Raw genomic sequence first — 140,068 nt, 5'->3', positions numbered from 1 at the left:
CTTTGTGAACTTAGCTGTGCCCTCCAAGAATGGTCCAAGAAGTGCCTTGGACGATGTACCCTGGGTTCTACGGCAGCTTGTCTGCTTCCTGTGGGTGATGTCCTGGGGCCACACATAGGATTCTCTGGGGGAAGAGGCAGTCTATCTCTCAGCTGACATTAATCTAAGGCTGGTGCGGCTACAACAGAAACAACTCTTGGTGCAGAGCGACCTTCCCCTCTCATCAACAGACTCCATTTAAAGTGGCCAAGGGTTGGTCAGGCTCCCACGCTGGGGTGTTCGAGGCGCTGCACCCTGCGTGTCTGCAGGTCACACTGTGCTGCCCCGGCACCCCACTCACCCGGCCGTCAGAGGCTTACCCAGGATGAACGGTCCAGCTCTCTTTGCATTATTTCCAGAAATCCCACTTCCTAGAGCCTTCGCCCTGGCCGACGTTTCCCCAGCTCCTCTGTCTGATGCTCTCCGCTTCATTCTCAGCTCTAGACGAGACAGAAAAGAGCCTTCTCACTGAGCAAGTCAGCGAGTTTCCTTACGCTAACCCAGCCTGCGAGTCTGACTTGAGGACGCATCACACAGCTGCCGCTGCCACCTCCTCCCCCTCCCAGAGGAGCGTGGAAGGTTCTTGATAACAAAGGACCACGGCTCCTTTACTGGGGATTAATTAGGGGCTCAAGCTGGATGCACTGGCTACAGAGGTGGGCAGCTGGCCCACCTCAAAGGGACCAGTCAAATGCAGACAGAAGGACACAGAGTTTTGTGCAGGTGCCAACTGGGGTCCCCTGAGACAGACAGCTGGCCCTGGAGCGACTGTTCCCAAAGTGAGGCCTTCTCCCCAAATACCTCTTTCCCCTAAAAGGAAAGGGGACACAGGAGCCAGATTCTAGAAGACGTTAACCTCTAGACCCGGATTTAAACAAAACAAAAAGGAGTTGCTCCTTTCAGCTCTCTACAGTTCACACCTCGGGAAGGCAGTGTGCTGGAGGTGGGGCGAGGAAAGACACGTACACAGAGGAGCTCCACACACGGAGGGCAGAGGGTCATAGGGACGCCCGGGGAAGGCCAGCTGCCCAATCCCAAGGCCTCTGGCCCACAGTGGGTGCAGGGGCTCAGGGAAAACTTCCCTGAGGAGGTGATACTGGAGTGGGCCAGGCAACAGGCAAGGTCATTCCAGGCAGAGGGGCCTGGGTGAGCAAACGTACATAGTAAGAAACGGCACGTAAGCAACTAACTCCAAGTAGTCTGTGTCGCTGGAGTGTACAGGGAGTGGTGATAGGTGACCCACAGAGGGGAGCAAAGGCCAGATCTAGGGGACCCGATGGCCACGTCAGGAGTGTAGACTTTACCCTTGCACAGGGGGCTTGGGAAACACTGAACCCTAAGCTTCTATAATTTTTTCTTTTTATAAAAGTAATTGGCATTTCCTGCAGAAACATTAGAAAATACAGACATGCAAAAGTAAGCAAATAAGGTACCCATAATCTTAATATTCAAGCAGACTTTCCTGTGTGTGTGTGTGTGTGTGTCTGTGTGTATGTGTGTGTGTGTGTGTGTGTGTGTATGCTTAGTTCTCGTTGTTACAAAAATTCAGACCACGCTATGATACCATTTCCAAGCCTCCTTTTCTCCCACCTAAAATATATTATGAGGGTGAATTTTATGGTATGTGAAACATATCTCAATAAAGCCGTAAAAAAACAAAACAAAAAAAACATTATTAACGTCCTTGCACGACAATATTCTTTTGTAGCGTCACTTGAAATAGCTACAGTCTCCTTGGTAAGAAGATAGCATGATTTATCAGACCACACCCCTATTCATGGACATTGAGATTCTTCCCACTTTTTATATTTTTTATTAGCAGTTATGCACACACATCTTGGCACACTTGCCTCTCTCCCTCAGGATAAACTCCAAGAAATGGAACTACAGGGTCAAATGGGGCACACATTTTTAAAGGTGTGTGACATACACTGCCAGGTTGCTCTCAGGAAGGCTGTGCCGATTTATATACTGATACCATCAGCAGTGTGGGAGAGTAAGTCCCAGAACCTGCACCAGGAATGAGTATTTTTAAAAGCTGCTGATTTGATGAGTAATAAAAAGTATATCATTGTTTAATTTCATAATTCCTTAATTATTCATGAAGTTGGACTTGTTTTACATGCTTACTAGCTATATGTATTATTTCTTTTATGAATTTCCAGTTCACATTCTTTTTCTATTTTTTTTACTGCTTTGTGTGTATTAGTCTTAGTGATTTTTTAGGAGCTCTTTATATATTAAGGCTTTAACTGACAGAGGATGTAGCTTTTCTTAATCTTTTAACTTTTTTTTAATTAAAAAAGACTAAATGTCTATGTAGTCAAATAGTCTTCTTTTCCTTTAGTTTGTTTTTGCTCTTATGCCTAGAAGGTGTCCCTACTATGATATCAGGTGTGTATTCACTAGTTAGCTTATAACTTCATATGCTGCCATTCTGGCCCTTACTCTAAACCCCAGGAGACTGACTCCATGCAGTGAACTGGAAAGTAGGAGAGATGGCCTGATGCCCTTCTAGTCCAATCTACCAGGTTTGACTCCCATCAAGCCCTAATTTGTCTTCAGAGCTGTGCCACCGAGGAGCAGACCCATGATTTCATCCTGAGAGTAACTAGGATCAGGTAACTCTGTAGGCCCTGACAGTCCCCAGACAGAGCAGAGGCCATGGTTAGGCTCAGCTGTGACTTCTGCCAAAGAGGCTCATGCCGGAAGTAGATTCAGTCATTCACACAAAAGCAGGGAAGAACACAACTGTTTCTAGAAAAATCCTAAAAAGCTCAGCAGTAATGTGTCTAGAACAGTGTTTCCACTCTTTGCCTGGCTAACTTCTACGCATCCTTCTCAATGTGAATGTCACTTCCTCAGAGAAGCCTTCTTGACATTCCCAACACCAATGGGTCATAGTCTCACTCGGTATCCTGTAATTTTCATTCATAGCACTTTCCATATTTTGTGATTATGTATTTATTTGTGTGCTTATATGCTTAATGTCCTTTCCCCACTAGTAGACTAAAAATCCCTCAGAACTAGAAAAAAAGAAAAAAAATTACATAAAACCATTACCTCCAGTGCCTGGACCAGCAGATACTCTATGAATGGCTGGACTCCTTCCCTCCAGTTGCTGATGGTTCCTATTGGGTCAGCAGCCCTGTGCTGCAGCTGCCCTGCCCTGGTAGATGAGTTGATTTCATTACCATTCTGGTGCTGTCCTCTGCCTTCCCTGGAGCGCTAAGACTCCTCTCTCTTCCCAGTTCCTAGGAGAGCACCACGTGGTGTCACCGTACCTGTGTAGACGCTGCCTGGGTGCCCACGCACAGGCATGGTCTAGACAGCAGTTTGCCGGGAGCAGCTGCAGCACAGACAGTGAGGGGGCTCAGCCTGACCCCACCCACCCCACTAAGGATTCAACTCAAGCAAATGGCATGGGAGTTGCTCCAAAATGTAGGCAGACAGAAGGATGAGAGCAGATGGGCAGGGAGAGGGAAAAGATGCTGGCAGGCTTAGTGGCAGCAAGGCTGTTTCCCTTCCTGAACATCCCTTCACGCCGCCAGAGCTGGTGAAGGCGATGCAAGCAGTGTGAGGAGGCAGCTCTGGGCAACTGGAAGCTGCTGCGGGCTCGCGGGTGGGATGAGCAAAGACAAGCCCCTCCTGTCCCCCCAAATCATCCTGATGTGTCCCCCTCCAGAGACACACCTTCAAATGGTCCATAGATGCTCCCATGGGGAGGCTGCTCTGAGGCATCCTGGCTTCCCAGTGAGATCTGTGATGTGGAAGCTCTGGCTACCCTGGTTTCAGAAGGGCTTGGGGCCAGGCCCCTCCAGAGATGCTGGTCCTCAGGCTGGGGTGAAGGGCCCTGGCCCAGTCTGGCTAAGGGGGAGCCATCTGCCTGGTGTCTCCTGGGCCCACAGCTCAGCTTGCCAGGAACTCAGCAAGCCTGGTTTAGAAGTCTCTGGAACTTTAAATCTGGCTACTATTCCACGTGCTGTCCTCCCAAGCCAACGCCAGTTTCTTTAGAACCTGGATTCGACAGGAGGCTCAGTGAGGCAACAATGGGTGTGAGGGGTGAGGCCAGGAGGGAGGCATCCCCGCCCGCAGGCTGCGCTCCTCCACCCTGCAAGCAGGAGATTCCCTTTGCTTGGCCCAACCTGGGGAGCAAGTCGTGGGCCTCTGCTCTGTGTCCGCCATCACAGCATGCCCAGAGGAGAGGATGCCGGCCCTACCCTGTCAGTTTGCTGTTAAGGTCATCCTGCCCCAAAGCGGCTGGGCGATGTGAACCCAGCTCTCCCAGAAGGAAACGAAGGCGGGGCCATCAGCACCACATAAGGTTCTAAGGCCCATCGTGCCCAGTCCAGTGCTGTAGTGTGACAGGGTACAGGACAGTTGGGCAGGGCAGAGCTAGGCAGGGCACCCTATAGCAGGGTATAGTTCAATACGGTAGACATGTCACCAACCCCCAAAGGAGGTGGGCTGCAAAGAGACAGGGTACTGAGGCATTCCCGGCTCAGTCTGAAAGCCTGGCTGTAGCCTGACTGAAGGCTCAGTCTGAAGCCTGGTCAAGGCAAGGAGGGGCCCACTACTCGCACCCAGAAGCATGCCCACAGGCCTCCACACAGGAGGAGACGCGCGGGCCCAGGCGGCGGACACTCACAAGCGCAGAGCCAGCGTGAGCCCCCAGCCCCCAAACACGAGGGGCAGCATGGGGCCTGCACACACGCGCAGAGAGTTCTGCACTCATTCTCGCTGTAGGCTTCTTGCTGCAACCTCGGGGTTCCTGGAGAGATGGGTGACCTTGCAAACCGAACAAGTGCAGGCAGAGTGCAAGGGTGGTCCCCACAAGGAGCAAGCAGCAGACCCTGGCCCGGTGCGCTACTTCTGTGTATGTGTGTGATGACACCACAGCTGGTAGCCACGATTCGTCAGCAGCTTCTAATGCCTGCTAGGAGCCTAAGGACTTGTCTACACTGCAGGGTCAGGCTGAGCCGATGGTGTCAGGATTCAAGCTGTCCCTGTCAGCAGTCCCTATCCCCACCCCCATGTTTCCTGGTCTGTGAAAACAAAACAAGTAAAAAGGTCCTGAGCTGTGTAGGCCTCTGTCTTCTGGACTTTATCTCTGGTAGTGTCTACCGAAGGCAGGGACCTCGCCCCTCTGTCCAGCCCACCCGGCACGCGGAAATGAGCACAGATGCTCCCACCCATCCCTGGCCTCAGTCCTATCTGCCACACAGGAGTTAAGGGTCTGTGTGGCCAGACCCGCACCAGGCCCCAGGAGGGAGGTAGAAAGGGGTCTCTGTCCATAGGACACTCAGGCAGCAGAACAATGTGGTCAGAGCAATGCGTCTCGGTCTTTCCCATGCCACAGTACAGACAGAAACATCTGTACAGCACTTGGGGGTGAAAGGCCTGGGGACACCGGCTGTCCTCTGCTTAGCCCAGTCATTCTTGGGCTAAAGGGATCACCATCTTGACCTGCATAACCCATACTGGCTGGGAAGCTCGGAGTCAGAGCAAGGGCTCTGGAGTAAGCCAAACCTGGTTGCAAGCCCAGCACCATACCATCACTTAACAATGATGAGATCTCAGATGAGATACTTATTCTGTACCTACACAACCCAGAGTACAGCATCCACCTTACAAGGCTGGTCTAAGGATTAAGTGAGATAACCCATGAGGAAGAGTTAGCAAGAGTACCTACTGGCATATCATAGGCCACAATTTGATAAACTGTGCTTTTATTAGCCTAAACACAGTAGCTTTGAATTTTTCTTCCTGCCCAAGGAGAAAGGGATAGTTAGGCACTGACTCGGGGTGGGGGACAGAAGAAGGACGGTAACCAGACTAAAGGCTTAAGAGACCTTGAACCTGCCATCTGTCTGCTGGCCTGAGACTACAGGCGGGGTGGGGGTGGGGGTGGGTGGCCTGATGGCCAGCCTGAGTAACATGTTCAACTGGGTGTGGGGAGGACAGCAGGCCTGGGGGTTGGCTGAGCTGCTGAGGAGGAAGAGGGGTGCTGGGCAGTACCAGGTATAATTCTGTAGTGGAGGGCAGAGTACAGTTGTTTTGCGGGTCAAGGGGAGGGCCTGTTCTTTCAGGCAGAGGCACGCAGCATCTCATCCTCTTGTTCTGTTCACTGGTTTATGGGGGAGCAGAGGCTGGAGCACCAGCTGGCAACTATCAACTCAAGGCGCAGTAAGGGACAGTCCAGGATGATGGGGCCAGACCGAAAGGGTCCTTCACCATGATCAAGTTGGGGGGCAGCGAGGAGTCTGCAACTAAGACCTAGTTCCTCTAGTCCAGGATCTCTTGCAGAGGATTGTGGGAGGCGGACAGAGCACACATACCGGGCTGTAAAACTTCTACTATCAAAGGATACAACTCTGGGTATGTGCATTTGTCAAAATGACTGAACTGTTAAAGGACCTGTGAAATTCACCATGTGTAAATATACCTCAATTAAAAAAAAAACCAAACAAGCTGCAACCTTAACCAAATAATCAAAGTTATATCACTAATAACAGAACAAACTGACATCGTGTTACTCCTGATATGATGCAACCTCAGTTATTTATTTGTTTTTTGCCAAAAATGCATAACCTCAATCTGATCATGAGACAAACTAAAATTGAGGGACATTCAACAGAACAGGCCTGTATGCTTCAAAAACATCAATGTCAGATAGTTAAAGAAAGGCTGAAGAACTAGTCTCACTTAACAGAGATTGAAGACGGGATGAGTAAATGAAATGGGTGATCCTGGGAGGAAGAAGTTATACAGAACATGCCTGGACAATTGGCAGAATCTGAATATGGACTGTATATTAGATAATACGACGTTAACTTTCCTGAATTTGAAAACTGCATTGTGGTTATACAGAAGAATGTCCTTGTTCTTAGGTGACAGATGCTAAAGTGCTTAGAGGTGAAGGGTCATGATGTTTGCAATTTACTCTCAGGTGCCCGGAGACAGAAGAGAAAGTGCAACCTGCTGGAACCGCTCCCAAGACCCTGGAGGAATCTGTTGTCCGGATTTACAGGTTCATAGGGATTTCTTGTGGGTACACAGCTCACAGTGGCAAAATTTGGAATCTCATACTTGTTGGGCGGAGCCAGCCTGGCGCGAACAGGAGTTCAGTTCTGAACGCCCCCCTTTCTCCAGGCCGAACGCTGTGCTAAAGGAATGGGGGGAAAAAGAAATGAGGTCTCTGTGCAATCTCCAGGTCTGCCACCTGGTGGCGTCTTTCTATAGCACATCTTCTTCACAGGGTTTCTCTCTGCACGCGCTGCAAGATGGTGGGGCACTGCTCTTCACCAGGCTGGTCAGGAAGGATGCAGGAGCAACTCCATCAGAAGACCCCCACCTCAGCTGCCTGTGGAACTGGGGCTGGACATGCCAGCAGGCTACTCTTTCTCCTCTGCTCGGGGACCTGGGCCTGCAGTTATCTCCATCTGTCTCTGCTGTGGGGGTCCTCCACTGCTTCCTGTGGTCTTTAAGAAGAAACCCAAACTCCTCAGTGAGCCTGGCCAGACCCAGGCTACCTATCCAGCTTCACTGCCCTTATATGCCCCATAAATCCAGCCACACCAAACGACTCACAGTTCCCTGAGTGCGCCATAAACACGCTTGCCCTGACCTCCTCTCCCTGGTTGGCTGGTCCTTCTCCCTCGGTCCTCACTGGTGTCACCTTCTGCAGCAGGTCCTTTTCTCCTCCGGCTCCCAGAGCACATTCTGTCCACTCCTACCTTGCCGTAGCCATTGTCTGACTCCCCTGTCCCCACCACTCTCCAGGCTGAGCAACCCCAGTTCATCTCTGCTTCCCTGCACCCACCCAGTGCCTGGCAAACTGCTGAATGAGAAAACAGAGAGTGTAGAACTGTCTGTTCTGCACCCAGAAGGCACTAAAGCCCACATTGGAGCAGGGGACACAGAGGACCCAACGAGAAGCCAGGCACTGGATCGGGACCCAGAAGAAAGTATGGATGGTCCACCAGCCTGTGACAGGAGCCAGACTCCAAGACCAGAGAGACAGGGGGTCACAGCTGTAGGTAACTGGGCTGCACTGGTGCTGGGAATAGTCTGTCCAGGAAAAGTCCCAGGTCAGAAATGCCTGGATGCCCGGGGCGGGGCGGTTCTGGGCTGATAGCCAGGGGTTGTGCTTAGACAGTGTTGGCTTCGGGAGGGCAACCTCCCCGAGGAATGAAACCCATTCGCAGCATGCCTGCAGCCTCGGACCAACCCCTCACTCACTGGCGAGTCCAGCAAAAAAATCTGCTTTCCTGCAGCAAAGTGTGGGAGTGTGTGAGTGACAGCCTGGCCTGCCCCTCACACCAGGGACAGGTCCTCTGGGCCACTCTAGGTTTGTAGTGTGAAGGTCCTTCTGCTGGTCAGAAAACTTCCTGCCACTCGCTTCCCTCAGACCTTCTGGCCCAGCTATGCATTTAGCTGACTACACCTGGAAAGAAACAACGGGACTGGGGGTGTGAAATCTCGACCCACGATGCAGCCAAGACGATCTGTGGTGCCGCAGAGGCTGGGTTACCGAGACCCCCTCCCACCGGACCACAAGGCAGCGTACCCACCCCTCCCTGACCCAAGCACTCGGGGAGCCACCCTCACTGCACCTCCATACTCACACGTACGTGCTGCCACTAGTGGCTCAGCTTCCCTACAGGCTTGCTCTTCAGCCACAAAGTCAACCCAGGGAACCAAGAGAAATTCGCAGCCCATGGAACCAGGTGTTTCAAACCATGGACCAGCTACCCGAATGCCAGTTGGGAGCGCAAGATGGATTCTGGGGTCTGGTAGGCCTGGGTTCAAACTTCGGCTTCCATCACTCACTAGCTTTACGACCCAGAACTGGTCACCTACCCTCTGTGAGAGTCATTTACTCTCCGTGGGCCTCAGTTTCATCATCTGTAAAAGAGGGGTGTCTCGAGGTCTCTGCTGGATGAAAGGTGAGTGTTCCCCACTCCTTGCTGAGGTAACCTCCCTGGTGACAAGTCTCTCCAGGTGCATACCTTTTAAACTAGCATTTGATGGACACCTACTGCTTGCCAGGAACCGTTCATTCTTAGTGTTTCCTAGATTTTCTTTAATTCTCACAACTTTATAAAGTAAAGATTTCCCCTTTTTTTGGTTTGCTGACAAGCCAAAGCCTAGAGGCCCTGGCCCAGCTGACTGGGCCAGAGGAGGCTGCCTGTGGCCTGTTCTCTTCTACTCCTGCTGGCTGGCTAGAAGGCGGCTCTGTTTAAGGGCTTTTCCTTTGAGTTTGAATGACAGCCATCCCTGAAGCAGGCATGGACCCTCTCCCTGGGAGCCTGAAGGCCGCAAGCAATCTCCCTAGGAACCCACTGGAAGCCATACGCTTCCGTGCTCAGGATGGATGATGGGGGGATGGGGAGGTGGATTAGTAAACCCTCAGCTTTAGCCAGGACTCCCTGATGACAAAGATTCATGCATGTGCTGTCATCTCCACCGTTCCAAAACAGAGTGATGATTTTGTTCATTTTAAAATGCAGGATATGTATAGCTCCAATCTGTCAGCAATACGTACCATCACATCCTTCTCTAAACGCTTGCCTTGGGGGTGACAGGTGAACTGGCTGCTACTAACCGGAGCTCCTCTCTTGCCCGGGATGAACCTCACCCCCGGAAGGCTGCTGTGCTGGGTGTGTGGGAGAGTACCTGCAGCGCCAGAGAGGAAGTGACTCAGCCCAGTGGGAAGTGGGAGGGGCGGCCAGACTGAGGGCCCAGTGGCCAGCCTGCTCCCCCTCAGCACATCCGCACCAGACCCATCTAGAGCTCGGAGGTCCAACTCTAGTCTCCTCCAGAAGGCAAGATTCACACACAAGGAGATTACATAATCAGTGGTGTCCCTCTTCACCCCCTGCCCTGAGCAAGCCCCACTGGGCTCCTCCGTGGCCTCCATGAAGGCTGAGGGGAGAGACGGGGAGGGGAGTGGGCCTGAAGACCCCGGGCTGGGAGGATGTATCCCGGAGTGATCCTGGGAGAAGAGGCTCCAGGGCTGTGCACACAGAGGTGGACCTGGAGGCCCCTCTGGGGAAAAGATAAACAGAGTAAGAAACCAGTCCCTGGGACGGGGTAAAGGGCTTCAGCAGCAGCTTTTCTGAGAGCCAGCAGAGAGAATCCAGGGCAGCATCGCCAGCCCTGCCACTAGCTCACCCCTCCCAAGGGCCTCCGGAAGCAGCTGATGTGACAACAAATAATCCGTCACTGTGTGTGGGTGTTGGAAGAGGAAGGGACGGACTTAATAGCTCTTTCTCAGGCTGTGCTGCCCTGGTATCTCCTATTTAGAGAAGTAGCCAGGGGAAGCGGCCAATACCCTGGCTGGGAGACCTTCCCGGTGGTCCCTCAGCTCTGTGGGGGGGGCCTCCTGCCATGTGCAATGATGGGAGACTGAGTCACTGACAGCCCTCCCCTGTCGTGCCAGCCTGCCCTGCAACAAAGGGGACCCCTCCTCAGCTCAAACCATCAGTTATTGCTCTGTTATTGCTTTGCTCAGTGGGAACAAGGCCCGCCAGAGGTCCCTCGTGGAATTCAGGTTCTTTTTGTTTTTAACATTTCCTTATTTATTCGGCTGCACCGGGTCTTAGTTGCGGCACTCGGGATCTTTTTTTTTTTTTTTTTTAAGTTGTGGTATGCGAGAACTTTAGTTGCGGCTTGTGGGATCTAGCTCCCTGACCAGGGATCGAAGCTGGGCCCCCTGCACTGGGAGCATGGAGCGTTAGCCACTGGACCACCAGGGAAGTCCCGAATTCAGGTTCTTGACACCCAAGATGGCCCAAGTCAGGCAAGGAGAAAGCAGCAAGTGACTAAAGAAGGGCTGGCTGAGTCTGAGAGCACCTTCGTGTCCTACACATGTGTCTCTCTGCTCCACGGGGTCCTCACCCAGAGGAGAGGGACAGTGTTGTACCTGGCCAGGGTTCCCTGAGGACTGCGGGGAGCCAGCGTGTGGGAGGCACTAGGTAAATGTTACGTTTCCTTCCTTCCGCCTCAGATTTCCAGAGCGACAGAGGCGAAAGCCTGGGCCAGGGCCAGGTTCATGTGATTCTCCTTCTTTATATGGTTTTTAACAGCCAAAGTCACTACAATCATCCCGTGAGAAAGGTAATTTGGATTGGGGCCAGCAAACTACCCTTCTTTAACTGCCTCTATCAAAAATGAAATTCAATTAAATTTCACAGCCTTGCGAGTGAACAATACAGTTCACTTTCTGCACTTTTACTGAATGCTGCGGGCTGTGGCTGCTTGGTGGGCAAGATTACAGAGGCAGACAGCAGGCTTTGCCGCCAGAGTGGCCCTCAGTGGGCCGTTCAGACAAGTGGACCCACATGAGGGCCTCACCTGCTCTGAGGTGCTGAGGCCAGCCACGAGCCACCCCTGGGTGGGTGAGAGCATGCTTGCCTGTGTCTCTCCAGAGGGTGAGCTCCTGGGGGCAGGGCCTGGGGCCTTGACCGCTTTAGAATCCCCTGCCCAGGCCCCACAGGTGTGCAGAAGACAAGGGGAAACCACAGCCAGCAAAGCAGAAGAAAATGCCTTTGCCCCGGGCCCAGCACATCCAGTTCTGGGGATTTATCCTCCAGGTTCACTCACACAAGTTCACCAAGATGAATGTGCTCAACAAGGGTCCCTGGAGAGCCCTGGGTAGCAGGAAAAAACACAAAGACAAAACCACAAATATCAAAACGCACACACATCTCCCCCCGACAGGAAACAATCTAAATGTCCGCCAAGAGAGGACTGGTTCACTCCATCATGGTACGTCCAGACAGGGGACTACTACGCAGCCTTGAAGACTAGGCCCACACCTGCTGGTAGATGAAGATGTCTAGGATACGTTACATTAAAAAAAGCAAACTGCAGGGGACTTCCCTGGTGGCGCAGTAGTTAAGAAACTGGCTGCCAATGCAGGGGACACGGGTTCGAGCCCTGGTCTGGGAAGATCCCACAAGCCACAGAGCAACTGAGCCTGTGCACCACAACTACTGAGCCTGTGCTCTAGGGCCCGCAAGCCAAAACTACCACTGAGCCCACGTGCTACAACTACTAAAGCCCGCGCTCCTAGAGCCCGTGCTCCACAAGAGAAGCCACCACAATGAGAAGCCCATGCACTGCAATGAAGAGTAGCCCCCGCTCGCTACAACTAGAGAAAGCCTGCGCGCAGCAATGAAGACCCAACGCAGCCATAAATAAATAAATAAATTTATGAAAAAGCAAAAGCAAACTGCAGTACTATTTGTATAAGATGATCCCATTTGGGTAAAAAAAAAAAAAAAAGATGATTATACACACCCTTGAATATGCATAGGAAATTTCTAGAAGAAACTTAACAGTGGATACCTCCAGGTAATAGAACTAGGGGCCCAAAGGAGATGGAGAGTTTTATTTTATATTCTTCTATATTGTTTACCTGTTTCATTGTAGGCTACTATAATAATTTTGAAAAATCTAAAAAAGTTTCTGAGCCCATTAGAATTATTAAGAGTGGTAATGGAATCAGGGGAGGCTGGTCTTAGGGAAGGCACACTTGAGGGAGTATGGCATGCGAATGCCCCGAACGTGTGGGCCTGCATGTTGATGCAAGGCTGCATCAGGAGAGTGGGGGACAGAAGGGACAAACCACCACTCCAGGTACACTGAAACTCTCTCAGGTAACTTGTAAACTTGCCTGTAAGGAACTTCCTGTTCACCACCCGGTTTCTATAAAGGCTGGGAAGACCATCAAACTGTTCAAACTGGAGACGACCTGGAAGCTGGTTCATAACACCTCTTCCGGGACACTCAGGCCCACCAGCAAAGAGCTCACCTAGGCCTCACCGGAGCCAGCCCCTGGGTCCTGACTGCGGGCCAGGCACCAGGCCGAACCTGCCACAGACAATAACACCTTGTGTTTAATCCTCATTACTACTTTGGAGGAAACTGGGTTTGGAGATAGGAAGTGATTTCTTCAAGGTCACTCAGCTACCAAGTGGCAGAACTGGCTTCTGAAGCCAGGTCCGATCTGAGCCTTAAGTGCTGGGCGACATGGCTGAAGGTCTCCTTACCTACTACTCACAGGGCAGGAGGGGAAGGACTTGTCTCCAGGCAGTGGCAGTTTCCATTCTTCTAGGAAAAAAGAAGGGACTGCTTCAGCTTTGTCAAGGTCCCTTCCAGCTCTACGGCTTTATTCCATGTGGCCTGGGCTTCCTGGGGCCAGAGCCTGGCCAGGATGGGGGAATGGGATGGCATGGGCTCTAGGGTCACGTGAGTGTGGGCTGGAAATCCGGCTCTGCTCTTGCTGGCTGAGGGTTCCTTAACCCCTCAGTGTCCGACGGTTCTCTGTAAAACAGAGTCAAGCCCTCCTTCCTTAGATTGTGAGAAGGCCTCAATGCATATTGCAGAGTACTTAGCAAAGGACCTGGAAGGTGGTGGGGATCCTTCTTTTGTGGCTGGTTTCCTTCCTGTTCCTTCAGGAGGGACCACCTTGGGAGCGGAGTTGGAGGAGAACACAGCCATGGAAGTCACACAAACGTGGTAATGCCAGGGGCTCCGTGTCTACTACAAAAAGGGGCAGGATTCCTGCTCTTCCAAAGGTGGCAATGCCAGCAGTGGGGCTCCAAAAGTCCCACAGGATTGTGGGCTATGCCAGTCCCAAGGTCTCCCAAGAGGCTTAACCAAGCCTCTCCCCAGAGGCACCTGCTATCCCCTGATCACACCCCAAACCAGCTCTGCCCTAAACCCAAAGACAGGCGCCAGGCACACCAGTCCTGCTCTTGCCGGTTCCCTCTGCCATGTCCAGGCTACTTTCTCTTCCGTCTGGACCCTTGGGTCACGGACTCCCTAAAGCCACAAGATCCTTGGTCTCTTTTGCCAAGTAGGTGATGGTCTGTAACAGATGTAGAGGGGACAGCTTCATCCTAAATGACAAGAGCCCTTCTCAGTTTCTCTGGTGCTTTCCAACAACTACAGTTTCTTTGAAACCACTAGACCTGTAGACTGCTGGACTGTGTAAGCTCTAGGGAACCCCAACTCACACCAAGACAGACTGCCAAGAGCCAGAAAAGGGTGACTGCCACTGGGGTTCTCAGTGCCCCTTGGGAAGAGGGATGTCAACCCAAAAGTGTATCTTTGCTTGCTGAGGGAAAATCAGGCTTCTCCAGTTCATTAAAAGGGGGCCAAGAAATTACTTTAAAAATAATGAACATGAAGGATACTCTCTGAAGCAGCAACTCCTCTTGGAATTTATCCTGCAGATACCTAAGGTGGGAAAAACCACACATATGCAGATAGTCACTTCAGCTTTGTGTGGAGAGCAAAAGGCCGAAAATAACCTAAGTTCATCAGCAGAGAGTCTGTTGAATAAATTACACAAACAATGACACAATATTGCCAAAAATGACCCAGACGTGCATGAGACAGAGTGGAAACATCTCTAAGACAGTAAGTAGATCAAAGCAAGCAACACCACCCTTTCCCTTCTCGGATCTTGATTACAGATCCCGAGAGGAGATGCAGGGCTGCCATGGGCCCGGAGCCACCTTCAAGGCCACAGTCTCACCTGAGCAGGTGGAGGAGGAAGAAATGCCCTTGTCTCAGGCCACTTTCTCTTCTACCTTCTTTACACCACACATGCAGGGACAAATCCTGCAAAAATCTCCCCAATTCCAAAGGGCCTGTTTGAAGCCCCATCTACCAGCACAGCCCTCTCTGCAGCCCAGTCTGCTTCAGGCCTAGCTCTGTACTCCCGTAGAGCTCACGGGGATAAGGGCACAAAGGCAGCTCCCTCTCACTTCCCTGATGGTTCTGAGTGAGTCCCAGGTGGCCTGGGGCAGACATCTCTCCTTCCGGAGAAGAGGGGCTGAGTTGGCTGACCCAGCCTCTGGAGTAAATCCAACCTCAAGGTCTCTTTCTAGATAAGATCTCCCCAGGAGCACTGGGAATGGCCATGTCTCCCCTGAGGGCATGCTGCTGTCCAGGACCCATCACTTGCGGAATCAGTGTGGACGGCACCTGACTGAAGGGCTGCCCTTTAGGGCCATCTGAGGGCTGCGGACGTCACAGAGGTTTTGCAGACTCAGCCACTTGAGTTTCTGAAATACTGAAGAAGTTCACCTTCCTGGGCAAATCTGGGCAGGGGGAAGATGAAGGAAGGGAAGCTGCCCTTTTCCCAGGCGCTGACGCAGGCAAAACCAGAGAGAAGCCTGGCCCGACGCTGGACAGAATGCCACAGACTTTGCAACTGACCCTCTCCCATGAGAGGGCTTACTGAATGGAGCTGGCGGATTTCACTGGCCATTATCTTCTGCCGTCTCTATATCTGCACTATCATTCACTCTGTCAGCCAAATCGGGAAGCTCGAGGTCACCTGCCATCATTGTTCCTCCCTCAATCATCACTGCCAAACACTCCCGGAGTCCAGTTGATTTCCCCCAAGACAGCTCTGATCTATGCCCTTCCTCCGCATCCCAGCTGCCTCTACCCTGATCCAGGCCCCCACCAGCCCTTACTTTGATTACTGCAAAAGCCTCCTACAGAGACTCCAGACTTGTTCTATCCCCAGTCCATCCCCCCCCACCAGCCAGAGGGCTCCTGGCAAGATGCAGGTCTAACGGTGTTTCCTCCCTTAAACCAAAGCATCCCATCACCAACACAATAAGAAGTTCAAGCATCTTAGCACTGATGCTTGCCTCTCCAGCATGTCCTAAGCCAGGTCCCTTCACGCCCTGCGCCAGAACCTCTTGTGGTTCCTACAGTGTGCACACACACCAGCCTGCATCCATGCCTGTGCCTTGCTGCTCCCCTGCCTGGAGTGCTTCATGAACCCTCAGAAAGCTCTATTCATCCTTCAAGATTCAATTTTCATCAAGATCCAGCTCAGGTTCTAAGGGCTCTCCAAAGTTCTCCCCAGTCACCTCCCCATCCCCCAGGAGAATCACTCCTTCATCTCACTCCCATTACATGCTGCACAGACTCCTATGAGACACTCACCAAACTCTATGCAAATGTCAGTTGGTTAGAAGCCTGCCTGGTCCCTGTTAGACCACAAGCTCCGCCAGGGCAGGGCGTGCCTCGCCATTCTCATTCTGCACCTGGCACCCAGCACATCCTCAGCCACGCTTGGGAGCTCATGTGTGTGGAACAGGGGTTCCGGATTTTAAGTCACCACACACATCAATGTGTGCTTCCTGATGGTACTAATTCAAATAACAGACTAGGGTCACTAACAGGGACACACATGGAACGAACTCGAAATACTTTTTCTCCTAGTATACTTTAAAACATGATTTTTTTTTTTTTTTCCTCAGCAGTCCTACTTCTATTTTAAAAAATGGTTCTTTTAAAGAGCTGAGCTGAATCATCTGCATGGCTCCCATACAGACTCGGTAAATTCCCCACAGATTTCTTTTTTGGAGAGAATACAATAAAATTCTGTGGTCTTGTGATCCCTCAGGACATTTCTGACAGCTCAATGGGACACAGTTTTAGTTGCCATTAACTGCTTCAACTAATTCTTAGAAGTCCTTTCCTGCAGCCTGCAGCAGCAGCTAACATTCACCAAGCATTTCTTACTCAGTGTGCTAAACACCCAACCTGCAACATCTTACTGAATCCGCACAACTGCCCTCAGATGAGAAAGCTGGGAACCGAAGAATAAGTAACCTCCACTGACTGGCAGGGCTGGGATCTGAACTGAGATTCTGTCTGACAGCAGAACCAAATAGGCTCTTAGCCACTACAATCTGCTGCCTTTTCCCAAAAGGCCAAATTAAAAGCCCCAGGGAGCAACTGACCTTACAACTGACCTGAGAGGACAGCCTCACCAGCCCAGCTGCTCGAGTGACCGGCAATCTCAGGAAGAGAGGGGCACATGTGCCAGGCACTTCTGGGGCAGGCAGAGCTGCCCAGGGCAATGCAGGGAGCTTGTCACCTGCCACCAGTTGCATGCAGTGCTGTCTCGGCAAAGATCCCCCACCCCACGCCATCTCTCTTCTCTCAGAGGCCTGCAGTAGCCTCTGAAGAGGTCTCCAGTGCTTTAATCTCTCCTCTCTTCTCCCTTCCCTCCTGCTGAGGCTCCAGAGAGAGCATTCTAAAACACAAGTCTAATCACGACACTCCTCTGCTTAAAACCTCTTCACTTGCTCCCCACTGCCCTTGGTACAAAGTCCCAAATTGTTAATGTGGCATTCCCCTGTCAACCTGTACTGCTTTACCTGGCACCAGGTTGCCTTTCATACCACCATACTGAACAATCTGAGGTTTCTGGAAAAACTCTGAGTTGACATGTCTAAGTGGAGTACCTTGCCCCTTTGTTCTCACCTGGCTGAGCCTTCCCATCCTTCTAGACACAGCTCCAGCATCATCACTGCTTCCAAGTCTCCCCAAAACCTCCCCCCACCCCGCCCAACTCAGGCTGAGCTAGAAGCTTCCTTCCCTGGGCTCCCACAGCCCTCTGTTCTTGCTGTTACTAGTTTTTCAAGACTACGTTTCAACTATTCATTCACAGGTCAGTCTCCCTTAACCAGACTGTGAGCTCCTTGAAATAAGAATAAGAATAGCTAACATTTACTGAACTCTTATTACGTGGCAGACATGGTTCTATGTGTTTTACATGTGTTAACTTTTTAAATCTTCACAACAACTCTATGTTATCACCCCTGTTTTATAGCTGAGAACAGTGAGGCACAGAGAGGTTAAACAATGTGCCCAAGGTCACACAGCTACAAAGCTGCAGAGCTAGAATTTGAACTCAGGAATTCTGGCTCCAAAGCCCACTCTTAACCTCTATAATATAGGGTACTTGCCTCTCCAGGCAAGGACATTGCTGCTGTCACGTGGGGAATGAATGAATGAACGAACGAGGGCTATCTCCACTCTGTCTAGATCTAAGGACAAACAACTGGCACAGCAGGGCCACCAAGCACTGGCCCAGCTCACAAGCACTGTTTACAAACAGGGGTTCTTTGGGCCTGACGATTACATATCCTGCTCTTCCTTATCTCATGCAAAGCTAAGCCAAGAGGGAAGGCGCCCAGCCCAGAGTGACTACCCTCTTCTTCACTGCTCTCAAAACCAAGCAAAGCCAACCGGTTTCCTCCAGTGACTTAATACAGAGCAAAGTCTATCTTGACAGCGAAGGCGGCTGTCATCTCTTCCTTCCGCCAACAAATGGGGATCAAACCTAGGAAGCGGGGGTGGCTGAGTACTTGGCGTCGGGAATCCCGATGCCCCCATCTACTGGCTGGAAGGTGGTGCCAAGCGGCGTGGGAATGGGAGGGCCTGAGAGGGCACAGCAGGTGAAACAGTGACCATAGCAGCAGGCTCTCTCCTTGGAAAAGGCCGGCCAAACGTAGCACCGGCAAGCAGAGAGCTCTGACCCGCACCTGAACACCTCCCGGGATTCGAAAATTCCCCAGCAGCGATGGTGCCCGTGCCAACGGGTGAGGGCTCCTGGAGGAAGCCCGGGCTGGTCCTATCTGGGGACTCGTTTCAACTTTCATGTCACTCTCGGGATCAGGAGGGCAGCGTGGAGAGGCAGAGGGTGTCTCTTGGGAAAAACCTGGCTGGTTCAAATCCGGCGCCTTCACTGACTGGCCGAGTGACTCCTGGCAAGGCTGGCAGTGCCACCTCCCAGGGCTGCGGCGGGACCGAGACTCCCCGCAGCCACCGGGTACCCGGCGCGCAGGAGCCCCCGCCCCCGCCGCCCGAGAAGGGCAGACCACAGCGGAGGACGGCACAGTCGCTGTTGCCATTTCTGTCGCAGCCGGACGGCCTCAGGCTGTCACCCCGGTCCCCGCACTACAGCCGCTGAGGCCCGCCCCACCAACCCGCACCCCCGGCCCGGCTCCCCGCTCCCGGACCCCTGCCCTCACCTTCCCCCGGTGCTCAGCGCTGCTCGCCCATAGTCCGTAGCCCGGAGCCGGGGCTGCTCAGCGCTCCGTCCCGGGGGGCCGGGGCCGGTCCAGGGGCGTGGGAGCCGCTCACCGTCGCCTCCCGGTGCAGCCGCCCGAGCCTCCGCCGCCGCTGCCGCCGCCTCCCTCCATGGCTGCGGCGCCGCCACCTGACAACGGAAGTGACGCACCGCCCCCTCCTCCCGGACGAGCTGCATCCCCGCCCCTTGCTCGTATCTACAGCCCACGGCTCAGGGATTGGGAGCCATCTTGACAATGGGCGGAAGCCTTCAGGCAAGAGGCCAGAATCCGATTGAGGATTGGTTCAGGGTAGGGTCCGAGCCGATATCTGGGAAACTATTGGACACAGAGAACTTAAGGGGCGGTACTTACTGCTTAGCTATGTCTGCGGTGAGGTGGGGCCGGAGGCACCGCCCCCGCCCCTACTCCCCTGAGCCTCGCGTGCCCTACCCTCGCCCTCCCGGGTCTGGAGACGTCTGCAGCAGTTGAAAGGTCGGCCAGTTGTAGTATATTTCTCAGAAAAGTGGCTCTTCCTTGACCCCCATTTCTCTCTTTCTGGAGCTTTGTGCGGCGAGCGCTGCCGTGAGGCTCAATCAATGATAGGAATTCCTGTCATAGCCCTCACAATTCATTTCCCTCTGGGGCCCTCGCTTTTGTAGAAACCACGCTTCAGTCTGAAGATCCCTAGAGTCTCGACCAGGGAGGTTAACAGTGAAGAGTTCCTGTTAGCGATTCCAGCCACCTAACCTCAGCCCCTCCTGCTGCAGTTTCGGTCCCTTTCTCCTCCTCCTCCAGCAACCACGCCCTCCATGAATCAGCTTCTTGCACCAGCAGATGAGCCCTTTAAAGGGATTGCATCAGGCTGGTGACTCACTGGGGCCCTCTGAGAGCCTGGCTTCCCTCCGCTGGCATGCAGAAGCAGCTAGAAGGGCTCCGTGGTGGCAGCACGAGCCACCATGGACCCACTCCTTTGTCTCCCAGGTGTGAGCCAGGGTGCTTGCCGCATATGACTGTCTAACCCCCGGGTGTCTTTCCAGCTGTGTCATTCTGTATCCATGTGGGCACATGTGTCCAAGCCTGTGTGCACACTGCTGGATTTCCTAGGGTGTGTGGCCAGGCACTTACGTGTATGCACGCATTTGTCATCTCCACACAGGCAGTGCCAGGACGTGAGAGTTGGTGTGAGTCTTGCTGCTTCCTCCTGTGTCCATCTCTTTGTCTCTGAATGTCTAGTGCACACTGAGCTGATGGGACTGAATAACAGTAGTAATCGAAACAGCTCCAGTATTATGTCACACACTGTGTTAAGCACTTTAGAGACATCAACGTGAAGGAGTCTGTTCACAGATGAAGCAGCTAGAGCTCTGAGAGGGGAAGTAAACCGTCCAAAGACACATACAGCTAATAATGGCAGGGCTGTGATTTGAACCAAGTCTGGCAGATTCCAAAAAGGCTGGATTTGAGTACTTGCTGTGTCCCTTACAAGCTGAGGGACTATGTGCAAGTTATCCCCATCTGTCAACATAGGGATAACACTTTGTGGGATCACTGTGAGGATCCAGTGAGTGTGGAAAGGGCTTTTCACGGGACCTGGCGAATAAGAGTGCTCATACTTCTGTCCGTTACCGAGCTTCAATGCAGCGGGGGACAGAAAGTCAGGCACAAAGAAGCGGGCCCCAGCCCCCCAAGCTCCTGTCTCTGACAAAGTGAAAAGCCTAGGGATTCCGGAAGCCCTGACTGACAGGAATGAGTGTTGGGTTTTCCAGAGCTCTAATTATCAGCTAGATGAATCACTTAGAGCTGACACCACCATCCCCACCCTCAGGAGGCTCTCAGCCAATTCAAAATACAGAATTTTAACAAAGAGGAGGAGGAGGAAGAGAGAGAGAGGAGTAGGAGAGGTAATGAAGAGAAAGGAAAGGTGCCAGCCAAAGGAAATGAAATACTGTCACCAGGACACCAACAGGAGGAGACCGCTGCATCACACACGTGTGTGTGTGCACATGCGCGCGCGCACACACACGCACACACACACACGGTGACATACTCTCCTGCTGGCTCCCCAACTCTGGGCATGCTGGCAGACGGTGCTGCCATAACAAAGTGACGCCTGTCACAACAGCATGAGATGGTTGCTTGAGGATGTACCAGCAGATCTGCCTATTACAGAAGGAGAGGAGGAGACCTTCAACCCTGGGGAGCTTCCTCAGGCTCCTGGAACCCAGCGAACCCTTCCTACTGGCTGACTTCTGACTTCTCTTTGTGGCCAAGCCCCTAGACCCAAGGTATGGCAAGTTCCGAGTGCCAGGCCCACACCTGGAGGCTGGGTACCACCACTGTGAGCAGAGGCACCACTTATCTTACCCGGTTGCCAGCATCGGGAGGGCTGGGAGGCAGAATAGTGTAGTGCAGTAGTAAAGATCATGGAGTTTCAGGCATACAGACCTGAGTTCAAATCCCCACCCTCCTCTTCACTGGCTCTTCGACCTTGAGCAAGTCACCTCACCTCTCTGGGCCTGTTTGTTCATCTGTAAAATGGGGCTACTAATATAAACCTCCAGGGTTGTTGTAATGATGAAATGAGATGATTCATTCATTCCACAAAGATTTATGGAGTGCCTGCTATGTGCAGAGCACTGAGCTGGATGCTAGAGATCCAGTGGGACCAAACAGACCACAGTTCTGCCCTCCTGGAGCACGTAGAGCCCCTGGCACAGGGCCTGGCACACAGTGAGATTCAACAAGCAGTCGCTATCTGTGATGACCATCTTGGCATTCTGCCATTACCTTAATCACAGGACCTGGCAGATGCCTCCACCTTCCCCCTGAGGAAAGTGGACCTCAGTTTCCTCAACTGTAAAATGACAGAGTTGGATTGGATCAGTGATTCCCAACCTTCTCACCTTGAAAGCTCCTTTTAGTATTTTCCATCCACATGAGCCTTGTATCTGATAAGATTTTGTCTCCCGTACAACCTGCATCAAGTCATTTCTTCCTTTTTATTCATTACAGCCTCGCATTACTGCCATAAGAGCTTGTGGTCAGAAGGAGCAAGCCAGTGTGACCACCACGCAGTTGGTATAACTCCAGCACGAAGCGGAGACCAAGCTAGCTTGGGTAACCTTCACATACTATGTGCTGTTTCTCTGGGTCCATCTGGAACACTGATAAGAACTCAAGGGACTCCTGCTGCCCTCAGGGACCCTTCAGTTGGGGATGCCAGACTGGAACTCACTGAACTGGATGCTCTCCTACAAGTCCCATCCAGCTGAGAGCTGGAGATGTCACATCACTTGTGTGGCCCCCAAGGAGATCTGAACTTCAAGCCATAGGCCACCCAGCTCTCTTCAGAGCCCTGGGAGTCTCCTCCCAGGAGTCTCCTCCCAAATGAGAGAGCATCCTGTACTCTTCTCTCCAAGGCCTGGAGGGGAGGGAGAGGAGGGGGCATGCCATCCCACCTGAGCACTCAGAATTCCGGGGGGCTCAGTCAGCAACAACATCGGTGTATGTGCGGGCTTGAACAAAGGCTGCAGCAATGAGCACAAAACCAAACTCCGATGGGACGATGACATTTTGAAATATGTTTTTCATCTTTTCCTTGGTGTCCCTCCACCCTTCCCTTGCGCAGGTAGTTAGGACACTCTGCATACATTACGCCAGGAAACAAATGATACGACAGAATGCAGAGTTCATTTTTGGCTTCTGAATTCCAAGAGGCTTGCCTTCAGGGAGGAACGGAAAGAATTATCTGTGCAGATCCAAATTTAGAAAACCGTAACAAGGGGGATCTGGGAGACTGAGACTTTAGGGGGCGGTCCCTGAGAATAGAGAAGCTTCTCCTCAGCCTCTGAGCTAGAGGGCATCAGGGCCCGGGAAGCAGGAAGAGTTGTGCTCCTTTTCCTGGTGGAGCACCAAGAAGTAATAAAACCCTCTGAAGAAACAGCTGTGCGCTGCACTGGGGCAAACGGCGGGGCCTAACTAACCCAAGACCCTAGGAATTTCCTGGGCCTGAGTGGCCTGGAAAAAGTAGAGTAAGAATCTGAATACTGAGAGGGGGATGGGTCAGGAAGGAGCAACTCAGCAGCATCCCGAGCAGGCTGAAGACAGAAAACCAGTACAAAACTAGGACATCTCAGGGGATGCTAGTGTGACTGGACCGGACACCATCAGATCAGACTACCCTGCCCAAGCTTTGGCATCTTCAAAGGAAGTGCCCTAGAATTCAACCAATTCTGAGGAAAGTGATGGGGAACTCTGAATTGACTGCAATTAAGTTTCTGCCACTCTGGCTGAGTGACGCCAAATATGAATTCAGTTGAGGTAGAGAAAATTCAATTTATATTTCTTACACACCTGAAATTGGAACCAGCTATACTCCTTAACCACAAGGCCCTGTATCATTTGCCTCACCCCCTTCCCATTTCTCCTGCCTCCCTCCCCTCTGTCAACAGTCACAAGGGTATTCTGTTATTGCCCCCAACCCCCAAGCTTTCTCACCTCAGGACCTTTGCACAGGCAATTTCCTCTGCCTTCCCTTGGCTGTTTAAATGGTACGCTCCATCTCAGTTTTTTTTTTTCTTTTTCTTTCTTTTCTTTCTTTCTTTCTTTTTCTTTCTTTCTTTCTTTCTCTTTTCATTAATTTTTATTAGAGTATAGTTGCTTTACAATGTTATGTTAGTTTCTGCTGTATACCAAAGTCAATCAGCTATATGTATACGTATACCCCCTCTTTTTTGGATTTCCTTCCTATTTAGGTCACCACAGAGCACTGAGTAGAGTTCCCTGTGCTATACAGTAGGTTCTCATTGGTTATCTATTTTATACATAGTAGTGTATATATGTCAATCCCAATCTCCCAATTCATCCCACCCCCCCTTCTCAGTTTAACTTCTTCAGTCCATACTTTCTGAAATAAAACCGCCTATTTTCTCTCAAAGGGCCCTGTTTATTTCCTTCATGATGCCTATATGTTTACTTTTGTTAGTCTCCCCCCTCAGAACATCAGCTCCCTGAGAGCAGGACCTCTGTCTTGATGTTCCCTCAGTAGCTAGCACTGTGACTCAAATTACTTGTGGAATGAATGACCCGTGGCTTGCCATAGCTTGGCGGGCACCGAGCTCCCTCCACCCCTGCACCTGGGCCCCTGCCAGCCTTTCCCAGCAATCCAGGACCAGATGCCAAGACCCATAACCTTGGGGCTTGAACACTTAGCTGTGCTCTACCCCAGGGACTCGTCATGAGTATGTCTCAGTGGACCCTGGTTCCCTCCCTCCCACCTGTCCTGCCAGTGCCTTGCCTCAGAACCATACAGACCCACTGGCATCTGTACACAACGCTTATGGAACATGTCCAGAGCCCCTCTTCCCAGCAACCCGTGCTAGCCCTACCACTTTGCTCTCTGGCCTGGGGGCTCTTCCTTGCTCTGCTCCCGATGTAAAAGCCTCAGACCTAGACCTCTCCTCCATCCTTAGGCCAAACTCCCAGCATGAGACCTCTTCAAGTTTGGGGGCATCTGCAGACACGTGGGAAATGTCTGCAAGGGAGGCTGTGCGCGGACTTCCCTCCGGTTCATCATTTACCGGAAGCAGTGGCTCTCTCCCCACTGGCTTTGAGAACACGGACGTTTCCACAGTGAGGAACCCCTTTCTGTGCCTGCCCTCTGGTTTCTCTTACCAGCAGTCTTCTTCTTGTGCTGCTCCCCTTAACTCTAGCTGTCAAAGGGGCCTGGAAACTCAGAGAAGTGGTTTTCTCCCTGCTAGGACCCAGTTCTCTCCGGAAGGCAAAGGGCAGAGTCTAAGTGCCTTCTGGGGCCTCTGGGAAATGAAGTAAATACAATAGGCAGAAGATTCATGGTGGGTGGGTGGGTGTGATAATGCAGATTCTCGGGTTCCAGGTTCTGTTTCAAATCTGGGGAGCCAGGAAGGTGGCTCTTCTAGACACATCTCAGTTGGTTCTGATGAGGTGGTCCAGGGACAACACTTGGACAGACTGGGCTAGAATGTGAATGCAGTGACCGTGGGCTGCCAGCGCCCAAATGAACACTCCTCTCCAATCTCCCTCAGGAAATGATTACCTCCTCTGCTAGATTCTAAGCCCCTCTCCAGAAGGGACCAAAGCTTATTGGACAATGTGTGCTCAGCAGAAGGCCTGGCACAGGAAAGCTGCTGTGGACGTTTGTTTGACGAAGACAAACTCTCTGGTTCCAGAGGACAGAGCCACTTCTACCGAGATGGTGGCAGGGCTGGGACGGCTGCAAGGCAGCTACAACGAAGGCTGGGGTTCTAACCCCGAGAACGCCTTCTTCCCTGAAGACCCAATGACTCTCAGAATCGGAGCCTGATTTCTTGCTGTGGGATGAGCTCCCACACTTGAGGGGAGGGCCCAGGATTACTCCAGCCTCTCCACCTCAGGAAAGACCAATGAGACTAACAACCTCTTCAACAGGGAATCGGAACAGAAGAGCCGCTTTCCCCCTGACCAGACTGAAGGCCTCTCCTACGTCTCAAGCTTTGCTGCATATTCGTATCACCTGGGAAACTTAAAAAAAAAATCCCACTGCCCAGGCCACACCTCATACCAAGTAAATCCAAATAGGTGAGGGTGAGATAGGTGATTCCAATGTGCAGTCCTGCTTGCGACCCAGCACCCTACGACACAGGACCAGCAGGGAGCCCAGTGCAGAGGGAAAAGCATGAGGCACAGACTTGTTTGCATCCCATTTAGTTTTGCGAGAAAAAAACTGCAATTACAAGAGACGTGGGGGTGCTCAGGCCGAGCACATTCAACAATCTTCACTGGGAGAGGGCTGAAAGCTATCTGACACATTCCCTAAACCAGTAAATCAGAGATTCAGATAAACAATGATCCAAAGGGGGCACTGTCATCTACCCCAAGGCCACAGACAGATAACTAGAATTCTGGGTCCCAGGGTGAGTCTGGGAGGTGGGACCCTGTGAAAGGCAGCTGTGACAGGTGATGTCTGTCAGACACCAGCTTCTGGACTGGCCCTCCTCCCTTTCCAGGTTCTGGGCGGGGAGGGAGAGTAGGCTTTGGCTCAGTAGAACTCTGGAGGAACCTGAGTGGGGACGAGGGCTGGCTGAGGGGACAGGCTCACTTATAGCTCTTGGAGGGAAATTCCCGCCGGCCTTTCCCCTTGCCGCCGAAGTTGCGCACCCGATGGATGACCTGCAGCTGCTGCTCAATGGTCGCGGTGATGTTCACATCATCGGGGATGTGGACGTAACGGACATTGCGGCCTGTCACAAAGAGGTCATCCAGCTCGACCTGATGCCCCCAACGGTCCGTGTAGGTGACCTGGGCCAGGCGGATGTTCATGAAAGCATCGACGTTGTCTATGCGTCCGCGGGCCATGCTCTCATCCCGCAGGTCCACGGTGGTGACCTGGCCCTGGAGGCCCTGCAGCAGGATGATCAGGCTGTTCTCAGAGATGGTCCGCTCCTTCACTGAGTGGCTCACTGCCATCCTTCCACACTGCAGCTGCTCGCTCTGGGAGGGGCACACAGAGGGGACCTGTGGCAGGCTAGCGGGTGCAGGTGCTAACTCACCTCCACCAGGTGTTAGCACGAAATCCCCAGCCCAGACATTCCCAAGTCTGCCCACCTCCCCAATTTCTGTGTCTATGGAGCACCCTTAGGTGCTTCAGGTACACACCTCATAGAATCCTCACAACACCTTGCAAGCCAAGGATCACTTATACTCACTTTATAAATGAGGAAAATATGGCCGGGAGAGGTTAAGTCACTTGCCCAAGGTCACACAGGTGATAAGCGGAGGTGCTGGGATTCAAACCCATCTCTGCCTGACTCTAAACCCCACACCAGTGGTTCTGAACCCTCACTGTATGTTAGAATCATCCGCTGAGTTTTTACCTGGCTGCCACACCCCAGAGGTTCTGATTCATTTGGTCAGGGGTGGGTCCCAGGTATCCTATTTTTTAAAAGCTCCCCAGGTAATTCTAATGTGCATCTGAGTTTGAGAACCACTGCTCTCAAGTGTAGTTTACACCCTTGCTACCCAGGCACTTGTTAGAAATACAGAATCTCCAGGCTTTCCCCAGACCTACTTAGAGAATCTGCATTTTAACGTGACCCCAGGTGAACCACCAGTTCTCAAACAATCGCCTGCATCAGAATCACCTGGAGAACGTGTTAAAACACAGATTGCTGGGCCCACCTTTCAGTTTCTGACTCAGTCGGTCTGAGGTGGGGCCCAAGAATGGGCACTTCTAAAATATTCTCAGTTGATGCTGATGTTACTGGCCTGGGGCGCACTGAGAACGACTGGTCTACAGGATGCTGCCAACATGTAACCAGAAATTTAGATAATTGATTGAAAACAAGAAATGGTAGCATATACAGCACATATGTTTTGAAGGTAGAGAAATGGAGGTTCGACTCCCCACTCCACCCACACTCTGTAAACGTAAGACAGTTACTTAACGTCTCTGAACCTGTTTCCACGTCTATTGAACCATAGGCTAAATGAGACTAACAAGCTCTCACCACACTGAATGTATTTTCCTTTGCTTTCGATTATGCCCTGATGCTGTATTAATGTAACTTTGTCTTATCTATCCTCCATTTTCAGACCCTGAGTGCAAGTTGGTGGAACTTTCTTTTCTTTCCTTAAGACCTCACTCAGGATAACGAAAGGGCTGTGCAGGGTGGTATTAAGTGTGGCAAGCTACCCATACCACTGACGAGAGGCTAGGAGCTGGGCCGGCCGACTCTAACGACCCCACCCAGGCTTCACCAGGAGTACGTGTCCAAGCAAGGGTTTGGGGCAGCACAGTGACTGCAAAGAGGCAGGTCTGGTCTCGAGGACGGGCTCGGCCACTTCCTAGGAGGGCGACCTCGAGCAAGCCACTTGGCTTCTTCAAGCCTGTTAGCCAATCCCTAAAAGGGGGACGGTGATCACCCTTTACTCACAGAGCGTGGGAGTGGGCTTGGGTGAGGAGCTACGCTCAGCAACCGGGAGGAAAACGCTGGCCCCGCTCCCGCCGCCTCCGCGGCTCCTGGTTCCCCAGCGTTCCGCCCCTGGCTCCCGGACCCACCGCGCGCGTTCCTTCCGCTGTCCCGCTGCGCGTCGCCGCCGAAACTAGCGAGCGCCTAGCCGGGCTGCTCCTCTCCCGCGGCCGAACTCAGAAGCCATGGCAACCGAAGGGCCGCTCTGCCCTCCCGGAGCATCGAGAGCGCGGCTGCGCGCAGGGCCCGCGACCCCGCGGTGGGCCCGGAACTACAATCCCCAGAAGGCCTCGCGGGCGCGTGACTCGCGCTCCTGCCCCCGCGGCCTACGTCATTGGATTCTCGCCTATTTTGGAGTCATTCTTCCGTTCAGCGAAGCCGGTCGCCCCTCCTCGGCAGTTAGTTCCCGAACCCCCGCGAATACCGAAACCAGGGATGCTCAAGTCCCTTCTATGAAGTGGCGTCGTATAGGAGGGTTCCGCATTCGCGGATACGGAGGGCCAGCTGTATTCATTGAACCTTCACCGTGTGTCGGACACTTTCCCAGGCTCTGGTCGTAGGGGTGACCAAGGAGACAAGCTCCGTGATCTGATGACCCGACCCTTAAATCTACTGGGGCGGGGGGAGGCGGGGGAGGCGGGGGAGTCGCCTATGAGAAAAAGAAAATTATGATAAAATTTCTTCAGAGAATTAAAACGGGTCAATGTTATAGTGACTGGGTGACTTTTTATTGGACGGTCAGGGGTGTCCTGAGAAGGTGACATTTGACATCTGAGTTGAGATGAATTACATGAAGCCAAGCTTGTGAACGCTAGGAGAAGAGCATTGCAGTTAGAGGGAACAGTTTGTGCAAAGGACCTGGTGCAAATGAGCTTGACAATTTGGAAAAGCGGAAAGGCCAGTAAGACTGGGAAGAGTAGTGTGACAAGAAGTCGGAGAGGAAGGCAACAGCCAGGGTATTTAGGATTTTGCAAGCCAAGGTAAGGCGTTTGGATTTCTGGATTAGGAGTGCAGGCTCTGGAGGCTGTGCCTGGGTTTAAATCTGCCCCTTGTTAACTGTGTGACTTTAGACAAGTTAATTATCCTCTTTGTGCCTCAGGTTTCCTCATCTGGAAACCCGTTACTGGAAGTGCAACGATAGGCCATCAAAGGAGAGTGACAGGATCTAATTTACTTTTTAAAAGGTCATTCTGTATAGCCTTGGAAAAGCTGCTTATCTTTCTGCAGCCTCAATTTCATTAGAAGAAAACAAAACATACTGACTAACTCAGAGAATTGTTTTAAGGTTTGAGTGACCTTCATTAATGTGTGAAAGCACCTGGCACACAGGAGCTCAATACGAGTTAGGTTTGTGTCATTCCTTTATCCTCTCATTCACTGGTTTCCACCTTCCCCAGGAGCCTTCTCTTTTTACCAGTCATCTCCAGTCATCACAGAGACCGCTCCTTATCCTAAAAATTGAAATTGTCTTTCTCCTCCATGCATGCTACTCTTGTTTTCCTACCTTCCACAGTAGAACTTCTCAGGAGAGGCCTCTATATCAGTGGTTCTCCAGTTGCAGTCCCTTTTCCAACCTTACTTCTGTGTGAGACTGGATTTTCTTCATGTACTTCAGCCGAAACAACATAGCACAATGGGCTGAATGCAGAAGCAGATATGAGAATCCGACTGTCTTCTACTGTGATAGACATTAAAGAGATTTGCAAAACTATGAAGCAGTGTCACTCTTCTCACCATATTTTTTCTTTTGGAAAATATAGTTATTTTAAAATAAAAATATGTTAATGGGTCTGTTGTTATTTAAAAGAGAATTAATATTAAAATTTTAATTTCATAGATATGTAATTACCATATATACACACACACACACACACACACACACACACACACACACACACACACATATATATCCCCCACATAAACAAACACTTTTGGGGGTTTTCAATAATTTTTTAAAAAATAAATTTATTTATTTATTTTTGGTTGCATTGGGTCTCCGTTGCTGAGTGTGGGCTTTCTCTAGTTGCAGCGAGCAGGGGCTACTCTTCGTTGTGGTGCGTGGGCTTCTCATTGCGGGCTTCTCTTGTTGCAGAGCACGGACTCTAGGCACGCGGGCTTCAGTAGTTGTGGCACGTGGGCTCAGTAGTTGTGGCTCACGGGCTCTAGAGCACAGCCTCAGAAGTTGTGGCACACGGGCCTAGCTGCTCTGCGGCATGTGGGATCTTCCTGGAACAGGGCTCGAACCCGTGTCCCCTGCATTTGCAGGCGGATTCTGAACCACTGCACCACCAGGGAAGTCCCTTCAATAATTTTTAAGAGTACAAAAGTGTCCGGAGACTGAAAGTTTGAGAACTGCTGCTCTATCCTGAAGGCTTTCACCTACTCACTCACCTCACTGTAATCTGGCTTCTTCTCGAGTATTTTGAGTTCTACTCCCATTAACTTCTCTGAAGAAGGTTACTAATGATTTCCTTGTTCTTAAGAGAACCTCTATCTCTTTCTTAGTCCTTACTTCCATGATCCTTCTCAGTGATTGACCATACTGACCATCGTCCTCCTTGGTAATTTTTTTTCCCCTGGGGCTTTGTATCACTTGGTTTCACCCATTTCTCTGATTGTTTCTTCTCCATCTCTCTTTTTTTAACCCCACTTCATTCTGCTCCCTAAACATGTGTGCTTTTTCTGGGGCTGTATTCCTGGCCCAGCTCTCTTCTTGGTCGAGTATCTCTTTGCCACCTACTACTATATGCTGAATTTCTGTCTACATCTCTAGCCCAGAGTGCTCCACAGAAGACCTCCATTTCCCAGCTGTCTGTTGCTTATTCTCACATGTGTCACTGGTACATGGAACTCAGCGTGTCTATAGGACAAGTTCATCAGGTCCTTCCCAAATGAATTGCTACTCTGAATTTTTCTATTTCTGTGGTTGCTACCACCATTTTTCAACTACCCAAGTTGGGCACCTTGAATAAGCTTAACAACTTCTATCATTTCCGGATTCACCCACATCTGTCACAGTCACTGAACTCTGAAGATTCTTTGGAATTTGTCTCCCAGTCTTCACTTGCCTTTTTATTCTGACTGCCACCATTCTAGTTGAGACCCTCTTTTTCTCATTTAATTCATAATAAAAGCCATCTTACTGGTCTTTGTGTCCCATGATCCTTTGCGAACAGATTCAAAGTACAGTTATGATCTTACTTACCTGCTAAGAAAAAAATCAATTCACTAGCAGAATAAAGTTTCCAGTGCTGACATTGATTTGATTCCAACTTACCTTCCAGCTGAATCTCCTTCAGGTTCTCTACCCAAACTCTCCAACCAGTGTTTCTTAAAGTGTGGTCTGGGAACCAGTTGCCTTAAAGTTATCTGGAATGCTTGTTAAACCCAACCCCACACCTACAGACTCAGGAGTGGAGCTCGGGGATCTGCACATCTAACAGTGTACACTACAATTGGAGACCTGCTGCCCTCCTTTCTAGTCAGACTCAGCAACCCCCAGACAAGCCCTGCACTCTTGTCTCTGCCTTTGCTATCCTGCTCCATCTGCCTGGGAGCTTCTCTTTTTATCTATAGATGTTAAGTCCAATCCCTCCTTCAAAGGCTGGCTCCATTGCTGTACCTTTCTGAAGTCTTCCCTGATTACCCCAATTGGGAGTGACGCTGATATCGTATTGCTTGGTATATGTTTGCTGGTTGTATGCAGTTTCACCATAGTTATTTACGTAAATCTTGTTTCTCCTGCTCATCTCTTGGGTGTTGAGACAGGGAGAAGGTCCTAAGAGGCACAAGTGCTTCACCCTACAAATAGCAGTTGCGGGAGGGACTGGTTTTATGAATGTGGTGAGAAGGTGATGGGGATCTGAATGAACTGGTGGCAGTGGGGTGGAAAGAAGGGATGAGTGTTACAGACTCTGAAGGGAGCTAATCAGAATCCTTGGGGGCTGATTAAATCTGGAGCGTGGTTTGCAGAGGGGGAATCAATGATTTAAATTTTAACACTGTGTATCCAGAGAGGTGGTGGTCCATTGATAGGAATAAGAGGGTTGGGGGGTCATGCCTGTGGAGGGTATCTCAGTTTTTGGCTACTCAGCCACTGAACTCCTTTCCCATTTGGGGAAATCTGACATTCTATGAATTGCAGTGGGAGGTGAGGTTCTGCTTCCCACTCCAGATGATTTAAAGGCCTTGTCAGGTATGGCCTGGGCTTGTGACATAAACTCAGGCATTATCAGATTCTAAATCTGGAGCAAGTGACATGAACCAGCAGGAACTGGTGTCTGCGTCATCCAGTGCCTCATTCCTGGGGGTGCTGCTGGTGCTGGAGTGCTTTCCTATGCTGCCTGCCCTTCCTCGGTTCCTGGCCATTTCCCATGGTCCTTCAGTCTTCCTGACAACTGTGAGTTGCCTGAAGGCACTTTCAGTAGATTCCTTCTCTACCTAAGTAGCCAGAATTACTTCCAATGTTTTTTGCAACCTCAAACCCAGACAAGGGTCCACTTGAATTGAGTTCAAGAGCCTTGAATTTCCCTGTTCCCTTTAGATGAGCTCTGTTGTGGTTCTGTATCCCTTTGTCAGAGGATCACAGAATCCTGAGAGTTAGGGCGATTCCCAGGTCACCTGCTCCAACTTACCACCCAGGGTCCAAATCCCCACTTCACCCCCCCACAGATCCCCCTGTAACCACTGCCCGAGACTCCAGTGACCAGCAGCTCACTCTTGTGCCAGCTGTTTTACTCCATTGTTGAGAAGTTTTGGGTAACTTCTACCCATCACTTCTGGTTCTTTTCTATGGAGAACTGTCTTATTTCGTATTATATTTAAGAAGTTTCTTCATGCCTTTCAAAAGTGGAATAAACGTCCTGAATAAATAAAAATGACGTCAGTGTTAGACACTAAGCTTAGGGTGATGGAGCATCTCAGGGAAAGTGAGTCTGCAGTCAAGGTGAGGTGGGGGATACAGAGATTTGTGAGTTAATAGTACTGGTTGAAAATAATGGCCTCTCTGAAAAAAGGGATGCAAAACAATTTGCAGAAGAGTGCAGACTGAGCACTGCAGGGCACATGAAACATTTGGTCAGCACGGGGCAAGAGCACTGGGGTGAGGGTAAGGGACAGGGTGAAGGTGAGAAATGGAGTGTGTGAGACAGATGAGGTGAGAATGAGGATGGGGGTGGGGGAAAACGCCAGGGATGAAATAAGGATCCTCCAGCAGTTGCCCTGGCCGTTCTGACAGACTTAGAAACAGCTACATTAATGCCTGCATCAAAGACAGGCCATCCTCAATCAGAAGCCACCGGGGGAGAGAGGAAAAGTGTGGTCAGAAATCACTAGGGTCTGGGACTTTCCTGGTGGTCCAGTGATTAAGACTCCGCACTTCCACTGCAGGGGGCACGGGTTCGATCCCTGGTCGGGGAACTAAGATCCTGCAAGTGGGCCTGGCGTGGCTGGTGGGGTGGGGGAAAGAAAAGAATTAGTAAGATTGGAGCCCCCGAGGCAAGGGTGAGAGAGTTTTAGGAAGAAAAGGGTCTTGAGCAGGGCCAAGGAGAATGGGGAGCAGAGAAGGTGGTGGGGGGTCCAGCAAAGTTGAGGCCTGGAGACTTGAGAAGGGACCTACCTGTGTAGTGGCAGGAGCTATGGGGGGCAGGAGGGAGGAAGGCGAGGCAGCTCGGAAGACTGTAGAGCTGGTGAGTGAGCTGAGGAGGCCCTGGAGGAGCAGAGGCCGTGCTGCGTGGGAGCGGCTGGGACCGAGGAGCTCCCCAGCTGCCATTTGGTGAACTTTTAAAAACAATTAATTAATTAATTTTTGACTGCGTTGGGTCTTCATTGCTGCACACGGGCTTTCTCCAGTCGCGGCGAGCGGGGGCTACTCTTCGTTGCTGTGTGCAGGCTTCTCATGGCGGTGGTTTCTCTTGTTGCGGGGCACGGGCTCTGGGCACGGGGGCTTCAGTAGTTTTGGCTCGTGGGCTCTAGAGTGCAGGCTCAGTAATTGTGGCGCACAGGCTTAGCTGGTCTGAGGCATGTGGGATCTTCCCGGACCAGGGATGGAACCTGTATCCCCTGCAGTGGCAGGCGGATTCTTAACCACTGCACCACCAGGGAAGTCCCTGGTGAACTTCTGAGGTGCAGAAAGGGGTCTGGGTAGGGAAAAAGAGATAAAAGATGTGGTGAGGTAGAGAGGAGAGGCGAGGGAGGGCATCTGACACAGGTATTATCTTCTCAGTTGTAACTGAAGCTGAGAGGCCTTCTGGATATCCAGAAAACCCAAGTCAAGCATCCTTGACCTTCCCCTTGAATACCTGAAAAAAAAGTCAGCCCCTGGGGAATTTTATAAAGAGCAGGAGGGTGGAGTGATCTGAAGCCAATGTGCACATCTAGGATTTAGGAGTCTTGGGTCTGCCCCGAGCTCTATAAAGCTTTGTTTATAATACTTATTTTATCCTTTGTGTGTTTTAAAGTTGTATGTATCAAGTAACCCTAAAATAAAGAAACAATATTTGAAGTTTATAGTCAGTGGTTTTGGATGAATTATGTAAGAGATGGGAATTTAAACAACTTCCTTTATTGTAATTTCAGCTGTCTCTGTGACTTTCAAGAAGTCACTTTTCTTTTCTTCCTCTTATTTTTCTCCCAGGATACTGGGACTAGTGTCAATGACCCACCTGGCAGGTCCTTCACCTTCATAATGAAATTAAAAAAAAAAAAAAAAAAGGCCACACCTAGTGGTGTGGTCTGCTAGGCCTCAGGCAGCTGGGGTTTCCTGTGGTTCTGGGAACTAACAGAGAAGGTAATGTTATTTTTGACATCAGAGGAGCGACTGGCCAGAAACAAAAAGAACACAGCGTTGTGTATGTGGGGTGGTGGGGGGTGTTAAGGGGCTCAAGTAATTCAGAATAATCTCCATCGGCCCTTGGAACGCATCTTGACCTAATCATCTGGAAAGAGGTGGCTATGATCTGAGGATTTGCTTCAGGTTGAATCATGAAACTGGGCAGGGAAGATTCAACTGTGAAGAGGGTTCTCCAGCCCAGTCCCTTGAAAACACTTCTTTTCACTCCCTCTGCTGTCAGCTGTCCAGGAATGTGGCAGCTGACGAGGAGTTTTCCAGGGCATAATTCAAAGGGAGGAAGGGGGAGGTAAACAGTGTATCAGTTTTTGGATTTTAATTTGGGTCTTTACGATTCGGTATTATGCTAATATATATATATTTTTCCCCCCCTAAGATTTGCATTTGTCTTTCTGTGGTTTCCTGAGGCTTGAGTTGGTCTCCATGGATGTAAACCAGAGTGACAAAACAGGTGGAAGAGGATGAGGGAATCTGATGCTGTTCAGACTTGGGGATCTCCAGGATCTGGTTATGATGTTTGAATTTGTTTCTCGCCTACCAGGATCTGGATCAAAGGAAAAAAGTGAGTTTATCTTTTAAAATTGTTACATACGTATGTGGACTGCATGGGATGACTTTCATCCTAGAACTAAGGGCTAAATACATTTCCTCCTTTTTTTCTTCCCCTTCACTCTCAATTTTTATTACATCTTTCTTCTGGGAGCCATTAAAGTACTTTTGTTCAGAAGGCTTTTCTAGTGCTTTGCCTTGCATGTTCTACGGGGCCTTCCAACACTATGATAAGAACAAGAGCAGGACAGTTTAAAACTTAGTTGAGAAGACGTTAAGTCACAGAATTGCTGAAAGAGAGCAGATATACTCCCAAAGCATGGAGTGGGGTGGGGGAGTGCGGCATGGGGTAAAATTCCAGTTCTCAGACCCGACCTGGGGCAGGGGCTAAGAATCTGTAAACTCAGCAACTTAGCTGGGGCAAGCTGGCTTTGAGTCAATGAACTAGTTCTTTTCCTTTCTTACAGATGAGAGAACTGAGGCTCGGTGAGGGTAACTGCCTAAGACGCCGTGGTGAATTCGGGGAAGGGATGGGGACCACGGTGTGCCTTCCCTCGGAGTGCACTGGGCACTGTTGTGTGACACCCTCAGACCCCGTGGCCTGGTGTTGAATGAACAATGATGCCTTGTCAGTATTCAGGCCACATTCTTGCCCGGGTAATCCTTGCCTTCTCTTTCCTTTGCTCCCTCCCGACTCCCCTGCTTTCTCTGGGTACCCTGAATCACCATGCAGATAAACTTGTTTTTCTCAACATTTGTGCAAGTCTAGAGACATGAAACCCAAAGACTGCCTCATCACCAGGCTGCCTTACCAGAGACCTGTATCTTGTTTATTCACTGAGAGAACAGATAGGTTTGAAATCATCAGCACGGCTCTGGGATAGGTGGAGGCAGGAGGCTGCTTCTCAGCAGCCCGTGGCCCACCTCCAAGGCCCCAGGACAAGCTCGGAGCAGACAGTGAAGTTCAGGTTTGTGGCAGTGCGGTGGCAGCCAGACCTAAGACAGAGCCTTCCCCCTTCACTTGTCATCCAGTCAGGCCACCCCAACCGGTGGCCAGATTGCTTAAAAGAGACTAAAACAGTTTGAAGGCACCTGGTAAGCCTGTAAGAAGTAGCTTACCCAGCACGGTGTGCCTCTCCTCCTCAGCGGACCTTTTGGGGGCTATGGTGGGTAAGAAAGAGTCACTCTCATGGGTAGGAAGCAACTTTATTGGGCGATTTACCCTTCTGTATTCAAACCCTATGCCTTGGGTAAGCTAAAGGACAGGCACCCTTGCATTCCAGAAATATGTTCGCCTCAACTCTTGCTGAGGTGCCAGGGTCCCGAGTGGTCCTGGCGGCTGTGGCTCAATCTCAGGCAACGAGCAGCTCAGCTCAGTTTCTCTCCTACCGTCTGCCGTCCCGGATATTTGCTTCCACGGGACTGAATGTACCTTGGCCTCTGGATATTGGCTGATCCCGAGCCCGCCAGTTAGTTACTCAATTCAGGATGAATATGAGGTGGAGGGCTGACCCTCCTTCCTGAAGCAATCGGGGCAGCCCTGGCCTGAGACAGTTCTCATGGAGCCCAATTAAGTCACTCATCTGGTGCACGGATGGGAAAGTGGTACACCGTGTGCACCTCCCGTACATCAAACTGAAGGCTCTGCTTGGCCGCTAATGGCGAAGCAGAGGAGACACATGTCATGACACATCATGCTGGGTGTCTTTAGAAGGCAAGAACACTAAGTGGCAGAGGAAGACTCTGGGGGTAAGGAGGACGTATCATTCTTAAAAAGCCAACTGTTTCCTTGGTACACATTTCCATATGGGATAAGTCCACACTACATATGGATAGAGAGACGTGCGGAGAACCACAGACACCCACACGCTCTGCGCGGGGCCTGCCTGAGGCTTCCCCGTCACGGCCTTGCTTCCTCTGCCTCTGAGGTGACAGTTCGCAGTGTGCCAGGGAGAGGAGGGCTGTATAAACTGGGCCCCGACTGCTTGAGGCAACTGCCTTTTCCACTTACGTCAAACTCACAAGGCAGAATACATCCGGGAAAGCTCCGAAGTTTTGTTATGATTCACGGGCATCTGTGAGCGGTAGGTCCCCCGGGCAAAGCTGTAATGAAAACGGCAACAGGAGCGCCCTCTTCCTGACTCTCAGGCGTGACCCTGTGGCTCCGGATGCTTTGATTGCCATAAAACTAGCAAGAACATGGGAAAGGTCCAGTTTAAAAGCCAGAATATATTTTGCTGAAAATATGAATGTGTGTGTGCCTTCCAGAGACTGTGCTCCCTGAGGGAGACCCGCACAGTTCGTTAGGACATAAACAGGAACAAGAGGTAAGGAAGGGCTTCACTTAGTAGAAAACTAGCAGCATCATTTGGCTCCCTGGGGACATCCCCCAGGGTCCTCATCAAGCAGCCTCTCCGCAGGGGGAGGGTCGTGCCTGGTCAGCACAGCTATAACTCATCCATCATGGCAAGCAGGTCATCGCCCTTGCTGGCGCTCCGCCTTGGCTGGTCCAAGATCTCAAACTCCCCCATGATCCGAGCCAGCTCTTCGTTCGTCTGCTGGTCCTGTGAGAGAAATGAGAGGTGGAAGGGAATGAGGAGGATGTGTGGGCACCATGGCCTCTTTGTGCAGTTGGTAGTTAATTTTCCCACCACTGTGACGCATTTTAGTTCCTCACCTGTTTGTCAGAATAGGGACTACATTACGTGCGGATTAGAGAGGAGAAGGGAGGGCCTTTGAAGTTCAATGTTATTATAAGATGAGGAGGGGAATAAGATTTGACTTGTGTAATCTCCTGCACACACCTGAGTAGCTTGGATGTTGATAACTTCATAGAATAACTCTTCTGGCCTGGTTAGCGCTGCCTGTCTGCACAAGATGGTAGAGAAATGGGTCAAAGGTTAGGGTTTTCTCCCTGCTAGTGTGGCAAACTGGCCCTTGATAATTTGGCAACCTATTTTTTCTGCCTCAGCTTCTGCCCTTTCCATTCCACTTTCTACCCTGTCCCCAACCAGTGCACCCTACACTCCAAGAAGTCCTTTTATGTCTCTGTGCCTTTGCACGTACTACTGCCAAGAACGTTTTCCCCTTTCCTCTGCTTGGCAAACTCCAAGACCCAGCTCGGTTGCCAACTCCTTCAATCCGCGGGCGCAAAGTCAGTCGCCGTGTCCCCCACTGGAGTGTTTATGACATGGCGCTCGAGTGACTTGTGCACGTGTTCGTGCTCCTACGACACTGTGGGTGCCTGAGGACAGGTCCCAGGTCTTCCGCTCCATCTGCGGGTCCCCACACGTACCACAGCACCTGCCACTTCAGGGGAGAGGGAAATAGAAGGCAACCCCCATCCCAAATATTTGGTTGTGAGGAGCATCACATGAGATCACGAAGGCAGAGGTGCTCTGTAAACTGTAAAGCGCTGTGTCAGTCTCAGTGAATTGCCACCACTATTGGTTCTGGGGGAGACTGATCCCAAAGATATCATGCTCCGACCTCCTTCCGGTTTACCAGTCTTTTGTTAACGTGATTATCTTGACTTCCAATTCTCTCATTGAGTTGTACTTTGCTAAATGAAACATTAGAACTGTTTTTTGAATGAATCCACAAAGTTCAGGCTATTTAATACTGGTGGATTCTTCTTTAACTAGGTTATTGAGTTTGCTGGGATTTCATTTGTGGTCTTTACATCTGTGTTTATAAGTGTCATTGGTTTATAACAGTCATTTTTCGGTTCTTATCACACTTAGGATTTTTATATAGGTCTTTAAAGAAACAGGCTGAAAACATACTCTTCCTCTTCGTCAGTGGTGAAGAGATTCAACCGGAATCCTGGCTCAGGGCCACTGGGTTTCTTAATCTCCATGCCTCCTATCAGCCTGGCCAAGAGATTCAGCTCTTCTTTAGCAAGAGGGTTTGGAGCAATGCTTTCCTGCAGGAACAATTTCATGATTTTTAGCCACATGAAGGAGATCACATTTTCTGCTGAGACCCCAGAGCCCTGGGGTGGTATTATATAACAAGGCAAAACGATAACAGTTTAAATTACTTCTGGGAAGGACTGGGTCCAAATGAAACATAGAAAACAGGCTTAACCAAGAGAGAAATAACCTCTGTCAGAGGCAGAGGCACTCTAACAAGGCACAAACCAGAGATTCTCAAGATGAGGGGAAGGCCCCAGGGACCCCCATTCTCCTCAAATTACCTTCCTCCTTGAAGGAGAACGTTGCTTCTCCTTCAGGCAATCTAGTTCCCCCAGCCTTTACAAGTAGGAGGCTCCAGGTCCAAGGGCACTCATTCCACGGGAGTGACCACACTCAGGTGGTCAGGTGGTGCCCGTGCGCTCAGGTGGTGCCCGTGCACAGTCCCTCCCCCCGTCCCCCCACCGAATCCCTTCCGTCCTGTGGCTTCCACTCACACTGCCTGGTCCCACTGCAGCCTTCCCCCCTCCTCCTAACCGGCTCTCTCTAACCCAGCCTTTCGCTGCTTTGCCTCTTGAATCAGGCCCCATGTCCCTGCCCAGGCGAATCTCTGACCACTGCTGCTATCACGTTATGATCTAGCCATGTGGGAGAGACGCTGCCTCCCCGCTTCCCCCAGCACTGTGCCTCTGGGTACCTTTGCTCATGCTGTCACCTGGGTTTGTGTGCCTGTTTCTCCCTCTGGGCTATTTAGTATCTTCTTCACTCTACAGCCTCGCTTGAATGTCTCCTCCGCTGAAAAGCCTTCTTGTTCCCTGTACCCCGCTCCCCGCCCCCCCTCCACAGGACATGTGTTCTGACACAGCTCTTTACTCAGAATGCTCAGCGAGCGTCTTTCGTCTTCCGCCGTGTTGTAGTTATTTGTTCCGTCACCGTCTTTATAAGCCCCTTCAGGATGGGACCACATCTAAGCCAGCTCTGTGTCCTGGGAACCCAGCCCATAGACGTAGTTCAGTAAATGTTTACAGAATGATTGAATATTCCATGATTTGTCCTATAGCTAGCTGGTAGCTAGTTCAGTGAAAATTTGTACAACAGAATTCAGAGAAGCAAAAACCCCATTTTCAACTTAGCTTCCACATCATTACACAGGAAAGCATTGAAAAGGGATGTTTTAAGGATCAGAATACACACAAGTGCTAAACTCAGCAACCACAGACCTCGTGACACCGGTACAATGCTATTTCACATGTCCTGGTGTGTGGTTCCTGCTTAATTATGGTGGGAGCCAAGTTTAAAATTACCTAATTAGTCAGATCACTGGAAGTCTCCATGAGAAACTGTAATTAAAAACCTGTGTGATGGGGACTTCCCTGGTGGTACAGTGGTTAAGAATCCGCCTGCCAATGCAGGGGACACGGGTTTGAGCCCTGGTCCAGGAAGATCCCACATGCTGCGGAGCAACTAAGCCCGTGCGCCACAACTACTGAGCCTGCGCTCTAGAGCCCGTGAGCCACAACTACTGAGCCCACGTGCCGCAGCTACTGAAGTCCATGTGCCTAGAGCCCGTGCTCCACAACAAGAGAAGCCACCGCAATGAGAAGCCCATGCGCCTCAATGAAGAGTAGCCCCCGCTCGCTGCAACTAGAGAAAGCCCGTGCACAGCAATGAAGACCCAACGCAGCCATAAATAAATAAATAAACAAATACAATTTAAAAACAAAAAACCTGTGTACTGGTAAGGTGGAATGGAGAAGATTGCAAACAATGAGGGAAATGTTGGCCAGCTCTGAAATCTAGAGATCCCTCTCTCTCCCCATCCAGACTCTTGTATCTAGAAATAAGCTATGAAGGTAAACAAGGGAGGCAGAAGCTTACCTGTGTCTGTGCAGCTAAGTTCTCTGATGCTCCAGACATATGGGTTTCCACGGGCCGGTTCACACTGTACCTGGTGGCAACAGAAAACCACAAAAACATTGTCCAGCCCTTTTACCCTGACTTCCTTCTAACTCGTAAATATAGTGCATAGTTTTTATTTTGAGGCATTAAAAAGTGTCCAGAAAGGTGCTGGGAATACAGAATACAACTAAGTGGGTGTCAACCACTCAAATTTTGCTTCTTCCCCAAACAAAATATCTGGGAAGCTGTGTGGAAATTTTTTCTCTGGCAAAATAATGTGTATCACTGAAAAAACATGATCGGTACGTGAAGGCCAGGCCCTTTTGGATCGCCACTGCAACAAAGGTTTTGGCTAGCTCTCTTGCATGGCTATTTAACATTATTTATCTTTTCAACTTGTTAAGTTACCTTACGTTGGGAAATCTGAGGTGCCCTTTGGAAACATCGGGGCTCTGCATGCTGTATATCTAAGGGGAAATTCCTCCAATTGTCAGCAGGGATTTTTCACAGCAGAAGTCAAGCTGGTTTTTTAAGTGAAGGGACCTCCGTTGGACTTGAATTCATTTGGGGAAGGAGGAATTTGCTTACATATTAGTTCCCAGTTTCAGGACTCGGTCTCCATAGAGTTCAAAAGACCCTTCTTTGGGGGCAGCGACATAGCTCCCGCCGTGCTTGAATTCTACCTTCCTCACTTCTTCGCCTTTGTTGTTGAACGTCCTACAATACAAAATAGGACGTGATGACGTGTTCTCCAAGCTTGGAGAGTCCCGGAGGCTTCTTTAATCTTGGTACTATGGGACCAAAGGGAATTCACGCACTGCTTCAAGAAAAAGATGCTGGTTGATATAATGATAGTAATATACTACTACTAATAATATTTATTGAGTACATGTTATGTGCCGGGTGCTGTGTAGCACTTTGGAGCATTACAGTATTATCTTATTCATCCTCACAGTAAACGTTCAATAGATGAAGAAATAAATCCTGGAGAACTGGGTGGTTTGTTTCAAGTGTCTGCGAGGTGACAAGCTGGGGTTAAACCTCACCTCCTCACTGCTGTGCTCAACTGAAGAAAAGGAGGGGCCCCAGCAGGGCTACATTCTACGTGGTGGCCCACATACTGGTTTCCCAGCACCCCAAACATTGGTCTGACAATTACTGTTGAGAATTTACCTGATGAGTCCGGGAACTTTGGTTCCCCAGGGAAGAGGCCCAGACACTGGCAACACAAAGCGACCGTTGGAATTCTGAACTTTGTCCTTTAGAAATATGGACACCTGGAAAAAAAATACTTATTGTCATTTTTCTTGGTATATTTCCATAGACATATGCATTCTGAGGGTGGAAAGTGTGTAATGGCTTAAGAATGCTACCTGAGAGAGAAAAACGCACCGTAACTAACACCTGCAGAGGTGTAGTGTTTTTACACAGAACTTCTTTGGTGCCACACATCAAATCTTCCAGGCGAGTGGTGCTACCCCCTGCCTTAATGAGGAGGCTGAGGTTCACAGAGTGAAATGACTCGCCCAAAGAGAACAAAAAGAGACAGGACCAGGATTCAAAACCAAGGTTGACTCCAAATTCCACACCCATTCCTTGGTTCCTTGCAAACTTTCCATACAGCTGTGAGGCTTGAGCTATAAGAACCTCATTATCTCTGTTTTACAGATGAGGAATTGGTGGCTCAGAGGTTAAGACACTTCCTCTAGGCCAGCCAGCTCATAAGGGGCAGGGCTGAGGATTCAAGCCCTGGTGTTTCTGACGCCAAGCTCTCAGCTATGTGCTGGACCGGTGGATCCAGCTGGCATTAGAGTCTGAAGGTCTCCTCTGTGCCTGAAAACCCCACGTGATGCTTACTTCTACCCCATGCTTTGTGCGCTCTGTATTCAGGTCTTGGGCAGGTTAAATCCCATCAAGATTGTAGCAGTTAATCAATTTTATTGGGGACTTCCCTGGCTGTCCAGTGGTTAGGACTCGGTGCTTTCACGGCTGTGGCCTGGGTTCAATCCCTGGTCGGGGAACTAAGATCCCGCAAGCTGTGCAGCACCGCCAAAAAATAAATGAATAAATAAATAAATCAGTTTTATTGGAGCTTAGCTTCCTCATCTGTAAAGTGAGATACATTTGAAGGTCCCTTGAAACTCTAAAATTCTACAAGATTACATTAGTAATATCATCAAGAATAAACATCTGTTGCATGCAAGGCAGTGAAAGCGCCAAGTGGTAAGGATTTGTATGCTGGTGGTCGGGCCTGCCGACGTTAGACTGCCCAGGCTCACAGCTCAGCTGGGCCTCTCCTTGGCTCGGGGTTTTTTGGTAAGTTACACCACCTTTCTCTTTGGTAAACTGGGGATAATAACAGAACCTATTCAATGGGTTAGTTGACCACTATGTCAGATGATGAACAAAAAGCACTCATCACAGAGCCTGACACATAGTAAGTGCTCAATAAGAGCTAACTAATATTCTCAGTATCACAGTCTAATTGGGCACAGGGCACAGCATAGAATGGAAAAACGACGACACTATAAAACACGATACGCTGAATGGAATATGCAGATGAGCCCACTGAGGAGAATGACCACAGGCAGAGGGGGTGGGTAGGTGCAACTGCGGGTTTGGAGCTGGGCCTGGAGGAGGAAGGTGGGTGTGAAGACACTTCAGAAGCAGAGATGGGCAGGCACAAGGCATGTTTTGGGGAAAATGTGTACACTGGGTTGGTTGGAAGGTTTGGCTTTAAGGAATTCTTAACCTTGAGATTCTGTGACCAAGGGATATGAATATAAGCATGGAGAAGGAAAATTTTGAGAGAGAAGTGAGACCATATGTAGGTACTGGACTCTCTGTTAGCTAATTCTAACAGGGTTGACTATATCATAGATCTGAAATGTACAAATTTAAGTGTGTTGACCTGAGAATCTGTCCTTGGCTGGATGGGACTTTGGGGTCTGCCTGCTTGCCCAGCCCCTCTGCTGGCCCTCAGCTGTAGGGGTGACTCTCCCGTGCCCTGTTCCTCTCGCTCCACCCTTTTTATTCCGAGGTGATCTCATCTACACCCACGTGCCAGTATTCACCTCTGCGCTGATGGCTCCCAGATCTGGAGCTTCCACTCCGTCTTCCCCCCCGGGCATCTGACCCATCTACCCCATTGCCTATTAAACGTGTCCACCTATGGGTTCCATGGGATGCACCTCCAATTCACCCTGCTCAGAACAGGGCTCAAGCTGTCTTCCCTAACCTGATCCCAGTGAATGACACCATCAGGTCACCAAGTCAGCAGTCTGAGTTCCCTGCCCACCACCTTCCCATGGCCCTTCAGTCGCCAAGCCCTGCCCACCTGGTGATCACTTCTGTGTCTGGCCCCTCCTCTCTACCCTGCTCCCTAGTGCAGACCTTCATCACCTCCAGCCTGGCCTCCACACTGGTCTCCCTGCCTCCGCTCTCCTCTGTGTTTCATCCATCCTCCACTTTGCTGTTAGAGAGACTCTTCTAAACTCCTATCTGACCGTGTCCCTCTCCTGCTTCGCTGGCTCTCTGCTGCCTGGCAGATAATGTCCAGTTGACCCTTGCTCCTCTCCACAGCCACGCTCCTCCCTGAACCCTGTGTTCTCGCCATACTCGATTGCTTGCAGCCGGCCCCCCGCGCCAATTACACCAGGTGGTTACATGCCTGTGCCTTTACTGAGATGGTGTCCTCTTAACCCCTCCTCCTGTTTTCCCATGGTCCTGGTGAAAACCTATTTCTTTTCTTTTGTTCTTTCTTTTTGTGGCCACACCACATGGCTTGTGGGATCTTAGTTCCCCGACCAGGGATCAAATCCGAGCCCACTGCAGTGGAAGCATGGAGTCCTAACCATTGGACTGCCAGGGCCCCCAAACCTATTTCTTTTAAAAGCTATTGGATCCTCTATGAAGACTCCCTGATGCTCTTGGGTAGAGGTGGCCATGGCCCACGTTGTGTCCTCTCTCTTCACACTCTTCTGGGTCAGAACCAAACATACCCAAGGTACTTAGTGGCACTTGCCCTTCTCTGATGAGGTCCTGAAGCCAGGACCCACGTTTCCTATGGAAAGAGGGAATGAAGGTCACGGAGCTGTGGGGCTGCAGTGCTGGATGAGACATCTCCATGAGCACCCACATTCCACAGGACGATGGTAGGAGTCAGGTGGCCAAGAGGAAGTGAGCCAGGGATGTAAATGCTTGGTGAATGTGGGTGAATGGCTTGGCAGTTGGTTTCAGCAGTGAGGGATGAGTGCAGGGCTTTGGATGGTGTAATGGTTGCTGGACTGGCCTTACAAGAGGAGGGCTAAGTTTGTGAGGGCAGGAAAATAATGATCGGAAGGTGAGGGGGAGAAGCTGGCAGAATGACTGACTCTGCTTCTCACATCCTGCCTGTGGATGAGGGAGAATGACCGGCCTCCTTCAGGTGGCCAGAAGACTTCGCACACCGTCTCTCTGCTGTACGCTGAAGATTCCCACATTTATGTCTCCAGCTTGGCGCTCTCCTCTGAGCTCCAGGATTAGGTATTCAACTACCTACTTGACTCTGCTACTGGGAGAGCAAATCCAATTTAAATAGAATTGATTATTTTTTCTACTCAAATACACTTCCCTTCAGCCCTTCCCCCACTCAGAAAACGGCACCAGCCACTTAGGAGTTTCTCTTTCTTCTTCTTCCCCTCATTCCCCACATCTAATCTCTTAGTAAATCTTACTGGCCCTGCCCCGAAGGTATATTCCATATGTGTCTCCACTGCTGGCACCTAATCCCAGTGCTTTCATTTTTACCTAGATTTTGTAACCGCTGTCCTACCTGTACCCTTGTCCCATTTAATTCATCTTCCAGACACAAGTCATGTTACCACTCACCTTAAGATGCTCCAGACCTCTGTTTTACTCTTATAATAAACTCCTTTACTAGGGTCTAAAGCTAAGTCAGCTGCTAGGTAGGTACCAGTTTATTCATGACTGGCATCTCTTCTGATTAGTTAGTGCCCATGCTGCACAGGTGGTTAACTTTATTTTAAATATCACCCCTGCCTAGATATGCTCCATCCTCATTGGCTTTCGCTCTGTCCAAGGAGCATATCATGCTTTTTCCTACCTAATGGCGTTTGAACCAGCTGTCCCTTCAGGTTAGATGCTCTCCCCTGAGATCTTTGTTATTACACTCTCAACTGAAATATCTGTCCTCAGAAAGGCTGTCCTTGCCTCTATCGTCTACGGATGTACCGTCCAGTAATGGTAGCTACCAGTTAAGCATGACTATTTAAATTTAAATTAAATCAGTAATTCAGTTTCTCTGTCGAACTAGCTATATTTCAAGTACTCAACAACCACATGTGGCTAGTGGCTCTCATATTGGATAGCACAGATACAGAACATTTCCATCACCGACAGGACGCTCTGTTGGACAGTGCTGGTCTAAGGCAACATCCTGTCCCAGTTGCCTTCTATAACTTTACTGTATATGGCCACCTTCCTAAGAGTTATCAGAGCCATAACACGATTTACGTGTCCCCCTTGTCTCTACCTACTAGCACGGAACCTCCTCAGGGCAGGGCCTCTGCCTCGTTCACTTCTGTATCTCAGGACTGAAAACTGCCTGGTGTATTTGTTAGACGGACTAGTTTTCCAGGGATGAACTGTTTCCAAGTGGAGTGGATAATGGAGTGGAGGTGTAAGGACCATGCTATGAAGAGGCGAAGATGGAGTTATGTTTTCCAACAACTGGAAGAGGGGGAGTGCAGGAAGAAAGTCCACGATAGAAGACGCACGTGTGGGAAGGAGCATTCGGAACGGGGTGGGTGACCTGAGGGCCCACCTTTTAGGAGGCGACTCTGGAGGGGCTCTGGAGAGCTGAAGGGGGTTGGGACTGGAGATGGTTGTACATAATTGCTCACGACTCCAAAAGGAATCGGTCTTCGTGCAGCCTCTGGGGCCTGGGGCACAGGTCAGGCCACTTCACGTTGTTTTGTGATATCACAGAAAGCTTTGGACATGAGGGTGAGGAGTCTTGCATTTGCTTTGGTTAAACAATGAGCAAGGGAGTTTTCGGAGCTGTGTTTTCTTGATTTAGTTAGTTTTGCTAACAAAATCTAAAAGCCATGAAGGTTGTTTTGAGCACAGAGAGAATCTGTATAGGCAATCATAACTTGCAGCTGAGCAGAAATACCATTAAAGACCAGATTTGGAAAAGCAGCCGGATGTTACAGACCAGTGGCTGAGTAACGTCAGGATATGTGATTCCGATTTCTCTTGATGAACATTCTGATGTTTCATTGCCTGCCCATTTAGCAATTAAAGCTTAATGTATTTTGTGGTTTAATATATTTTAATGATTTTTTAGAGACTTATTATTAGGAAAGTCTTTTTATCATAACGAATTTTATCTTGCCAGAACTGAGAAATCAATAGGCTGCTTATATTACTACAGTCCATAAACTAATGTCCAAATATGCAGTCTTGACAACATATGATGCAGAGTTTTTAATATTTAAAGCAATGTGAAACTTAATCTTATTTGTACTTTCATATTTTTAATTTTAATTGGTGACGATTACAGATCTTAATTTATATTGATGTTGTTATTGCTCCATCCATAGCAGATGAAATTATTCATGGGGGTTAAAAATAAAATTGGCCTCAGCGTTGAAATCTATTTGTCTTTCCCTGTCCACAGGAGGGAAATAACAATCAGGTTCTAAGCATATTCTATTTCTTCTTTTTTTGAATTTTATTTTGTGAATATGTTACACATGCACATATACAAAATTTAAAAGGTTCAAAGGGTGGGAATTCCCTGGCGGTCCAGTGGTTAGAACTCTTTGCTTCCAATGCAGGGGGCACAGGTTCGATCCCTGGCCGGGGAACTAAGATCCCACAAGCCGTGTGGCACGGCCAAAAAAAAAAAAAAAAGAAAAAAGGTTCAAAGGGTACACGAGGGAAAGTCAGTCTCTCTTGTATCCCTGTTCTCCATGCAGTTCCCCACTCCCAGGAGCCAACCACTGTGACCAGTTTCCTGTACATCCTTCCAGAAGCATTCTATAGTGTATACATATATATACAAGCAAATACATATATATTACATGTGATGGTTCACTTAATCCTCCTGAAAAACCCTAAATTAGGTACTATCATTTCCACTTTTCAGATGACGAAACTAAGGCGCCAGGGAAGTAATTTGCCCAAGGTCATGGAGCTGCGCTGTAGGTGGGATTCAAGCACAGGAGTGCCTGACTCCCGAGCCTGGGCTCATTTTGCTGTATCACCCACCCTCCCATACCAGCGTGTTAAATTCTGGGAAGGAACAAAGTCCTGTGCCAGAGAGACGGGCCCCAAATTCAGAAGCTCAGAAATGTGTTTTTCAAAGTTAGGGTGTAGAACTGTCTGGAGGAGGCAGGGTCAACTGGGAGGCGAGAGCCAACAAGAAGTATGAAGGCCTGAGCTGGGCTGGTGGCGACAGGAATGGAAAGGAGGGCGTGGAGAGTGAAAAGGCAGACTCGATGGGCCATAGAAGCAATTAGAAGATCAGAGAAGGGAAATCAAAGGCGTGATGCTCTGGTTCTGAGCCGAGTGAGCGAGGGAATGGTGGCGCCCTGAAAAGAAACCGGAAATTGGGCAGGACTTGAATTGTGGAGACTAGTTTAGCTACAGACATTAGGTTGTGGGCATGGGAGAGTGTCTCCCCAAGCGGGTGGAGATGTGGGTCTGGACGGCAGGGCTGGGGCAAGGGTTGGGTAGAGGTTAGATGTAGGAGTCATAGGTGGAAGGGTCAGTCGGCAGCCAAAGTGGGGAGGAAAGCGATTCCTCACGAGCAGGGGGTGGGTAGAGGCAGAAGGGGGAAGGTTTGGAGACAGCAGGAGGGGGAGGAAAGAGTGAAAGACAGAGAGATGGGAGAGGTAAGGGAAGGCCAGGACGGTATGGTGCCAGGAAACTCCATGAAAGGCGACAGTTTCATGCAGCAGGAGGGCAGCCTCCTGACAGCTCAGACACTGCAGAAGTCAAGATGATAAAGGCTTGAGAAAAGTTTTGGAATTGAGATCAGGCTGGTGGCCTGGGAAAGCAAGGGAAGAAGCCACATTTTAAAGAAACACATAAGGTAACTGGGAGGGAATGGTGGCATCACTGTCTTCCTTGGTCCATTGAAAAACTGCTGAGATTTGCTATGAGCATGGAGCCAAATACCGAGGATGTTGCTAACTGGGCAGAATCCCAGCCTTATCTGCCCTGAAGACTTGCACCCTGTCTCCCCAGGACAGCAGCGGCAGGGTGCTCCCAGGCCGCCCACTCACTCACCCTGATGTGCAGGTCCTGGAAGAAGATAAGGAGCGTCTGCCGGATCAGCTGGAACTCCCCTGCAGAGAGACCCCCATATATCTGCGGAGGCAAAGCAGATAGAGGCATTCCACTTTCAGAAGTGAGATGGAAAGTGCGGACAGGCGGGGGGCGGGGGTGGGTGCCCAGGGATGGGAGCCAGAGAGCAAGGAGAGGACTCAGCTGCTGGGCAGGCGGGGCAGGAGGGCCAGCACTGCACCCTCGCCTGAGGGACAAGCCCCACGGTGGCACACCGAGCAGCGTGCACTTTACCTCCCCCGTTCCCCAAGATTCTATAGAACATCCACCACCAACTCCCCTTCAGAAAAGTTAGGCGAGAACAGCTATGCTCTGTATCATTGCTTCCCCAATTATGAAGGCAACAGTGAGAGGGTATAAGATGATAATGTCTCTTGTGTTTCCAAAACGGATACCTGTAGATTTTGAGAGTTTTCTGGGAGAGGCAGGTTTTGTCATTCCTCACCCTGTTCTCTTTGTCATAGAATCTGCCTGTCCTTAACAGAGGAATGAGAACGAGTATTGGGGCTGAGAGGTGATAAACTGACGATACGCTTACTTCAGTCAGCTGCTGGAAAGTCTCATCCACTTGATGCAGGATGGTTGGGGAGTCTCGGATGAATCCCTTGATGGCATCTAAATGATTGAAAGTGACCAGCAACACATCCTTGGGACGAGGACACAGCAATACTTGATATTTGAAAGCCATTGTCATCAGGTCATAGAGCTGCCAACCCATACATGAATAAAAGAAATAGGACCATAAAGGCAGACATCAGAACCTCAAACGATGATTCAGGCGGCACTTACCGGAAACCAATTCTGGGCTTATCATGCAGCTCAGTGACCATATCTAGTCATCACTCAAACCAAGACACTGTTGAAGTAAAAAGGGGTGATAGTAATAATTAAGCTGGGACAACAGGAGTAAACCAGGATATTCCTGGGCAAACCAGGATTTCTGGCCAGCTTACATGTATTGTTGATGGACCACACGTGAAACAGTACGGGCAGCTGGGGGGCCCTGGACAAGGTGCTGGACGTGGAGAATGAAAACCCAAATTCAAGCCCTCCTTGCTGCTGACTTGTTGGATGGCCCTGGCCAAGTCTCTTCACCTCTCTAAGCCTGCGTTTTCTCATGCGTAAAAAATATTCCTGGGACTCCCCTGGAGTCCAATGCAGGGGACACGGGTTTGATCCCTCGTTGGGGAACTAAGATCCCACATGCCACGGGGCAACTAAGCCTGCACGCCAGATCTACTGAGTCCGTGCACTCTAGAGCCCATGTGCCACAACTAGAGAGTCCGTGCGCCACAACTACTGAGCCTGTGTGCCACAACTACTGAGCCCGTGCGCTCTGGAGCCTGCACGCCACAACCAGAGAGCCCAGACACTGCAACTACTGAGCCTGCACGCTCTGGAGCCCGTGCACCGCAACTGCTGAGTTCATGTGCTCTAGAGCCACAACTAGAGAGAAGCCCGCGTGCTGCAACGAAGATCCTACATGCCGCAACTAAGACCCGATACAGCCAAATAAATAAATAAATATTAAAAAAAATACTCCCTAATTTCCCAACAGAACAGCTGAGAGGAGTAAATGAGAAAACACATGTGAAAGTGGCAAGAATGAAGTTCCACGACTGAGATGAAAAATGAAACTTAGTAAGAAATCAACAAGCCCCAAGTATGGTATGACCACCCGTGAAGATCAGAGGTGAGACACTGGTGAGGACCAAAGTGGTCACGATAGGCTTTGTGGAAGAACTGGGCCTGCTACAGACTCAAGGCAAGGTTCCAGCTGGCTGAGGGAGGGGAAGGGCATTCTAGTGGAGGGGAACAGCATGCGTGAGGGTCCGGAGGCAGCCATAGCCATGCTATTTTCCTGGGAGAAAGAGTAGAGCAGCCTGACTGGAGGGGATGGTTTGTGTTCGGGGTGGTGGGAAATAAAGGTGGGTACGGCAAGGTTGGAATGTTAGAGGTTTTAGAAAGATGGACAAGATAATTTAGACTAGATGTGGTAGGAATTAGGGGGCTACTGAAATGCTCTGTGCTGATGTGATAAAAGTAGTAATTAAGTGAGACTGGTGACTCTGGCCATGATGAGATGCGAGAGAAGGGAGAGACTGGAGTGGGGAGGATTAGCTGGTGCCTGGCTCCTAAGAGGGTGGCAATAACATCTACTGATTGTATGAATGAAAAAAATTTTGTTGGAGTGACCCAGATGGAAGGCCTGGAATAAAGATGGTGGGGATGGATAAGGAAGGGAAAAGAAGAGCATGTGACCCTCAGGAGGAAAGCTGTCAGTACATGGTGCTCGCCTGACTGGATTCGGGAGACGATCTGAGCGCTGTCCAAAAGGACCACAGCATTTCCAACTTAGTGCCTGGGAGACACATGATGCTACGACGGAGGCAGGGGAGTTTGGGAGAGAAGGTATGGACACATCTGAGGTGGGCTTGGGAATTAAACTACAGCCACCTGGGTGCTGTGCGAGCACGTGGATATGCATGGCCTCAACCGATCCCCTTTAATTTCACAAGAACTCTATGAGGTACGTATTATCCCAAGTTTAAAAATGAAGAAGCTTGCCTAATTTCACATAGCTGGTACTTAGTAGTAGGGTGAGATTTGAAACTAAAGACGGTCAGATCCTGAAGCACGTGCTAGAACCCTCTACACGATCCCCTTTCTCCAACATGCAGATGAACATCTCGCTTAGAAGGTGGCATACAGCAGGAGCGTGTGTGTGTGTGTGTGTGTGTGTGTGTGTGTGTGTCTGATACTGGAGATGTAGCTTTAAGACTCTCCATCATCATCATCAAACATTAAGTACCTGGGACGTCCCTGGCGGCGCACTGGTTAAGAATCCACCTGCCAATGCAGGGGACATGGGTTTGATCCCTGGTCCAGGAAGATCCCACATGCCGCGGACCAACTAAGCCCGTGAGCCACAACTACTGAAGCCTGTGCGCCTAGAGCCCGTGCTCTGCAACAAGAGAAGCCACCGCAGTGAGAAGCCTGCACACCGCAACGAAGAGGAGCCCCTGCTTGCCGCATCTAGAGAAAGGCCACACGCAGCATCTAGAGAAAGCCCGCACGCAGCAACGAAGACCCAACGCAGCCATAAATAAACAAATAAATAAATTTATAGAAACCAAAAAACATTAAGTACCTGTTGTGTACAGGGCACTGTGCTAGGAATAAAGGATAAAAACAGGTATAGGATGAAGAAATGAAAGTTCAGATGAGTTATTCAGTCAATTGTGTCTCAGAGCTATTGGTAGAAAGAAGACTTGACCCCAGGGTTTTTTATTCCAAGTTCTGTGTCCTTTCTCAGTGGAAACCTAAACTTTCTTAAAGGCAGAGGGAGAGGAACAAGCAGAGAAGAGAAGATACCGAACATTTATCGAACATCTATGTGCCAGGCCTTCTTGTGTCATTATTATCTATGTTTCTCACTTAATCTTCCCACTAACTGATGAAGTAGCTATTATTATCCCCATTTTATAGATGAGAAAACGGAGGCTCAGGGAAAGCAAGTAACTTTCTAAAGGTAAGTGGCAGAAGGTAAGAGGGCATAGTTAAAGGCAGTCTGTCTCTCTGAGGTTTCCAGGTACCAGCAATGAGACAGTGCTGATTTTTGCACACCTGGCACCCACTGTCAGTCCTCATGATTTATAAAAATTCACACAATGAAGGGACTTGAAAAGGAATTACTATTATCATTATTTTAAAAACTAACTGAAGTCCATGTATTATTCAGATTTTATTAGTTTACCCTAGTGTCTTATTTCTGTTCCAGGATCGCACATTATATTTAGTCATCATGTCTCCTTAGGCTCCTTTTGGCTGTGACAGTTTCTCTGGCTTTCCTTGTTTTTGGTGGCCTTGACAGCTTTGACGACTGGTCAGGTATTTTGTAACATGACCCCCGAATGGTATTTGTCTGATGTTTTTTTCATGATCAGCCTGGGGTTGTGGGTTTTTGGGAGGAAGATCACAGAGGCAAAGTGTTATCCTCATCACATCATATCAGGGTACCACCACATGGCTTATCACTGTTGATGTTATCACCTGGTTGAGGTAATATTTGCCATGTTTTTCCACTGAGAAGTTAGCTGTTTTCCCCCTCCTTTCCACACTGTCTTCTTTGGAAGGAAGTCACCAAGTGCAGCCACATTCAAGCAGTGGGGAGTTATGCTCTCTATTCCTGAGGGCAGAGTATCTATATAAGTGTTTGGAATTCTTCTGAACAGGAGATTTATCTATTCTCTGCCATTATTTATTTGGAATTATTCCTTTTAAAATCAGAGTACCCAAAAATTGGTTTCGCAAAGAAACAGATATGTATATATTATAAATATTGGGTTGGCCAAAAAGTTCGTTTGGGTTTTTCCGTAACATCTTACATCTTTACATCTTCCGTAACATCTTTGGGAAAAACCCAAACGAACTTTCTGGCCAACCCCATAAAGACTGAGCAGTTTTGAATTTGCTTTTAAAAAAAATGCCTGGTTTGCAGAGCTGAACTTTGTTAAGGAAGAAGCAGAATTAAAGCTTTTAGGGTTGGGTGCTTGTATTGGGTTAAGGTGTTCCTAAACATGGACATGCAAATCAGCACACTCTTTGGGTGACACAATGGAATAAACAACACAGGGGTTGGTGCAGATGACTTCTGAGGTCCTTCCCCACTTGAAACTCAAGAACAACCCATGTTTACATGTGCCTGTCTTTTGCCGGGCACCACTGCATACGTCATCTCATTTGATTCTAGTCTGTGATCGTCCACAAGAAATGCAGCCCAGGGGACAGAGGCAGCTGTCTGCTCACCTTATCCATGCTGGCCTGGTTTAGTCTCATGATGGAGGCGTGAGCCAGGCGGTCGTAGACTGTCCTCAGGGCCTTTTTGGAGTAGAGCTCTTGGGGTTTGAACAATTCCTCCATAAACTTTCGATTGAACATTGTTGAGATGATGTCATTCAGAACTGTAGAGACAAGAGAAGATGCAGCTGAACAAGGTACTGGCGGAAGCTTTATTCAGGAAATGCTCCCTGTGTATGAATGGAATGGAGGAGCTGGGCCTATGTAGAGTGGGGATGTGGATGTGTTTGGTGAGATCTGCTCCCTGGGGAGAAACCACACAGGTGTCCCAGTAGAAAGCAGGGTCAGGAGTGCTTTATGAGACCATCTCAGGGCAAACATACATGTGACAATGTACAAATACGCTCTGCTTCAACGGTTACAAACCACTTTTACATACATTATCTCACTTGGTGATAGGGGATAAGTTTCTTCTTTCTTTAAAATAGATTCCTATTAGAATCTTTAAAAAAGATTCTTTTCGATTAGAGCTCTACCTTAAAATGATAAACAGCATCATGCTGTTTTGTTTGTTTAGCAAGTTTATAACATTTTTACTTAAAATTAAATTTTATAAAAATGGGACCTATAATGGTAACTGACTCTTTTTTGTTTTGCAAAACAGTTTACAAAAATAGACAAGTCTACCCACTGGTTAGAGATTAAAACTTTTCTAATGTTTCTATAAGATGTGTACTTCAGATAAACATTTTAGGATGCCTTAATTTCTATATATGATTTATAATATTGATATTATACTGTAGTGATATGTCTCATACTGTTGTTCAGATGGAAAATGTCCATACGGTGAGAATAAAAGGTCCTAAGGCATGTGCACACCAAAGTTTCTACAATTCTAGTTTTTCATTCACTCATTCATTTAGATATTTTGTGCTACTCAAATAACATTAGTTGAGGGCTAGGAAAACCCTTTGGTACAAGAAATAAGAACGGGTATGGTTGAACACAGATTATTCTTAATTAAGCCAGATATATTCCTGCCTAAAGGTGAGGGTATATGGATGCTGAGACTATACATTCATAGTAATTAAAATTTGAAAGAAAACTTGTTACTTAACATAATTATACAAAATCAATTATCAAACATGGGTGATTATTGCTGAAAGATACAGACGCCTCTTTCTCTTGCCACACAGAGGACACACCAGGTGACTGGCTGTGGCCTTGTATCTTAGAGAGTGAAGGCAAGGTCATGATTTCGGGCACCCTCTCAACCTGTAAGTAACTGACAGACGTACACTGAGGGCTCAGGTCAGCATTTTAAAGTATCTCAAAGGGCAGTTTTGGGGAGAAGTGGGGAGCTGAGGGCTAGTCGTACTTAAATCTTAAATGGAAGGGCTACAGAGAGAGGGGAGAGGGGGAAGGGAAACACCTCCCTCCCCACTCCTCCCACAAGACACAAAAGAACGAACCGACTCTGACTCCTTCCAGAAGTGTTGAACTCACACTTGACCTTTGGATTTTACTCTATACTCCATCCCATTAGTGAGGAAGAATCACATCCATTACCAACACAGGGCATCCCTCACACTGGACAGTTCCAACCCAGGGCAGCTTACCCTCGGTGTGCACTAACATTTCCCCATTGTCTCCCTAGAGACAGATGAACTCTTCTGGGTTTGCCTCAAGCACAGCCTTTTGCCTTTGACCTAACCAAGCAAGGACCTGCAATAAATTGGGCTTTCTGACATTTTTCTTACCACAGCCTATATAACATGTAGAATTTGCAAGGAAATAGCTACAAATGGCAAGACACGTATAAAGCCTCAGAGGAGAGAATCTGAAGAATTTTCCATAGGTGTATGTAGGCCAGGGAGGAGTGCCAAAGAGGAAGAATTCAAGTTAAAGAATCACACCAGCTCTGATTATGTTCACGCTTACAAAGAGCTCCCATTCCCCTAGGGGCTGAAATATGTCCCTAGGGTCTTTGAGCCTTTAGCAGAACCTAGGAAATTAGCTTAGACTCAAATAAATCAGCTCTAGAGGAAAGACAATCCCAAGGTGATTGTTAGCCACTCTGGCAAAGTAAAAAGCAAAATGAAGCCTTTCCCCCGGGGGGAAGTGAACAAGCTATGTATCACCATGGCTCCTTGCAAGAGAACTTCCAGAAAGTTCTCCTGCTGGAAAGAAAGCACAACAGGCCCTGTCCCTGTGGGCAGAGCACTGAACACAAATGTCCCCAAGAGGAGATAGCAGTTTTACTGTTGGGCCCTGGCACCCAGAGTGCCCACCTTTCACTTAATTCTTTGGGGGCACAAATTAACATGCTTATATCTCACAGTGTGCTTCACCTGGCACTTGGTTGACGTAGGCCTGCTGAGTACCAGACACTGAGATGAACAGCAGGGCACAAAGAGGAAGTAAACTTTGTCCTTGCCCAAGAGTAGCAGCCCGCACCGTATTCAAGTTAAACCTGAGAAATAGTTTTAACCCGATCTGTCAGTTGGTGCCGGTGTTGGTTTCTGGCACTCTCACGAGCTCTGCATACTTTCATGAGGCAGGAATGTGCTAGCAGCCAGATTTCATCAGGAGACTAAAGCCAGGGAGTGGGGTGGTTTTTCACAGGTGCACTGAAAGGGTCAACAACTGAGTTCTTCACATAACAGGCTTCTAATACCGGGGTCAGATTATGAAGTCAGGTTCTGCTTATTATTTTTGGACGCTTAAGTTAAGATAAATTCCAGTGATTCAATTACTTACACGAAGAGTCTTCAAAATCCATGCTTCTCACCTGAAGTTCTGCCGTGCGTCAAGAGGTGGGCCAAAAATTGCTCAAGAGAAGTGGTGAAAGATGGTTGTGAAATATCATAAAAGAGTATCAACCACTTCGATTGGGCTTTTCTTCGAGCCTGGCCTGATGAAATAATTCTCTTGATGAAAGCAACTGAGTTTTTATCAGCTACCTCTGCTGCAAATTTTATTGTTTATGGGAACATACAACTTGGAACCAAGGGTAAAACAGAGAAGCTACTACTTCTGGATGATTACCATGTTTTGAAGCCTTATTATGTTCCAAGTACTGGGCTTAGAACTTTCCATGCATTATCTCATTTAAACCCCAGGACAGCTCTGAATTATTATCCAATTCTGTCAAGGGGGAAAACTGAGCCTTAGAAAGATTGAAGTCCAAGATGACACAGCAGACGGTGAACTTGAAATTAGAATGGGGTTGATTTTAATGCTTGTGCTCTTAAATATTATATACATTATCTCCTCAGCATACTTGGTGTGGGGAGAGCACTTAAAATATCGAGGACGTTGGCTATGACGTGCATAAACTATACCCCAATGTCAAATGATGGAAGATATTCGTGACAGTTAAAGGTGAGAAAGGCTAAGGTTTTATTCTGAGGAATAGACAGCTTTTTCAGGTTTGCTGCTAGTTGTAGGTGAAGAGGAAACTGAAGATTTGGCATGATAAGGCCATAGTGCATGCGTGTCATGCCTTCTGCACGCAATCCCGGTGGCCATGCAGCCACAGGCTTCCACTTTTCTCGGTTGTTCAACAGATATCTCCGTGTGCTAAGCAGAACAGCTCTTAGGCTACACGATGCTATCACAGAATTGTTTTAAGAGTGACTAAATAGGACAGCCTATCCAGAAATATAGTTACTGCTCCAGCTATCCTTGCAAAGCTTGGAACTGATGAAAAGGGACAAATACCTCAGGTGCAATATGGTCCTTTGGCCAATGTTTCCTTGGTTTTCATCTTCCACTCTGTATTTAGTTAAGTAAAAGGTTCAAATGTATAACCGATGTCTCAGCTAAAGAGAAACTCACACCTATTCTTTTATTTGGAAATATTTAGAGTGGTCCCACTTTAAGCCCCGCTGATGAAGGACTGGGTGAACCTGTGGATGCAGACTGAATACATGCAGCCCCGAAACAGCATACCTCGTTTTCTGTCCACCTCTGTCCATTCATCTACATGAAGCATATAAAAAGAAAACACCAGTTCATGAAGCAAGAACGTTATTTTCAATGAGGCTTTAAAAATACCAATTCCAATTACCTGGCTTATGAAACTTTAGTTTTCATGTTTGCATTAACGTTTAATGCAAATGCTCTACCTTCCATTTGAAACTCTTAAAAGGATGATGGTTAAACAACAAGTTCCAAAAAAGCCCTAGGGGGGCTGTTATCTTACAGAGGGTGGCTTAGGAGGAGAGGAAGCTCAGGAGGACTAGCTACCCTGGGGTTTATCTTGAAAGGCTCAAGAAGTCATCCCCTCTAACACTCTGAAAATACACATCATTCAATACAAGACTTTTAAAAACACTAACTTCCACAAGGAAGAATAACCCCAAGAACAGGGAGAGAAAGGATTTTCTTTCTTCACAACCAGACTTTCTTATTACTGTAAGATTTTGCTTTCTAGAGTACAGACAGAACCGCTCAAATTAAAAAATCTTGAAATGTGAATAAATAGGGAAAAAAGTCTATTTGTTTCTGATTTACTTTTTATAGAGAGAGGCATGACTTCCATGTAAAAAGAGGGAAATAACGATGTACAGAAAGCTCCTGAGGACAAAGGTAGTCAGGGAGATGCCAAGAAGAGACCAAATAAGGAAAAATGTACTTGGCTAGAGAAACCTGTGAGAATCAAGACCCTTTATGGGTTGAGACCTGGCTCTACCACTTACTAGCTAGATAACTTCAAACAGCTTGTATAACCTCAGTTTCTTCATCTGTGAAAGGGGGATGATAACTGCACCTACCTTGTAGGGTTGTTGTGGGGATGAAACAGACACATCAGGCACTTAGCTGGCTTCTCTCCTAATTCTGCTTTCTCTACTGCAGAACTTTGGACACCACCCATAAAGGATGGTGATTTTTTTTTTCCTTAATTTTTTGGGAGAGATTACAATCTAGAGAAACCACCCACAGATAAACAGAGCTCCACACACATCCACATTTCAAAAACATTTTGTATTTTGGTGTAGTTTGGAAACATTTGCACTAGATTGTTTGAGAGGTGATTTCTGAGGTTATAAGCAAAGCATATATGTGCCTTCAGTACACAATACCAACAGCTTCGAAGAGATTGGCCTGAAAGCACAGCCAGTGCCATGTCCTAACTAACTGCAAAGGGTTCCCACTGCAATGTCAGACTCCGCTGGGAAAATTCATCATCTTTCTCCCACAAGAGTCACAGGGTTTAGGAGAGAAAACACTGGGGAAGCAGCACCAAGAGTCTGGCCTTCTTAAAGCAGATGCTGGCTTCTTTGGCATAATGTCCGCATCTTCTATCATTTCGTGGCATTTATTTTACAGGCGGTCTTGCCTGATAGGCTCGTGGGAATTCAGAGAGAGAGAGCTGCAACCCTCTTGAAGGTGTGTTTGGGAACAGAGGGGCTGCCAGGGGCTCACCTACCCTAAGGGACAGTGATTACCTGCTGCTGACAAAACAGAGCTGGCTAACACATGCCCAGGGCTACCAGGCACTCCCGCAGGCAGTGACAATCAGCTCCAGCAGAGGTCTCTGTCGTGCTGTGTGCTCCTGGCCCACTTCCTCCTGAGGATCCGGGGAAGGTAAAGGATGCCCTGTTTTTCTATTATTTTTCCAGATGACTTGTTTGTGACAATTCCACTTTACTTATATTTTGAGTGGGAGGTAGGCCCAAGGATATCCAGAGCTGCCTGTTAAATTGGAACTAGAAAAATAAAAACAGAACCTCACGGCATTCGGTTGCTGTGATCTATGCTGTGATCTGCGCATCTTGGGAAAATCACTTAATGGCCCCATGCCTCAGTTTCCCCTTGTCAGCTGAGGAACGTAGACAAAACGTAAGAGGGTCTTACTGATGAGTATCTTTAAGAGGGTGGGAGTGAGGCGAAGGCAGCTTTTATTATTCTCGCGATTGCTTAAACATGGGACCGCATTCAATATGCAACACTCAAAAGTTGCCCCACAGAGAGAGCACTTCCTTTCTGTTGAATTCTAAACTAGAGGCTGCACTGTGGGGAAGAACTGCAAGATCTGCACTGGCCTTGTGGGAGCAGGATGGCCTCCAGGAGACCAATTAGTTGTATAAGGCAGTGAAAACATCTAGAAGAAATACGATTTCCATTCAAAGCTTCAATGAGGACTAGTTTACCGTGTCTGGTGTTTTATAGGCCTCTGTGCAGGGGCATTTGTCACAGAGGCCCCTGCTCCTGCAGCTACGCCAACTCTAAGTGGTGGAAGAGATGAGTGTTTCTCGATGTTTTGAATCCCGCACTCTCTGCCCTGCTTTCTCGCTCTGTCTTCTGCAGGTCCTCATCAACTAACTACTTTCTGTCATTTCTTTTACAAAATCAGTGGTTATACTGTATTTTTTTTTTCAAACCTCTCTGTCTCCTCCCAATCTTCCAGTCCCCTCCCTACCCCACTCCCCCCACAAAGATTCTGACACAGTCCCCTCGGGTATGGAAGTACAGGGCAGCAGTTAAGGATACGGGTGAAGAGTATGAGCTCTGGAGTCCGATGACCTGGGTTTAAATCCTTTACTCTTCCTCTTACCAGCTATGTAACCCTGGGCAAATTAGCCTACTTTCTCCATCTGTAAAATGGGGACAGGACTATTACCTATATGATAAGATAGTTGTGGGGATTAAGGTGTTCAGAGACGTCTATGGTACATGGTAAGCGCTTAATAAATGTTTTTTGGGGCTTCCCTGGTGGCGCAGTGGTTAAGAATCTGCTTGCCAATGCAGGGGACACCGGTTTGAGCCCTGGTCCGGGAAGATCCCACATGCCGCGGAGCAACTAAGCCTGTGTGCCACAACTACTGAGCCTGCGCTCTAGAGCCCATGTGCCACAACTACTGAGCCCATGCACCTAGAGCCCGTGCTCCGCAACGAGAAGCCACCGCAATTAGAAGCCCGCGCACTGCAATGAAGAGTAGCCCCCACTCGCCGCAACTAGAGAAAGCCCGCGTGTAGCAATGAAGCCCCAATGCAGTCAAAAAAATAAAATAAATAAATTAAAAAAAATGTTTGTTGTTGTTGTATTAGGAAGACATATCCCCCAGGTTTAGAATCAGTTACTGGACAGACTGATCAAAAGCCCTACCTCCAGTGAATGTGCAGAAGGGCTGCATCAGGCTCCACCCAGCATCTCACATGGCATCTGACACTCAACCCAACTGTGGAAGGAATGAGTGGAAGGAATGAGTGAAGGTGAATTATGAAAGGTGGCTGAAACTCCCTGAAGCTGTATCAAGCAAACCCAGAAGGACTGCAGCTCCTGAACACAAAGGAAGCCAGTCCCCTAGTATTCACAGGGTCTTGCCCAGACTGCCTCCTGAAAGACTGCACCTGCTACTCATTGGGTTAAACGTGTTAAATACATGACCTCATTCGATCGTTACAAATTCATTGTAAAGTGCATATTATTATTCCCCTTTTATGGAGAAAGAAACAGGCTTATAGAGGTTACACTCCAAGGTCACACAACTAGTTAAATGGCAAAACTGGAATTGGGACCCATATCTGTATGACTCCAGAGAGCATGCTCTTAATCGCTAATTTACACTGCCTTCCAAGATGTAGACTACCAGTCCAAGAACTACCTGTCAGCTCACTAGTGCCAATAGCCCAGATGAAATCACATAACATAGCGCCAAGGAAAACAGAACCCTTTTGAGGAAGAAATGGCAATGTCATACAAAACTGCAGTTCAACAAACATTTACCATGCACTGATTTATTCTGTTGCAGGCATTATGCTAGGTGCTGGAATACAAAGATGAATAAGACAATCACATGGGGGAGACAGACGCATATACAGACCATTTCAGTATAATGTGGCCAGCGATAAGGTAGAGAGGGACACACTGGGGTGCTACGGGAGTATGCACAGGCCCTTTCCCATGCGGAGATGAGAGGGAGATGGTTCTTAAGCTGAATAATGCAGGATGCAAGGGGATAACTAGCATGGAAATGGGAGGTATGGGGTAGAATGGGAATTACTAGCATGCAAACACGAATGAACATGCTTTAAATGGAGACCTACAAGCAGTTTGGTATTAAGATACACAGTAGGAGGCAGGCAGTGGTGAAAGGTGGGACTGCAGAGGTGGACAGAGGTCAGATCAGGAAGGGCCCTGAAATGTCCTGCCAAGGACTTGGCCTCCATCCAGAGAGCAGTGGAAAGCTGACAAAGGGTTTCAAGTAGCAGGAAGTGTGGACGGATTTGCAGTTTAGAAAGCTCACTGGCAGCAGCGTACAGAATGAATGGAGGAGGTATGCTATAGGGAGTTCTTTTATCTCTTTATGCATGGACTTGGACTCAGTTGCACAGATACAGTAATGAATATCTGAATATATATGCTTAACATCTGAATTTGTATGTTTAACATCAATGGAGCATACAGAAACTGTTGGATAGAATAAATGTTTTAACCAGCGGCTATGTCAGTTACCTTTGTACCAACTTTTCTTCCTCTACCTTGAAATATAATATCTCCTTCATAGTTAATCCAGGAAACTTGGTGAAAACAGTTGTTGGTTGGGAAGAGGGGGAAAAAGGGAGAGAAAAGGGGTGGCAGAGAGTTCTGGGTGGACATTCCTCTGGGGTTAGATGTGCTGTGCACGGGAGGCACATTTTGCACTTTAGAAGCTCTCATATCATTACTTCCACAATTGCATTCTTTCCAAACAATTGTGAAGGGAAAAGATTTACAACTTGTCTTCTATTTTCCTATTTATCTATGTTACTTCAGAACCTCACCTTTCGAGAAATAGCTTCTGAACTTAGCAAGACTGGCCTCCAGTTTATGAAGGAGGATACCACACAGAGGAATGGAGGCTCAGAAGCTTCCCTGGGGGGAAAGAAGATGCTCGGACTAGCAGAGTGTGTCGCCAGGTCGTGGGCCACTGGGACTCCCACATGTGGGAGGGACCGGTTGTCAAGAGAGATTGGGAAATCATCTCCAATTTAAGGGGATGAGTAAATGGCGTGGGGAGGGGGTCAGGTTCCCTAATAATATCCAACGGGGGTATTAAATCCCTCCGCGGTGAAACGATCTTTTGGGGACTTTGCTCATGAGGGCTCTGCCTGGATGGGGCTGTGGGTTGTGAAAGAGGTCCATGGCTACGAGAGAGCAGGGTGCAGGAGTGTTGGTCAGTCTGTAAAGGGGCCTGGCTGGGGAGCTCTGGCTGCGAGAGCGGGGGCGGGGGCTGGCTGTGCGGGCCTGGTCCCTCTCACCTTTTCGGGCCTTGTCTCCCGGGATGTTCTGGGCTCGCAGCCGCTGATCCAGGATGTAAAGCATCTCCCCACCCAGGTTCAAGAAGAGCAGCGGTAGCGTCCGCACCGACATGGTGTCGGAAGCGAACGCAGCTGGTACAGAGCCCGGAGGTTTGGTAGCCAGAGGCCTGGAGGCCCGTCAGACGCATCCTCGAAGCCCGGTTGCTAGGCAACACGGCGGACGGCAAAGAAGAGCCAATCAACAGGCCGCTTGTTGGGATGAGCCCGGGGGCGGACGCGTATTGGGCGGGGCGGCGAAGACCTACAGGGTAGATTGGTCCGAGCCGGAGGTGGGTGCGGCTTGGGCCTTAGGCCTGCAGCGCCTGTTTTGAGTTTCTTGAGCCCCGACGGATGGGTGAGAATCCGGCAGGGCTGGCGGCCCGGCTTCTTTCACGCGGTCACCCTCACCCCGCCGGCCCGCGTGCTCACGTGCCCACGTGCCCACGTGCCCCTGAACCAGGGAAACGCAAACAAAACTTTAGAGCAGACTCCGGGCAGACAGACCTGGGTTTGAATCCCAGCTCTGCAGTTTCCTCGCTGTTTGACTTGGGGCAGGTGTTTCGAGCCTGGGCTTCCTCATAGGAAAATGGAGGGGACACCCACCTCCCAGGGTTGCAGAGAGGAGTTACTGCGATCACAAAATGCCACGAAAGCACTCAATAAAATGGTAACTGACTTTTAGGTGGGGGAAGGACCTATTTGCATTTCCTCCCTAAAAGCTACTTGGAGTGTAGCCCCTCCTGTTTCACACACCGGGAAGCAAACCAGGCCTGTTCACGTCTGTCCCGCTGTCGGAAGACGCGTGCTGGGGGCTCTCCGAAGCTACCCCCCACGCTGTAGAGCAGGCCTGGCATCCAATTCTCTGCTTTGAGGGCAGTGACCACATACTTCACCCCCATCTTGAGCTCCAGGATCACATTTTCATCACCTGTTGCACATTTTTACTTTGATGAGCAACCATTTCTGTAAATTTCAATACTTCTATGACCTACTCATCATCTTCCCCTCCAGCCAATCAGACTTGAAACCTTAGCCTTGGTTTCCAACTCCCTCCCCCTGGTCCTCTTATGTCACCAATTCTGCTTTTTCCACCAAAATCTTTCTCAAATTTACCTCTTCATTTCTTTCTATCTGCATTACTGTTTCTCCATATTAATTGCTCTCTTTTCTTCTCCCCGGGCCTGGCTGCTAGGCTAAATTTCAGAAGACACCACTTTTAGTATGACATCCCTTCAGTGGCTCTCTACTGGGCAGAGTGGACAGCCTTGAACGCCATACAAAGGCATTTCACCTGTGATCTGCCAAACAGTAGAGAGCCACTGAAGGGATGTCATACTAAAAGTGGTGTCTTCTGAAATTTAGCCTAGCAGCCAGGCCCGGGGAGAAGAAAAGAGAGCAATTAATATGGAGAAACCAGGGAAGCCCAAAGCCGAGTTTTAAAGAGTAGTCTAGGGACTTCCCTGGTGGCGCAGTGGTTAAGAATCCACCTGTCAATGCAGGAGACAAGGGTTCGAGCCCTGGTCTGGGAAGATCCCACATGCCACGGAGCAACTAAGCCCGTGCGCCACAACTACTGAGCCTGTGCTCTAGAGCCCACGCGCTGCAACTACTGAGCCTGCATGCCGCAACTACTGAAGCCCGTGTGCCTAGAGCCCGTGCTCCGCAACGAGAAACCACTGCAATGAGAAGCCCATGCACCGCAACGCAGACTAGGCCCCACTCCCCACAACTGGAGAAAGCCTGCACGCACGCAGCAATGAAGACCCAATGCAGCCAAAAAATAAAATTTAAAAAAAAATAAAAAGAGTAGTCTACACTCACAACCTGAATTTCCATAACATCCTCATTCCCCACCTCACTACCACTGGATTCAGCTCCCTCCACTCTACTGAAACTGCTTCACCATGAAGACTTTTTGGTCCTTAACTGACATCTCAGCATTGGATACTATACAGTAATTGAAAGCCGGCAGCCCAAGGCTTTGATTTGATCTTGCCTGGTCTGTGCACAAAATATAACTAGGATGGGAATGTAACAAACAGCTTAGCATCATCATCTTACACCTGGCCTTCATGCATTATGCTGTCTGCCTGGTTGCTAAAGGCTTTTGAGTTTGCTACAGTGTAATTACCAGAGCTTCTCAGACCACTTTTTGCCCTAGGCTGTGTGATAATGAACAGAACATGGGCTTTGGAGTCAAGACAGATGTGGGTTTGAATCCTTGCCTGCCCCTAACCAGCTGTGTGAATTTGGACAAATTACCTAACCTCTCTGAGCCTTAATTCTCTCACGGTAAAATGAGGATAATTATGCCAATATGGTGATGGGGGGCAAATAGGCAAAGGCGGCTTTAAAGATGAAATGAGTTAATGTGCCTAACACAGCACTTAAAACAATGCCTTTCCTGAAGGGCCTGTTCCACGAATGTGCGAATGTGTTCCTTTTCTTGCCTTCTTTCCACCAGCCCCCTTACATGTCAGCACCTGGCCCTCCACACAATACCTCTTAAGTAGCTGTGAGTCCTGCCCCATAAAAGGCCTTCCCTCTTGTTCTTGAGGTGGTATTTGAGCAGCTCATCTTCAGTTCTGACCCTCTCATCTCATTTCTGATTCTGCAGGATCCCAGGTCCTCTGTTCCACCCTCATTTCACCTTCCCTTTAACCTCGGCTACTCCTCCTGACTCAGGCTATGCCCTCAGAGATCATTCTTCCCATCCAGACATGGTCCTTTCTTCTTTGTTTACATTCCCTCCCTGGGCAATTTCACTCACACCCATGGCTTGGGTCACACGTAACTCCCAAACCTGTCTCCAGCTGCTCTTTGGACATCACTTTAACACACCTTCCTTCCTTTCCGGCTTTCCTCAATGGCAGGGGTACTGGTGTTCAGATTGAGAATCAGATAAAAGCTACAAGTCCTGTCCCTAAAATCGCACACGTACAAAAAAAACATTGCTTATGAATTCTGGCTTCCTTTCTTACTCAGAATGAAGTCTAAGGTCTTCCCCACAGTGATATGGACTGAATATTTGTCCTTCCCAAATTCAAATGTTGAAGCCCTAACCCTCAATGTGATGGTATTTGGGGGTCTTTAGGAGATCATGAGAATTAGGTCGCGAGGTTAGAGCCCTCATCATGGGATTAATGCCCTTATAAGAGGAAGAGATTCACTCTCTCTCCCCGTCTCTCCCTCCTTCCACATGTGAGGACATAGTCAGGAGGCAGCCATCTGCAAGCCAGGAAGAGATTCCTCATCAGAAACCAAACAGACCAGCACCTTGATCTTGGAATTCCTAGCCTCCAGAACTGTGGGAAAATAAATTTGTTGTACAAGCCACTCGGTTTATGGTATTTTATTTGACTGCACTGTATCTTAGTTGTGGCACACTGGATCTTTTAGTTGTGGCATGCGGGCTCTTAGTTGTAGCATGCAGGATCTAGTTCCCTGACCAGGGATTGAACCCAGGTCCCCTGCATGGGGAGTGCAGAGTCTTAACCACTGGACCACCAGGGAAGTCCCAGTTTATGGTATTTAAAAACGGCAGCCTGAACAGACTAATACACCCCACAAGCTTCATATTACCTGGTTTCTGCTTGCTTCTCGGACCTCCTACTCTTCTCTTTGCTCACTCAGTTTTGGACACACTGTCTTCTTTGGGTTCTTCAAACATGCTAAGCATACTCAGGCTTCAAGGCCTTGGCACTTAACTTGGTGTAAGTGGGTGGGCTTTGTGGGGAAGGGCTTATCCATGACACCCCAGAATTTATAAGCAATGTTATGTACATGTGCAGTTTTAGGGACAGGACCTGTAGCTTTTACCATTCTCAATCTGAACACCAAAACCACTGCCCCCCAATCAATCAATCGCTCTGATCTCTCTCCCTCCCATCCACCTCCACACTGATGCTGCTTAACTATCAAACAGCCTTGTTACCATCATCACGCCTTTGGTTTTCAAACCATAACTGTCTCCCCTCTCCGTAGGGGACCGTGTACAGTCTCCTCAGCCAGCATAGGAAACCTCTCATATCCCAGCTTCAGCTTACCCGTCAAGCTGTATGTCCAGTTCTGCTGCTCTCTGAATGCAGCATGCACCTGTACACTTCTTTGCCTCTGCACCTGCAATTCCTTCTGCCCGGGATGCCCTCGCTCCCATTTCTGCCCAGTGAACTTCCACTCATCCTATACGGCCCCATCTAGAAGGGAGTTCGTATGCTGGCCTCCTCACGCTTCCTCTGTGCTGCTGTGTGCTCAGTCTTGCCTCCACTGAATGGCCCCTGGAGGACAGGGGGTTGTTTCTGTGAGTGTGTGTGAGGTGCGTTATGAGAATGCATCCCGTGGCATGTGAGGGCAGGGACTCTGCCTCAGATATCCCCGGGACCCCAGAGTTCCATGATGGAATGAATTCTTCCTCGTCCTCAGGCCACTAAGAGCCCCACCTTGTCTACTGTTATTCTTTAAAGCAGCAAGACATAATTTTAACATTTATTGGTTTCCTTTGATTGCCTCTGGTCCAGTTTTGGAAGGCCTCTCTGGGTTCTTCTGGCGCTGTTTCTGGCTGCTGCAGCTGCAGCTTTTAAGGCCCTTTTTTGCTTCTTCAGCTTTTGAGCCTCTTGGAAAACCTGGGGATGAGAGAGGGCAGGAAAAAACTTTGTAATGCTATGCAAAACCTCAGACTTCGAGCATCTGGGGTGGGAAGTGACTCCCCCAGAGGGTCACCCTAGCCTTTCTCTATGGGCTTCGTGCCCTGGGAGCCACCTCAAAGCCTCGGGGCCAGCTCCACGCCTTGCTCAGAAACAGACGACCCCTCCCTTATGCTCTCCCCACCACGGTCCTGGAGTGGGGCAACCAAAGCAGCAGTCCCGACTCATACCCGAATGCACAGGGCCTTCTTGGTCACCCAGCGGCGGTGGGCTTTTCGGTAGTACAGAGGGGGAAAGGTGTACTCAATCCCCAGCTCCCTGCATGTCTTCTCAAAGACAGCATAGTTGGTCTTGCGGAGGTTTTTGAGCATCTTTTTCCTCTGGTCAATGCTCATCAGTAGATAGCGCTTGTGGGCTTTGTCCTGTACGAGAGTTGGTATTACTTTGAGTATTATGTAAATAAGTGGTGTGCCACTTCACAGTAGCAAAGGATGGTCATTTTACCCTGGCAATGAAACTTCCCCACAATCTTAGGCAAATATTAGTGCAACTCTGAGGTAGGCAGTGTTACTGTTATTCCCATTTTACAGATGGGAACATAAAGGCTCATAGATGTTAACTGATTCATTAAAGATTCTAGAACTGCTGGGTCGGGACCTTGTGTTAGACCTTGAATCCAGGTCTAGTGGTCTGACTCCACATCTCATGCTCTTTCCCCTGTATCACCCACTCAGCCTCTGCACAGCTCAGCAAACTATCAGCTGGGGTGGAGAGGAGGGAAGGCTTAGGAAAACCCCTGCCCTCAGCCAGGCACTGCTCCCTCAGTGGGGCTGGCATTCCATACTCCAACTCTGATCTCCAAGGAACAGCTCAACTAGCTTCAGGGAACACTGAGGTGCTAGGTGTGGAGCTGGGCCAGTCTGTGTTCACAACTGTGTGTTTATTAAAAATACCAGCAATAGCCTAATTATAGCAGCTCTGTGTCTGACACTGTGCTGAGATCCAGCAGAATGGTTAGGAGTGTGGGCCCTGGAGCAAGATCACCAAGTTTCAAGTCCTAGCACATCATTTCCTAGTGGTGTGCCTGTGCCTGGAGGGATAACTTCATTACGCCAGCCTAGCTCATTCTTCTGTGCAATGGGATACAAAGACAAGTATAAGGGTTAAATGAACTGATGCATGTAAAGTATTTAGCATGAGGCCTAAATACTTTATATGCGTCATGTTGGCTGCCATTACTTCATACAGTCCTTGCAATCCTGTCGGTGGGTACTATTATGATCCCCGTTTGACAGGAGAATTGAGGCTTGGACATGTAACTTTCCCAGGGCCACACAGCCAGTTAAGTGGCAGTGGCAGAGCTGGGATTTGAACTTGGGGCAATCTGACTCCATGCACGCATTCAACAACTAGTTATTGAGCGCCCACTATGTGCCACACGCTGTGCCCTTGCTTTGAAGTTTGTGTTCTTGACCATTAGTGACACTCAGCACTGTCCTGTAAGGCTCCCATTTCACCCCTGGAGGTGGAAGGGAAGGGTGTTTCCCACCGCAGCTGAGGGGTGGGTGCTCTGCTGCTCTAGCCACCTGGCTTCTCAAGCTGTTTCTCTGGACCCAGAGCCCATCAGCTCAGGCTCCTCTCCCCCAGCTAGCCGTGAGTGAGGCCCAAGGGTTACCTTCCGATGTTTCTGCATGTGTGCTTCATAACTGTGGATCTTCACAGTCAAGGCAACAACTGAAACCACAAACCACAGAGGATGAGAGCCGGGCACAGAGGAAGGAAGAGCCAGACCCTGGTTATGTTTTAAGACCTCAAGGAAGGGCTTCCCTGGTGGCACAGTGGTTGAGAACCTGCCTGCCAATGCAGGGGACACGGGTTCGAGCCCTGGTCCGGGAAGATCCCACATGCTGCGGACCAACTAAGCCCGAGCGCCACAACTACTGAGCCTGTGTGCCACAACTACTGAAGCCCCCGTGCCTAGAGCCCATGCTCTGCAAAAGAGGGAAGCCACCACAATGAGAAGCCCGTGCACCGCAACGAAGAGTGGCCCCCGCTCACCACAACCAGAGAAAAGCCCACGTGCAGCAACGAAGACCCAACGCAGCCAAGAATAAATGAAATAAAATAAATTAAAAAAAAGAAGACCTCAAGGAATAACAATCACCAAAGCTCTTGTACACCTCTCTATCACTCCCAGAGCACTCTGAACTTCAAGATCTCAAAAGCCTTTGGATTATCTTTCCTTTAGAAAGCAAAGTATAAGGAAGGGAAGTTCCTTAATCTTATGAAGGTATCATCCCCAAACCCCAAATCCCAAATTAGCATTCTTAATGGTAAAACTTTAGAACATTCCTGTTAAATTCAGGAATTAGTCTGGGATGGCTGCTGTCACGGTTTATGATTCAATACTGCCCTGGAGGTCCTCACCAATGTAATAATTTAAGATCCCAAGACTGTCAAGGGTCTCCTCCTTGCCTCTTCCCTTCCAGCTGCCATCCTTATCTCTGTGTTTTCATGAATGAGTTTTCAGAATTATCAGCTCCCACTCATCTCCTAAAGCCCCAGAATATTCTTCCCTCAGCTATCCTCTTATTTAGCTCAAACCTATATTGCAAAGGCAAAAGCAGAAGGTGGCCCCAAGGAGAGGCTGTCACTACAGCAGGCCCTTGCCGTACACACACTGAGCTCTGGGAACACTGCAGAGAGTGCAGTGGGAACGCTGGCCCTGACCCCATGCCCTTTCACACCACCTCAGCTGCAGAGTGGAGACAGAGACAAGCTCTGGTTCCTGAGGAGCTTGGCCTGAGCTCATACAGAGGTAGGTACGAGGCAGGACCTGGGCGCTGACTACAGCATCATGGATAGAGTCCAGTTTTCACTGTCCTTGGTCCTTCCCGTCTCTCCCTTTACCAAGCCACATCTAATACCAGCGTATCTGCAGGTGAGGGGCCTGGATTAAGTACCAGCTAGCAGACTCCTCTGCACCCCGACCCCCCCAGGGCCCCCCGACCAACTTCGAGCCTCCAGGGAGCCGGTGTCCTTAGGGTTTTCCACGACCTTGTTCATCAGCTGCTCTTTCTTGACTTTTAGCTTCTCTTTCTGTTGAAGACAGAGACCGAGAATCTGTGAGGTCTGCCACCCTGTAAGAACTTGCCCTCATACCTCCAGGGCCAGGGCCACAGTCATAGCAACTAGGCCATAAGGCTCAGGGCGTGACTTTACTCTGCTCATCAGGGTGTGGCCTCTGGCCAACCACATGGTTGTTCACATCTAGGTGAGCCCAAGGCCAATGCCACTGACAGAAGAATGTTGGATGAATGTCCCCAAACCGTGCTCACTCATTCAGGCATTAGATCTTTATCGAGTACCTACTGTTTGTCAGGTGCTAAGGGTACAATGGGAAACAAGACAGTCCTGGCCTTGGAGGTGCTCAGTCTGGGGGTATTGACAAGTGGATATAGAATGAGAGTGGGATAAGTGCTGTGACTTGAGAAGCATGGGCTGGGAGGTGTTACCAGGGTAGGAGGGGATCTCAGAGGAGAGGACTGAGAGAGGCCAAGCCTTGGCAAAGGCCACTCACCTGGTTGGCCATTTCCAAAGATAAGAGTTTTTTCACGACATCATCAACCCTGTGGAAAAACCACAGCAATGAGAGACAGGTGTCGGCAGGGGTGGTGGGTGGGAAGAAGGAAGGGGAGCAATGCTGTTTTCATTTTAGTTTGAAAACCAAGGATGAGTGAAAATTTCTTTTACAACATGAGTCTCTCTGCAAGCGGGGTGCCATTTCTCAGGGATTCAAAGTCAGCACGGATCTGATTTGCTGGGCTGTGAACACGGAATGATGTGATAACTACAGAAAACTGGGGCTGTCAGCTCAAGTGTTTCAGGCTTGTCACAGGGAGAGCAAAAAGAGGGTTTCCATTTTAGCTGGAATATGGTTCAGTCTCTCTTGAGACGCTTCAATTCTACAATCATTGTTTTTTTCTCATGTCACACTGCACAGTGGGAGGGACTGGAGGGACTGCCCAGCTCCCACTGCACAGGACAGGGGCTGAGCAGAGGATCCTGGTTTTGGTATCTTTCAGCCCTGGATTCAAACTCCAGCTCTGCCCCTTAGGAGCTGTATGACACTGGGCAGTCTGACAATCTACAAAATGGGGACACTATTTCTTCCCTCACAGGATCAAGAGATGAAAGATTTCTACAAACACCCGTGAGGCACGGTGCCTCCTTGGTTATCTCATGGTAGAGGGTCTTTACCCAGAGCACAAAAACGGCAAGCAGGTGTGCTCCGTGTGCCCCTGCTGCCCACTCATCCTCACCATTCCTGGGCTTCTATAGTTCTCTGCCCTGTTCCATAGTCAAGCTGCAGATACATCAAGCATCTACCGCGAAGCCCCCTCCTTGCCAATCCTCCCAGGGCCCCCTGCCTCATCAAAGAGATTTCTTCCTGCTTACTTCTCAATTCCGGGGATGTCCTGGTAGTCCTTGAGCAGCATAGAAGGGGGTGGGTCATCTTCATGGCTGGGCTGGACTGTCAAGTGGAGGGATGGAAAACACCCAGAGTCAACTCTCACTGCCCATCCTCCCAGACTTGGCTCTTCTCACCAACTTTGTCAGAGACATCCACGGTCTCAAGCAAGGCACTGGGTAACCCCGGGCTCAGTTTCTCCTCTGCAAATCCTGTGGGCCTCTGCCTTGATATTTCATGCTGGGAGTAGGTAGCCTTTCCCAAGACCCTGTACTGTGCCTGCACTTCTCACACACCTGTCTGGCTCTACAGTTATCAGACGTCCCGCTAGGATGGGTGCTCCTGTGGACGGACTGAGGTCGACTCCCTTTGAATCCCCCACGTCTGGTCTGCGGCCCAGCACAGCATAGACGCCCAACTAATGCTCGCTGGCTGACTGCATGAATGAAATAAGGGGCTTGAGGAGGGACCCTGAACTTTAAGATGCCTGAATTGTAGACACCAAATAGAGATCAAAGGAAACCCTGAGGCTTGGAGTGTGCTTGTAGGTGAGGGAGAGGCATGGGAGACAGAAATTTGTCTTCTCCAGTCAGCCCCTGCTCTGCCGCTATGCAAATAATACTAACTAAATAACACTAAGATTTAGTAAGAGATCTGAACAACTATGCAGACTGCCTGGGAATGGGAAACCGGGCCCTCCCCCTCGGAAGGGCGGACACGAAGCGCTATATCCCACCCTCCACCTCCCCTCCTCTTGCCCTTCATGCAGGCTCCAGGCCCACGGCTTTGTCATAAGGTGGGCGTGGGCTTCTTCGCAGGACCTCCGGCCCCCACCCCGTCACCCGCACCCCCCTCCCCCCAGTGGCTCCACGTAGACACCTCTGTCCCCTTGGCCACCCCAAGCTTTCCAGGCAATCTAATCTCTCTTCCGCCCCAAATCCCACCCAAGAGCTCCTACCTGGTTTCTGGGTGGCATATCCGCGGGCGGCCCGGAGGATGAAACCTACACAAAAAAGGGTGGGGGCTGAGGACATTCTCCTTTAACAGTCCAGCCTCGATTCTCGTCTACGGCCCTTGCGTTACCCTTCTTCCAAGGTCTTGGCCTCTCTGCGAGGACCACAGTCCCATTTCTTCCGCACCCCGAATACCCCATGTCTCTCCCACCGCGCCTTACTTGTTCCCCACCCACCACTCTTTCTCCTGCCGCTACACTCCGCCCCCCCTCCCCCCTAACCTCTTCCCGCGTACCCTCTATCTCCGCCGAACCCCATTTCCCTACTTCCGCTGTCCGGCTTCTCAGCTCCTTACCTCCAGGACGTGAGGGAAGGTCCCGCTGGACGGAGAGAAGCTTGGCGCACCCTCCGCCCGGCAGCCCGAGGACTGGGGCCTGGGTCACTGCCTGGGTCCGAATCGAACTCAGCGCCCTCCACGCCGCCCTCAGCATGGTAGCTTCTCACCCCCGAGGGGCCCGCCCCACGGCCGCCGTCGCCTTCGCGTTACGGACTTGGTTTAGGGCGCCTCCATATTGGCTCAGGCTCGACCAATCGAGTGCAGTTGCGAGACCGGATGAGCAGATGAGGACCGAGATGATGGATTGGCAGGCCGGACTCAGTGATGACGCGAAGTTGGGTCGAGGGGAGAGGTCTGGTTAGCTGTAGCGCGAGATTGAGGGAGCTTGGTCGTCGCCTGACATCGTTAGTGGCGTGCGGTGCTGTATAAACTCTTAAGATGCCACGTTTTCTTGAGCATGCCTCCCGCCCTTAATCCTACTCCATGTTCCTGACCTTGGGCCCCGATTATCTTGGGGGCTTCCCTGGGGCCTGCAGGATGGACCCCTGTAAGAACTACTAGGTTTCAGCCTCTTCTCTGGCAGTGTTGCAGCGTGGTGATTAAGGTCGCTGATTTTGGACAGCCCTGGGCTGGAAGCCCAGCTCAGCCGTTTACTGGCTGTGTGATTCTGTGTGCAAGTCGCTCAACCTTTCTGGGCCACAGTGTGCTTACTCAACCATGAAATGGGAGTGGTAATAACCGTCTCTTATCATTTAGGTTGTTAGAGGATTAACGGAGGCAGTTGTGTGCAAAGCACCCGGAATATAGTTAAGTTTTCAAGAAATACTAGCTTTGATATTTGTGAAATGAGGGGTGTAAGGACAAATACCAATTAAAAGTAGGAAAAATAAATCTTAATTTTCTCTGGTGCAAAAAGGGGAAAGACTCTTCTGCCCCTTGCTTTTCTTAGAGCATTTACTTTAGAATACCTGTAACTGTGAGTTCTTTCTCTGCCCTTTTGAGATGTATGTAAATCTTTTTAAAAGCTAAATAAGGCTCTTGCCAGTTTTACAACCCAGGAATGTGTTTTTCAAGGACCTGGGAGCCGGCTCTTTGAAATATAATCATTAAGAAAGATAGAGCCCCTGTCTCCCAGTTTGTGCTGGAGGGTAGGAGCCTAACTTCAGCAGGTGCCCAGCTCCAAGTTGCAAACCTCCCTCCTCTCATAAAGATATGAGAAATTTATTTTTCCTTTGGTTAATGGCAATTAGCAAACCCAGGTGGCTACCCCATTTCCCAGCTGAATTTAGGATGACCCCTGTGTGACAGTAGTGCTGTCAAGTCCTCTTGCTTGAGGACTAGTGATTATCTTGAGAAAATGTATGCAATGAGTTGTATCCACTTGGCTGTGTAAACAGATACAATTTCTCTTCATCTTTGCAAACTCTTGAGTTGATTGCCTGTGACATTCTGGTTTAATTCTCATCCAATTAAAAAAAAGTTTTCTTCCTCTTCTACCCTTGTGGAGAGGTTTTCTAGGTTGGCAGGAGATTTTGTTTTTAATTACATTTCTGCAACAGGGGCTACTCTTTTCTGAGGTCTGTTCCCCATGTCCCACAGTTCTCTGTGACTCCCTCGGTAACCCTGGCCACCGTGCCCTAATGGTCATTTCTCAAGTCTCCATCACTAGAATGGGAACTCTTTTTTTTTTCCTGGCCTCGCCGTGCAGCATGCGGGATCTTAGTTCCCCCACCAGGGATCGAACCTATGCCCCCTGCAGTGGAAGCGCGGTGTCCCAACCACCGGACTGTCAGGGAAGTCCCTAGAATGGGAACTCTTTGAGGATGGACTGAGCCTAGTCATTTTGGAACCCCTGCTGCCAGCACAGGGCCTAGATGCTAGGTGAGGGCTGGCTGAATGAAGGAATTAAGGAAAGGATAAATAAATGAATGATTCTAAGGAGTAACCCCCCCCCCCGCCCCGATTTCTAGGGTTCTGAAAAGAAAAAGAACAGAGATTCAGGCACACTCAAGAGTTTCTCAAAACCAAGCCAAACCAAATCAGACCATAAACCAGTTTAAGAGACTGAAATTATAGGAAACAAGTACAAAAAGCTAGTGGGCAGGGCTTGAAAAAACATTCTCTGGCCTTTGAAGTGGGAGGCCCAGCCCATGGAAATTGGGGGGTTGGGGGAGGGATGCTAGGGGCCAGAGATAGGGGGACACTGGGAGACTTTCTGCCTTTCCTGGGGCTGGGGGTTTTTTAGTGAAGGGCTTACTGACCTCCTCTTCTGTGGATAGCCCAGGCTTATCAAGAAGCAGGCCCAGGTGGGGAGTTCTAGGAAGCCCTAGAAGCCCCCGAGACCCTCCACCCCACTGACCCGGAGCCCCTGCAGGAGAGGGAAGTCAAGCAGTGGCTCAAAGATACAGTCATCCTCCGGGTTTGGGACCAGGGGGCTGGTCTGGAACCAGAGGTTCTCATAGGACTTGGGGCTGGGGGTGAGGCCCCCCAAGAGGGGCTGAGTGGAGTCGCAGCGGAGGTAGTGCCCAGGCCGTGGGCCTGTGGGGCTGCCCAGCACCTGCACGTAAAGGACCTGGTCACTGGTGCCAGACTGGGGCTGGGGCTGGATACGAGGTACTCTTGGGTCCCCCTGGAGCACATAGGCCTGGACCAGGCTGGGGAGGCCACAGGTCCCTGAGCTGTCATTGGACTCCCAGGGTCCTGGCTTCTTCTCTTCCTCCTCCAGCACCGTGATCTTGGTGATGGGTGGCATGCTGGAGTCCCGAAGGCTGGGCAGCTGGAAGGTATCCTGGACATAAGGATGTGGGGTGAGGGCCGGGTTCATTTCAGATATCTGCCCCAGACACTTCCTGCTGCTCTTTGCTGAAACTCAAAGGGTTACTCAAAGGATGCAAAGCATCTCATATGTTCCTGACACGTGTTATGTGCTGTTTAGACTTAGCCTGGTGAATCTCCCCAACGCTTCTGCATGGGATTAGTCCCATTTCACAGTGAGGTGACTGAGGGTTTGAATGGGTAGAGCAGGGATTCGCACTTAGGTCTGCTTTGCTCCAAAGAGGTGAAGTGGGAAGATGGGAAGGCCTGAATACTCATCCTCAGAGGGGTATCCCTTCACTTTGAGCCTGGGGTGGGAGCCTAACCCCCAGCCCCATTTCCCTCTCCCTCCAGTGTTCTCACCTCCGTTGTGATGGTAGGCACCCAGGAACCCAGGCTGCTGTGGGCTGGGTCTGGAACACTTGGCCAGAGGGGATTCTTCCTGCTGGAGAAGGGGGCAGGTGAAGGCTAGGTCAGGCATGCCCTCCCATCTTTCCATCCTTTCTCCCACCTACTCACAGCAGCTGAAGGGACGACCCCTTCATGGAGAGAGGAGAAGGTGGAGGGCCCGACCCCCAGACCTGGGTCCTGAGGCCTGGCAAGGCTGAGACGAGCCTAGACCGGCTCACTCAGGCCTGCACTTCCCTGCAGGCAGGGTTAGTTGGATGTCAGGCCTCTCAAAAGGACTCACCTGGGTCTGCAGCAGAGCTGGGTAGCCCCACAGAGGCAGATGAGCAAGACCAGGAGGCCGAAGAGGCCCAGGAGGATGTGCAGCTCAGACTCCTCTAGAGTGAGGGGAAAGCCAGAAGAGGCAAGAGTGCACGTAGGTAAGGCTGGGCTTCCTCCCTCAGACTGGGGTCCAAGGGCAGGGCTGGGTCTCCTCCCTCAAATCAGGGGATCCACGCAAGGCTTATCTACTTGCAAAATGGAGATCCTTTGGGTGAGGCACCCTCCCACCAGCCTTGTCCTGCCAGCCCCCTTCTCCCCTCACCTAGGGCCAAGGTCATCAGGGTGAGGCTTGTACTGTTGGTGGCCCAAGCCTGGCTGGCAGCCATGAGGTGGACATGGTACAAGCTGGAAGGCTCCAGGCCGCGGAGGACAAAGCTATGGGAGGAGGCGTTCAGGACAGTGGCTAGGAGGAGAGGAGAATGGTGAGTCTGGGTTGGCTGCTGGGCCGCCCCAAGGCTTCTGAACCCGCCCGCCCTGGCCTTCTGGGGCTGTGGGGCACTGAAGATAGACTCACAGAAGGACCGGTCCTGAGCATTGGTCCAGAAGATAGTGTAGTGGGTAAGGGGGCTCCTCCCCAGCTCAGGGGCCTCGGGCACCCACTCCAGCTGGGCCCAAGTCTTGCCAATGTGCCTTAGATGCAGCTCTGGGCCATGGGAGGGGGCTGCCGGAAGAGAGAGGTACAGGGGCTGACAGGGAGCGGGGCGGCGGGGAGAGCCCAGTTGGACTTCTTGTGGCTCCCCAGACCCAAGAACTGGGACACTTTGTGGGGGTGGGTGATAGGAGAGAGTCCAGGGGGACTCATGTCCACGCCTCATTGTCCCAGGAACTTTCCCTGAATCCCACCGACTGCTAATGAGTGGTTGAGCTGGGATTTGAACCTGCTCCTCTTTGACTCCAAAGCCTTGCTGCCTGATTTCTGCCAGGCCTGATTTTTGTCTGGTTCATTATTTCTGCCACTGACTCTCTAAGTTTATGCCAGGCCCTCAGTTGAATTTCTATCACACGTGACACCGGATCAGTTTTTGCCAGACTGGCTCCCTGAATTCTGCCGTGCTCACTGCCCAATTTCTGTTACCCCACCACCTGACTTCTTTCCAGCTGCAGGGGTCCAGTGTAAGCCAGAGGTAATCTTAGGATTGGGAGAGACCCTCTTCTGGGCCAGAGGTAGGGGAAGAAGAAAATGTTCCCTCGTATTCCTGATTTTGGGGGCCTAGACAGGCCTTGAGAGAGAGGAGAGGATTCTGAGAAAAGGCTTGGTGGCTGACAAACCCATCTCTTGGGAGTAAGCATAGATGTGCTGGGAGGGTCCTTTGGTGTCCTGGTACAGGGGGGTCACAGTGATCTCGTAGAGCTGAAAGGGCCTGATGTTCTCTGTAGAGAGAAAATAGGGGCACCCTGGTTAGGGGCTAGCCTCTGATGATGGTCAGGGGCTAACCTCAGACTTCAGGGGTAACCTGGGCCTCATTCTGCAGGGCTGGCCTCTGCAGTCTCTTCTTCAGACCATTTGGTGCGGGTAAGGGGCAAAGAGTGGAAGAGAGAGCTAGGAAGGTGGCAGAGTCAGGGCTGGAAACAGAGGATCCAGTTAGACTGCAGGAGGGACTTCCTGATTCTGAGGATGTGAGATGAGAACAGTGAAAGAACAGGAAAGACTGGGGAATCTGCGTCTTTAGGGTGGTTCAGCTCGCCCCTTGCCTACTGTCAGGCAGGTAAAATGTCCCTCCCTCTCCCGGGCCCTGCCCACCTGCCCAGCCCCCCAGGCCTGCCTCACCCTGCAGCAGGGTCCCTGCAATGCTTCCATTATGCTCCATCCGCCACATCTTAGGGCTGCCGCTGGGGCTGGGGGGACCCAGGCCCCACTCAATGACATAACCCCGAGGCTGAGGGCTGGGGGGCTCCCAGCCCACCCAGAGGCTGTGAGGGTCTCGAGCCACGGTGTGGAGTCTGCCCAGGGGTGGGCCTGGAGACAGAGTAGGAGATGATGACATGAAGATGAAAAGAATGCAGGCCCTGGAGCCAGATGCCTGGGTTCAATCTGGCCTTTGCTACTTACAAGCTGGGTGACCTTGGGTAAGTCAACATCTGAGCCTCAGTTTCCTCATCTGTAAGTGGAAACGATGATAAAAGTTTCTACCTCGTAGGGTCATGGTGCAGATTAAGTGAGGTGGTACATGAAACAGGCCTGGCACGGAGTAGTGCTCGGTGATGATGAAAGCTAACCCTGTGTGGTTCTCGGTATGTATTAATTCACGGAGTCTGCTAACAGTCCCATTGTGGGGCACAGCTACGGTCCCCATCTTAGCAATGGGAAAACCGAGACAGGGAGGTTAAGTAACTTGCCTAGGGTCACATGGCTGGGAAATGGGAATATTAGCTATTGTGAGTCTCACTTCATGAGGACCCATGTTCAGGGGCACCTGGGGTTGGTAGTGGCTGATCCCCTGAGAATGAGCATTTCACTCAGGGACTGTGTTCGAGCTGGAAAAACTTCGGGCTTTCTTTCCCATTTCCTTGGCAGAATAGACGGTGTGTGTGTAGGCACCACCACCGGCTTCACCTGGTTCTGGCTAATGATAATAATAATAGCTAACACATGTGGAGCAGTCACTTTGTGCCAGGCACATGTCTTAACTCGTAATCTTCACAGCGATGCTTTGAGTTAGATACTGTATCATTCCCATTTGCTAAATGAGTAAACTGAGGCCAGAGAGGGTAAGTAACTTGCCCAGATCACATTGCTAGCAAGTGACAGGGCTAGATTTGAACCCAGGCAGTCTAGCCTCCGAATTTACATGCGTAACCATCATGCTCTGCTAGCTGCTGGCCCCCTTTACCTCCGCTCTCCAAGAAGACCACTGGGGTGGGATGAGAGGTCCCAGCTGTGTTATAGGCCTCAAGGATCACCTCCCGGGCTTCTGAAGGCAGTTGGAAGGTACAGTTTAGCTCCGTGGTGTTGCAGAGCATTGGGTCTGCCCCAGCCTGGTCTGAGGGTCTCCAGGAGACCAGGTACCCTTGGATCTGCCCTCTGTCTTCCTCCAGGGGCACTGGCTGCAGTGGGCATAGGGGGAAAAAGATAAGGGGATGCCCAACTCATCTGGAGTGGGGGAGAGCTTGTAGATGGGGTGGCCATGTCCCAAGAACTAAGCCCCCCAGGCTGGGAGCCAGCCCTCCTCCCTCTGTGCCAGGTCCTAGGAGGGAGGGAAGGAAAAAGCAAGTCGGTGTATGCAGCAGTTTGCAGCAGGCAGCAAACTAGATGAGTCCTCCACTGTAGTCTCTCCAGAAGGGCCCTACCCAGCTTCCTGCCCAGGCACATGCAAAGTGAGTGCAAATCACCTACAAATGCATCCAAGCCTCCGAAACCTGTTGGGGTCCTGAGCCCCAGCTTGCAGGGGTCTGTTTGGGTTGAAAGAGGTGGAGGGATGGCCTTCAGAGGGGGTTACCTGCCAGAACAGCTGCACGTCCACCGTCCTGGGGTCCAGCTGCCTCTGCCGCCACCATGTGTCCATTCTGACAGTGGGGGCTGTGGGTGGAGCAGGAAGAGAGGGTCAGGGAGGGCCCTGGAGGCCAGACTGGGTCCTGATGGCCGCTCCCAGCCTGTCACCACCCACTTACCCCGTTGTGTGGTGGTCAGCTCCAGGCTGGGGCTCCAGTTGCTCCAGTGGCCAGGCAGGCGCCAGCGGGTGCAGCGCATCTGCAGGGCGTAGGCTGTGGATGGGAGGAGCCCGCATAGCTCATACTGGAGGGTCCTGGAGGGCAGGGCGCCCACCTGGTGGGGGGTGTGTGTGGCTCTGAGCCTGGATCTCTGTGCCCTTCGGTGCCAGCTCAACTTACCCTGCCCTCAGCCAGCCCCACCCCAGTCTCCTGAGGTTGCCCTCCGCCTCACCAGGTCCCAGCTGGCTTCTCCAAGCAGAGGCTGGTGGCGCAGCTCACACTTCTGATCTATGTGTAGGCTTGGCTTCCAGGTCTCCCAGCGCAACCTCAGGCAGCCTGGCTGGGGCGGGGCCACCTCAGGGCTGGGCCCCAGGGCCCACAGTGTGGGGGGCTCCAGTTTCACTGCAAAGAGAGGTGTCGTCAGACCCTTTCTCTGATCAGTCCTATCGGGCTCTATCCTAGCTTCCACTTGTCTCCCTGTCTGTGGTTCCGTTTCTTCTCTGGGTCTCCGTTTATGGGATCTCTGTGTCTTTCTGTTTCTCTCTGTGTCTCTTCATCTCTGTGTGATCCTGTTTCTGCAGGTCTGTCTCTGTATATGTGTCTGTTTCTCTCTCTGTTTCATACTCTTGCCCCAGGGCCTTTGCACTGGTTGTTCTCTCTGCCTGGAGCACTTACCTCCTGGATATCCAGTGGCTTGCTCCCTCATTTCCTCCAAGGATCTTCTCAAATGTCACCTTCTCAGTGAGGCCTTCCCTGACCACCTTCCTGAAATAGTAATAGCCCCCTCTCCCCGTCGGGTCCCCCTGCTCAATTTCCTCAACATGCTTGCCGTTACCCGACATTCTATTTTGTTTATTTTGCCCACTAGAATGTAACATTTCAGGGGCAAGATTTTTGCCTTTTTGTTTACTGCCATATCCCCAGCACCTAGAACAGCGCCTAGCGCAGAGTGGGCACTTCAAGAAATTTGCAGAAAGAATTAATGAGTGTATCTCTTTGCCTCTGTGTTTCTTCCGCGTCCTTGTCTGGGTCTCCACAGCTCTGTCTATGACTGCATCCACTTTGTTTTTCTCTCTCCTCCTCCTCTACCTCTAGATCTTGCAGCGTCTCATTGCCTGTCGCTGGGTCTGTGTTTCCCTCCCCGTGCCTCTCTATGTCCGCCCATGGTGGGGGCCGCTCCCCTCCCCCACACTCAGTGTCACCCACCGACGTCCATGGGGACAAGGCACAGCTTCGGGGACATGCTGGTTCCCAGCGCGTTCTTGGCCTGCACCCAGATGCCCATGTTCTGGTACAGCTGTAGGTGTTTGCGGGGGATGGAGCAGTGGCTCTGCCCGTCCTCAGGCACGCAGTCGGGGATGGAGTCCTCCCGGCTCTGACAGTTGCCCCGGCTCCTGCCAACGGGCCAGGCTTGGGTGTCAGGCGGGGGAAGAAAGCGAGGCTCCCTTCTCCCTCCCGTCTTTGGCTCTCTCTCCCCACCCCTACAGTCCTACCCATGCTCTGTCCCAGGACCCAAAGGAATGGGGGCTGGCGTAGAGAGCCCTACTCACTTGAAGCTCTTCAGGGTGAAGTTGGTGGACAGGTGGGTGTTAGGGCCTGGCTGCCACTGGCAGGTGAGGCTGTTGGTTGTGAGGTTCATGAGGCAGGACAGGTTGTGGGGTGTGGCGGGAGGGTCTGTGTATGGGGTGGGGAGAGTGAGGGCTTCAGGTAAGACCACTCAGAAAACTCCTACTGGGACCACTTGGCCTCGTTTCCTTGCCCTGGGTCATTCCCTTGTCTCCATGCAGGGTGACCCCAGAGGGGCAGCCCTGGGGGAAGCTAAGTTACAGGCACATACAGGGATAAGTACCACAGAGTCTCCAACCCTCTCAACTCTGTCCCCTTTGACAGTAACAGTGTAGCATCTGGTTTTCATCCTGGTTCTGCCATTCATTAGCTGTGTGATCTTGAAGTCACCTAACGGCTCTGTGCCTCAGTCTCCTCATCTGGAAAATGGGGGTAATGGTAATGTACCTACCCCCTAGGGTTCTTGTGAGGGCTGAGTGACTTACTATGTATGCAGTGCTCGGAGCTGTGCCTGGCGTATAGTGAGTGCTCTGTGGTGTTAGCTTTCACTGTTGTTGATTCTTAAATGAGAACCTTGGTCTTTCTTTGTTTTTAGTTATGCATTGGCTTGGCCCAAATCCATCCTTCTCAGTTTGAACAGAAGGCTGAGACTGGGGTAGGGGAGAAGCTGGGAGCAAGCCCAGCTCATAGAGAACATCCTCCCTGGAGACACTCTCCTATGGCTGAGGGCTTGGGCTTACTCGGCAGCCATATGGAGTAGTGGTTACTATACTGGCTTTCGAGCCACACTGCCTGTTATAAATCTTGGCTCCATCCTTATTAGTTTGTGACCTTTAGCATGTCACTTACCCTCCCCAAGCCTCGGTTTCCCCATCTGCAAAATGGGGCTAAATAACACTACCCACTGGTAGGGAAGATGACATGATATTGTGCCTTTAAAGTGCTTCTTGAGCAAGAGCTTAAGAAAGAATAGTTGGCAGGAGGGCATTGGAGGCAGAGTGGGTGGATGGCTGCAGGGACTCACAGCCTGCCTGTAGCTCAGCCTGGTCCAGGATCTGCAGGCTGTTGCCCCAGTGCAGGCAGCAGGAGAGAAGGGCCCGAGAGCGGTTGAGGTGGGGCAAGGTGATGGTGGACTGCAGGGTCCCATTCGGCAGGTACTGCTGCCTCTCCCCGGGCTGAAGCTCTGCTTCCAACTTCCATACAATGTGCGATTCCGAGTCCAGGCGGCTGCAGTTCTGGCTGATGGTGCAGGAGGCTGTGATGGGATCCCCCAGGCGGACGATGGGGGCTGAGAGGCTGATGTGCCCGCACTGCTCCAGGCCTGGGGTGGAAGAGAAGGGGCCGTAAGTGACTCCTCTGCCTGGCAGAGCTGGGCTCCTAGACTCAGTACCCCTAGACTCTGTGCCATTACCTTCATGCTTTACCTCCCAAGACGTGTCACTGGAATGGGGAGGATGTGTATGGGGACCGTGAGAGGCTCTGGGGGTGAGATCAAGATAGCGGTGTGTGGGTAAATGTTTATCAGCTGGCTATACAGAGAGAAACAGATCCTGGTTTGTAGGCTGGGCTGCTTTCCCTGGTGTAAATATTCCCACCGTGGCTGATTGCAAGCTACCAGTGTGACATCACTGAATGTGAACCCGGGAAGAGATGTACACAGTCAGCGCTTGCAAGCCAACCCCAGCACGCCACCAGATGGGAGATTACTCCCCTCCCCAGCAGTGGTGAAACAATGGTTAGAATGATAAGAACCCCACAGCCACAGCAATCTTTTCAGATTTCAAATCTGTTACCGCATCTTGATTATAACACTTCAACGGTACGTTATTCCTCTGAAAGGCAGTATGGTATGTGGGTAAGAGCATGGATGTTGGAACTAGACTGCCTAGGTTTAGAGCCTGGTTCTATTGCTTATTAATTATGTGACCTTGATGTGTCACTGGGACTTTCTGTGCCTCAGTTTTCTCATCTGTAAAATGGGGATTAAAAAGTCCCTACCTTAGTTTTGCTGGAAGGATTAGATGTGAGAACACGTGTAAGGCACTTAGAACAGTGCCTGTCATGTAAATATTTGCTGCCATGATTAGGATAAAGACTCAGATCCTTCTCACAGCCCTTGTGGCCTGGCCCCTGCCTAGCCCTCCTTGTTCCAGCTCAGACCATCCTTTTCCAGCTCCCATCACTCTGGCCTTCTTGCTATTTCTTGAAAGCGCCATGCTCCCTCCAATCTCCGGATCTTTGTACCTGCTGATCCTTTTGGAGGTGCTCCTTTGCTTCTCTCCCACCCCTCCTTCACCTGGTTAACATTTAGGCGTCTTGCGGGGAACCAGACCAGGTTCTGACCAACCAGACCAGGCCAAGCCCCTTGAACTTTCCCAAAGCTCTTATTGTCCTTCATAATTATGTAGTCATGTGATTATTTGCTTGTTTGTCCCCCAAACTAGACCATGGGTTTTGTGAGGCCAGAGACCTTGGCTGTTTCACTCATTGCTGCATTCCCAGCACCTAGCACAGAGCAGGCCCTTGGTGGATACGTGTGGCATAAATGAGTAAGCACTGCACTTTGCCCACGATGCCTTCTCTCCTCTCCCAGGTGTTCTTCAGCCCATTTTGCTGATGGGGATGCTGAGCCCTTAAGAGGAGGAGCAATTTGTTTAGGGTCACAGAGCAAGTTCATGGAGGCTTCTACTACTCCACAGACTCAGAATTTCAGACTAGAAGGAAACTTGCCAACTGTTTACTTCAAAACTCCACCTGATACTGAGTCCTCCACAGCAGGGCTAGGATGGCCTAGTTTTGTATGGCCTGCCAGCTAAGAACATTTTTTATATGTCTAAAGGGTTGAAAACCAAACCAAACAAAAACCAAACAAGAACATGCAACAGAGACTGTATGTGGCCTGCAAAGCTGAACATTACATCAAAGTTTGCCGACCCCTGCTGTGCCTTGGCTTGCATACCCCCAGAGATGGGAGACTCTCCACCTATCAAGATAGAGTTTCCATAGTGTGGAGAGCTCTGCCTGGGATTCTTTTTATTTTATTTTATTTATTTATTTTTTGGCCGTGCCATGTGGCATGCGGGATCTTAGTTTCATGAGGAGGGATCAAACCCATGCCCCCTGCAGTGGAAGCATAGAGTCCTAACCACTGGACTGGCAGGGAATTCCCTGGGATTCTATATTTCAGGATTAAAGCTGCCTCCTACGTCTTCCACCCTGATCCCTTTGCTGCCCGTGAAGGCTGCACAGGACTCAGGGGTTCCTTCTGACAACACGGCACAGATTTGCAGGCAAGACCTGGGTCTACCCCACCTTCTCCGGGCTGGCCAGCCCAGGTCCTCTCACTTTTCCTTAGAGGTGGTGGTTTGCCTACAGAGGTCTATGCATGGGAGCCTGGCTACCCCACATCTGTGGCCCAGTTGATTCTTTTGGGATTCTCTGGGAGTCCCAGGAGCACTGTGGCAGTGCTGGGAAATGCCTCCCTCCTCCACCCCCAGCATCTCTCCCTGTGCTCCCCCCTCCCCTCGGCACCCTCGCTCCTGGCCACACTCACTTCTGGGGAGCAGCAGGATGATCAGAGCAGCTCTCGCTAGGTTCCAGGCTCCCAGCCCCGCCATAGTGCCGGCTTGGTGCTCACCTGGAGGCAGAGGGGGATGGTTAAAGTCATGGGCTTCGGAGTCAGAGCTGAGCTTAGTCCTTGCTCTGCCACAGTGTGGCTTCGGCCAGGTTACTTGATCTCTCCGAGCCTAGTTTCATTGCAAAATTGAGGTAACAACAGCCTATACTGCATAGGGTTTTGGGAGGAGGACCCAAAATGATACAAGTCAAGGGCTTCACGCAGGGCCTGGCACATAGGAGACGACTCTGTAAGTGACAGCCGCTGTTATTATTCTATTTGCCTTCCAGGAGAGAGCAGGGAAAGGAGCCGCAGGGAACAGTATTCTTCTCCACTTCCGTTCTGTCTTAGCTGGGTTTCCCCCACAAAGCAGAGGCTGAGATGAAGGCTTGCAATGCAGGGAGTTTCTTTTGGGAAGGTTCCAGGAACAGAGTGAGGGAGTGGGGAGAATGAAATGGGTAAGGAGGGAAAGCCAACACAAGGGTTCGTCATCAAGCCAGTCACATTTATGGACAACTGGGGCTCAGTCCTGCTGGAACCTTCCAAGGAGCCATGTAGAACACGCCTCAAGAACTGTCCACCCAAGGGACAATTCATCCCTTGGCTGGCTGAGAGAATGGGAACATTTATTCACCAGTTCCTGCCCCCCGTTGGTCAAGGGCTGTCCCTTGGTGTATTAATTCTCTGGCATGTCCATGTTGCACATGCATGAGTACCAGGCAGGTTCTCCTGGTGAGCCATGCTCAAAGTCCTTTCCTCTGACGCTGGTGAATATCAGAGACGCTCCCTGGCAGAAAGGGACAACTCCACAGAGTAGCTGAGGACAGGCTACACCTTGGGAAGCTGGCTGCCGCAGAGATGGCTAAAGGGAAGGTGGGCTGGAGGATACCCCCAATTCTGGGCACAGACCTCTGGAGGCCTTCTGGGGCCAGGCATCCTGTGGTCATGGCGACAGTGCCCAGATGGAGGGAGCATTAGTTCCCTCTAATTAGTTCATTAGTCTCAGGAAGTATGCATGGGTTTCTACCGCTGGGGTGGGCTTCCAGCCTTTCCACTCTGCTCCCACTGGGGTCTTGGGGCCAGACACCTGATCCTCCAGCACTAATTGACGCTCTTGGCGGCAGGTCAGTGGGAATCACCAGCCTGTACATATATGAACACATACATGTATGTGTGTACATCAGCACAGCTGATCCCTTGTGCTCAGAAAGAATTAAACTCCTCTCCCTTTTCTCTCCTTCCAAGACAGAGGTGGGAATAAGAAATGCCCAGATACCCAAGGCTATTCCTGCCTGCCTGGGCCTTACTTAAACCCCTGGTCTGTCCTTATTTGTTGCAGTATCAGGACACCAGGTGAATGCTAGCCCATAAGTCACCTTTTTGCAAATCAAGAAAAAAGCGCCCCTTCCTCTGGACGAATGCAGCCCCACACTAGGACCTGGCAACTAGGGAACAGGCTGAATTTCAACCTCCGCTTGCTGGGCAGCTTTGTGCAGTGAGAAACCTGCACAACTGTTCAGAGCACCCCAGTCTACCAATCAGTGGTTGGCAACTTTCTTCTTACAGCATGCCAGCATGATTATCCACCATGCACACTTGTTGGGGAAGATTTAGCCTCCTTGGCCCAGATTTTGGGACACTGGTGCCCATCTCCATGTATTTTTGATCATATCCCAGCCCTCCTGCCCAGCGAATTACCACTTCATCCCTCTCCATTGGCTCCTGTCCAGAGTGGGCAATGCAACCTCAAACCCCCAGGGGCCCAGGCATCCTCTCCCAGGGTTGCCAAGGGTTGGCACGTTTGGCATCGGTCCCTGGTCCCCCACGGCAGCCCTGGGTGCTCCCTACCCCAGCTGAGCGGGATCTGGGGCCAGGTAGAGCATGGTCTCACTCTCTGGGGGCCCAGCACTGAGTCAGACCACCTGGTCTGAACCCCGGCTCTGCCACTTACCAGCTTGGTGACCTTGGACAAGTTACTTCACTTTTCTGAGCCTCAGTTACCCCATCTGTGAAAGAGGGATAACAATAGCACTCACTTCTCAGGGTTGTGGTGAGGATGAAATGAGATGGTCCCTGATAAAAGCACTTAATATGGAGCCTGCATAGAGGAAGCACTTAATAACCATGTTATTTTCACATGCCATAAAGCGGGACACCGCCTTGTGGAATCAGCATGGTTTAGTGCCTCCCTGCCCTGCTTACAGGCTGCGTGGTCACAGCCTCCTAGGACTGCCACCTTGCTTTTGTCCGTGTCACACTGCACATTCCAAAGCCCCATTTCTGAGTCCCCTGCTCCTTGGCCCCCCAGTCTCCCCTCTTGCTCCAGCCATCTCGGCTCACTCTCTGGCCTCTCTCTGAGTCCCAGCACACCACGCTGGCCCCTGGGGTCACTGCATCACCCCCCACTCCTTTCTGCTTTCCTCTCCTTTCCCTCCCATCACATTCAACCTTCTCCAGTTCACACCCCTCTCTCGCCTGTCCTTTCTACTCCCCTTCACGTGGATTCTTTCCATGGGAAGAGGGTTGGGGGGAGGAGGAGGCTGGCAATGAACAAAGGGAGAGGACTTCCCAGATGTGGTTCAGATAGAGGGAGACGGGCGGAAAAAGTAGGAAAGTGAGATACACAGACCAAAACGTTGGAGAGAGACTCACAGAGATAAAGACTGAGGCAGGAGAGAGAAAAGAGCCGGAGACAAGAATGCTGATACACAGAGACGGAGGCACTCAGAGGCCGAGAAGCAAGAGATACTCGAGATTTTAAGATTCAAGAGACAAAGGGAACCGTGAGAGACAAAAAGAGAAGCACAGAGAGACTCTGAGACAGACAGAAGCTCAGAGGCATGGCAAGCCAGAGAGGGGCTGAGGAGGAAAGAGAGGTGGAGAGTGAAATAGACAGACAGGGATGGAGACACAGAGCAGGTAAGACACAGGTTCTGAGAGAGAGACGGGGAGAGGGACAATGAGTATGCCCTTCGCTGAGTCCAGCCCTTTCCTGAGCCCAGAACAGTGTCCTCAAAGAGATATTTGTCTGTGACTTCCCCAATGCAAAGAAAAGTAGGGGCACCCTGGGAAAAGTAACTCAGTGTCCAGGGCTCTTGATACCAAGGGACAAATCCTAAAGGCAGGAGCTCTGCTCCCAGGCCCCCTGCATACGCACGCCCTTGACAGAGCTGGGGGAGCATAACTGGGACTCCAGGGTCCCCTCGAGCCCAAGGCCCAGCCCTCCCTGGGGCTCCCCTACTCACGTTGGAGCCTGCGGCTGGGCGCCCGCCTGGCCTCCCTGGTCTCTGCTCTCCTCTTCAAGGCAAGTTCCTGAAAACAGCCACAGCCCGGCTGCTCTCCCCAGCCCTGTCGTTAATGGCTCGGCCTCTGACAGGCGCAGGGGCTGCGGATTGCAACACCTGCCCAGCCTCCTTCCCGCCCTTGCATTGTTGAAGCTGGCATGGGCAGCCCCTTCCTCCCAGGAAGGAGCCTAGGAGGGAAGCTGGTGGGGCCCGGGCAGCCTTCCTGCCTCGGGGGTCTTAAAGGGGCAGAGGGATGTGGCAACGTTGTCCCCCCCCTCTGCCTCCGGATTTCCTGACCTCAAAGCTCTGAGGCTGGCAGGGCCCAGGCTCCAACCCGCTTGGGTGCCGTTCCCATGCCCCCGCACCCCCCTGCCCTGGGGAAGCATCACTTGGAGACAGACCCTGGCTCGAAGGCTCGCTTGGCCCTAAGCCTCTTTTTAGCACTAGCCTTGGGGCCCTGATCCTCCCAATATTCAGAGGGGCGTCCTCCAGGTTACAGGGAATTCTGTAACACAGTACCTTCCTCCCCACTCCCTCTGCATGGCATGTTCCTTACTGTTGCCCAAAGGCCACACAGACAGAGGAATGCGGACTCTGGGGACAAGGCAGGGGATTGCCTGTGAGGCTCTGGTCTTCACAGCTCACTAGAGATTAGTAACGTTAACTCACAGTGATTCTGCCAAACTGAATATTTTTTCATTGAGTGAAACAGACTACATTTTATGTCTTTCACAATTCCTCTGCAATTGTTTACAAATAATTTTCTGTGCATTTTCCTAAAGAGGGTTCAGACTGTTCACAGTTTATTGGGTTTATGATGCAATAAAGATTAGGTACCAACAGACTAGCAGAGTGTCTGTAACATATGATCCTTTTTAGAAAAAGTGGGTTTCTGAGTCTGTTGTGATGGGGCAGACCTGGGCTCCACTTCTCGTTCCAGTACGAAATATCCAACTGTCTGTAGCAACCTCCCAGAGGTGTCCCAGAAGGCTCACATGCTCAACAAATCCCATTGACTCTTCTTTCAAAATATAACTAGAATCCTGGGTAGATAGGTATTCACTGTAAAGTTCAACTTGGCCATATGTGTGGATATTTTCCTGATGAAAAATTGGAAAATATAAATACCACTTAAACCAGTACCAGCCAGCTCTAAGCCATCCTTTCTCTTACCTGATTCGTTGCAGTGGCCCCCTCCCTGGTCTCCCACTTCCATTCATCCTCATCCCCCCGACCTGTCTGTTGTTCCTTCAGCAGCCAGTGTGGTACTGATCAAACAGAAGTCAATTCATGTCATCCTCTGCCCCAAACTCCCAAGGGCTCTCATCTCACTCAAAGTCAAAGCCCTTTCAATGACCTACAAAGCCCTACCCGGGGCCCGTTCCCTCCCTGGCCCCTCTCCTGTGATTATTCTCCCCCTTGCTGCTCTGCTCTAGCCACTCTGTTGTCCTTGTTATTTCTTGGACTTGTTAGGCTCCCTCCTGCCTCTGGGCCTTTGCACTTGCTGTTTCTTCTGCCCGGACTTTTTTCCCCCAAATCACTCTATGGGTCACTCCCTCCCCTTCTTTGGGTTTTTTGCTCAAGTGTCACTTTCTCATTGAGGCCTTCTCTGACCACCCTTTAAAAAAATTGCAACCACCCCTCACTCTCTAGCTCTCTTTCCCCCCTAATATTACCCTTTTCACCATCTGACACAGGCTGCCTCCAGCCCCACCTCCCACTAGAATGGAAGCTCCATGAGGGCAAGTGTTTTAGTCTGTTTTGTTTAGAACTTTATCTCCAGGGACTTCCCTGGTGGCGCAGTGGTTAAGAATTCGCCTGCCAATGCAGGGGACACGGGTTCAAGCCCTGGTCCAGGAAGATCCCACATGCCACGGAGCAACTAAGCCCATGCGCCACAACTACTGAGCCTGTGTGCCTAAAACCCATGCTCCACAACAAGAGAAGCCACTGCAATGGGAAGCCCGCACACAGCAATGAAGAGTAGCTCCCGCTCACCGCAACTAGAGAAAGCCCACGCGCAGCAACGAAGACCCAGTGCAGCCAATAAATAAATAAATAAATTAAAAACCAAAAACAAAACCAACTTTATCTCCAGGGTCTTCAACACTGTCACATAGGGAGCCCTCAATACATAATATTCGTTGAGTGAACAATTGAATGGATGCATCTTCCCTCCATGTCACCAAACCTGTCCCCAATCTCTGCAAACCTCATCTTTTTTTTTTTTTTTTTGAGGTACGCGGGCTTTCACTGTTGTGGCCTCTCCCGTTGCGGAGCACAGGCTCCGGACGCGCAGGCTCAGTGGCCATGGCTCACGGGCCTAGCTGATCCGCGGCATGTGGGATCCTCCCAGACCGGGACACGAACCCGCGTCCCCTGCATCAGCAGGCGGACTCTCAACCACTGCGCCACGAGGGAAGCCCTGCAAACCTCATCTTGGTAAATTATATCACCCCCAAGTCCCCCAACCCAGGGACCCAGGAGTCATTCTTCACGCCCCTCCCCCCCACTGTCACATCCAGTCAGTTCCTGATGAAGGAGAATGGGCCTTTTGTTCATCATTCAGAAAACTCGTTCCTCAAGTAGGTGGCAGGGGCATGATGGTGAGCAAAAGCAGCCCTAGCTTCTGCCTTGATGGAGCTCAGGCTTATCAAGAGCTCAGAAATTCATCTCATCTCTGGGTCACGTGTCCCCAGCCCTCACCTGGACACATTGCTGCCTCCCTCCGGGGCTGAGCCCCCGTCACCTCCAGCTGGCCAAGTTCTGGCTCTGCTGCTGCTTGGGCACCTTGCCTGCCCTGAGCATCTCTCCGGGCTGGGTCGGGTGCCTTCCCTCCTTGGTGACGCTGTAATGCTGCAGCGGCTGTTGGCTGTCTGCTTCCTTCATTAGACTGTGCACACCTTGAGGGCAGAAACCACGTTCTCTTCTCTGCCTGCAGCCTCAGCACAGGGCACCCAGAATTCTCAGTGCAGATCTATTGGACTGCAGACTTTGGAGAAGCTGTTTACCCTCTCCAAGCCTCAGTTTCCTTATCTGCCACAGGGGTAATAACTCCTTCCAGGGGTTTTGTGAGGATTAAATGAGCTATGGGAGGTACGGAGCCTAGCATGGTAACAAGCACGTGGTAGGTGTTCAAGAAAATTCCTTACTTTCTTTCTGCTCTGCAGAGTTCAGTATGTCAGAGCAAGGCTCTACTGTTGCTCCATTCTCCACTGAGGACCTGCACCAGGCAATGGAGCTGCCACAGCTGAAATGAAAATTAGATTTAAGGAGAAACTTTCCTTAGGTAAGAAGCATTAGCAGATAGAGAGGCTAAGAGCAGAGGGTGAGGAGTAGACTGCTTCGACTTCCCACTTAATGCCGTGTGGCCCTGGGCAAGTTGTTTGACCTCTCTGAGCCTCCGTTTCATCATCTTTAAAATGGGGATAATGTTAGTATTTACTTCAGGGGATCCTTGAGAGAAATCAGTGAACTAATGCGTGTGAGGCTCATGGGCCAGAGCCAGGCTCACAGTAAATGCTCAATAAATGTTTACTCTGGTGAGCTGGAAAGCACGAGACAGCTGTGAAGTCAAGCCCTCCCTCTCACCTAGTGTCTGCTTTGTGGATACTTCCTCCTCCAGCTCTCCTGCCCCGCCCCCTCCTCCCTCAGACTGGGTGGCCTCTGGGGGCTGGAAACCCCAGTCAGGGAGTTCTGCAGTGGTGGGGAACCCCATGCTCGGCAGCCCTACTGCGGGTTGGGTGGTTTCAGTTTCTGCAGGCAGAGGCCAGGTGGACCAGCCAGGGTGAGTGTCCAGAAGCGGAGGCTCTGCTCATCCGCCTGGGGCTGGTTTGGCTGGAATACAGCAGTCGGCTGAGATTGTGCAAACGGGTCATTGTGCAAACATGCCCCCGTGTGTGACCTCGATTGTGCAAACAGGTGTTTACTGGAGGCTGCCCAGCTTGGGCTGCCCGCTTACAAAAAGCGCCTGAGCTGTTGACTCAGAAGGAACCAGAATCTGGACACTCATTCTTCCTTGAACACACCCTGAACTCTCTGCCTCCCAGGCTTGGCTCGGGCTGTCCTCCCTTCCTGGAGTGCCCTCCTCCACCTCCAACTCTGCTTGTTGAAATTTTACCCATGCTTCAAGGCTGAGAGAAAATGCCACTAAGTCTTTCTCCATAAACTTTTCCCTCATTTGCATACTCTGGGCATTTGATAGACCTCAAAATTCACAGGTCATGTTTTCCCTTATGGCCCTTTCTAGACTCTGAGCTCCCTGAGGACAAGGACCTTTCCTTATTCTCCTCTGAAAGGTTAGGAAGCTGAGGCCCAGAGAGGGAAAGTGACCAGCCCCATGTCACACAGCCAGCTCTCTGCAGAGCTGGGCTCTAAATCAGGTCTCTGCATTTTCTGCCACACTCACTACCTCTCTTTCGACCCCCACCCCACCTCTGACCCTGGATCTTTGCTCCAGCCCCTGGGTTGTAGTGGAACTCCAGCTGGAACTTAAGGGATGAGTGGGATTTGTACAGAGGAGGGAAGGGTATTCAGGGCAGCGGAACAGCAAGAACAAAGGCATGGAGGCTGGAATGGGAAGAGTGTGTTGAAGGCTGTTAAAGATGTAGGAAGGGCTTCCCTGGTGGCGCAGTGGTTGAGAGTCCGCCTGCCGATGCAGGGGACACGGGTTTGTGCCTTGGTCCGGGAAGATCCCACATGCCGCGGAGCGGCTGGGCCCGTGAGCCATGGCCCCTGAGTCTGCGTGTCCGGAGCCTGTGCTCCACAACGGGAGAGGCCACAAGAGTGAGAGGCCCGTGTACCGCAAAAAAAAAAAAAAAAAAAAAAGAGGTAGGAAGAGGTAGCACATGCCTGGGAATGGTGGGAGATGGTGGTGGGGTTAGGGCTGCATCCTAGACCCGGAGATGACATTGACTCTGCACCACCTCGGGCAGCATCTCACGGTCCTGCCTCTCAGACCCCCACCTCCCCCTGATACTCCACAGATGCCCCAACTAAACATGCCCCCACATGAGCTCCTCCACTTTTTCTCCTGAAAACCTGCTTTTCTGTCCAGGCATCCGGAAACCTGGACTTGGCCTGGACTCCTCCCTGCTTCTTATGCCCCACATCTGGCCTGTCACCCTTTCCTGTGGGTTCTGCCCCTTCTCTCCCACCTCACTGCCATGGCAGGAGTCAGACCACCATCATTACTCTTCAGAATGATGGCAACGACCTCCTCCCGGTCTCCCTGCCTTCGTTCCTGGGATACCACCCTTTTTATACTCATCTGGAGGGCTTCTTCCAAAACACAAGTCCCAGCATGTCACTGACCAACTGAAACCCCTCCATTGGTTCCTCGCTGCCCATGGGATAAAGTTCCAAGTCATCCTCATGGCCTTTGAGTCCCTTCATCGCCAGCCCCTAATCCTCCCCGATGCTGGAGCCTCATCTCTTCATACTCCCTTTCCCAGCCTCCTCCTCCCCTTAGGGGCCTGAAACCCCAGCCATTCCATTTACCATCACTGTCCAGTCATCTGCTGCTTTTTTGAGGCTCCAGGGCTTTCCGACACTCTTCTCTCTGCTCAGAATGCCCATCCCCCTTATTTTTGTGTCTGAAGAAATCCCTTTCATCCTTTAAAATCCAGCTGAAATGTCACCTCCTCTGTGAAGCCTCCCTGGATTTCCCAGGCTGGGTTAGGTGCTGCTCATCCGGGTTCCCAGGTGCTCTGTGAAGCCCAGGACTGGATCTGTGACCCCAGTATCCAGCATGGGCCTGGCATGGAGGAGGTGTCTGTGAAAGGGTGCTGAGCAGTTTGGATGTTGGACTGGGTCTTCAGGCCGGAGGGATCGCCAGTGGCCATCAGTTTACCTGCCAAGGGATCTGGAAGAGTCTTTTCCACCCAGTGGCAGCCCATACTGCACTTTCCTGCTTCCCTGGTGTTCAGATTGGCAGGATTTTCTGCCTTTGATGGGTGCCCCAAATGAGAGAGAAATCAATTAGGACGTAATCAATGCTGAATGCTGGAGGGCCATATGCAGGGCCCCAGCCTGCCACGAGGCTGGGACGGCTGTCCAGATGCTCTCCTGGAGGGCCTGCTTCTAGGGAAGGAAGCAGAATTCTAGCTTCGGGTGGGCAAAAGGGAAGACGCCCCCCTCCCTCCCCGGCCCCATCTGCCGCTTGTGGTCTGCTGGCCAGGAGGGCCTTATCTCTGCTCTCCCGGCCTTAGCCTGCCATGGTGTGTCTGGGTGGGGGGTATGGTCCTGGTGGTGGTGGTGGAATCAGAGGCTGAGGTGAGATAAAGCTCAGATGCTTATCTTGGCTTGGAGGAAACCTATCTGTTCTGCAACCCTGTGGCTGGCAGAGAGTCCCCAGACAGGGCCAGCTTCTGCCTTGATCGTGGGCTTCCTTAAATGAGGTAGCTGGATCCAGGCAGCTGGTTCATGTCCCCATGCATTGGGGTGGGCAGGTGGAAGGGAGAAGACAGGGACATTTTTCCTCAAAATCTTGTCAGGAGGAGTAGCCAGGAGAAGTCAAATAACATGGTTAAGGCAAGAGAGAGGTGAAGGCAGGTCCATAACTTCTGTGATGAGAACCTAGGGTCTGCATTCTTCTGCTGCTTCCTGAGGCCCCTGGCCTGGATCCTGAGAGGGAAGAGGTGTCATCAGATGTAGCCAGTCTGTCCCCTTAGTCCTGTGTCCTCTGTCCCTCCAGTCTAGGCTCAGGGGCTTTTGCCCCCGGGTGAGCCTTTGGGCTGGGGGCCCCCAGGGAGGAGAGGGATGGTGGCTTTGCAACCTCCTGTGGTTATAGCTGTTCTAATGAGTGGCGTAGACTCCTGGGGCAAGGCCTGGCCTATTAGCTCTGTCACCTCTCTGACCTCCCAGGCTGTTCTGCTATGTTTCCTGGAACGTCCAGGTCATTCAATTCATTCACTTATTTATTCACATCCCCCTGCCACCACCACGCACGTCCCACCATGTCACTCTCCTTTCCATTCATCCTCTCACTCACTGGTCCATCCATCCATCCATCCATCTATCCATCCGCTCACTCATTTATCCACCCCCTCATCCATCCATCCACCGTCTATCCATAACACCCACCCATTCATTCACCCATCTGCCCACCCGCTCATCAATCCAGCAAATATTTTTTGTAGAAGCAAAACTTCCACCCCCTTAGGCTCTTCACAGAACCTCTGCCCGCCTCCCATCCCTCCCACATGTACGAAAGGAGGCAGCTCCTTCTCCCAAGCTCCAGGTACGACAGGGGCCTCTACCTTTCACCCTCTACCTTTCCCCGTTCGTCTCTTCTACTGACCTCCGCTCACTCGTGACCTGGGTGCCTGCCTCATGGTCTTCCTCTCCACGGCCACCCTGCCACCACCTGGGGGCGCCTTATCAGCCACGTGGGTGATGCACCCACACCTGGGTTCTTCAGTTCCTTGACCAGTCACCTCGTGGCTTTTCCCTTTTAGCCACCAATGCTGTGGTCACACCATGGACCTCAGCGTCACCTGGAACTGCTCAGCCTCTAAAACCTCACACTCCGTCACCTGTCTCTTTACCCACAGCTCTCGCTCCATCTAGCTCTCACCACGCCCCCGTAGCTCCTGCACTCTGAGCACAGAGAGACCTCCAGGCCTTGGTTCCTCCGTGTCCTCATCCGTCAGCCTCCTCCTCGCCTTTCTTCCTTTCCTTCTCCCTCAGCAGCCCAGCAATAACTCACTGATGACTCTCCGACCTGTACCCTCAGTGCCTTTGCAGCCCTGTCCTCCCTGCTCCCTGGTCAGAAGAACCTCATGGGTCGTGCTGTCATTGGCTGTCTCCCCCTCCCCAGCCTGCCCTGTCCTGGTGGCGGGCCTGGGAAGACGCTCATGGAAGATCAGGCAGGAGCCTGGTCCTGGCTCCAGTTTCTCCTGGGCCCTCAACCATCCCTCAAGCTCTGTTCTTGTCCTCTGTCCCCAAACTCTCCCTTCGATGCTTTTGGTCCCTTTGCAAGAGTTTCCCCCACCAATTCTCAACTGGTCAGTAAGAGAGTCTAACTTTGTGTTTTTTTTTTTTTTTTTTTGCGGTATGCGGGCCTCTCACTGTTGTGGCCTCTCCCGTTGCGGAGCACAGGCTCCGGACGCACAGGCTCAGCGGCCATGGCTCACGGGCCCAGCCGCTCCGCGGCACGTGGGATCCTCCCGGACCAGGGCACGAACCCGTGTCCCCTGCATCGGCAGGCGGACTCCCAACCACCGCGCCACCAGGGAAGCCCAAGAGAGTCTAACTTTGATTTTCTGACCCCCAAACATGCCTATCCTGGCCTTTTCCAAAATGAGGAATCTCTCCCATGGTCCAAAACCAACTTCTCCTTCCACCCTTCTTCCACGTTCCTTTCACTTCCGCAGCGATCACCACCATTTCTCCCCCTGCTTTTGTACTAATAATAACTACCGTAACTTCCTCTGCTGAGTGCTTCCTGGGCGCTGTGCTCTGCTTTAAACACTGCATTCATTAACGTATCCAATCTTTATGGCTGTTCTATGGGGTAGAGTCTGTTATCACTATCACCCATACCAAAGATGGGAAAACTGAGAGACAGCTGGCAAATGACAGAGCTACGATCTGGTTCTGAGCCCTGGAAGCTTGACTCCAGATCCTGTACGCATGCCCACTATGTCTGCGCTATGCTGCTTCTGGGCTTTTCTTGCTGCATGGCTCTGCCAGCAGCACTGCACCATGATCCAGTTTCTTCCATTCCTTCAACATAATTTCCTTTTTGGTACTACCCTATCTTTCTCCTGCCATTCACAGCCAAATGATCGTAAAGAGTTGTCAGCATTTGCTATTTCCACTTCCTTACTGCCCAGCTGAACCCGGCTTCCACCCCATCACCCCATAGGAACGCCTGTCTCCAGATCACCCACAACCTTCTGATCACCAGATTCTTCCCAGTCCTCTCCTGACTCAGCTGCGCTGCTGGATTTGCCAACATTAGCCTCCTATTCCTTTTGACTTAACGGATTTTTAATTAATTAAAGTTTTAATAAATTTATTTATTATTTTTGGCTGTGTTGGGTCTTCGTTGCTGCGCGTGGGCTTTCTCTAGTTGTGGCGAGCGGGGGCTACTCTTCGTTGCAGTGTGCAGGCTTCTCACTCTGGTGGCTTCTCTTGTTGCGGAGCATGGGCTCTAGGTGCACAGGCTTCAGTAGTTGTGGCACACGGGCTCAGTAGTTGCGGCTTGCGGGCTTTAGAGCGCAGGCTCAGTAGTTGTGGCACACGGGCTTAGTTGCTCCATGGCATGTAGGATCTTCCCGGACCAGGGCTCGAACCCGTGTCTCCTGCATTGGCAGGCGTACTCTTAACCACTGCGCTGCCAGGGAAGCCCCAATGGATTTTTTAAAGTAAAATTTTAATTGAAGAATAACATATATATCATTGCAAAATTGTAATTGTAACTTTTAGCCTTATTGGTAGTATATATAATTATATATGCATGTGTTTTTAAGTTCTTAATTTTGAGATCATTTCAGGCTTGTAGAAGAGTTGCAAGAATAGTACAGAAAACTTCTGTCTCCCCTTCATCCCCTTAACATTTTACCAAATTTGTCATCTATCTAGCTATCTATTATGGGCTGAATTGTGTCCCCCAAAATTCATGTCTTGAAGTTTCAACCCCTAGCAGAGAGTGACTGTATTTGGAGATTAGGGGCTTTAAGGAGGTGATTGAGTTAATATGAGGCCACTGTTAGAGGGCCCTAAACCAATATGACTGGCGTCCTTATAAGAAGAAGAAGAGACACCAGGGATGCTCACATACAGTGAAACGACCATGTGAGGACACAGGGAGAAGGCGGCCATCTGCAAGACTAGGGGAGAGGCCCCAGAAGGAACCAACTCTGCCAAAACCTTGATCTTAGACTTCCAGCCTCTACAACTATGAGAAAATAAATTTCTATTGTTTCAGCTACCTGATCTGTATTTTGATATATACATGCATATACACATGCGATTTTTTTCCTGAACCATTTGAGAGTAAATGGCACATGATCCTGCATTACCCATAAGTACGTCCCACTGTGTATTTCGTAAAAACAAGGATATTCTCTTGCCTGGTCACAGTATGATGATGAAAATCAGGAAATTAACATTGTTACAATAATATTATCTAATCTACAGCTCTTATTCAGATTTCACCACTTGTCCCTAGATATGTCCTTTAAAATATATCATGTAATATTTGATATGTAAGAATGCTTGAAAATTATGTAATAATAAAATAATCATCCACCAGTCAATCACCCAACTAGAACAGGGGTCTAGAACAGGGGGCAACAAACCCCATTTGGCCCAGCCTGTTTTGGTAAATAAGGATTTAGTGGCTCACAGTCACATCCACTTATTTACATATAGTCTGTGGCTGCCTTTGAGGTACAACGGCAGAGTTGAGTAGTTGTGATAGAGCCCTATGTTCTGCAAAGCCAAAAAGTTTACCATCTGGCCCTTTACAAAAAAGTTTGCCAAACTCTGGTCTAGAACAGAGGTGTCCAGTAGAACTTTCTATGTTGATGGAAATGTTCTGTAAATCTGTGCTGTCCAGTAGAGTAGCCACTGGCCACGTGTGGCTATTTAGCACTTGACGTTTGGCTGGCATGACTTGAGGAAATGAATTTTAAATTTTATTTAATTAATTTAAATACAAATCAAAATAACCACGTGGGGTTTATGGTTACCGTATTACTGCACAGATTGGATATGGTTACTGTATTACCGCACAGATCTAGGACATCACCCATGTCTTTTCATCCACTTGTAAATTTCTTCCTATTCTACCTCCCTGTCTCCTCAGCCCCCAGAGGTAACCACTATCTTGAGCTTTGTTTCTATTATTTCCTTTCTATTTAAAAATATAGTTATCACATACGTATGTTTCTATAAACAATATATTATTTGATTTGATTGTTTTGGAACTTTATAACAATGCTATCATACTGAATGCAGTCTTCTGCAACTTGATTTTTTTCTCTCAACATTATGTTTCTGCCATGTTGCTATGGGTGATTGAAGCGTTTTCATTTTTTGACTATGTAGCTATACCAAAAATTAGTTTTACCCATTTCTTATTAGATGTTAAGGTAGTTTGCATTTTTTTCCTACTAGGGATATTCTTATATATCTCTCTTGAGGCATAAGTTCATGAGTTTCTTTAGAAGAATTGCTGGGCAAGTAGGATATATAAATGTTCAAACTTACAATTGGCACAATCTAGTTTTCCAACGTGCTTGTACTAAGTTACATTCTCACCAGCCGAGTGTAAAGGTTCCTGTTGATCCAGATCCTTACCAGCCCTTGGTGGTGTCAGACTTCTTCATTTTTGCCAGCATGGTGTAAAATTGTAGTTCATGTTGTCTTAATTTGCATTTTACTGATTATTAATAAGGTTGATCTTCTTTTCATACGTTGATTAGTCTTTCATGTTCCACTTCTGAGAAATGCCTGTTCATGTCTTTTGCTCATGTTTTTAACTGGGTTGTCAGCTGTGTGTGCTGCAAATAATTTCCCCCAGTTGGTGGCTTGTCTTTTCATTTTCTTTGTGATGTCTTGATGGATGAAATTTCTTAATTTTAATGTAATTGAATTTATGAATATTTTCTATTATGGTTGTTGCTTTTTACCTTATTGAAGAAAGCCTGTCTTGTTCTGAGGTCATAAAGATTCTGCCTTTAGTAAACAATGTTATACATTGCTTAAAAATTTAGCAACGGTGTTAAATCTCTTTTTCTAACACGTCATTTGTAGATTTTTGGGTTTTCTTTGTAAATAAACATGTAATATGTGCATGATACACATTTCTTTCCTTCTGATCTTTATGTGTTTTATTTCATTTTCTTGTCTTACTACACTGGCTAGGGCTACCAGTTTGGCTTTGAAGAGAAGCAGTGATAGTGAGTATCTTTGTCTTATTTATTATTTTAAAGGAAATAGTAATGTTTCCCATTAAGAATAAAGTTTTCTAAAGGTTTTGGGTAGATAACCTTTATTATTTTAAAAATTTCCAGGGGAAATGGAGGAAGACGGTCAAAAGGTACAAACTTCCAGTTATAAGATAAATAAGTACTAGGGGTGTGATGTACAACACATGATGACTGTAGCTATATATATAGGAAATACATAGGAAAGTTGTTGAGAATAAACACTAAGAATTCTTATCACAAGAAGAAAAATTTTCTTTTTTTCTTTCTTTCTTTTTTTGTGATACGTGGGCCTCTCACTGTTGTGGCCTCTCCCGTTGCGGAGCACAGGCTCCGGACACGCAGGCTCAGCGGCCATGGCTCACGGACCCAGCCACTCCGCGGCATGTGGGATCTTTCCGGACCGGGGTACGAACCCGTATCCCCTGCATCGGCAGGTGGACTCTCAACCACTGCGCCACCAGGGAAGCCCCTCTTACTTTTCTTTTTATTGTATCTATATGAGAAGATAAAATTATCTGAACCTATTGTGGTAATTATTTCACATTATATGTAAATTAAACTGTCATGCTGTATGCCTTAAACTTATACAGTGATGTATGTCAATTATTTTTTAATAAAACTGGAAAAAAAGAAGTCTCCCTTATAGCCCTAGTTTAAGAGTTTTAAAAAATCATGAATAACTTATCATATCCAATGTTTCCTACTGCATCTATTGAAAAGATAATGTAGTTTTTCTTGATTAATTTGTTAATGTGATGAATAACATTTATAGATTTATAATATTAAATATATTTGCAATTCTAGGGTAAACTCAAATTGGCTATAATATATTATCATTTTTATGCACTGCTAGATTTAGGTTGTTATACCCTTTTTAAGGATTTTTTTGCATCTGTGCTCTTGAGTGAATCCCTTTCTCATACCCTCCTTGTTAGGTTTTGGACTCAAGGCTCTACCGTCCCCATAGAATGAGCTGGGAAGTGCTCTGTCTTCTTCAGTTCTCTGTAAGAGTTTGTATAAGTTGGAATGATCTGTTTCCTGATACAGAGTTGTTCATAATGTTCACTTTCTGTCTTTCTAATCTCTTCTGGATTTGTAATATGTTCCTTAAAAATATTTTTAATACAAAATTTTGGTGACCTCTGTCTTTTATTATTGATCAATATTGCCAGAGATTTGTCTTCTTCTTTTTAAATTTCTTTTTCTTTTTATATTTTTTGGCTGCACTGGGTCTTCATTGCTGCACGCAGGCTTTCTCTAGCTCCGGCGAGCAGGGACTACCCTTCGTTGTGGTGCGCGGGCTTCTCATTGGGGTGGCTTCTCTGTTCCGGAGCATGGGCTCTAGGCGCGGGCTTCAGTAGTTGTGGTATGCGGGCTCAGTAGTTGTGGCTGTCAGGCTTAGTTGTTCCACGGCATGTGGGATCTTCCCGGACGAGGGATGGATCCCGTATCCCCTAGCATTAGCAGGAGGATCCTTAACCACTGCACCACCAGGGAAATCCCGAGATTTGTCTCTTTATTAGTCTTTTCAAGATACCAAGTTTTTATTTTTTATTTTTTTTGCTTTGCTTTGCACTAATTCTATTTTCTTTACTTTGATTTAATTAATTTCTCTTCTTAGCTTTATCATTACTTTTTTGGGGGTTTTGTTTTCTTTGGGTTTATTCTATATTCTTTTTATAACTTCTTAAGTTGGGTGTTTAGTCCATTAATATTTTGTCTTTTCATCTTTTCTAACAGAAACTTTCAAGAATCTCCATTTTACTAGAAATATTTCTTTGGCTCTGTCCCACAATTTTGATAGGCACTGTTTTCACTAACATTCTGTTCTAAGTGTTAAAATTTCCATTATGATTTCTTCTTTGACTTTTGAATTATTACACTTAGAAGAAAACTTTAAAATTTCCAAATGTATGGGGATTAAAAATTTTTGTTTCTTATTGAATTCTTTTTTTTAGGTATGTATAATTTTTCTAAGGCACGTATAATTTAATATTCAGTCCATATACAAAAATCCCCAATTGTCCCAAGAATGTCTTTTATGGCTATTTTCCCCTCCTTGCCCTCTTTCTCTCCCCACCCCCTCTCTTCCTGTCTCTGTTACTGATCCAAGGTCTTATCAAGGTTAGTGAATTCCACGTGTTTTTTATGGCGTTTAATCACTTTTAACCGATTAAACAACAGCCCCTCCCACCTTTTTGTTATTCTAACACTGACCTCTTTGAAGAATCCAGGCCAGGTATGTTACAGGTGTCTCACATTTGGGATTTGTCTGACTTGTTCTTTTTTTTTGAGAACTAGGTTTCTCTCATTTATTTATTTATTTATTTGGTTGCGCTGGGTCTCTTAGTTGTGGCAGGCAGGCTCCTTAGTTGCAGGAGGCAGGCTCCTTAGTTGCGGCTTGCAGCCTCCTTCGTTGGGGCTCACGGGCTCCTTAGTTGTGGCATGCGAACTCTTAGTTGCAGCAGGCATGTGGGATCTAGTTCCCTGAGCAGGGATCGAACCCGGGGCTCACTGCATTGGGAACGCGGAGTCTTATCCACTGTGCCACCAGAGAAGTCCCTGATTTGTTCTTCTTGATAGCTTTTAATTTGTTTACATACAGTATTGTCTTTCTGTAAACCCAACATTAGATCTAGAGGCCTGATTGAATTTGGTTTAATCATTGGAAGCAAGACTATGTCACAGGAGCTGTTTGCTACCTCATATTGGATAACAACACAAAGCTTAAAGGGTCAATAGAAGGTCATAAAAGGTCCATGTGTCTCACCATTGCTGAGGCCAAATTTGATCACTTGGTTAGAATAGCAAGGATCAGATTGCTCCATGCTGAAATATATTCCCCCCTTTGTAATTACTAAGTAATTTGTTTGGAAACAGTATTTTCACAGTGTGCCAAAGAATGAACCCACAGATTAGTTAGTTATTGAATTCTAATTTAAAGGCATTGCACTTAGAAAACGTGATCTGTGTGTTGTTGATTCTTTGGAATTGAGACTTGCTCTATAACCTAGTACGTGGCCAGTTAAAATAATTTTTAAAAATTTGTGCTTGAGAAGTGTAGTTGGATGCAGAGTTCCGTAAACTTCCATTAAACCCCACTTGTTATATTGCTCAAATCCTCTTTGACTTACCAGTAATATGTATGTGACCTACCAATAATGGAGAGGCGAGTATTCAAATCTACCCCCATGATAGTGGGGTTTTCTATTTTGCCCTGCAGTTCTGTCAATTTTGCTTTCTATTTTTTGAGGGTATTTTATTAGGTACATGCAGATTTAGAATTGCTGTGTCTTCCAGGAAGAGTGAACTTTTAATCTTTATGTACTGACCTTTTCTATCCCTAATAAGGTTTGTCATCTTAAGTTTGTTTTCTTCTTCTGATTTTAGTGGAGCTGTCCCAGCTTTCTTTTGATTAGTGTTTGTATGGTCTTTCAACCCATCTCCTTATGTTTTAGATGTGTCACCGTAAACAGCAAAGAGCTGAATTAAAATCCAATCTAACACTTTGTCTTTCAAATGGCACATTTAATCCTTTAAAGTTTATTGTGATTATTGATATCTTTGGACTTACTTTTGTTTCCTTACTTATCCTATGATCTCCCCTATGCTTTCTCCCCTTCCTTTCTTGCTTCTCCCCACTTGGGATTGATTGAGTTTGCTTATTGTCTTATTCTATCCTTTTCTACTCCCTTTATTGATTTGGAATTTATACACTCTACCATATTTCTAGTGGTTGCTTTTGAAATTCTATCCCACATACCTAATGAAGTCTAAGATTATTAGTATTTCTAAACCTCTTTCCAAACCTTACAAAGAGCTTTGAACCCTCAACTTTGATCTCCTGCAAAGGGTTTACATACTATTTCTGTGCAGTATTTTGGTTCTTTCCTCTCCTTTCCCTTATGTTGTCATTATTTTATACCATGTCTCTGTAGACTTATCTACATGTTTATCAGTTTCTTTACCCACCATTCTTTCTTCCACACAGAGTTTCCTTCTAGGATAATTTCTCTTTTCCTTATAACACATCCTTCAGAGGTTCCTTTAGTAAAAACTTGTTGATGGCAAACTCTTTTTGCTTATCTGTAAAAAAAAATCTCCATTTCACCCTCAGCCTTGAAAGATAGTTTTTCTAAGGTCACAATTCTAGGTTGACAGTTATTTTCTCTCAGTGCTTTGAAGCTATTCCCTGTCTTCTGATTTTCACGGTTGCTGTTGAGGTGTGTTGCCTAATTATCCTTCCTTTGCAGGTGGTATGTCTTTTCTACATAGCTGCTTTTAAGATCTTTGTCTTTGGCGTTAATGCAGTTTCAACACACTGTGCCTAGATGTGGATTTCTTTTTATTGAGCTTGTTAGATATATGTTATGCTCTCCATATCTGTGAAGTCATGACTTTCATCAGTTGTGGAAACTTCTCAGCCATCGTCTCTTCAAATATTGCCTCACCTCCCCTTTTCTCTCTGAGACTTTCATTCAATCCACCATAACTTTTCAGTCTCTTTTAGATTTTCCATTTGCATGTCTTTGTGCTGAAATCTGTGTAATTTCTTCAGATCTACCTTCTAGCTCACTCTTTGTCTCTTTGGTCGTGTCTAATATGCTGTTGAACTCATTTGCTGAGTTTTCTGTTTCAACAGTTATCATTTATATTTCTAGAAGTTCCATTTTGTTCTTTTCCAGATCTGACTCGTCATTTTTAAAAATTGTCCCTTCTTACTTAATTACTCTTATAATTTCATCTTTATTTCTCTGAAAATTTTAATCCCTTATTTCATATATTTCACTATATTATTTCACTATAACAATGACAATTTCTGACATCCTTAGGGATCCAAATCTATGGTTTGCCTTTTCTGCTCACTCCCACCTTGTGTATTTGATTTTTTTTTAATTGTGGGTTTATATGTATATTCCTTGGGAATTCTGAGTATCTAAGTTGAGGATGCTGTCCTCCAGAGAGGATTTTTGCTTTTGTCTGGGGTCAAGGGACACCGCTGACCTGGGATCACTTTAGCCTCTGTTGAAGGTACTGGGCTAATGTTGAGGCAATGGCCCCCGTTTTGAATCTATCCCAGTCTTGGTCTCCTGACAGTAGAATTTGCTCTCACTCCTTTGTTTTCTTACAGCTCCCTTCCCATCCAGATGGGAAAAACTCAGGTTTTTTTTCTATTTCTCTGCTGTTGGCGCTGGTGGGCTTAGAGCAGTTCCTTGTTCCCACACGCCTAGCAATGCTTAAAAAATTTTTTTCATTTTATTGAAGTGTAGTTGATTTATAATGTCGTGTTAGTTTTAGGTGTACAGCACTGTGATTCAGTAAACAGCCTAGCAATGCTTTAAAAGCCACTTTCGTTCAAGGAGCTGGTTATATGTAGTGCGAGGACCCAATATCCACAATGGTGCCGGAAGAGGTTTTCTCCTTTTCGTGCAACTCCCTACTCTCTCTCTATGACTTGCATGTTCTTCCTGTCTCCAGGTTATTAAACCCTCCTCTGTATTGATGCTAGAGAGTAGTTCCCAGAGCAAAAATATGATCAAGTCGCTTCCCTGGTTAAAACCTTCCAGCTATCCCCACTGCCCTCAGGATAAAGACCAAGCTCCTCAAGTCTTTCCAATCTCATCTTCATGGCTTCTAGCCTCAAACTGCATGCTCTACTAACTTCTCTGTGGCTCCTACCCTCTCACTCTGAGCCCTTTTCCATGTTATTTGCCTATTTTCTTGCCTTAGCTCAAGCTCTTTCTACTGACTGAAATTCCCTTTCTCCCCACCACTGTTTTTTCCCACCTGGATACACCTTACTCATCCTATAAGATGCATCTCATGTGCTGCCTTCTTCCAGAAGCCTTCCCTGATCCTGTTCCAGGTTGGAGGACTCTTCTGTCCTCCAGGGAAGACTCCACTGTCTTCCCCAAACCCCTGGGCTTACCTCACTCTTAGCATTCGTCAGATCATGTTGAAAGTTACTGTTTGTATATCTCCTTCTCCACTAGACTGGGGGTGCTTCTGGAGGTCAGGGATGGCTTCTCACTGTTTGGGTATTCACACTGCTTGGTACAAGTCCTGGCTTGGAGAAGTTGGTCCATAAATGTTTGTTTCATTGAACAGAGGCCCTTTTTCCCATCCTGAAATTTCTCATGCCTGAAATTACTTGTTGATTTGGAGCATTTTTATATATGAAGACATCATCTAATGTTGTTGATGTGGCGCTCTCCATCAGTGCTCGCAATAAGGAAGTTCCTTTAACCAGATGAGGTCTTTTGGACATGCAGAGGCTGATGGGTCTTTGGCCTCCTTGTTTGGGCATGTGCCACCGTGTGGAGTCCAGTACTTTGGGCTTGGCAATAATAATACTTACTGTATAGGTTTGTTAGAAATATTAAATGAGATGCTATATGCAAAGCACCCATCTCAGTGTTTGACATATAGTAGGTATTAAAAGGAAATTTTTTTTTCCCGTTAATGATTGAATTCCTTGAGGTTAGGAAACTTGCATATTTATTTCACTGGTTCTCACTCCACCAAGAGCAAAACCTGGCACAAAAAGGACACAATAAGTATCTGATAAATGAATATGTGCCTGAAGCCTCAACTTTCAGAGAAGAACTACCCTTCTTGGGCATCTCTGGTTTTCATAGCCTGTGGCTCTGCCCCACCCTCACCCCATAGTACTTTGGGACCTTTCAGAAAATCAAATGCAGCTTTCAGTTCTCAAAAGACAAAACCCAACAATAGCTGAGACACGTGGGGGGAAATTCTAGCTTTTCTGAGCTCTAGCCTACAGTCAATCCACATGCTGGAGCCCCTAAGTCTGTGGTTTCCAAGATTGCATGATGCCCTCTCTCTTCATACTAAAAGTCCTCCGTCTGCTCTTGCATGATTTAGAAGATTGTGTTTTTATTATGTCACATCATGTCCCTGACATGAGGCCCCATATGAGAAGCCTCTTTCGAATTACTTCCTGGAAATATCTGTCCCTGTGGAGGAACTGATCTGCTTCCTCCTTTCCGATAAGAAGAGTGTCGGAACTCAGTGTTTCGTTTTTTGCCCTGGCTGCCAGGAAGCTCAAAACCAAATTTCAGGATCAATCACAGCACCTATGACAACCCTTAAGATCATTATTGTTGTTGTTGTTTTTCTTTCTTGAGGAATATGAATCTGTTGAGTGAATTAATCTTTCCTGTTATAAAGCCATCTCATGTCCTTTTGGGAAAAAGATGAGACACACGTGAGTTTCAAAACTATGACAGCAGCAGTAGCAACAACAGCAAGAGGATGTGGGGGGGCAGGGGAAGAATTGGCCATCAATGGAGCCGTGTAGGATGCTGGTGAGGAGTGGGGGTTCTGGAACCAGACTGCTTCCATACAAACCTTAGCTCTCCTTATCACTTGCTCAGGACTCTGGTACAAATTACATAACTTTTCTGAATTTCCTCAGCTGTGAATAAGGATCTTCATTGTATCTACTTTAAAAGGTCACCATAAAGATTAATGAACACCATTCCTGTAAACTCCGTAACATGGGGTCTGCCCCAGAGTAAATGTTCAATACATGTGAGCTGTGTTTTTTTAAAATTTTTATTGCAGTATAGCTGCTTTACAATGTTGTGTTAGTGTCTACTGTACAGCAAAGTGAAACAGCTATACGTATACATACATCCCCTCTTTTTTTGATTTCCTTCCCATTTAGGTCACCACAGAGCATTGGAGTAGAGTTCCCTGTGCTGTACAGTAGGTTCTCATTAGTTATCTATTTAAAAAAAAATAAATTTATTTATTTAATTCATTTTTATTTCTGGCTGCATTGGGTCTTCGTTGCTGCACGCGGGCTTTCTCTAGTTGCGATGAGCGGGGGCTACTCTTCGTTGCAGTGCGCGGGCTTATCATTGCGGTGGCTTCTCTTGTTGCAGAGTATGGGCTCTAGGCGTGCGGGCTTCAGTAGTTGTAGCACACGGGTTCTGTACTTATTTATTTCATACATAGTATCAATAGGGTATATATGTCAATCCCAATCTCCCAATTCACCACCCCACTTCCCCTTTGGTATCCATACTTTTGTTCTCTACGTCTGTCTCTGTTTCTGCTTTGTAAATAAGATCATCTATACCAGTTTTTTTTTTCAGATTCCACATATATGCGTTAATATACGGTATTTGTTTTTCTCTTCCTGACTTACTTCGCTCTGTATGACAGTCTCTAGGTCCATCCACATGTGAGCTGTTTTGAAAATAGCACTGAGCCTGGGTGGCTGGACAAAGAGACAAGAGCCTCATGGAAAGAATGATTTGGTTTTAAGGGACTCATGATGTTGGCGGTGGCTGGGAACTTTGTGTAGAGTCTCCTTCAAGGCCTCACCAGCCTGGGAAGGTATCAGTGGAGTCACTTGAATAGACACGACCTGTCCTTGGCTGACTTCTATTCCCATCTGTTCACCGGGATTTCTGGAAGCCTGCAGTTCTTGTCCAGTTATTCCTGGAAGCCTCCAGGGGAGTTTGCATGGTGTTCATAAAAGAGCCAACTAACGCGAGTTACCTTGTGGCCTCCACTGTGTCCTCTGGATCCTGCTTCTGCTCCCCACCCCCTCGATGTCCACCATCTGTGAGGTGGCCTGAGACCGCCTCATCGCTCACAGCTGCCAGGGCCCTCTGAGGGGCACCTATGCCTGCCGTGCCATGGGTGCTTCCCCTGGACACTCCCCAAAGCCAGAGTGGCATCAATCTTCCTGCAGACTTCAAGGCATCAAAGTTATATTGAGCTCCTTGAAGAAGTAAGGAGCCTGGCTCTCGCCCTGGGTCTGGGTCACACCTTGTTGCATGGGTGCTAAAGCCAGGCTGCTTCTGTCCACGCATATCACAGAAATCCTGGAGAAAGTTGCGCTGTTAGTAACCCTTGCGGCTGCTCTCAGCTCCGATGTGAGTCCCTGGGACAGACCTGGGGACTGGCAGGCTCAGCATGACACCCCCCAGAGGCCCCTCTCTCCTGCAGCCCAGGTTCATTCTGCTCCACGCACGTGTCTCAGGGTGGCTGCCCCCTCCCTCTCCCCTTGGGAACCCTCAGATGCATCTGAGCCCCGGGGAGGACTGAGCTCAGACATAAGCTAGTGTTGGTTACTACTAACAACCCCAAGGTCAGGAAGAGGTGACTTCAGGAACGACCCAAGGTCAGGGAGAGTAAAGAACTGGGGTTGAGCTTTGGGGACCCTTTGCCCAGAGGGAGGGGCTGAAGGGAAGGAAGTGGATGGAATCAATGGGAGAGAGAGGAGCAGAGTGTGGCTGCATGATCCCTGGGCAAGACCCAAGGAAAAGTCTGTGAAGGAGACAGAGCAGTAGCAGCTGGGGAGGTAGGGGAAACCAAGGGCGAGCTGACCAGCAGAGGGCAAGGGAGGAGGGAATTTGAAGGAACAGGAGGCGGTCACCTTGTCTCACCTGGTGGATAAAGCCTTTGGGGCTGTGCAAGTGTCCGGGGGACCCCAGCTCTTTAGCTAATGAACCAGGGGGTCCACGACTAGTTGTAGCTCTCTCTGGGCCTCAGCTATTACATCTGTAAAATAAGTGCATAGAATTCTGAAGACAAGCATAGGAGACTAAAGACAAGGGCTGTTTCCAGGCATGGAAGAGAAGAGGAATCCCAGGTCAGGGGGCTGACCTCTGGGGTTGGGGAGGAAGGGGAGAGGAGGGGGAAGAGAAGAGCCCAGAGCTCCTGCTGGGTGGGGCAGAGGGGAGGGTGGGCCCTGGGAGTGAACTGCACTTTGTGACTGGGTCTCTCTCTCTCTTTCTGTGCGGGGGGAGTCCTACTGATGGAGGTTCCACCCAGAGTCACACCCCTCATCTTGTCCTGGGTCTGGTCTTTGGTGGCAGCGCCAACAGCTTGTTCAGCGGTGTTTCCGAGATATGCGGAGGTGAGGGTGAAGGGGATGGACCTGGGAGAGCAGGTATGTAGATAGTCATTGCCTTTGAGGGCAGCTACTGGGCGATCTTACTGGGCCAGACACGCAGTCACAGGAGGAGCACGCGTCAGGTGCCATAGGCTGAGTCCCTCAGTGTCCAGGGTGTCTGGGGGAGAGGAAGCAGCTGGCAGAGCTGGTTTTCTCCAGGAAGCCTTCCAGTGGAGGTGACTTCGGAGGTGGGAAAGGACATGGGAGAGTAGAGTGAAGACGAGTGGTCCATGTCAGGCTCAGAGGGGACAGAGAAGCTGTGGGTGATGGGACAGCTGACTTGTTTCAAGGGCAGTTTGGGTTGTGGCCCCAGTACAGGGCTCCTCCCTCCCCCACATGGGTGTGGCCCAGAGTAGGCCCCCGGCAAACCTGGCTGAGTGCTGAGATGGAGGAGGTGGACCCCCAGGAGCTGGTTTATTTATTTATTCATTTATTTACATCTTTATTGGAGTATAATTGCTTTACAATGGTGTGTAGAAGGATTGCTGGCAGTGAGGAGGGGGAGCTGAAGGCTGATGGAGAGGGTCGGACCCCTGTCTTTGTGCTTGTGCTTCAATAGTCCCCAGCCCAACCATACTGCTGATATCCCTGAAGCACTGGGACAGCCAGAGGTGTTCACTACTAGGCCTCAAACTTTCCAATGGCTCCTGTGGTCTGATGGTCGGATGGGGTCCAGGAAATCCAGCACAGCCACTGCTGTGACTGGTAGCATGGGGACTGAGAAATCCAGCTCAGGATCAGGAATCCCTTTGGGCACAACCCTGGTACTGAGGATGTAGAATTTTCCCAACAGGTGATTGTGGGGAATGAAACAATCAGAGAGGTCATTGCCTGGGACAGAGATTGGATGCTCCAGGGCCGGCCAAAAGGGGAGAAGAAAACGAGCTGGTGTCAGAGTGGATCTGAGCAGGAAGGCCACTGTGAGCCACTACCCTGCAGAAAGGGTATGAGGTGGAATCTGGGAAAGGGGATAGAACAAGAGGGGAACTTCAGCCCTGGGACTTGCTCAGAGAAATATGGGGGCAGGGATACCATATTACCATCTGGTTGGAATTTTCCATAATATAAAGCTTTTTGGAAAGAAGAAGTGCACAGTCGTTTGGCTACAATCACTAAGGTGTTATTTCTGGGCCCCGAGACCTTCCATCAGTCTCCAGAGTGTCCTGGGGCAGCTCCCCTGTAGTATCTTTGTAACCTGTCTGTCCCAGATGGGGTTCAAGTCCTTCCTCTGGACCTGGATCTTGAAAAGTGTCTCCTTGTCACAGAGAAGGCCTTCCTAAGCAAGGCACGCAGCTCAGAAGCTGTAAAGGAAAACACCGTGAGGTTTTTACCTCATAAAAGTAAAAATCTCCTATAAAACAAATGACATGATCAACAAAATTAAAAGATAATCAACAGACTGAGAGTTGAAGGGGAAAAGGAAAATAGTCTCAACATTCCCTCCAAACGTCTCAGTATCAGGAGGGAAGGCAGGAGGAATGAATGATGTTCTGAGGCTGCGTCTTGGTGCTGGTGTCTACCCAGTGGGCTTGACTCTGAGAAAATTTTATCAACCAGAGATGAGATCACCCTAAGAGGACTGCATCAAAAGGGAAGAGTTTGTAGTTCATTTTCACAGCCCATTAAATAGATTCGTGGGTGGGCCAGTAGCCTGACACACCTCACATGAGGCCCCATGCCACGAACCACACAAGTTCCCCTTAGTTCTAGTTGAGGTTTTGAGCTGTCTGTCTCCTCCCCCAGACTTGATCCTAACCAGTCGGTTCCCCACCACCAGCAGAGCATGAATGGCGCCAACCCCATTCCCTGCCCCAGTCTCCTAGCTTGCAGGAGGCAAGGAGGACGGGAGAGCTGTGACTGGGTCTCTGCTGGGGATGCTAACAGGCAGGATAAGGGGTTGCAGCAAGATCTTCATGTTCATGGTAATTTGCGTGGGTCCAGGTACCAGAGGCATCCAGCCTCTCACCTGCCTCAGGTGTACTAACAGCCGAAGTCTGGGGCCAGTGATGGATCCAGGGGAACCTCCCCCATAACCATCCTGCCAAGTGGCCGCTGATACCCTTAGAGTTATGAGCACCCGAGGAGTACCACAGGGTGTCCTCTAGGGAGGACACAGAGCTTAAGAAGCAGAGATGTGACAACTGTGGATTCCACTCAGGTGAGGTCTAGAACGATGGGTGGGTGAGGTCTCAAAACATGGAAGGGTGATGGGCCCACTCACGTGATGGGCAGCCTGAGACCGAGGTCAGTTCTATGTCCAGCAAGTTCTGGGCTTTCAAACATGTTGAAACAAGTTCAGGAATGAGGATGCTTTGTCCTGAGGGACACAGAAGTGAGCCCCAGGGTGAATGGGACCCTTGAAAGAGTGGGAGTTTCAGAGGTGCTGAGGAACAGCAGCTTTCCACCACGTGGTGCCCAGGCTCTTGTCTGCACCTTCCTTCTAGGGGGAGGAAGGAGCAGTGGGCTGATCAGGGCCCTGGTTGAGAGTGGGGGTCAAAGGGAAGAACAGGGGGCCTTGCTGGAAGGAGCAGGATGCTCCCCAAGGCTCCTCTGTGTTGTAGTGGGGACTGGGGTGGGCAGACTCAGAAACCGCCAAGGGCAGTGGAACCGTCAGAAAGACCTGGCTGCCTCCAAATACTGCCGTTTGCCCTTCTGAGTCCTGCAGGATGGTTTTTTTTTTGCGGTACGCGGGCCTCTCACTGTTGTGGCCTCTCCCGTTACGGAGCACAGGCTCCGGATGCGTAGGCTTGGCGGCCATGGCCCACGGGCCCAGCCGCTCCGCGGCATGTGGGATTTTCCTGGACCGGGGCACGAACCTGCGTCCCCTGCATCGGCAGGCGGAGTCTCGACCGCTGCGCCACCAGGGAAGTCCATGCAGGATGGTTTTGACCACCTGAAGAGGGACAGAACTCTAGTTAGTAGGGCTTGGTTTTTCTGGCCCAAGAAGGCAGAGGATGTCAAGGGCCCAACGGGAAACCTGACTTCTGCTGGAGGAAGCCTGCATGAGAAGCTCGTCAGAGATCCTTCCGGGAGCTGAACCTCAGAAGCTAATGTACTTGCATTTCTCGCCTGCGAGAGTTAAAACCTCTCGGCTGGGATTGATCAGTTTCCTACAACACCTGGGCTTGTCCTTCTGGGTGGGGATCAGAAGACACCCCAGTGGCCTCAGGGGTGTGAGCGAGGCATCCGTCAGCATGTGGGTTCCCTGCTGGAACTGACTTGAACTGGGAGATTTTTGAAGGCTGCTGACTGTGAGAAATGCTTCTCCAGCTGGAATACAGAAGTCCAGGGCCCCTATTTCCATCTACATGGCAACTGGGAAAGTATATTTGTTTGTTTTGGGGGCTTAAACACGAGAGAACCTTCTCTGTCATGTAGAGGTGCAGGGCTGGTGAGGGGCTCTGGGGTGTTCATGGAACAGGCGTCTTACACCTTATTGCTCCCCATCCCCAGGGAGTGGCTCTTTCCCTCATGGCCCAAGATGGCAGATCCATGTTTTAGGAAACAGATTGGAGGATGGGGTGATGGGCTGCGAAAGGCAAGCTCCAGGTTTCTTTCAAGTAAAGTCCCAGAAGCTGCCACACCACACTTCAGAGCGTGGGTATAGTGACACGCCAGACCTACCTGCAAGGGAGGCTGGGCCATGTGGGTTTTATTTTGCGGGGGAAGGGACATATGTCAGCTGGAAGTGGTGGTTAATGGAACCTGTATACGCATGTGGAGACATCTCGAGCAAAAGGACAGTGGAACCAATTGATAGCGTTTTTGATTTACGTCCTGTTCATATATGGCTTGCTATGTTCCAGTCACTATTCTTTCTGTTTTACACGTACTAACTCATTTAGTCTTTACGAGAGTTGATGGGGCAGCTACTAGCAATATCCCTGTTTTATAGATGAAGAAGAGAGGTTAAGTAACCAGCTTGGGGTTACCCAGAAAGTGGCTGAGCCAGGATGAGAACCCAGGCAGCCTAGCTTTAAAGTTTGTGCTCTCAGCTCCTGTGCTATTCTGTCTGTCACCGGCATGGGGCTGCTGCCACGGGATTCCCCTCCTGCTGCCCTTCACTTGGGGGTGGCGTGGCTTAGCAGGGCCACCAACCACAGGGGTAAGTTAAAGGTTGGAGCAAGCTGGCTGCAGGTACCGTTTGCTGCATCCTAAACAGGACGAGCCCTGGGTGATGCCGGGCCCTCCTCAGCACTCAGCGTTGCCTCAGCTCAAACCTGGGGCTGGAAGCATAAAGCAGCCCAGCGCTGGAAGCTGCCTCTAATCCCACGGCGGGGAGGCGGGGTTTTGCCATTGTTCAAGGGGCGGGGCGGGGCGAGCCACAGAAACAGCGACAGACTGCCCCGAGGATGAGAAAGTTCCCCTGGGCAGCTCAAGGTGGGTGAGGACCATCATGGCAGACAACGGGGGGCCCATAGATTAAACCTGAAGACTGTGACCCCAAGCCCCTAGGGAGTGAGAGGGGAGGACAGGCCAGCAGGAGTCAGGTGTGCTTTGGGGGTGGTGACTTCTCAGGCGGGGCATCTGATTCTGGTCCTCTTTGAGAATTCCTCACCGAGGGGCTTGGGGAAAATGAGGGAACTGGCATCTTTCCACACAGTTGAGGACCTGGGGGCGTGCAGAGGCTGTCACAGGTGGCCCAGGCCGTTGGGATAAGAGAAAAGCATGGACTTGAGATATCTCAAGGAGGGAGAATTAAGAGGGCTTGGACACTGATTGGATGTGACCAGGGACATGTGACACAGGACACATTTTCTTTCCAATGGGAGGAGGAAATAACGATGATCCCAAGCGTGGTGCGACCGGCCACACCCTACGGGGGCTTTCTGAGGGCAAGTCCCCACATTGCAGACCATGCCCTGGTTCAGAGAAGGCATCCAGGGAGAGGTAAGGAAAGAGCAGGCTCTGCCGGAGGTCAGTGGGGCCGTGGTGGCTGCCTCCTGCCCTCTTTCAGGCTGCCAGATCCCTGGAGTCAGCGGGCATGTTGGGGTGCCCAGAGGAGCCCCACACCAGGTGGGAGGGTGGGAGGGAGTCCTGGGAGCTCTGGGGCCCTAGTTTGCTAAGGGCAAGGTCTTCCACTCAAGTCCTAGCCCAAGGACAGAGGCCTCAGCAGGCCACAGGCCTGTCCATCAGGCCGGTCCTGGAAGCTCTCCAGGGTCCTGGGACACCCTGACCCAGGCTCCTCGGTCACAGAGACCAGACCTGCTGGTCTGACAGCTGTGAGCCTCTGCTTCCTGGCCTGAGGATATGCTGGTCACTTCCTCCTGCCCTCGCTCAAACCCTGGTCTGATGGACATTGGTGCCCCCTCTTCCTGCCCAGCTTCGGAGTTCACTGCCGGGCTTGCCTGCCATTCCTGGGAAAGAGGAATTACCAGCAGGTCTCATAACAGCATGGCTTCCTCCTGGACATGAGAAAGCAGAAATCAGAAGTGGCACCGTTGGGCTGTGAGCCCTAAGCTCAGGATACAGACCTGGATGCCCCCTCCTCATCCCATTTCACAGATTGGGAAACAGAGGCCCAGAGAGCAGATGACATTTACAGTCGCTGGGCAGAGCTGGGAATAAGCCTGTCCACTGGTCTGGTCCTTGGAGGAAATGAGTCTCACCATGTTAATGAGAGTCATGATGGGGTTCCCCTCACTTCCAGAGCTCCCAGCTGCACCCCAAGCTCCCCAGGATCTTCCTCACCTGCAGACCTTGGCTCGTGCGTCCCTGTCTAGCCTGCCTCCCAGGCCCACGCCACTGCTTTCAGCCACTTCACACCAACGAGACGGTGGCTCCCCCAAGGCGGGAACTGGATTCCCTCTTCCCTGAGATCCAAGTCCACAGCAAAGCCTTGCAAACTTGAAGAATGTTCCTTTCCTAGGGCTGGGCCCAGCTGCTGGGGCTTGGAGGGAAATGTGCCATTTAGACGTCGGAGCTGCCTCTGCTGTAGCGCCCAACCTGGAGCGCTGTGCCTTGGTCACCACCTTCTTCTCAGCCTGCCAGGAGATCTGGGTGGGCCCCGAGGCAGGAAGAAGAACCCGGGGACCCAGTCTGTGTCAGGCCTCCAAAGCTGGTGCCCCGGAGGGCTGCAGAAGCCCCTCTCCTCTCTCCAGTGCGTCTCTTGTGTCTTTCCCATAATGGCCAGCAGGTGGCACCATATCCCCAGTTTTGCCCACCTCATGTGGCTTTGTAATTCTCCTCTTTGCTGGGGGCAGGGCTGCAGCCCAGGACGGTCCCATGAATCCTGCCAAGGCCCCTTTGTGGCTCTCTTCCTGCCTCTGCTGGTGGTTTCTGGTGGAGTGGAACGTCTCCCAGGGCTGGCAGAGTCAGGCCCTTTGAACACAAGTTCATGGCATGCCCCTTGCTCCAGCTCCTTGCTATCCTGAAAGGCCTCTTGGTTGCCCAGGCTGTCTGTTCTCTGTGGCCTGGGCTTCATTTCCCACCTATTTCTATGTGCTGTGCACTACATGGGGTGCGGCACACACATCAGCTCATGTATTCATCACACAACTGTGTGAAGCATGTACCCATTGTATAGATGAGAACATCAAGGTCAGGAAAGGGCACTCAACTAGCAAGCGGCTGAGCTGGGCCTGCAGCCTGGCATCTGTCTGACCCAATCCTGTGTTCTTGCACTGGACTGTAGCCATGTCCTAGAGGAATTACTGATCTTAGGCAAAGGAGCCCATATCTAGGACCCTCCTTGCATCTTCCTCCACCCCAACCCTGGGGCACTTTGTCCATCCATGTGAAGCCTTAAGCTGAGCACGAAGGGAGAGCCCAAGAGAGCAGTCTGGGCCTGCCTGGTTGGGGGTGTCTTATCCCGACCACCCCATGACTTCTGTGGGTGCAAAGAGTGGGGGTCAGGCGAGGGAGCAGCCATGGGGACCGCAGGGCAGAAAGGGTGCTCTCCCAGTGTGCTGCTTCCCCACTTGCTTCTCCCTGCCCGTCCCTCTCCCTCTCCCCGACTGCGTTCCTGTTCTCAGCTCTCTGGATGCCTCTCCCTCCCGACCTTCTGCTCTTAGTTCTTCCTTTTACTCTGTCTCTGCTGCTCAGTTAGCTTGTCTTTCTCTCTTTTCGTGTCTCTGTCTCTCTCCAACAGAATTGGAGTTAAGTGACAAGAGAAAAATGATCCTCTCCTGCCAGGGTTATTAAAATCATGTTCTACAATTGAGCCGCCAGAAGCGCCCCGGTTAATGACGGATGATGAGGCCACAGCTTCCCTGCAGCTGGAAGTGAGGCGATAGGCTGGCTGCGGGATTACCACCAATTACCCTGGGCAGAGAGGGAGCAGCTCTGCTTCTCTCCTTCAAATCACCTCCCTCCTGCTCCGGGGAGATGAAGTCTCAACCTTGGCAGGGAGGATGGAGTTGGGGTGTAGGGGAGGAGGGACCAAGTCCCCGGGAGCCAGCATCCCTCACATCTATGGGGATTATTTTCGTTTACCCAGGGCTTCCACATCTCCTTACAGCGGCCTTGGAGGCAGGCAAGGCACGATTCTGAGCCCTATGGAGATCAGGGCTCAGAGAAGTTAGGTAACTTGTCCAAGGTCACACAGCCAGTAAGTGGCAGAGTTAGTACTTGAACTCCCAACTCCAGTGTCTTTTTTATTTTTTTTATTTTTTTTATTTTTTTCCAGTGTCTTTTTTATTCATTAGTCAACCTCGTTACCATGAATGGAACTTTGGAAAAGAAAGATTTTGTTTGGCGGAAAATGACAGACCTTGGTCAACCAGGCTTTGATCCTACTGACACCATGATAAGAGTAAGCAATTATACTGCAGCAAAGTGGATTCGAGTTACACACTGGGAAGGACTTCCCAAAGGAGCGGGCACTAACAGAGACTCTCAAGTCTGTGGTTTTGCCTTCCTTGATGTTCTTTCAGAAAAAGAGGGACCATCTTGGCAGTCTGTCTAAGCTAGACAAGGTGCCGGAGTTATGGAAATCTGTCCAGTGGAGGTTGAGGGCCCCAGGGGTGGGATGCGCCAGCGTTGGGGAGACTTGACAGAGCAAATTGCAGAAGAGATAAGGGGGCCCATTTGTTAGACCCAGCCCTGGGGCCCAGAGCCCTGGGAGTGTGGGTGGGAGAAGCCAGGGTCCTTCGGGTTGCAGATGCTACCTATGTGGGTGGGGGTAGCATGAAACCCTTCCATGTGCAACTCATTTAAATGTCCCAGCCTCTCTTTGGGTAGCAAATGAGGAATTATTGTCCCCATTTTGCAGATGAGGAAAATGAGTCTCTAAGAGGAGAGTGAGTTAGTTAAGGTCACACCCTAGTGTCCCAGTTCCACACCCTGGCTCTTTCATGCCCCAGGCTGTGAGGAGGCGACTGGCGGCCGCGGTGTCCCTGGGCCTGCAAGCCGACCCCAGCCGATCCCCCATCTTGCTCTGGCCTGACCTCTCGGTCCCTAGCGGCCCCCAGGGGTGGGGTGGGGGGCTGATGTTGGCACCGCGGTCTGTGCAGGCAGGACGAATGACTACCTCTCTCCCATCTGGATTCTATTAGGTTTCAGTTTATCCTGGTCAAAAAGCACAAGATGAACATCTGAAGGAAGAAAAATATAATCTCCGAGAAAATTGGAAATATATATCATTGTTTGGGGCCAGGGGGGATTCTCTGCCTGATGGTCGCCCCACGGGACCCCCAGGGTATCTCCCTCCTGCCCCTGGGACTCCGTCCAAGACTTGGTCTCCTGGGTGTGTATGTGGGGGGCCCTCCTGGGGAAGGAGGGGAGAGGAAGGCGCTCGACTTCTTTCCCTGGGGACACGGGCCTGTTCTGGATATTTCTGGAGCCCTCAGATTGTTCCCTGCAGGAGAAATACCCACTTCAGCGCTAATAGCTAGGGTGTATTGAGCCTTTCCCACGTACTAGGTACTCTTCCAAGCACTTTTCGTGTATTCTAAGGACTTTTCATCTTCTTTATTCCTCACACCGACACATCTGATAGATGAGGAAGAATAGACCCAGAGGCTGAAGAAACTTGCTCACATGCACGTACCTAGAAAGTGGCAGAGCCACCCAAATGCACTTCTCAGCCCTAAGCTACAAAGCCTCCTTTCATTGGAAAGAGAAAGGGAAGAGGGAGAGGGAGAGACCGTGTACCTGGTGGGTATGTGAGTGATGGTCCCGGTGTAGGACAGTGTCTAGACATGGCTCTGTGTGTTCCTTGTGTACCTGATTGTGTGTAACTGTACCTGTTCGTTCATCCATCCCTCCACCACCCACCCACCCACTCATCTCTTTCCCTCCCCCTTCCCCTCCCCCACCCACCCATCTATTATCTATCCATCCACCATCCATCCATCTATTGTCTCTCTCTTCATCTACTATCTATCCTGCCAGCCATCCATTCATTATCTACCTGTCTATCTATCTGTCATCTCTTTCTAAGTGTGGGGTCACATGTATGTCGGGATACTTCCAAGTATGTCTGTGTATACCAGACGTGTGCACATCTGAGTGTGTCTGATAGATGTCAGTATATATTCAGGTGTCCAGACATGTGACCCCTTCCACTCCCTCACCGGAGACTCTTCCCCACACCTGAAAAGCCACGTGAGGGAGAGGAGAGAGAGGCCTAGGCTCAGCAAGCCTGCCCTGGGCCCTGGCTCCCTTTCGAGCCCCAGCAGAGAGTTAATTAAATCCCTTTCCCCTCAAGTGTGGTAATTAGTGATAATGGTTGGGCTTCAACCTGGCAGCTGAAGAGGTTCCCGCTGTGTGCGTGTGCGTGTGTGTGTGTGTGTGTGTGTGGTGGTGGTGGGGTGGGGTGTGTGTGTAGCAGGGCCTTCCCAGCTCTCACAGCTCATGGGGAAAGGAGGCGGGCTCTTCTCTCCCTCCATGTCTCCTGGTCTGGGGGCTCCAGAAGACGGGGAGTGTGGTGTGTCTCCTGTCCACCTGCCTAGAAAGGGCCTGGTTGTGGTACCCTTGGCCTGAGTTCTTTGGCTCTCTGGGTGTCTGTGTGTGACTGAGGGTGTGCTTTTGTGTGTGTGTGTGTGTGTGTGTGTGTGTGCGTGCACACAGGCCAGTGTTCACCAAGGACACTAACCTGTGTGCCTGGCTGTGTGCATATAAATGACCATATATGAGCAACAGCGACATGAACGGTGTGTCCTGGGATTGTTCAGTGTAGCCCTGATCCGTGGACCCCAAGTCTGTGTGACCATGACATGTGACTGATTGTGTGTTTGTGGGTGTCTTCTGTGTGTCTCGAGGTGTACCTGACTGTGAGTTTGTGCTCAGGAGGTGTGTGCCTCTGTGTGTGTGTAACAAAGAACGAGGAACAGCAGGGCAGCCCTCTTCCGGGCCTGACTGACACCCCAGCAAATAAATGTGACAATGAAATATAGTCCTGGAATTGCTTTGAACGCTCCTTCAAGCAAGCGACTCGGAATAGGTGAAGTTGTAAAGTGTTCCCCGGGGAGCTGTGGCGGCTGAGTGAAAGCCTGTCCCTGCTCCCACCTCCCTGCCCGCCTGGCTCTCCCCCTGCGGCCCCAGGGCTCATCCTGGCCCACAGGCAGGAGGACCGGGGGCCCCATGTCCACGGCCTGATTGGAGGGTGAAGGGCAGAATTGATCTGCCAGAGCTTCTTGCCTCTGTTTTTCTTGTCTCCCTCTTCAGAATGGAGAGCCCCAGAAAAGGGCTCCATGTCTCTGTTTAATGTGGCCAGAATATGTCCAGACCCCATGCTGTGCCCTCAGACTGGACTCCCCGAGGACAGGCCATGTTTCCTCAATCAGACTGGACTCCCTGGGGACATGCCATGTGCTTCCCTTCAGACTGGACTCTCTGAGGACAGGCCATGTCTCCTCAATCAGACTGGACTCCCCGAGGACAGGCTGTGAGTCCCGCCTCAGACTGGACTCCATTAGGATATGCCATGTCTCCCGCCTCAGACTGGACTCCCTGAGGACAGGCCATGAGTCCCCCCTCAGACTTGACTCCCTGAGGACATGCCATGTCTCCTCAATCAGACTGGACTCCCTGGGGACATGCCATGTGTTTCCCTTCAGACTGGACTCCCTGAGGACATGCCATGTCTCCCCCCTCCGACTTGACTCCCTGAGGACAGCCCATGTGTTCTGCCTCAGACTGGACTCTTTGTGGTGGGCTACATCTCCCTCCTCATTCCGGAGGTTCAGGGGGCACAGCTCTGCCTCCTTCTCTGACAGGAGCTCCCTTGAAGGTAGAGACGTTTCTTCTGAGATGGGGAGACCCCTCAAGAAAGTGTCACGTGTCCCTCGGCATGCCCCAGGCACCGTCCAGCTCGCACACTGTCAACGCACATCTGGTTCTATGCACACAGGCGTGCGTGCACGTTTGGAAGCTGAAGAGTAAAGTTTGCGTGGGCCTTGGCTTTGGAGACCTTGGTTCAAATCCGACATCTGGTAAGTGACTAGCTGTGACCTCAGCAAGGGTCCCCTTCCACCTCATCCCTCTGGGAAGGTGGAGGGAGTAACAGCTTCCACGAAGCCAGGCCGCTGCTTAAGGCTCTGGCCAATGGGCTGAATGAGATGTCTTTTTTTTTTTTTTGCGGCACGCGGGCCTCTCACTGTTGTGGCCTCTCCCGTTGCGGAGCACAGGCTCCGGACGCGCAGGCTCAGCGGCCATGGCTCACGGGCCCAGCCGCTCCGCGGCATGTGGGATCTTCCCGGACCAAGGCACAAACCCGTGTCCCCTGCAGCGGCAGGCGGACTCTCAACCACTGCGCCACCAGGGAAGCCCAGCGATGTCTTTTTTGAGTCACAAAGACGCCTCTGCTCACTATGCACTGTGCCCTCCCAGCAGCACCTTTGTTCTAATCCCTTAGCCCAAGGGGGCACCTCGTTAAAATTCACCCCCCAACAGGAGCACAGGCTGCAGTGGCCATGGGTACCTGGGTATGGGGAGGACCAGTGAGACAGGCATGTGAAGCACTTGCTCCTTGCCTGGCCCGTGGGAGCACCCATGGGCACCAACCTCACCTCGGATGGTTGGCAGTGAGGGACAAGGTGTGTCGGTGTGAAAGCTGCATGGGGGACACTTTGGTTTCTTTGTTTCACTTCTTTATTTTGGGGTGACCATCTGTCTTTAGAGCCAGAAGTCGTAAATATATGTGTATGGGTGTGTGTGTGTGTGTAGGTGTGTGTGAGAGAGAGAGAGACAGAGAGAGAGAGAGAGAGGAAGCGCCGGGAAAAGTAGAAAGGGGCGGGGTAGGGAGGGGGCGTGAGAGGGAGACGCTCCCCTTTCCCTCATGCTGGGTCCTCTCCATCCCCTGCACGGACATCACTGGGGTTTCCACTGCCCTTTCTGGGAACGTGCCTGCATCTCTCTCTGTGCACAAGGGATTCCAGGCCGTGAGTTGTGAGTCCAGGCCGCGCACGGGGGGAGGCTCCCGCCCTCTGTCCTGCCTCTCCCAGAGCGAGTCCTAGGAGGGGCTGTGGCCGGGGAGGGCCCTCTCTGCTCCTGCCTTGTCCCTGGGGAGTGGGGCTCCTCCTGCCCAGAGGCAAGACCACGTGGCAAGACCAGAAACCCCACGAGGGCCTGGGTCGTGGCTTCTTCCCCGAGACATCCTCAGCTCCTGGCACATAAGTAGCTGCTCAGTATTCGTCTCGTGAGCGTGTTTGGACACCAGGACCCGCCCTCCCATAGCTGTGGCTTCAGCGCTGTGGGTGGTGTGACAAAAGTTAAGACCAAGACTGCCTGGCTGGCAGAACGTTCTGGGGGTTTTATTGACAGCGCGTTCCACAGGGTGAGGGGCAGCAAAGACCTGGGTCCAGCCTGACCCAGAGAGAAGGGTTTCGTACAGGTTTTATAAGCCCCGAAGGGGCCATAACTTCCATATCTCCTCCTACCAATTTCATCTCCATCTCAACCCGACATCCTGGCCCCCATGACTTTTGCTCTTCATCCTGGAGGCTCTTAGCCCAACCTTTAGTCTTCCAAATGGCCATCAGTCGACTCCTTGGCCCCCTTAGCCAAACTTGAAAATTCCCAAATTCTAGACTGTGCAGCCCAGACACAGGGAAAGGGACGTTCTGCCTTTCCGGATCACGCCCCTGTTTATGGGTGGCAGTAATTAGACCCTGGTCGGGAGGCCTCTGGGTTTAACAGAGGTGTGAAATCTAGCCAATTTAGTCGGGAAGAAAAAGAACAAAGGAAGCCATTACACAGATGTATGATCATTTAACACCACTCTGGCTTTCCCTGGGAGGAGCCCGAGGGAAGGAGCCCTGTCTGCCCACGCCTAGGTCGCTGCTAATTTCATTTTAATATTAGGCCATTGTATGATGAATAATTACATCCCTCCGCAGAGCTCTCCAGAGATGGGAGGTGCACGTGGGGAGGCAGAACCCAGAGCATCGAAAGCGCTGGGTTTGGCTCCTCTGCTGACAGTGGGGTGACCTCGCATAAGTTCCTGAGCCACTCCGTGCCTCGGTTTCCTTGTCTGTAAGATAAGATGACACTTACGTTGCAGGGTTTCTGTGAGTCTGAAATGGGATAATGCACACAAAGTGCTAAGTCTGTTGTGGAGCTAAATATCTGATATCATTTTATCGTTACACTCAGGTGTCTGCATGCAGGTATGCGTGTGACCCACACCCCTGTATGTGCGTATGTGATGGACACCTGTGTGTGTGTGCGTGACGGATACAGCGTGTGTGTGTGTTGTGATGGACACCTTTGTGTGTGTGCGTGACGGATACAGCGTGTGTGTGTGTTGTGGTGGACACCTGTGCATGGGTGTGTATGTGATGGGCACTCGTATGCGTGTCTGTGTGTGATGGCCCCCGGGGAAGGTTGAGGTCTGTGTATGAAAGAGCCAATTGGAGGAGACAAACAGTTGGCTGGGAAGTGGTTCTGTGAGTCTGATTGCTGTTTCTACCATATGCTTATTATGGGTGACCTTGAGCAGGCCATTTTTCCTGTTTCCTCATCTGTAAAATTGTGCTACAATGATAATGGTAATCATGGTGAATGTTTAACGAGCGCTCACTGTGTGCTGGGATAATGAACCTGGGCCCGGCCACCTCCCAGTGCTGGCATTAGCCTCAAGGGTGGTACAGAAGTGCTTTCCCAACCAAGGTGTCCTGGGCACTCAGGAGTGGAGGTCCTTGGGGATGTACATGCGTGAGTGAGTGTGTGTGCACAGCAACGTCTCTCTCTGAATCTGTTTCCAGGCCAGGCTGAATGAACACACACCTGTGTACAGACAACTCCACGCGCCTGTACACACACACCACCGTCATGGCCACAAATGTGGTTTCACACACACACACCCAAGTCAGTGCACACTTACCCACACCCCCCCCCCACCGGCCCTGTTCCATCCCCACACTCACTCACACCTGCGCAGTAGTCCAGGCACTCCCCGCTCTCATAATTGGCAGGGGCTAAGCCACGTCCTATCCCTGGGCGCCTGTTCATAACTAACTGGTGTGTTAGTTTGCTAGGCTGTACCACACACTGGGTGGCTTAACAGAAATTAATTTTCTCACAATTCTGGGGGCTAGAAGTCTGAGATCCAGGTGTTGGCAGGTTTGGTTCCGTCTGCGGCCTCTCCCCTTGGCTTGCAGTCTCATCTCCCTGTGTCCTCACATGGTCTTGTCTCTGTGTGTGTCTGTGTCCTAATCGCCTATTCTTTCAAGGACACCAGTCATATCGGATTAGGGCCTACCCTGAAGACCTCATTTTCCCTTCATTACTTCTTTAAAGACTCTCTCTTCAAAGACAGTCACATTCTGAGGTACTGGGAATTAGAACTTCAATTTAGAAATTTCGGGGGACACAGTTCAGCCCATAACACTGGGAGAGAGAAACTCTCCAGCATAGTGTTCTCTCTAGAAAACCCTTTGAACCAATCCTGCTTCCATTTCCTCATCTGTGAAATGGGGATCATAACCGTGCCTACCATACAGAGTTGTTGTGAAAATTAATCTACAGAAGTGCTTAGGGTGGTTCCTTGCACACAGTAAGTGCTCAATAGGTATTAGCTGTTTTGTGATCATTTCTTAGTATATATTATTGAGTTTTACATTTGCTGCATTATAGGTGATGCTATGCCTGTAATGAATAGTAGGTCCAGGCAGCCAGAGGCTGTGAGCCAGGCCCAAACCTCTGAGGTGGGTTCCCTGCTTAGTACCAATGGCTTGAAAGAGTGTGCCTACACTTGTCAGGTTTTGTTTGCATACCTCTGGTGATGGGGAGCTCATTTCCTACCAGAGCAACCTGGATAGGAAGTTCTTTCTGACTGCTGCCCTGAGTAGCAGTGTGTCATTCTGCCCACGCTTCCTTCTTCTGCCCTCTGTGGCCACTCGGCAAGCCTACACCCATTTCTAAATGGTTTCTCTGGAACAGCAAAGCCTGCAATATTTCTTTTGTTACCTAAGTTGTGGCCCAGCCAGGTCCTCAGCTTATGCAAGTGAGGCAGACTTTTAAAGAAAATGTTAATAGCTCTATTATTTTTCTTGATTTAAAAATGTAAAACACGGTCATTAGAAAAATTCAGACAATACAGAAAAATATGAAGAAGAAAGTAAAACCATCCATCACCCTAGCAACCAGAGATAACCAGTGTTAACATTTTCTACTTTAATTTTTGAATAGGCAGTACATTCACAGGGTTCAAAATTTAAAAAATTATAAAAGGGTATTCTTCAGGGAAAAATTTCCCTCCCACACCCCTGTCCTCTAGCCTTAGTTCTCCTCCCCACAGACTAAAAAATAGTTATTAATTTCTTATGTATGTTTCCAGAGATGTTTTAAGGTATATAAGGCCATTTTAAGATGTTTTAAGGTATTATCAGGCTATTTTAAGGGCTATTTTAAGCTCTATAAGGATACACACACACACACACACACACACACACACACACACTTTTTCCTCCTCACCATCATTTCTGTTTACTGCTTTGTTTGCTAAACAGCGCACAGTGGAACTCTTTTCCTATCTGTTTTCAAAGAGCAGACCTTTTACCTTTTCCTGTTACACTTCGTCTTCTTGGCCCAAATACACTGTTTTGGACTTTAGGAGTCATTCGACATTCTTCTGTTGGCCCTTCTAGCTTTATGACATCTTGTCGTCTTCAGATGTATTTGAAATGACCCTCTCCAATGACATGGCCTCCGAACCATTTAATCAACACTCAGCAAGCTTCAATCCACATATGACAGTATTTCACCCAGCCCACATTTTACAGAAATCAACGTGGCTCTCCCAGGGGAGCATCACATGCGTTTCTGAAATATCTAAAGTGTTTTCTCTTGCACTCCTCATCCCAGGACTGCTGTTCAAAGGGGAGGTTTGCAAGATGTAATTTTTTTAAGGGAACCATTGCTGGCTCCTGGGGTCTTCTCTTTTCTTCCTGAAATGTTCGCAAATGCCTGTGACCACAAACCACGGTGAGCACTCTTTACCTGCCAGGTATGGTAATGGACTCTATGTACATGATGACGTTTACTCCTCCAAATAACCTTATAAGGAAGGTACTATTAACCACCTCCGACTTACAGGTAAGGAAGCAGTCTCTGAGAGGTGAAGTAACTTGCCTGAGGCCACACAGCTTATAGCGGGCAGAGCCCCTGCCTGGAGCCCAGGTCTGCTGGCTTCCAGGGCCCCCCTCTCGGCTTCCCCACTCTGCTGCCAGTGCTATTGTGTCTGCTGAACGATGTGCTGAGGAATTTCGCTGGGGATTGGCACCAAGCTTCTGCCCCTGTATTGCTGCCATCCTGTTGGGCCCGCTTGGCACCGTGGTCCAGGCTCCTTCGTGGGGCTTCCTCTTCACCGGCTCCAGAGGGGACTCCAGAGGTGACCCATGCTTCTCTGCCCTTGTGAATTTCCTTAATGCAGCTTTGTGGAGTGTGAATTCACAGGAACTGCAGCAGCAGGTGTGAGCTGGCCATCCCACAGGACCACCAGGGCTTATGAGGACTTGGGTGGAGTGTAGGAAAGGGTAATGATTAAGGGCAGAGGTTTAGGGGTGAGACCACTTGAATTTCAGCCAGGTTCCACCTCTTCCTGCTGTGTTGCCTTGGACAAGTTACTTAACCTCTCTGGACCTCAGTCTTCACATCTGTAAAGTGGGAAGAATAAATGAGACAATGCGTGGAATGCTCAGTGTCCAGGAGGTGCTCAGGAAATTTACCATCCTCATTATCATGGCCATTCTAACCTCATTGTCACACTTCCGTTCCCCAGGCCCTCCTCTCTCTCCTCAGTTTCTTCCATTAGTTCTCCTCCAATGGAGCAGTTTAAGTCCTAGGCTGGGCAGGGTGGTGCCTCGGCTGTAGAGATCGACAGTCTTGGTCCCCATCCTTGAGGATCCCAGTGTGGGGTGCAATGGGGCAGCCAGGACCGGGCAGAGGGAACGTGGGACTGGCTCTGTGTCCTCCCTCCCACTCTGCCCACCCCTTTCCGTCAGCCTCCGAGGAAATACCAGTTGCCTGGTGCCTCCTGAGGGAAGGTGGTTCATAGATGCCCTCCTGTGGAGACACTGGCCTTGTGCCCTGTCTCCCTGCGCAGATCAGGGGCTTTCCTGGGAAGGGACCACTTGTCGTCCCTCAGACCAGGCTCCCCATGGCCTTGGCTACATCTCCGCCTTCAGCCTGGGGTCTCCAATGATGGGTGTGTGTCTTTCTCTTCTGCTGAGGTCCCCGGAACAGGGGCGAGCCTGCCCTGCTCTGACTGCTGTCTTGTTCCTCTCAGAATAGGGTTACCCAAAGAGAGAGGTTGTGCCTCTCCAGACCAGGGTCCTCTGGGAACATGAGTTGGGTCTTCCCCCTCAGGAAGCTCCCTGGGGGTCAGAAATGTATGTCTCCCCTCCCCTGGGAGATGCTCAGAGATACAGCCTGTCTCTTCCCTCTCAGTCTGGGGCTCTCCGGGGACAAGGGTTGTGATTTCTTGCCCAGATTAGGGCTCCCCTGGGGTCAAGTTGTGTCTCTTCCCCTCAAGCTGGGGCTCTTCTGGGACGGGCCTGACTCTTCCCCCGGACTAGGGCACTTGGGCTGGGCATTGTAGCCCCTGCTGCCGCCCGCCCTCGCTGCCTGGCTGGGAGTTCAGTGCCGGGCAAGTAATTGAATTCCTGCACGTTAATAAGTCAATCATGGAGTCTTAATGAGTCTTGAGTAATCTCAGACATACGTGTTCATTAAATAGCTGTCCTGCTTCTAATCTGCTGGAAGTTAATCACTGGGGAATTAGGAGGTGTCAGGCAGGGAACTTCATTAAGGCGGGGAGGGTGGGGCATGGCCGGGGGAGGGATGCCGGGCTTGGGGTGCCCTGCCCTGAGTCCTAGGACCAGGGGGCCCATCAGAGGAGTGGGGGCAGGGGCACAGGCCTGCAGGGATCCCACCTCCTCCTCCAGGCATCAGGGTCAGGAGCCTCCCCAGCCTCAGTGCTTGACGGCCCCCTTCAGCCTGGGCAGACTCCTGCACTCCTTCACCCCTCAGCCCTCAGCCTGGCCCAGCCTGGGCCTGCCCACCCCTGCCCCGCCTCCATCTCTCGTCCAGGAAAGCGCAGGAGGAGGCCACAACATACAAAAAGCGGACAGAGCAGGGTGAGTGTAGGAGGGCTCTGTAAACAGAGGTCCTCTAGATCCTCCTGGTGTTTGCCCCACCGACCCTGCCTCCAACCCCCCCTCCACCACCCTCCTCAGTCCCCCGGGTGGCAGAACCTCTACGGAGGGCATCACCTTCCCACCCACTCTGGCTTCCGGTGGGTCCGGCCAATGGGAGAATTCTGTCGGGTGGCAGCCTGTTGGTCCCTTTGTCCCTGCACCCACCCCTGCACACAGTCCAGTCATTAAACCTTCTCTTGGAGCCCTTTGAATGAGCAGTGTCTCTCCTGCCAGAGCCCTGACCGAGGTTTTTTTTAAATTTATTTACTTTATTTTTGACCGCGTTGGGTCTTCATTGTTGCGCGTGGGCTTTCTCTAGTTGCAGCGAGCGGGGGCTACTCTTCGTTGCAGTGCGTGGGCTTCTCATTGTGGTGGCTTCTCTTGTTGTGGAGCACGGGCTCTAGGTGCGTGGGCTTCAGTAGTTGTGGCATGCGGGCTCATTAGTTGTGGCTCTCAGGCTCCAGAGTGCAGGCTCATTAGTTGTGGCTCACAGGCCCAGTTGTTCCACGGCATGTGGGATCTTCCCGGACCAGGGCTCGAACCCGTCTCCCTTGCATTGGCAGGCGGATTCTTAACCACTGCGCCACCAGAGAAGCCCATGACTGAGGTTTTGAATAACCACTCGGGGCTTAGAATGTGGTCCCATCAAGTGTCTTGGTCTCTATGGCAGTTAAACATGGCTACGCCACACATTCTTTGCTACTCTTCCCACTGAGAGTTGGAGTATGTTTTCTCTCCCCTTGAATTTAAGCTGGCCCCTGACAGCTTTTACTGACATCAAGAGCCAGACTAACTTCCAAGGCCAAATCTTAAAGAGAGCTGCAACTTCCACTTTTGTTGCTTATAATACTCCCTCTTGGAAACAGGCTGCCATGTAAAGGCTGACTAGCCTGAGACCACCATACTGTGAGGAAGCCCAAGCTAGCCACATGGGGCAGGGTGTCCGGGGGTGGAGGAGAGAGGCCACGTGGAGCAGTGTTTAGGCACCAGACATGGGAGTGAGATCTTGGACTTTCCAGCCTGATCCACTTGCCAGCTGAATGCAGCCAGTACAGGACCCCAGCTGAACCCACACGGAGCAGAAAAACCATGCAGCTGACTCCTGTCCCAATTCCTGCCCACAGGATTACAGAAATAGTAAATTGTTGTTTTAAACCACTAGGTTTGGGGGTAGTTTGTTATGCAGCAGTAGATAACTGGCACAGTCACCAAATATATTCGTTTCTTAGGACTGTCATCCTCTTCTGAGGGTATTTGTCATTGAATTTAGGGTCCACTAATCCAGGATGATCTCATTTTGAGATCCTTACTTTAATTATATCTGTAAAGACCCTTATTTCAAGTAGGGTCACATCTTGAGGATCTAGGTGGGCATACCTTTGGGGGCCACAATTCAACCTACTCTACTGGATAACACGGCCCACTGGGACCTCTGTGAGTCCTATGCTGGCAGTGCCACCTGGGACATGATTCTCAGACCACTGCCAGTGTGCCTTGCTGTTCTCTGCATCTTTTTTTCTCTCCACTGGAGATAGAATCAGGGTACCTCCTTTGGCCGTATCCAAGCCACAGCCACATGTGCTGACCCATGTGGCCTGACCCAAGCACAGGACACTTCACTAGACAGACAGTCACCAAAGGTCCCCTTTCCCCAACACCGCTGCTTTGTGTATCCACTTCCCGTAGGAGAGCATGAGGTCTCGTGTCAAAAGCTCTCCGCAATCCACACCCTTGGAGACTGTAGCCTTCTCTGCTGGTTGGGTCGCTCCAAAGTAGCGAATGGGGCTCGCCAATTGAGATGTGATCACAACTTCTCTGAGTCCTCACAGTCCAGCGCTTTGATAATCCACCCTGGAGTCTGCTAGGGCTTTGCAGGATTAACTTCTCTCTCCTCCAGGCCCCCACAGGGCTCCGGGGGAACATCTATTGCTGCTTATTTTATTCTCCGCTCTTTTCCCCATCAACTCTGAAGTCCATCCCCGGCCTGGAGCTGGGAGGACGAGATGCTGGCTGCTGGCTCGCTGCAGCCGGGGATTCTTCAGCTGAGTACCTACATATTGGGAGAGACCCTCCCTACTCCCAGCCAGATGGCAGAGGTGACCCGTTCACCAGCCCAGCTCACTATCTTGAAAGCTTCTAAAGGCAAGCTCTCATTCTGTAGTTTCCCCACCAGGCCTGGTCTACAGCCTTGGCTATATCCTTGTTTGGATTTGGTTTGTCCTGGTGGACAGTCCCCAGGGCCATCAACACTGCCTCTAGGTCCCTATCACACACGTGGGCTCTCCTCTCCTGAAGTCTCCAGCACACTCTGTGGGCCTAGGCAAGGTCTGGGTCTACGCCAGGTGACGAATGTGCAGGGGGCTTGGTGATGGGGCTGAGGGCTGCGAGCCCCTGGCCTGTGGTTTCTAGAATCCATGTCCTTTTGGGACAGGGGGAGCTGCACTTGCTGCCCCACACGTGGACGCCACTGCCTGTTTCAGGCTCGAGGCCTCCTGTTGCTGACAGCACACACACACACACACACACACACACAAGTGTGCACACACCCTGGGGCTGCATTGGTCTGGCCCCAGGGCAACAGCTCATCTCCAGCTGCACCTCCGGTCTGTGCTCCCATCTCCCCTCTCTCCTGGCCGCGTTGGTTCTGCCTGTCTGCCCACTTGTAGATCGGACAGCTGCGAGCCAGACAGAGATCGAGTGGCTTTTACTCTGTCGGGGAGAAGGGGCAGGTCCAGCCCAAAGCACAGCCATGTTCCTGGGCCTGGTGGGAGGCCGTAGTCTCTACCTCTGTGATCAGGCCCCTCATTCATCCGTGCAGCCCTCTGGGAGACCAGCTCAGCCCAGAGCGGCTCCCCAGTGAACTGACCTGTTGCCTGAGGGGCGGGGAGATCTCAGTTCTCTTTTTAAAAGAAATCTGCCTTTCCAGAGACAGTCAAGAGCAATGATAAAAGCCCAGGCTCCTGCCAGACTTCCCGTTCGAGTCCTGCCTCTGTCTCTTCCCAGCTGTGTGATTTCAGACAAGTCAACCTCTCTGCGCCTCAGTTTTCTCCTCTGTATAGTGGGGAGAATAACAGCACCCACTCTGTAGGACTGGCAGTTTGAAGAGCGCCTGGCAGGTAAGTTCTCAGTAAGCGTCAGTTATCAATCCCAAGGCTCAGGCACGGGTCTGACCCTGTCCAGAACTGTCTTCTTTCCACCTGTTTTTTCCTTCTTCCCTTCCTCATACAATAATGATGATTCTGGACCTTTTCTCTGTTGCCAGCTGGACATCCCGGGATGAAGGGAACCAGGTGCCTGCCCTCACAGAATCACAGACCCACGACAGGCAGTGGGCTGGGGAGGAGTAAGTGATGTGCTGTGTGGGCAGAGCACAGAGGCAGGTGCCTAAGGGGTGGAGAATCGGAAGGTGACTTCTGCCTGCGGTATTTACAGAGAACTCCACAGAGTAAGCAGATTTTGAACCTGACCTTAAGAGATTGGCTAGGTCAAGGTGGGAGGAGACATGACAGATGACTCCAGGCAGACAGAACAGGAGGTGGGGAGCGGTGGCGGGTGTTGGACTCCTTCGGTCGTGATGACGCCGATGCTGGCGAGGTGGGTTGGGATCAGATCTGAAGGGCCTTCAATACCAGGTTAAAGATTTTGGCTGTATGCCCGGGGAGACCCTGCAGGCTTTTGAGCAGACAGGTGATGGGGATGCAGTGGGATCCAAGAAGCCAAATCTGTGCTTTGGGAAGGATGGAGGTGGACCGGAGGAGAGTTTGATCAAGGGTCTCAAGGTTGGAACAGAGGTCCCGGGGGGTTGGCTGAGAGGAACCTCACCCTTGCCGCTTCACCTGTGTGTGGGAGCCATTCTGCCGGCGGAAGGGAACCCGGGTAGGAAAATTGCTGCTGGGCCCAGGAGGAGCGCCTCCCTCTGCCTTCTTGCTTTGGGGTGTGCAGGTGCACTGCATCCGTGTGTCATGGGCACGTCTGCAGACCTGTGAGAGTGAAGGGGTGGGATATTTCCTCCCCTCTGCAAGCCCACATAAATACATGTGATACTAGCAGGTCACGCTTCTTAGGATGTGCTGGGTACAGTTCTAGGTGCTGCTATACAGATGAACTCATTTAATCCTCCCAACAACCCAGGACGAGGGAACTGAAGCTCAGAGAGGAGAAGTCACTAGCTCAGGCTCACACAGCAGGGAGAGGCAGAGCTGGGATTTGAACCCAGGCAGTCTGGCTTCAGAAGCTTTGCTTTTCACGAGCAGACTCCATTGTCTCTTAGGTGGAAGCGTGTCTGTGTGCGCCTCATGCGTGCACACGCGCCCGTGCGGCTCAAAGGAAGCTGGTAGAGGGGAGGGGCAGGAACACTTATTAGGGAACAGACATCCCTACCCCAGCCCTGGTCCCCCAAGGTCTGCTCTCCATCCAGGTGTTGGGGAGGAGCAGGTGGAAGGAAACGGCCCTCCCCCTCCCTTGCCCAAAACATATCTACAGCTGGGGTGGGGGGGTTGGGGAGGAGACCGCCCAGATCACTGGGCTGACCTTGGACAAGGTCACGCAGCCTTGGCCCCACTGGCCCTGGGTGCTGTCTAGGTGACTGGAGAATGCCAGCCGCCTGGGCCCTTGGGGTCCCCCCGCAGACCCCTGCTCACCCCCACCCTCCCTCTCTGCCTCTACAGCCTCCCCCACCTCTTCCTCTTCTCCTTCCTCCCCCACCTCAAATCCCCTAAATAAGGCAAAGGGAAACTGGCAGCTGGAGCTGTCAGCAACTTCCATCTTGCCTGATGTCCGGGTTGACCGAGGCTGCCTCTACTCCCACCACTGCAAATAGCTTTTAGTAGCTGGAAGATAATTTTATTTTCCTTCCATCCTGAGGCTTACTTTTGGGGAGTGAGATTAGGAGGGGGGACAGTATGGGGGTGGGGGTAGGATGAAAAGGAGAGAGACTGATTTCATGGAAACATTTATATATTCCCAGATCCCTGGATCTATCTCTACAGTATACATGGACTTACTCTCTGCCCTCAACCCCACACGCCCTTGGCCACCATCATTATCATCATCATGGTCATCAGAAGTCCTTATCATGGCCATGCGCACCCCTCTGGTTTAATCTCCGGGCCTTTTGCTCACTTGCTCCAGCCATACTCGCCTTTTTGCTGGCATGCTGCCGCCTCAGGGCCTTTGCCCTTGCCTTTCCTGTCGCCCGAACATTTCTCCCTTGATATCCACACGGCTCGCTCTTTTACTCCACTTAGATCTCTGTTCAAATGTTGTTTTACGGAGGTACATACTCTGGATAAAACAGCATTCCCCATCACTGTCTCTCCCCCTACCCTGCTTAATTTTTCTTCACAGCACTTACTACCACCTGAAAAACAATGTTATTTGTTGTTGATGTATTTGTTTCCTGTCTCCTTAAGAGAATATAAACTCCTTGAAGGAAGGGGCTTTGCTCTGTTCACCTCTGGATCCCCAGAGTCTATAAAGGTGTCTGTTGTGTGCTTGTTAAATGAAGGAATGAACATTGACTTACTTAAGCCCTAGGAGGTAGTTACTGTTTTTTTTTTAAATGATTTTGTCTTTTATTTTCTTAAACGTTTTTATTGGAGTATAATTGCTTCACAATGTTGTGTTAGTTTCTGCTGTATAACAAAGTGAATCAGCTATATGCATACGTATATCCCCATAACCCCTCCCTCTTGCGTAGTTAATTATCCCCATTTAGAGTCAGGGAAACAGAGGCACAGAGAAGTTAAGTAACTTACTTAAGGTCACAGAAATGGTAAGTGGCTCAGCTGGTTTACAAACCCAGGCAGTCTCACTCCAGAAAACTCATTTTTACCACCTTTGTCCCCTGATTTCCTGTTTGCATCTGACTTATGGGGTGGGCTGACCCCCTGCTGCTTGCTCTTGCTGACGAGTCAGGGGCTGGCTGAGTGGGCTACAGAGGGCAGAATTTCCCGTGGACCCCACTCCCATAGCCTTTGCACGAGGCGGGGACCTGGCCCCAGCCTTCTTGGGGTCCACACGGCTCTGGGCGAGGACCCCAGGGCAAGCTGGAGGTGGACTGCCTTGCAGGTATGAGGGGAATTGTCACCAGCCCACCGTCCAGCTCCCTAGCTGGGCCCGCCCCCCTCTCTTCATTATGGTGGGACAAAACATTTCTTTCTTAAGAAAAGCCACGCCAGAGAGGTGAAATTGGACCTATGGCAAACCACAAGGGGATTCAATTCAGATTCCTCTTGCCAGAGGACACCTTCCATGACTTGTACCCCTCTGATCTGTAGCAGACATTACTAGTGTTTATGCGGATCAGGTTTACCTCTCTTTCCTGGACCCATGGAAGACCATCCTTTCCAGCCTCTGTGCAGTTGGACAGGGCCGTGTGACAGTTCTATGAGTGGAGGTGATGTGTATCACTTCTGAGCCAAGGCATTTAAGAACCTGGGTAATCACTCTTCCAATTCTGGGGCAACCGTGGAGGTCTTCGTGTTCCAAACGGTACAGCTACAAGATGGTGTGGGGGAGGGGGTCCTCTCTCCATCAGCCTGGGGCCCTGAATTTCACTGTGTAAGCAGAGACCCTCCTTCTGCTGACCCAGACTGAGCCTGCAGTGCTGGTCACCAATAAATCTTTGTTGTGTTATACCACTGAGATTTGGGGTTAACTTGTTACTACAGCTTCGCCTACCCTTTCCTGACTAATGCACCATTTCTGATCTGTTTTGTATATCTTCAATATTGTGGCCGATATCTCATTTGCCACTAGTGGGAGCGTAAATTAATACAACTTTTCTGGGAGACAATTTGGCAGTGTGTATATATGAAAAGCCCTAAATAAGTGTATTGTCTTTGACTCAGAAATTTCACTTCGAGGAATTTATCCTAAGGAAATAATTGGACAAGTTCGGAAAGTTGTATGGATAAAGAGGATATTCATCACATAACATGGTGAGAAATTGGATCAGCCTACATAGCCCACAACAGCAAACTGGTTAAACAGATTGCGATTTGGCTCTACAATAGAGCACTGTCTGCTGCCGGCGGCACGGATTTATTGACGTAGAAAGAGAGCTACATTCTGCTGTAGCACAGGAGATACACAATGTGAGCCCATCTTTGTTAAAAAAGATATGTATGTTTGCATGAAGAAAGTCTATGTCATAGTCTGCAAGCACTCAGCAATGGAAATTTCTGGGTATGGAATCTCAGGTGGTTTAATCTTTATTGTTTTTATTTTGCCTCTCTATTTCAATGTTTTCTTCAGTGATTTTGTATCACGTATAATTAAAAACGAAAGGCGAGAAAAAAGTGACTGTGTGATCTTGGACACCTTAACCTCTAAGGGTCATGATTTCCTTATCTGTGAAACAGGCACGAAGGTACCCACTTCCTTGGGTTGTTGTGAGAATTCAGTTTGATCACGTGTTATGAAGCACCTGGCACCTGCCAGGCTCTCAAAACCCATAACCACCGTTATCAGTTATCCCTGAGCTAAGGACCCGTAGAGGTGGGTTGGTTCATTAATTAATCCATCCATCTATCCATTCCTTCAGTAAGCATGCCCTGAAACCCACTGTGCGTGTGGCGACGTGATGGAAAAAGATAATAGTGATGATAAGAATAGCAAATACTTACATGGTACTTAGTGGGGCCAGGCACCAATGCAAGCATTTAATCTACACCATAACCCTATGAGAGGGTACCATTCTTAGCTCTGTTTTATAAGGCACAGAGAGGTCAAGTGACCTATCTAAAGTCACCAAGTTGGGAGGACACAGAGCCAGGCAGTCGGGCTCCAGAGTCCACGCTCAGCTCCTAGACTTCACCACTCCTCTGCTCGGTCCCACTTTGCTCCCGAGGCGGGCACATCAGGGCCAAGGAGGGCGGCTCCCTGCTGGGAGAGGAGCCGCCCCGGGCCAGAGATCTCAGAGCTAATCTAGGCACTACAGAGACGGCAAGCAGGATGAGAGGATTTCTATTATTGTGAAGCTCCTGGCTGAGCGGAGGGACGGAGGTGTGACTGTGTTAGAGGAGGGGGCATCACTGGACCCTGGTGCCCCCTCTGGCTCTTTGAACTCAGGCTCACAGGAAACTCACACTGCAGGTGGGTGGGGGACACCAGCCTTCCTGGTGAGCTGGGTGGGAGCAAATAACCACAGAGATGGCCTGTAGGTACTGTGCTCACCGCGGGCCAGGCATTGGGCGAAGCACGTTCACGCGTGATCTCATTTAATCCTCATGGTAGTTCTGAAATGGATACTATTTGACAAAACAGGAAACTGAGGCTCTGGGGGGCGGTGAGGGCCAGGGTCAAGTAAGTGGGAAGCCTAGATCTAAACAGAGGTCCTGCGCGAGAGTCTTAACCACTCTGCTAAACGTCCCCTGGGGTGGGGCTCCTGCATCTCCCACCTGTCCTCACAGGGGTCCTGGAGACACTGGGGAGGTGGAAGACTTCCTCTCTCAGGCCCACCCTAGGCAGGGGTTGCTGTTTAGGTTTGCTGGGCCCAGCCACGGGACACTTCCATATCAGGGCAGCGGCAGGGGATGGCCTGGAGATCCCTGGGGTCAAATGGTGACCCAAGATGGGAGTAAGCTAGGGGAGGAGAACGGTGGAGAGCAGGCTGGAGGGAAAAGGACTAATGCTCCATCACCCACTGCGCGGGACTTGGGCCCCGCCCTGTGCTGCACACGTATTATCTCCTGCTATCCTCACCACCATGCTGGGGGGATGGGGTTAGTCCCCCCACTTTACAGAAGAGGAAATGGAGGCTGAGGGTAGCTGATGGGACGTACCCAGGGTGGTACTGTGAGAATGCAGCTGACACTTGAGCCCAGGCCTATTGACTCTGAAGCCGGAGTTCTCTCTGCTCCAGCTGCCTCCACTCTGGGAGCCCACTGCCCCTGGGGGACAAGTTCTAAAGGGGAATCTACTGCTCCACCAGAGTGAGTGTGGATGAGGCTGGGTGGGGGACAGTAGCCCCTGAGTGGTGGTTAGGGGACTGGGTCTCCTCTGGAGCAGGGATACACTTAACACTCCTATGACTCCCAATAGCTTGAGTCACTGTGTGACCTAAGCCCCAGAAGCCGGGGCTTTGTGCTGGTTTCTGAGACCTGCTGGTCTGACCTTCCACCAGGGTTTTCCTGGGGCAGGGAGCTCACCCTCAGAGCTGCATTACTACTTGAAACTTGTGAACATTGCCTTGCGTGAAAAAAAGGACTTCACAGACAAGGTTAAGATTATCCTAGATTATCTAGGTGAGCCCAGTGTAAACATCAGGGTCCTTAAAAGGTGGAAGAGTCAGAGATGTGATGACACAAACAGGAGAGAGAGGGGGGAGAGAGAGAGAGAGAGAGAGAGAGAGAGAGAGGAAGGGGAAGAGAGAGAGAGAGGGAGGAGGGGGAAGAGAGAGAGAGAGGGAGGGAGAGAGGGAGAGAGATGTTGCCTTTGACTTTGAAGATGGAGAAAGAAGGGGGTGAGGAATGCAGGCAGCCTTCAGAAGCCATCAAAGGCAAGGAAATGTTTTCTTCCTAGAGCCTCCAGAATAATGCAATCCTGCCGTCATCTTGATTTTAGTCTAGTGAAACAGCTTTGGACTTCTGACCTTCAGAACTGTAAGATAGTAAGTTTGTGTTGTTTTAAGCCACTAAGGCTGTGGTGATTTGTTATAGCAGCAATAGGACATTAATACTTTCGGTTATTATGATGCCATATATTTGTTTATTTTTATATAATTTATTTCCCACCGATACTGGATTAAAAACATTTAGGCTGTGCTGGGTCTCAGTTGCAGCATGTGGGATCTTTCTTGTGGCATGCATGCAGGATATAGTTCCCTGACCAGGGATCGAACCCAGGCCGCCTGCATTGGGGGCAGAGTCTTACCCACTGGACCACGAGGGAAGTCCCACAGTTGCTTATTTTTTAATGTTAAACCAACTTGTATTCCTGGGCTAAACCTCATTTGGTCATGATATATTAG

The 140,068-nt window shown here is 50.1% G+C and overlaps 5 protein-coding genes across 19 annotated transcripts in view; all 5 read right to left on the bottom strand.

The window, feature by feature from the left end:
* The window catches only part of STK40 (serine/threonine kinase 40), a 38,462-nt gene extending 18,836 nt beyond the window's left edge, over positions 1 to 19,626 (bottom strand). Inside the window, exons 1-3 of one of the 5 annotated variants that reach the window (XM_027109095.1) lie at positions 18,903 to 18,998; positions 9,587 to 9,717; positions 360 to 479 (exon numbers count right to left, since the gene is read on the bottom strand). In XM_027109095.1, the coding sequence (XP_026964896.1) occupies positions 360 to 471 (112 nt within the window). In that variant the 5' untranslated portion in view covers positions 472 to 479; positions 9,587 to 9,717; positions 18,903 to 18,998. Of the gene's footprint in view, positions 1 to 359; positions 480 to 9,586; positions 9,718 to 13,097; positions 13,118 to 18,902; positions 19,084 to 19,313 lie in introns of those variants that run through there. The other 4 variants (XM_027109096.1, XM_027109094.1, XM_027109097.1 and 1 more) reach the window with 4 other exon arrangements.
* A 5,185-nt stretch (positions 19,627 to 24,811) lies between these two features.
* LSM10 (LSM10, U7 small nuclear RNA associated) lies at positions 24,812 to 28,218 on the bottom strand. Of its 2 annotated transcripts, none has more exons than XM_027109085.1 (2): positions 28,015 to 28,218; positions 24,812 to 26,447 (listed from the first exon to the last, which is right to left on the bottom strand). In XM_027109085.1, the coding sequence occupies exon 2, from the start codon at positions 26,421 to 26,423 to the stop codon at positions 26,052 to 26,054; it is 372 nt and encodes a 123-aa protein (XP_026964886.1). In that variant the 5' UTR covers positions 26,424 to 26,447; positions 28,015 to 28,218; the 3' UTR covers positions 24,812 to 26,051. The 2 variants fall into 2 exon arrangements, with proteins under 2 accessions (XP_026964886.1, XP_026964885.1); XM_027109084.1 differs by having other exon boundaries at positions 27,890 to 28,216.
* Positions 28,219 to 36,508: 8,290 nt separating this feature from the next.
* On the bottom strand, positions 36,509 to 63,818 carry OSCP1 (organic solute carrier partner 1). 5 transcript variants are annotated; one of them, XM_027109080.1, is made up of 12 exons: positions 63,539 to 63,652; positions 61,404 to 61,476; positions 58,244 to 58,273; positions 54,299 to 54,453; positions 50,028 to 50,195; positions 49,433 to 49,513; positions 42,308 to 42,411; positions 41,723 to 41,851; positions 41,114 to 41,183; positions 39,107 to 39,246; positions 38,126 to 38,189; positions 36,509 to 37,885 (listed from the first exon to the last, which is right to left on the bottom strand). In XM_027109080.1, exons 2-12 carry the CDS (start codon positions 61,429 to 61,431, stop codon positions 37,769 to 37,771), a joined length of 1,086 nt encoding a protein of 361 aa, XP_026964881.1. In that variant the 5' UTR covers positions 61,432 to 61,476; positions 63,539 to 63,652; the 3' UTR covers positions 36,509 to 37,768. The 5 variants fall into 5 exon arrangements, with proteins under 5 accessions (XP_026964881.1, XP_026964884.1, XP_026964883.1 ...); XM_027109083.1 differs by lacking the exon at positions 61,404 to 61,476 and having other exon boundaries at positions 63,539 to 63,813; XM_027109082.1 differs by lacking the exon at positions 58,244 to 58,273.
* A 4,232-nt stretch (positions 63,819 to 68,050) lies between these two features.
* MRPS15 (mitochondrial ribosomal protein S15) lies at positions 68,051 to 75,902 on the bottom strand. Its single transcript, XM_027109078.1, is given in 9 exon segments — positions 68,051 to 68,134; positions 68,137 to 68,199; positions 68,451 to 68,642; positions 69,896 to 69,954; positions 71,235 to 71,319; positions 71,801 to 71,849; positions 72,679 to 72,754; positions 73,650 to 73,694; positions 74,000 to 75,902. Coding segments are annotated over 9 exon segments (777 nt in total). The 5' UTR covers positions 74,136 to 75,902; the 3' UTR covers positions 68,051 to 68,062.
* A 121-nt stretch (positions 75,903 to 76,023) lies between these two features.
* Positions 76,024 to 89,706, bottom strand: CSF3R (colony stimulating factor 3 receptor). Of its 6 annotated transcripts, XM_027109077.1 has the most exons (18): positions 89,600 to 89,706; positions 88,306 to 88,360; positions 86,292 to 86,375; positions 83,763 to 84,059; positions 82,723 to 82,846; positions 82,379 to 82,566; positions 81,405 to 81,574; positions 81,134 to 81,287; positions 80,962 to 81,041; positions 80,356 to 80,569; positions 79,293 to 79,481; positions 78,794 to 78,895; positions 78,039 to 78,185; positions 77,787 to 77,927; positions 77,487 to 77,598; positions 77,159 to 77,240; positions 76,599 to 76,769; positions 76,024 to 76,416 (listed from the first exon to the last, which is right to left on the bottom strand). In XM_027109077.1, the coding sequence occupies exons 3-18, from the start codon at positions 86,353 to 86,355 to the stop codon at positions 76,390 to 76,392; spliced, it is 2,262 nt and encodes a 753-aa protein (XP_026964878.1). In that variant the 5' UTR covers positions 86,356 to 86,375; positions 88,306 to 88,360; positions 89,600 to 89,706; the 3' UTR covers positions 76,024 to 76,389. The 6 variants fall into 6 exon arrangements, with proteins under 6 accessions (XP_026964878.1, XP_026964874.1, XP_026964873.1 ...); XM_027109073.1 differs by lacking the exon at positions 88,306 to 88,360 and having other exon boundaries at positions 76,024 to 76,769; positions 89,600 to 89,623; XM_027109072.1 differs by lacking the exon at positions 89,600 to 89,706 and having other exon boundaries at positions 76,024 to 76,769; positions 88,306 to 88,364.
* Positions 89,707 to 140,068: the final 50,362 nt, after the last annotated feature.

The sequence above is a fragment of the Aethalodelphis obliquidens genome, unplaced genomic scaffold (assembly GCF_003676395.1).
Source record: "Aethalodelphis obliquidens isolate GAN/ISIS:26980383/991018 unplaced genomic scaffold, ASM367639v1 scaffold9, whole genome shotgun sequence".
Classification (NCBI taxonomy): Eukaryota; Metazoa; Chordata; class Mammalia; order Artiodactyla; family Delphinidae; genus Aethalodelphis; species Aethalodelphis obliquidens.
This window is presented reverse-complemented; position numbering and strand designations above follow the sequence as displayed.

What these genes read in the sequence shown, in the direction of transcription:
- CSF3R (XM_027109073.1), bottom strand. Translation starts at nt 86,355, where the DNA reads ATGGCGGGGCTGGGAGCCTGGAACCTAGCGAGAGCTGCTCTGATCATC. An exon ending in CCTTGTCCCCATGGACGTCG is followed by an intron (nt 81,575 to 82,378) that starts GTGGGTGACACT and finishes CTCTCTTTGCAG; the next exon opens with TGAAACTGGAGCCCCCCACA. An exon ending in TGCTTACTCCCAAGAGATGG is followed by an intron (nt 78,186 to 78,793) that starts GTTTGTCAGCCA and finishes CTCTTCCGGCAG; the next exon opens with CCCCCTCCCATGGCCCAGAG.
- LSM10 (XM_027109085.1), bottom strand. Translation starts at nt 26,423, where the DNA reads ATGGCAGTGAGCCACTCAGTGAAGGAGCGGACCATCTCTGAGAACAGC.
- OSCP1 (XM_027109083.1), bottom strand. Translation starts at nt 63,650, where the DNA reads ATGTCGGTGCGGACGCTACCGCTGCTCTTCTTGAACCTGGGTGGGGAG. An exon ending in ACCAGGCCAGCATGGATAAG is followed by an intron (nt 50,196 to 54,298) that starts GTGAGCAGACAG and finishes ATGGGTTGGCAG; the next exon opens with CTCTATGACCTGATGACAAT. An exon ending in AAAGTTCCCGGACTCATCAG is followed by an intron (nt 41,852 to 42,307) that starts GTAAATTCTCAA and finishes TTTGTATTGTAG; the next exon opens with GACGTTCAACAACAAAGGCG.